Source organism: Athene noctua, chromosome 1 (assembly GCF_965140245.1).
Source record: "Athene noctua chromosome 1, bAthNoc1.hap1.1, whole genome shotgun sequence".
NCBI lineage: Eukaryota > Metazoa > Chordata > Aves > Strigiformes > Strigidae > Athene > Athene noctua.
The window spans coordinates 173,838,615-173,982,793 of record NC_134037.1 but is presented as its reverse complement, the minus strand read 5'-3'; the positions used below and the strand labels follow the sequence as shown (position 1 = coordinate 173,982,793).

General features: G+C 39.3%; 2 protein-coding genes across 5 annotated transcripts; one reads left to right on the top strand and one right to left on the bottom strand.

Moving 5' to 3' along the window:
* Positions 1-53,479: 53,479 nt before the first annotated feature.
* Positions 53,480-54,358, bottom strand: TASL (TLR adaptor interacting with endolysosomal SLC15A4). Its single transcript, XM_074929646.1, has one exon. The coding sequence runs from the start codon at positions 54,356-54,358 to the stop codon at positions 53,480-53,482; it is 879 nt and encodes a 292-aa protein (XP_074785747.1).
* Positions 54,359-84,784: 30,426 nt separating this feature from the next.
* On the top strand, positions 84,785-122,119 carry GK (glycerol kinase). 4 transcript variants are annotated; one of them, XM_074905590.1, is made up of 22 exons: positions 84,785-84,938; positions 92,643-92,716; positions 93,388-93,494; positions 94,061-94,138; positions 95,103-95,182; positions 96,173-96,310; positions 96,782-96,891; positions 97,525-97,591; positions 98,806-98,823; positions 99,800-99,835; positions 100,463-100,530; positions 102,098-102,140; positions 102,846-102,926; positions 104,844-104,922; positions 106,792-106,888; positions 108,537-108,621; positions 111,916-112,036; positions 113,809-113,952; positions 114,906-114,986; positions 116,531-116,617; positions 118,598-118,668; positions 119,698-122,119. In XM_074905590.1, the coding sequence occupies exons 1-21, from the start codon at positions 84,861-84,863 to the stop codon at positions 118,639-118,641; spliced, it is 1,716 nt and encodes a 571-aa protein (XP_074761691.1). In that variant the 5' UTR covers positions 84,785-84,860; the 3' UTR covers positions 118,642-118,668; positions 119,698-122,119. The 4 variants fall into 4 exon arrangements, with proteins under 4 accessions (XP_074761691.1, XP_074761700.1, XP_074761717.1 ...); XM_074905599.1 differs by lacking the exon at positions 118,598-118,668 and having other exon boundaries at positions 84,786-84,938; XM_074905616.1 differs by lacking the exons at positions 116,531-116,617; positions 118,598-118,668 and having other exon boundaries at positions 84,786-84,938.
* Positions 122,120-144,179: the final 22,060 nt, after the last annotated feature.

Here is a 144,179-nt window from a genome sequence, read left to right as displayed (position 1 = left end):
AACATTAATCCTACCTGTATAAGTGATTTGTCTTTTTACCCACATAAAAGTCTGAAAAAAATACTATTACTAGGAGTTTTCATTATTATTTTCATGCCCAGAGGACCAAGCTCAAGATCCTAAGGGTTGTTCAAAAACGTATTTTGTGACAGTCCCTTTCTTGAAAAGCTTACAATTTAAGTAGACAAGACAGAAATCAGAAAGGGACATCTGCCAATAAAGACTTATTTGCCCAGAATTTTGCAGCATTTTTTATAGTGTTTAATTATTATATTTATTACTATCTAATCCCAACAACAGCTCTGATCTAATAACAGGAACACTAATAACTTATATTTTAGGTTTCACTGAACACTGAAAATACCTAAAATCTGTGTGTATGTGGTTTTGTGTGTATGAAGGTCTGAAATCTAAAAAGTTATTCTGAGACTCTTACAGAATAGCATACATGTGGGACGTTTTGGTTTTTTTTTTTTCTGTCCCATTCTTGGAAAAACGTTAGAGGAATGCCATTTCTTACAGAATTTCTAGTCTTTCATTTCTTGGCCCAGAAAGCACATCCTGCATGAGACCAATCAGAAATAATAGCTTGAAACAATAAAATATGTGGGCCAGCGACAGAAATGCAACATCTCTGAGGCCACTAAATCTCTATCTCTGTTGTTGAAAATGTCCAACATTTAAAAAATGTTTAAGGGGGACTAACACAGATAGAAAACTCACAGCTTTGCTAGGAAATCATGCTGGAGAATTTTAAAAATGTACCAAACTCTAGTGTCCCGAACAATGGTTATTTTTCCTTTTATTTGAGTTTTGAATTACAATGTAACAGGAGCTCAGCACCTGTTACCTTATTCCTAATCAGTTTATAAGACCTGCATGTGATGGCTCCTAAAGGTTTGGTTATCCTGTTTGAGTTTATGTTGGGCTCTATAGTGTGCATATGTGAATAAGTTACCTTCACTGATAAGTCATGGCATTCCATCTATGTCCAGCTTCAAATGACTCAGTCTCATAGTCATTCTTCAAAAACTTTAAAAAAGACTATTTAAAAAAATCTTTTTGCATTCAGAGCCATGTGCCTGGCACAGTCTTATGGCTGAAAGGCATGAACTTCAAATAAAGCACCAGCTCATCTTAATCATATTCCATGCTGTGGAAGTGTCTATGGAAATTTTAGCAGTACACTTAAAATGCCTAAAGGGTATTATATACATAATTTCAATAAGCTGATGGTATTGTAGAGCTTGAATTGGAAAGTGATTCACTCCTCGATACCCTTACTGCACAACACACTGCTGATAAATCAGACATGAAAGGATTTGTGATTCAAATTAAAACTTTTTTTCAAGTAAAAGATACACTTTATTTTTGCTGAATCCCGAAGATTGGTAGTTTAGCTATGACAAGCCAGCCAGATTTTGTTGTGAAACATACATGAGAATATTAAATAAATTATGGACTGATGCTGTATATTCCTGGTTCTATAATAGAAGGTGGAGGGAAGGGATGTGAGGGAGCAGATATACATTTAGCAGACATTATCACCTCCTGCAAAAAGGATGCACACCAACATGCTCCCAGGGTAGAAAAGGCTAAGAAATTCAAGCATGTCTAATCAAACATCTAATGTCAAAGAGATCTCTTCTCTTTCCTTATACCTCTCAGGCAAACAGCTGGGAAACAGTTATGAGGGCAAAGTGTCATTAAGATCTACACAGCCAGGGTTTGCTGGTACATTCTCTGCTCACTTATACAACATAATAGCATCTGTAATACCGGGAAAGCATCTTAATCCCCAGTTCCCTGACCATTTAGTTCTCATTTAAATACTAGCTTCAAACAGAAGGATTAAATGGATATTGCTGTCCTTTACTCATCCTAATCTACAAAACAAAACCCTGTGTTCAGTAAACTGTTTAAGAAAACTCCAGTCTAATGTATTTCATATAATCACAGGACCCTGTGGGCTGGAAGGGACCACTAGAGGCTATCCGGCCCAATCTGCTGCTTAAAGCAGGTCTAATTATAGCAGGTAGCTCAGGACCATGTCCTGTCATGTTTTGAATCTTTCTGAGGATGGAGATTTCAGGACCTGCCTGGGCCCCTCTTCCTCTGTCTGACAGCCCTTAAAATGAAAGCTTTCTTCCTTATATCGCAGCAGAATTTCCCTTTTCGTCATTGCCTCTCATGCTCCCGCTTCTGGAAGAGTCTGGCTCAATCTTTTCTGCTCAAGTAGTTGTAGGTAGCAGTGAGATCTCCCCGAGCCATCTCTTCTCCAGACTGAACAAACAAGAGGACACTGCTGACTCACATTCAGTTTGTCACACGCTGGTAGTTCCCAGATACTTTTTGAAGGTCTGTTACTAGCCAGGTGTCCCTCACGTGAAACTTTTTTTTTCCTCTCTTTTTCTCCCTCTCTCTCTCTGTTTTGGTGGGGTTTTTTTGGTGGTGGGTGTCTCATGGGTGGTCATAGAAGATGCCACAGTGTTTGATTTTAAAGGTTAGAGGTGCAGTTCTCGAAGAGGGATTTCAAGGTGTAGAACCCCAATGATTAAGACATCTCTGTACTGTGCAGTCATTAATTGCTCACCAGATCTCTGTAAAAGCAATGCCTCTCTCACACCACAATTTTCCAGTGCTTCAAAAATAAAATCTTCAAAGGGTCTGGAGACTCAAAGGCTCTCCTGAAGCATTGAGTGCCTTTTGTGTAGATCACTGTTTACTGAATCATAAAGACTGGACTCAGTTATCTGCTCCTATAGGGATAAGACATTTCAGTGAAGTCCCCATGTGAGTTGTTTTAAACTCTATTCACTGAAACTTTACTGGCACAAAGAGAATTGCCAAAGGTGAGGGTCAGATGAAAAACAGCATTTGAAAGAAAAGTACATACACAAAACCCTCTGGATCATCTGATATTTCCCTTTGAAAGAGTCACATTTGACTCACTATGAATGCTAGTAACACATACCTAGTTGTAATGAATAGTAAGTGCCCTGTTTGTATTTGACCTGAAAGTAACATAGATTTTGAAGTGTTAGGAAGCAAGCAACATCAAACAGCCTGAGAGTTAAATACCTTACTGCAATGGCCTGAAATGAATGTGACCCAGCAACGCTTTGTCGGGAGCCAGAGGATTTTTTTGAACTATAAAGCTTTTCTTGTGCACGGTACACATACAATGTGAGAAACTTGCTACCCAAAAAAGTTGTCTGGAAGCACCCTTTAACAGCAGTTAACAGCAGGCTTTCTTCAAATACTAACTGGAGAAGCTCTTGTCCTAACAAGGGGTGTGCCTGGGTGCAGACATGAATGGTTTTGGGGGCAGCTGACTCTTCCCCAGGCATGTGGAGGGAAGGCGACGGGCAAGAGACAGGTTCTGTCTGGGGTAGGTGGGGAGGATGGCCGGGTACTGCCCGAGGAGAGATCCCCACTGCGGGAAGGATGTCAGGAATCAACCATCCTTTCCCTTGGCTTCTCTCCACCTCCAGCCTCCAACGTTACCACATAACAGGGAAGCAGGAAGGGTTCAAAGGACACTGGTCTGCCCCTGGCTTTGAAGGCACTCAAGTGATTTATTTTGGTAAATCTCTGGTGGTATTGAGTTCGGATGTTCTGACAGAAGCACACAGCCACATGCAGAGGCATGAAGGCAGCACGCAGCAGGGCTGTTCCACGCTCCATGCCTCTCCTAGGTTACAATCCCCCTGAAGGCACACAACCAAAATAAAACAGCACGTTTTTGATTGTTGGAGATGTTTGGGGTTTTTTTTAATGAAGCCAAGAGCTACAGTGATGTGAGAGGCTGAGTGGGTCTGAACCATGATTTAATTATGAGTGAGGAACAGTGTAAACAGTGGACGTAAAGGCATTGGCAGTCACAAGCTCAAACTGAGGAAGCATCCCCTGGAAAAAGCATTTACCAAAGTGATAGAGAACATCTAGAAAATGAGGCCAGTGAAAAAACATGCTGGTAATTTACAGGAAATCAGCAAGAATTTAAGAAGAAAGTTTAAAGAGGAGCTAAAACGCTAAGGCACATGCTGCAGTTTGCATGTACCCATGGGGCAGTGGGGCCGGCCAGAAGACTGTGGGGCAGGAGGAGGCCATGAGCTGCCCTGTGCTGGTTCCAGTCAGTTCCAGCTGCATCCAGGACCCATGATGGTGCTTCGCACCAACAGGGGAGCACATGAGGCCAAGGAGGCACCACTGGGGGCGAGTGACAGCCAGAGAGGGAGAAGAAACAAGGGAGAGAAGTGGAGGGGACAGTGCTGGGGACATGTCTGGAGGCACACTCTTACGGAATGAGGTGCTGGGGCCAGACACTGTCCTCACACCTCCTAAAGGTGCTAAAGGTAATCGTTTCACACACAGTTCAAGTGATAGTGCCCTTGGTCCAAGTCAGCATACATCTTTCCCACAGGCAGCAGTCATTTGGATGTGTTAACCTGTGATCGTGTTTGAATACAATTTTTGAACAATCCTGTCCAGAAGCAGGATGCTGGCCACAACTTAGTTATCAGTGTAGAGCTGAACACAGTGAGTTTTCTCATGATTTAGTCATAAAAATTCAAAGAAATGTCTCAGATTTTAGCATTTATCAGTATTGAATAAAACCCCTAAAATGTTTCAGTGTCTTCTATCTCTATTTGGCACCCACAAAGAGACCCACTGGCATCTTCAACTAATCACTAATTATTGGTGAGAATATGAACGGTGACAACAGCTGCTTGAAAGCTGCTGGGAGCAGGAGGGAGAAGGGGAAAGGTGATCAAGGATTTCCATGATGTCTCATGCACTTCCACGTACACAATTCCAGAAATAATTAAATACTGAATTTTGATGTAATTCCTGCCATAATCCCATGAGATACTCCTGTTACTTCCATATTACCAATTAGTACTGTAGAAAGAGTTAGTATTTTTTTTCTGTTTCTCAAAGTACCATGGCAATTCAAAAAGTGACCAGAATTACTAGCCAACTTGAATGATGCTAATGCAAGTTCTCCACCTGTGCAGCTGCTGCCTCGGCATCCTCTGTTATTTAGATAGCAATAGTTGCATATATTAATTATGCCAGAAGGGACACAGCAAGTTTATGACAGTGCTTAGAGGAAATCTGAATGCACATGGCATTTACTCAGAAGGGGGGAAAAGGTAGCATGCAAGGATGTTTCCTTTTTACTGGTAATTTAAACAGTTACTCTTGTAACTTGGCCACTCTAGCATATGATGAGGCAAGTGGAAATGTGTTTTTTAGTTAATGCATAGGCTTGATGCCTTTAAATGGTTTTAATTACCTTCTTTAAAAGTTTTTGGCATGTGTCAGCTTGGATAAATAATGTCTGCAATGCTCTGCTTGCCTGCATCTCTGTTATCCTACAAGGATGTTTTGAAGATTCCCAGACCTGTCTCCTCAGCTGTCACTGACCGTCAGTGACTACCTAGAGAAAATGTAGCAAGGGACTGATTAATATTAACCGGAGGTAGCACTCCCTGCCGCACCACCGCTGTGGAGGCCTTGACAGCTCCGTGACCCTCGTCCCCACACTGTTCCCTCCCGCCAGCTCCCTCCAGTTCTGCTACTTCAACAAAGCATCACATCAGCTTTGTTTACTGCAGGAACACAGCCAAGGAAGTCATAACAAGACAATAGACGTATAATCTGATAACCTTGTTACCTTGGTTGAATCAGAGCTCCTAACAAGTAGAAGAGTTTACTAAAGTGGAATAAAAATATTACAATATTTCTTGTCAATGGCTTTTCAGCTCTGTCTTTGAAAACATAGCATTTCTTGTGCTTTTATTTAAGATTAAAGCTAAACTCAAGGTCTCTAAACAAAACATGAACAAGGTCAGACATGACTTTAAAAAAAAAAACAACACAACAAATGCTAACTAGAGCAGGCAGACAGACTTCTTCATTATGTTCAAATAGCAGTAAGTAAAACTATATAAAAAGATGTGAATGTACCATTCCAAAAATCATCATGCAGTAACAGCCTAAAATACACTGTTTCATATTTTATTAGGACTAGGCTGTGGCAGTGGCAGAAATTCTAAATGAAGGGCAACATGTATTAGCACTGTCACTTTAGCAACTGAAGAGCAAATCAGTGACCCCAACCATATAAAAGTAGCCATGGCATCACCCACTGCTCCTCTGGAAAAAGAGTCTGAACTTCCCAAACACCTCCCTTCACACAGCAGTTTCCCTGATCTCACTGGTGCCCTGTAGTGGAAAAGAAGCCAGAAGGCAGCACTTCCCACACCACTGGTCCTGGAGTGGTCCTGGGCCATGCTTCCTGCTTGGGACTGTATGTGTGTGTGTACCAGTTAGTTCACAACCAACAAATCATAAATCATATTATTTTTTATCTATCTGTGACTAAATTTTCTCTCCATTATGTAACCATAGTGATTGTATCTTTCATTTTAAAGCATTCTGGGTTAAAGTTCATTGAAAACATTTATAAATACTTGAACAAAAAATTGTATGCAGTACTAAATAATGTCTGTAATAGCTAGAAAGGGAGTGTATTATCTGTAGTCTCAACTCTCTTTCCCTGGAGGAATCATACATCACATGGCATAGGAATGTCATTTTGTTTGTATCATTTCCCAGATGATAAAGAAGAGTCATAATGTGAGATGCTGTTTAAGCATGGTGATTTTTTTTTTTTTTTAATTAAGGGAATGAAAATTAATGAAACTGGTAGCATTTGTTCTATTTTTCAGCAAGGTGAGCAGAAAAAAATATCTGTTGTATGTAAATAGTTGGAGGAAATCCCACAACCCAGGTTTATCTGTCTTGCAGTATTTCTGAAAGTGGCAGTAGTGACTAAAAAGTAAACTGTTTCCTGGGGAATCTGCTCAGCGCTGAGCACTCCTGAAAATCGGGTCACTTGTCTATGAGCCAGAAAATAGATTTAGGGATCTAAGTTCAGGCAATCAGTCTTGAAAGTACATTGAAGAATCAATCTTGAGGAAACTTACTGCTCCATCTGTACGGTTACATCAGTGTAATTTTTGGTGTAGGCATTCCTTTCCTGGAATAAATTGTCTTGTTTATCTTAAGGAAGCTGTCTTAGGAGCTGCTTTCCCTGGCAGAAAACAGTTGCAGTTATACTGGTAGATTTGTGGATTGTTTCTATTAAAAAAGCCAGCACGGTAAAGCCATCAATTTTGAGTAACGGTATATTTCTAAACTGCAGTTTTGGTAGTATAACTCACTAGGAAGTCCTGCTGGCATGACTGCATTGGAGATCACATTTTTTACCACTTCAAACAGCACTACATGAGCTAGCAAGAAAGTGTCTGTGTGTGAGTGGCAGGACATTGTCTTCCACTGTATCCCATGGGAAGAAGATGAGGGCTCCAACCTCTCTGTTTCACAAGGCCAGCAGAAGCAGAGGAAATATCCTATACAGAGATGTAAGGGATTCAGAATAGGATTTAAACTTCTCTGATCCTTTAAGGAAAGGGAATATACATTTCCTGAGAGGCTCCTTCAGAGACAGTCTGAGGCTACGGTTAAGAGAGGCCGAGTGGTCACCCTCTTCTTTGGTGCTGCTGTAAGACAGGGGCCAGGCACACAATGAAATGGGTATTAACAACTGGACTGGACAAGGCTCAAGCAACCTGATCTAACATCAAAATTAGACTTCTTTAAGCAGGAGTTAGGACCAGATGACCCCCAGAGGTCCCTTGCAACTTAGTTCATTTTAGAACTGTGTAGTGAGACAGTTCTAAAGAAAGGAGTGAATCAGCTAGCTCCCTCTTATTCCCCTCTCCTTCATCATAAGCAGGCTACACTAATGTGTAAGCAATTATTTAAGGCTCAGGAGATTATTCTGACCTATAAAAAAGCAGCAAGCATTTTCCTTCACGTTTTTTCTTTCTTAGCCTTATAAAAAAAGGCCTGAACGCTCTTTATATCTTTAAAAATCTCATTGTTTAACAGTAACCTTTTAGTCTTTTTATTTATGTCCAGTGGAATACTCAGAATTTTCTATGCTGACTACATTAGTCATATTTCAAATTTCAAATTTAGCCATATTTCAAATCATTTGGGACTACCAAGAAAAATGCTCTTGTGGGGAGTTTCTTGGATTTTTTTTTTTCAAATATCACAAAAGACTTTAACAGTTTTTAAAAATAAATACAGCTGCTACAAACTCGATGTTACTTCACTGACTCCACCTCATCTTATAACTGCAGGTAGTTTGTTGCTATTCACCACATCAAAAGGTTTTCCTTTCTAATTTACATTACTTTTCTTCCATGTAACAGTATGGCTCTGTCCTTGAGAGGCATCCAATTGTGCTGCAGTGGGTGAGATATTAAGGGTAGCACAGGTAAATAGGAATTAGCACTAATTCCTGTTTGCTGTGGCTTTCCACAGAAATGTGAAAGCATGACTTACTGTGCAAGTGATATGCTGTAGTTTAATAGGATTGTAGGAAATCGTACTGCTCTCACAGTGTTTCACTGTAGGCATCTTGGACAAAATCCTGATAGCTGAACTTCTCAGAGACCCTTGTGCTGTAGTAAGCAATTTTACAAAACAGCTAAGTAAACAGTTTACTGCTTTATATTTGAAATACATAGCACCATGCTCTTGTTTCAAGTTAACTTTGTAGCGACAGCACTGTTCTGACAGTGCCATACCCCCAGTGTAAAGCTTTAGGTACCGATGACAGAAATGCACAACACCTTCAGAAACAATATTACTTAAAACCAGGGGGGTTCTACAAATAAAACTCCACATAGCACTGAAAAGGCACCTTCTGTCTTTAAAATAATGAGCTTTACCTTATGATAGTTTGTCAAACTATCATCTAAAATTTGAAGTTATTTCCATGTCTTTGCTGATCCCAAGAACTGCACCATTTATTCAAATATTTTCTGTATTTGGGAAGTTTATCATCTTTCCAACTGTGTTATATATTATCCAGTTCAATAATGTTTATCATCAGTCTTTGTTTAATACTAGCAGAGAAAACAGGACTCTTCATCTCTACCCTTCTTCTTCCAGCTAGGGAAGTGAAACAGTATACCTATGTGATTTTCATGAGTTCTCTCTTACTGTATTCTCCAGTACTTGCAAGTCCTGTGTGATTTGAAAAGTCTGTTGGCTTCTTTCAGGGTGAAACTTTGGATAAAATAATATTTACTGTGTCCCTGTTTAATGAGCTATGCTTGATTTGTTAATTAGCATCTTAATGAATTTCAGCTGAAAGAACAAAAGTTGTTTCCAGCCTTGAATAGAATTATTAAGGCTGTAAAAGTAGATTGTGGAAAGCATTTTAGAGTTACTTTACATATTTATATTTAATCACCAGAAGCCTACAGCAGGTTGTGTCACCCCCTCTGGACTTCAGAAAAGTGCTGAGCACTCACACAACTTGTGGGTCTAAAGAGGAGCTGGACACACTTTGCACAATCTCTTTGATGGCTCAAGACATGCAGGCTGATCTTGTTAACACCTTAATGGGTAAATGGCTCCTGTATGCAAAAAATTTATTTAAAAGCATGTAAATTAAGTTTTTGCATACAAGAGTCATTTGCCCTTTAACCATGTTCAGAGGAAGCTGATATTTTGTAGTTTTTCCTCTACATTCCTTTAGATTATTTTGACCCAAGACAAAAAAAAAAACAGCCAGCCCAGAATTAGCTCCAATTTCACACAGGAGTCTCCCAGGATTGATAGATGCTACTCTTGTCATTACTAGTCAGAGAAACAAGTGTGAACTTTTGACTCTATTCCTTCTCCTGATCTGAGCAATATTATGGGCACTTCTGCTTAAGACAATTTCAGTGACCCTGATCATTTCTTCATCTGCTAACATCTGTCAGTGCCTCCTTGAATGCTTCTCAAGGCCCTGTATTCCTGTGTGCCTCAGTCTTACAATGTTCTGTTTTATCATCTAGATGTCTTACCCTCATAGGTCATAACCACTGAACTTCCACTTTCAATTTCATCCTCAGTTCCTCCACACTTGGTATGGTTCTGAGCTCTAGAAGACTTCTTCTGACTTCGTGTTTCCTAGAAATTAATCCCATCTGCTACTACAGATTTCACATAGCAATGTGATCTTTTTGTTTGTGCCTATACAGTCTTTGGACATACCTAGAAAATAGCATACGTCCACCTCTCTCACTGATAATAATGCTGCTGACTTGCAAACATGGAAAGCAAAGTAGATTTGCTGTCCCCATGCAGGAATTCGGACTTTTCTCTTTCTTTCAGATTTTTTTTGTCTTACAGAAGTCTGTCTTTGATAGAAGCAGCTCCAGCCTGAGGTGACTCTATATATTCACACACTATATATGTATATATATATATATATATATATATATACACCTAAGCAGCATGACAGCTCTTCTGCAGCATAAATAAGAACTGCTTATGCTGTCTGAGCTTTGAACGGTTCATAATGGTTATGTCTGCTAACAGCCACATGGAAAATCAAGTAGAGCACTAGCAACCAAGCCATGGAGTAAAACCATTACAGCTGGAGACTTGGCGTTCACCCTCTGAGTACAGAGCATACTTTCTTCAGACAAACCGTAGTCTAGCTTATTAATGGCCATTAGTGGTTGGAGTGCAGTAGGTGTGCACCTGGATCACTCCTCTGGGTTTGGCTTCAGCTGAAAGGAATCCAGTCCACACAGTCCGAGACTGTCCCATGGTGCACACCGAAACACCACGAGCAAGACAGGTTGAGAGAGTTGCTTCAAAATTTTACTCCAGATCCAAATTAAAATGCTAATTTAAACACATACAGTAGGCTTTCTTTCCCAGAAATAAGAGTTCCTAAATTAAAATTTAGACTGCAGCACTAGAGAACGTGCATTTTCTGCACTGCAAACTTGTTACTTTCCCACCTCTGAAAGTATTTGTCTTGTCACTTGCTTATCCTGTCTGGGCAATCCATCAAAGCAGCAGAAAAAGGATAAAAGGAAGCAGATTAAAGCTAAGAAAGCTATTTGCAAATCTTCTGATTAATTGAAGGCCTACTAAGGAGGTTATAGTAACTCAGTTTAGGCATATGTAATCATTTGTAGCTCATGCTAATAAGGAAGGAGCTGTATCTGCCAGACTCCTGGTTTTCACTTTAATGGCTGGGAACTGTGGTTCAAGTCAAGATACAACTTGTCTGAGTTAGCAGGAAATCAATTCTTTGTCTCCATCACCATTTTCCTCAGGATCCCCTCATTTGGACTTGCAGGAGACATTGCTGAAACAAAAAGCAGCTGAGGGAACAGCATCTACCTGGTAACCCAAGGAGCAGCAATGTGATCTGTGCTTCCCACACTACAGACCACTTTGACAGAGGGTTGGCCCAGTTCCCATTCCTGGTTATTGTGGTGAGAAAATAAGGCCATAACAAGTACTATGTACTAATGAAGCAAAAACTAGATAACTAAAGATGCTTTTCTTGGCTGCTGTTGCAGAGATGTCTGTGCTTGCTAGTATCCCACTCAGTCTCTCATTGTCTCTCACTAAGATATGAGCAAAGCTTGTCACTTCAGTGAGGTCTTCACTGACATAAACTCTCAAGGAGAAGGTTTTCCACTTAAATTCCCTAAATCCTTATGAGCAGGCTCAGAAATCTGAGAGGAATGACATTTGAGATGAACACTGAATAAGGCGTTATCTTTTCTGAAAGAAAATGGGGAAGTGTAGAGAATTTGGTCCTACTGTTATCTTCCAAAAGGCTGAAAGTTGGGCTGCACTGGTCACCTGCTAGAACTGTGTTTGTCACTGAATGCTCCTCCCAAATTGTCTTGCCATAATGTCTTGCCACATCCTCTCCAGAATACAACACATAAAACAAATACAACAGATACTTCTATTCTCCATCAGGAATGCCTAACACTAAGTATTTAAAAAGGGGTAAGGCAGTCTATTAACTTTTAACTTGTTGCTGAATCTGTATCTCTCCTTTATTAATAATCTGAAGATCTGAATGGGTCTTATGGCCAATGTATCTTCTGCTGCATTTTTGAAAATTATATACAATTTCCTTGTGTAGTGAAAGGAGGTTAAGGCAGGTTGAAAGACAGTTTCTAATCTCTTTATCTTTGCATTAGTGAAATTCTATGCCTTAAGATTGCCAGTATGAAGTATAAGAAATTCTTATCTAGAAGATATTTGGTATTTATTGGTATATTTGGTATTTATTGAACTATAAATTTTACCGTAGAGCTCCATTCTGTCACTGTTTAGTAAAAACTGTGATACATTCAATGTTTAGTTGAGGAAAATGCATGGCTTACACTTTATAAGCAGAAAATTATGTTTGAAATGTCTGTGATGAATCTGAGATATTTATGCCATAATTAGAAATGAAAAGAAAGATGTAGAAAAATTTTCTCCTTCTAAGCACATAAGTGAACCCATTGTCAAAAGTTAAGAGTAGCAAGAATCTATGATTGTCTTCCTAAGAATGGACTGAGGGGGTTAGCTAAAGGAGCCTTTAGGAAAAATAATTGGCCTGTATTGAAAGCCATACATTCTTCTATGGTAGAAAAGTAAATGTTACCATACTTGGAACATCAAGTATTTCACTTAAATGGATAAAATAAGTCATATCATTGCTATTGGCATATACGATCTTATTATTTTTATTTGTTGTATTGTAATAATATTAATTTTGTTAATTAATTAATATTGTAATAATATTAATTATTGTATAATTATTACAATAATTACGATTATATAGTTACTATGATCAATATGATTGCAGCCATAATAGCAATAAGAGCAATGTTCGTACCTTGGAGAAGCTAAAATAACGCTGTCTAAGATCTCAGAAGCAAAGACAACTGTTTCTTCTAGCTAGTTTTAGGCATCTACTGTATCCATCTGGCCTGGAGGCACAGCTCCCTAATATTTGTAGGTGAAGTGGTAGTCACTCCCAGAGGAGCCTAGAGGGAGACCATACCACATTAGATGCCTGAAGTTTGTTGGTGTGAAAAACCGTCTTTGTGACCACATGAGAGTCAAATGGTGTTCAGGGGAATTCGGAGGCGTCCCTAGCAAAGCTGTGTAGGAAGGGAAATGAGCAGTGATGGGCAGGGCTTGCCAGAGACAGTGAGCAGCAGCTGCTGGCATGATGGAGCCGGTGGGAGCTAGAAGCTCCCTGACAGCACTGGGATGGTCGCAAGCAAATGTAGCCACAAGATAGGTGGGAAAACAAGATCTCCAAGAATAACCTGTGAATGGGTCATCTTTGCATCCTGGCCAGAGGGAGAGAAGGTAATGAGAATCATAGCTTCTCATGCACCAGGAAGCAGGGAAAGCAAAGGGAGATCTCCCTGAGTAATAAATAGTGATGTCTCTATTTCCTGTACATGGTAGACTTTGAATAGTGATCTGGGATTTTTATACCCTTCTGAAAACAAATAAGTTCCTTCCAAAGTGTGAAAACAACCAGAAGACAAATTGGGGGGAAAAAATGCCTTTAAAGTTTATATGAGGTAAATTCCCATTATCTTTTTATTAATATAAGGCTTCACTGTTGAGGATTAGCAAACCCATATCATATTGCTCAATAGTTTCTCTTTTTTGAAACAGCATAGGACATTTTTGCTGTAGAATATGGTTTTGTAAAGCCATATGGTTTATAAAGCCAGAAAATAAACTATTGATACATCTGAAATACCAACTGCATTTCAGGGCTCTTTTACCTCTCCACAGCTACCATTATTTCACTAGATTCCATATAAAGTACCAAGAAGGTAGGGAAATGGTCTCTGAATGTAAAGAGGTTAAAGCCATTCCTGAAACATCCTCAAATCTTTTCTGTTTTATAGATCAATTGACTTTGAAAAAAAGAATTCTTAAATCTAATGAGGTGAAACCCAGTAAACCAGCATGGTTTTATAATATGGAAAAAAATACCCTGTTTTACCCTTGTGTGTACAGACATTATTGTTATTATTATCTAGCAAGCATGTCAAGGGCATGCATGCAACATTCATATTAAAGGAGAACATTCATATTAAGTGTTCATATTAAAGGGGAACTCTTATTAAAAACCAGGCAAGTGAACTTTTCATACAGAAGTCACTGAGGTTTATCTGATGGTGTGGTGTCGCTGTGCTCAACAGCATGTATTAAGCAATAAGATGTGACAGAGAGTACAGTGCTGAAGGTTAAAATATGACTAAAGGTGCATTATAAGTCACAAGGCTGAGGGAATAGAGATTTCAGTTTGGGGAGCAATGCAGTCATCTCCTGAAAATGGACTGCCCAAAGTGACTTACGATTATTGAATAAATATAGAACAAGTATAATGCTATGGTTAACTATGGATTCTCAAATCTCAGGGCATTTTATTACCTGGCTGGGGGTAAGCACCAACAAGAGATGCAGCTGCCTGAAGTCTCTGAAGCTCTGTAACACTGTCTCTGTCTCAGGCCAATATTATACACAACAGCTTTGGAAACTGAATTGGCAGTGTTTCATGGCTAGGGATGTTCAGAGGCATGTCTTACAATACAGTAAAGCCTACTGGAGACACAACCAATAAAGCTCTCAGGCTGTGTAAGGGCTCCACATCATGACTCTCATGCAGGACCAGCAGAGATGTCAACATGAGCCAGGCAGCGAGGAGGAGGGAAGGGGACTCTGTTCTCTGCAACAAGCCCTCTCGGTAACTTTCAGCCGGCATCCGTACAGATTCTAACTCAGCTGCCGTTACAGTTTCAATGCAGTTCCACTATCAGTAAAGGGATATGGCAAAGTCCATATATACGTATTGACTGGGAATTATAGATTTGAGTTGTTAATTCCTTTAAAAATTCTAAATGCTTGAAGTCTAACTCACTGAACGGCTTAACTCAGCTGATAAGAAGGAGCCTCACACTCTGCTCCATGTTTTCAGGTACTGCATAAATTGTATTATTTTGGAAGTAAAGTTAACATTAATTAATGTTCAACCAGTAGTTTGAATATGTTATTTCTGAGATATATCATAAATATTACAAAAAAAAACAATTTATGCCTTAAGATCTGGAACAAAGCCAAAGCTAATGTCTTACTTTATTTCAGTGTAATGCAGGACTTATTACAGACTCTCATTTAAAAGATAAAAACAATCTGTTACCAAATTGTAATCTAGAAGATGTCAGTAAAATTAAATTGTCATCTGTTACTTAGAAAATCAGAGGTATTGGCTTTTTTCCTTTTGAATCAAGCCTGTTGAGAATGTTCTTCTAAGCCCTAAATTGACACAGGAATCTAATTAAGACAGTGTCTCCTGTGTATTTCAATATTCTGAAGTCCATTTCTTATCTCTCAGTGATCAGTATACATTTTGGGGTGTATGAGTAGTTGCTCTCTCTTTATTTATAGAGTTGTCTTCATTTATAGAGTTGTCAGTGCTTTGTGTTTGCCTACAAGAGCTGTAGGTTAATTCAAAGTTGAAACAGACTCCCTGAGATACACCACTTCAAAAGATAAGAAGTTGACACCTGTTCCATTTATGAATAATTCTTCAAAAACAACTTGAGCAGCTTCTGAGGGGGAATTTCTACTTATGATTAAGCAGCTTAAAGAAGTACTCAAAAACTTAAAATATAGAACAAAGGTTTTGCCAAGTGCATAAGTCTGTGAAGGCCAGTTCATGTAAAAAAAAAAAATCATCTCTACCTGATTTTATTGTTTTAAAGGGTGAAATACATCGTCCTAGCTAATTTATGGTGCTTCAGTACAGGCAGAAGTAATGACATGTCCTAATCAGTATGACAATAACCACTGGTCAGGAGACTGGTTCCCAGGATTTGTTCCAGCAACCTAATGGTGAAAAACTGATCAGAGCATCTTTTAAAGAGCAGTGAATTTCCCAAGAGATATTTGTTCTTGCGTAACAAAATCTCTCGCTTTAACTTTTCCCCAAACTGTGAGCTATGAATCCCACACAATAACTTAGAAATCTAATTTATAAAAAATGTTGATCTTTGTTCTTCTCTTCCTGTGATCAGTTGACTTTCCCTTTAACTGCATTATCTTAGCTGAAGTCCGCAATGCACCATTTCTTAGGCTGCTTTGATGAAAAGACCTCAGGCTCCTCTTACTCATCTCTCAGGTTAGGAGCTTATTTTGCCTTCAAAAACATGCTATAAGTTATCTATAGTCTTATCGACAAAAATGGTCTTAACTAAAAGTTAATTTAAAGTGGTTAACAATAAAAAGAAATAGAAGAGAGAAACAATAAGCATAAAAATTCATAGAAATATTTCCTACTTCTGCCTGTGTTCACCCTTGTAGTTAGCTGCAATGGATAAAATTACATTAAATACAGTTTACGGTTCAGATTCAGTAATATGCCCCCAGGCCTGTGTGCAGATTTCCAGGATTTTTTCTGCCTTTCTTCCCATGTCTTTATTCTCTTATCCATCTTGCTTTTCTTCTCATTGTTCTTGTCATTATCAGATGTTTTGTGCTTAAAGCTCTCATTATTATCTGCACTTTTTCCCACAGAAAAGTTCAATTTCTAAAAAAGAAAAGAAAAAGAACGGCTGTGTATAGTAGCATAGCAGAGAAGTCTCCTATTCAACTATACATACCCATATTCCTAGAATAAATTAAGCACTTTCTTTCCTAAATTTTACTTAGCTTTAGGATCAAACTTTTTTGAGCTTCAGAAATATCCAGCTATGGCTGTGAATGTATGCTGTGTATGTGTGCATGCAGGAATGGAAACAAAGATGAAAAACAGCTTGCAAAAATAGGTATGACAAAGGCTCTCTGACTATACCTGAAGACAGTGACCCTAAGGAAATGGAGAATTAAAGTTTCTGTTTTCCTATTAAAAGGCAAAAAGAGAAGTTTTATCTGTACTGAACTAGGAGTCCAGCCATGACATGGTGATGCCTGAAAACATCAGAAGGATGCATGAGATATTAAGCAATTTTTGCATTTGCAAGTATTGGGCTGAATTACAGGGCTAAGATAGTCATCAAGGCAGCACTGAATTGGATAAATAGAAAAAATGTAAAAGGGCTTGGAAAGACACGACATCAGTGATTTTGAGGTCTATAAAGATATGCATTACAGAAAAGAGAATGTTGTGATATTTAATGTGTGATGCAGAAACCTCTGGAAGCCTGTATGCTGTTTCTATGTAATTCAGAGAAGGCAACAAGTTCAGAAATTCTTTAACCATCTGCATACATGAGATTTCTAAAAGGTTGTGTACGTGCACTGATAAATATTTATAGGTCCACAAACTGAGAAAGGGTGAGCCATGGATTACTAGATTCTGCTATGCTTATCCATGTAAAAGAAAGGAATAATCCATTCTGTTGCAGAAATATCTTGTGGCACGACAGAAAGAAATATTCAATTGTCATAACAATCCATTCCACTCGCTTTTTCAATTTATTAGACATCTTTTACTTTGCCAAAGTGGGATCAATAATTATTGTTATATTGAGTATTGAACCATTTGTGGAATGTAGTTAATTTTCATGTGCCTCCAGAAATCAGATGTTCACATTATGATTCTTTACTTTACTCAATTCATTAGAAAGGTCTTCAAGACCATCCTTTCTTTACAAGCCATCTCCACATACTCTTATGAAGAATAGACTTCGGATGGGTACACTGTCTTCCAGCATTGTTCCTACAGGTGCCTTTATAATTATTTTCGTCTGCTCTTTTAGTATGTCGCTCTTTTTTTCATTCAAATATAAAACTAGACCTTTTAACATTATTCTAACTTAATTCTTTTAAATATTGCTGCTTTCCAGGATAACCTCATAAATATTGTCCTGTATTCTCTGGTCCTATTCTCTAGCAGTAGTAAGACATTCTTTCTTTGGTCACGAGCAGCTTAAGCAATCCAGGCAGCTTTGTACAAGTTATCTGCCTCTTTAAATTATTTAAGCACCACTTTCATCTTTGTGACATTGACAACTAGTATCAGCAAAGGTTTATATTTTCTTCCCAATAAAAGCACTGAATAATGCAGGGGCAAGCAGTCATCCTAGTGGGAAGACTTGAGACAGACTGCTATTCAGTGACCCTTTTCCATGGACAAGTGCAGCTGGAGAGCCTGGCATTTCATATGGACCTGCACCGGTGTTCTGTGACATGATCTCAAATTCTGTTCCCCACTTTTTAAAAATACTGGGTTTTTTCTCTTTCAGAAACCGAGGAACCTATTAACCCCTACCTAAGATTAGCTGGCTTGAGACAGAACATAAAATTGGAAAGTAACAGAAGACTTAAGGTCACATCACTGTGTATTATCTGTCTACATTGCAGCCTTGTAACCTCCCCGCTCAAATATTATTTAAAAAATTGCTTTTCATTGTACTTTTATGTTGTCGGGAATCTTTCATTAAGAAGACTCATCTTAAGGCCTGTTGTGCTACTTCTGCAGGTTCTTCTGCTGCTGTGACTAAAGGAAGGAATAATGTAGACATTGCTATAGTTATTGTAGTTACAATATTATCTAATCCAAATGAAATTGTAGTAATAAAATGTATGCTACTTGTGTGAAGGACAGTCTGTACCTTAGGATTTTTTTAAGAACTGGTAATAGTCAGGCTGTTTAAAAAAAGATTAAAATTAAATGTGTATTTTTCTCTATTGTGCTGCATCTGTTTTCTGTCAGAATGAATCCTGCTGATCTTGGTTTCAAGGTTTCCATTCTGTGTGCTTTTAAACCAAGGTCAAGCAGTAGGCAGCAGAGGGGCCTTGAAGGTGTCATTGGCTAGAAATACATAAGCTTTATAGCTACACCACTAATTATTTATCATTCATAGAAGACATATAGATGAGCAAAATGATATAGATACTGATACTTCTGTAGCTGTATGCACACCAAAATCGCAAAAGATAGATGCTTAAGATTATTTGGAAGTGCGTGTGAGTATACATGTATGTTTATGAGTGAGTACAAAATGGCTATATGATGATAAGTGTTCTCACCTCTTTTCTGTGTCCAGACTGAAATTGTTTTCGGTATGTGCTATATTGCTCACACATACAGTCTAAGAAGCCTGAGAAATCTATGAAGGGAAAAATCATTTAACAAAGCTGTCTGCCTAGTATGATTATATACTACTATGTGTTTTTTCAAGGCTAACCTTGAGGTGGTTTCTTTTCATTAAAAATAAAGCCCTTGGAATGAGGCCTTACACCTGAGAAGGCAGACTTTTTTTTGAGGGGAAAAAAAGAAAAGACTATTTTAGTAAATTGGGGCCTTCTCTGTATTTTTCTTTAATTTTGTGATTGCTTTGAAGAAGGTGGAACATTCTTGTACACATTACCAGTAACTTATGGTGTTTCATACATTATCTGTTCAATTTGAATTTAAAGCAGAGTTTATAGGACTGGTTAATGTATGTTCAGAACAGATACCCTATTCATCTAAGGCAGCTGTGACTTCTGAAAAGCAGCAGGCACAGAGCTTTACATTTGTCAGACAGAAGCCATGAAGAATGACACATGGGACTCTCAAGAGAAATATTTTCACATAAAGACAAACCTTCTGGCCCCAAATAACTCATCCTCTGTGTCTCCAACTCAGCATAGGAGCAGTTATTTCTCATCAGCTGTGGCTATGCTTCTGGACAGGTGGTCTCTATTAGCACATTATACCCAACTGTCTTGACTCCCGAATTTTCCAACCCAGGTACTTTTTCAGGTACACCATACTTCAGCCCCTGACTGTGGGTCCAGATGTCCCCATGATATTGCACACTGTGGTCTCACCATGGCACACAGACCAAACAGGACAAGGGTGGACATCCAGAGCTGGAAACTGGGAAATGCACTTTAGCCCCATGGGTCAGATGTCCCCTCAAGCACTGGGTGCCTGGCACTTTTAAACTATGTCTACATTAGCAAGTAATGCAAACGAATGAGAGTGGATCTGCTGACTGAAGCAGCTGGCACTGAGCACCGTAAGTGTTTCAGAGGGAGTTAAACCAAACTAGCTTTACTCTGGCTTTATGGATTAATTGCTCATTAGCGGCTGAAGTGCCTTATGTAGACACTAGGACAATATCTGCCAGTTCACTTTCATCAAGGAATCTAGTTTGTGTGCTCCAAGACATTTTTCTGATGTGAAGTGCAGTAAACAGGGACAAAAATGCAATCCTCATTCAAACTAAAATACTGAAGTAAACATATGGCCATTTCATGAGTGTGCATGATGATATATTGGATCTCTATGGCTTCTTCATTTTCTGTAGTCAAAGTATGGAAAAGCATTCAGATTTCACAGATACAGATACTTTTCATAATAAAAACACTCAGTGTTTGAAAGAAAACACGAGTTTGACTCATACACTATATGGCTTTTTTATTCAAGCTGCCACAAAACATTGAATTTGTGTTGACTAAGAAAAAAAGTTGGAAGAAAAATTCTTTAATTAACTTCCTTCCCTTCTTTAATGTATGACTGAGAAGTTTTCAGTCCATCTATTAAAATCATCACTGATGTTGGTAAACTCATATTTCATGGATTTGCCAGGGAACCATGACGGTCCCTTATCAGGAAACAAAAATTCAGAAATACCTTTTCTTAAATTTAAAAAAAAAAAAAAAAATAAAAGGATGCCAAATTTAGGCCACTTTATAGCACATTGCTTTTCATTCCTTTATTGCCTTTTCCCCTCCAAACAACTTTGTGAGATAAAAGTCACCTCCCAAAATTTCTCTTTGTATAGGAGAAACAACTATGTTTGCCCATTAGTGCTGTGTGATGCTTCAGTACCTGTCTCAGTTTCTCCAAGTTCTTCCTCTCAGATGACGATGACGTTTCCTTCCCTCCGCCGTCTTTTTAATGATTACTTCCCATTTTTTTTTCTGCTTTATCTTCTTGCTTTCCCCCACTTTTCCAGAGGAGTGACACCCAGGAGTAGCATTCCCACTGTTGAAAAGGACAAAACCCCCTCATTAGTTTTAAGACTGATACATGATACTTGCATGAAAGTGACAAAGGAGGCAGTTTTTGCAGACAGGCAGGATGTTACTTTGCCTATTTTTTTTGTCATGAGCCAAAAACTATATTGTCTGTCATCTTCATGCAGCCATCAGTGTGGCAGTGACCCCTCCAGAAGGGAGGCTCGTTAGTTTAAGGACACTGGTGGACCTACTGTAGCCACACAGTTCCCAGACTACAGAGAGTGTTTTCAAAGTACCCTTATGTCTACCTGTAGAAGGCCACAATGCAGAAAATACAGGAATCAAAAGGCCTCATTATTTCTATTGCTAGCCTTTGAAGGGTTTTAAAACAGCACATCACCAATACTAGTTGTTCTTTCTCTTTTTCATATCAGAGTTAAAGGCAGATTTTTCTGTCTTCCTTCAGCCTCTTTCTATTTCTCTGGTCATATAGCAGTTTTGAAGCACATCACCTTCTCTGCCAGACAACGGGAGGCAGGTATGGCAGAACAGCTTAATCAGTCCTAGTCCCGCCCAAATTTTAAGACTGTGCATGAAATAATGCTGTGCTCCTCACATCTTCTGGATCATGGGATTTGGAAAGAAGGAGCAGTTCTGGTCTGGTGTCATGGGAGGAAATGGGTATTTCTTGACAGACACTACACAAAATAAAAGACAAGCTTTACCACTCATGCAGTTCTGCACTAGTCATGGCAAAGCATGGGACTCTAGATTCTGGTTGAAACTCTGAAAATAAAATACTTTAAATCATGATAAAGAAATAAGAAAGGGAAGAAAATAGATTTGGCTGACCCTAAAGAAATATTTTTCAGCGTTCTTCCTAAAGTAAGGAAGATTGCATTTGAGACTAAAAATTTTCTTTAATTTTCAGGTTGTTTACCTGTGGTGCATATGGGGGGGGGGGGCAGTGAGAGAGAATGAGAGATCCATTTAGTCTCAAAACACCGTTTGACATTTAAAAGTCAAGAAGTTTTATTTAGAGTCTAGTACCATGAGGAGTGGAACTACTGAAATTTGGTTTCCAAAAGATTAATTTCTTCCAGTTGAGTCTCTGATGACTAAGGTGATGAGGCGTTAACTCTCCCTGAAATGTTTCCCTCCTTTGGGACATGCATCCTGTTTTCTCTGTGTATGGAGACTCAGATACTTTACACAAACTGAATATTTACTTCAGCCTTTTTTCAAAGTGGACCTGTAGAGGATTTTCCTTCTCTACCCAGCTCCCTAACATGTTAAAATATAACAACTGCGATTTCCACAGCATGAACAATCTGAAATATCCGAACAGATCCAGCTTTATGGTAGGAGAAGAGCCAGGTAAAGATAGTTTTAAAAAATTGCAATTTGGAGTACTAACTGGGGAGGAGGGAAGGTGTGGAAGGTTGAACTACTGCTGAAATTCAGCACACATTGACAAAATATTTTAGTTTATCTATAGATAGGTTTCAAGAGAGTATTTTAATAATTTTAAAAATTCCACATAGCTCTATCTGTGATTGCGCAGCTTCCTGAGCAGACCCCGTACTTGGGTCCTTTCCCAGCACTGCTATAGTTTCTCTTAGTACGCCAAGTGTTGGACACTGCAGACTTCATACTGTGATCAGGCTGCAGCATGGTTTTGTATAAGATTCTTTACAAAGGAAAAATAACTCAACTAGCATGTTTTATCAGAAATGTTTTTTGAGCACTCCACAGGGAGCACATCTAATCCAGAGCTTTCTCCACAAGCACTCTCCTTTTATGTACCAATAGCATCTGTAATGGAAATGAAATTCCTAAACTGGTACCTTTAGGTGGAGAAAATGGGAGTGGAAAATTAACCTGCAAGGCAGTTTCATTAGTCAAAAGGCAAATGGATGTATATAGGCTTTATAAAACTTTTTTAAACTGATCATTGAGCTTGTTAATGCCTTGCATTGCTAACTGGGAATAGACATATTACATCTGTGTTGCTTTAAATGTTTTGGGAGTTTCTGAATGTCAGTTCTGCCATTGTTAACTCTAACAGCAAATTGTTACTAATGTGAGGTCATCATAATCCTGGATATAAACATCAATACTTCAGATTAATTGGATTTGTTGGGAATAGCACCACCTGGAAAACTCTTAAGGTGGGCCTGTCCCCTGACAAGCTTTAGTTCACAAAAATTTCTTTGCTTCTTCTTTGTTATTTTTTTTTCCCTGACAAAGTGAATGCATTCCTTTCTTTTATTGTCTTTCATATCATCCCAGAGACTAGCAGCATGTCAAGGTTGTCGTGACCTGCAAAGACAATGAGAAGTTAATCTATTTCTTGTCAGAAGAACTGTGGTAGATGTGAGGGATCCCAGCTTCTATCCCCTTTGCAGGCACTGGTGCTGGTATGCTCTTCCAGCTGGACTTCCCTCCTTCCTCTTCCCTCCTGCAGACTCCTCTCCTCCCAGGGTCACTTTCTCCCTCCGCGGCAAGTACCTCCTTGTTCGCTCTTGTTTCTTTACCACTAAATTAAATTATGCATGTTGATTAAGTGTAAAATTAAATACAGTCTGTAGTAAATAATTCCTCTGTAGTTAGCCCATTGGTGTGGGTTTTTTTCCCAGTTGGAGTGAAATAAATAGCAGTCTGGCCACTGAAATTGGTGAGGGCCCCTTACATCTAGCTTTGTGTTATTATTTCTATTGTGGGAGCTGTAACTTCTGTAGAATTTCACTCTACAAAGCAGATTGATGGATTTTTCAAGTACAGGGAAACCAATGAATGACTGAACTATGAACCACAGACCCAGCTAGGCTGATATCTGACTGCTGCAGATGTGTGCTGGAAAATTATTGCAGCTGAGCTGAGCCAGGCAAAGATTCATGTATTTTAGTCCATACTGATTAAATAAATATTTTTCCAGTGACATTTTCCATTGCACAGACAATCTGGTCTCTTCAAAGTTCCAAGAAACACTAACCGTAAAGGGGCTGTAAGAGTCTTTATTAACAATTTAATTTCTCTAGGGTATTTAATTCAGAGCCTTTTAATACTGTGTTTGACCTTTTCTTTCCTTCCTGCAAAGTTATTTAATACTGATCCTAAAACTGATTTTTGGGACACTGCATTTCTAACCTTTTTTTTTTTTTTTTCTGATTGTGAAAGGCAGCTTATTCTCATTCTTTGTTTCCAGATGCCATCTTTGAGTTCACAGACAAGAGCCTCAAATCTTCAATAGTAATTCTCTCCAGTTTACTAATGAACATACTTAAACCCCAGTCTGCCTAGAGAAATATAGTCAGAGTGAACTAAACCACACAAACGAAATTACCTACCATTTGACATTCCTTGTGCCTGGTGTTTAAATGAGGACATGTGAAATTTAAGCTGTAGTAAAATGTCTATTTATCTATCAAATAGAGAAAAAATTACATTTCCTCCAGATTTGTTTCCAATTAATTTAATGTTTTTACAAGGTCTTGCAAAAATTGTAGTTAAGCCACAAAAACATATGCATTTTATACCACCCTGTGTTGGTCTTAGTACAAAGAATTTTGCTTAGCAAATGAGCCTCAGTGTCATCTTACATGATCATATATTGTAGGGAGAAAAAAAAAAAAAAAAAAAAGTTAATATTGAAATAAACAGCAAAATATTTTAAAAGTCTTTCAGTTTTCATACATTAAGTTGTGCTGTGCTATTTTATCCTGCTTGTATTTTAGCATGAGTTCTACCCCCTGGTTCACTCTCCAGGCAAGTAATGAACAGGATGCCCCCAAATCCAGAATCAGGTCCCAAGCCAGAAGCCAGGTCAGGAGCTAAATCCGTCAGCATGTCAGAGCATCAAGGTATTCCCTCCCACCTCCTGCTCCTCCCTATCCCTCCTCACAGCCAAAGTAAAGTGTGATCCCCTAGTTTTCTTTTGAAGTGAGGCACCCGAGGGAGACACAGCCTGTCCACTAGGGCAATCCCCAGCTTCCAGTTATATTTTCTTTCTGCTGCACTGCTGTGCCACACTCTGCAGGGTCTGGGTCCTTGAGGTCCAATTATTATTTCTTAACCCTTCAAGTAGCAAATCTCTGGAATCATCATAATTTCCAAATGCAGACAAGCATTTCTCTACTTATCTCCTTCCTTTCACAGAGTGAAATGTATCCCTTTTATTACAAATAAATGCAAATATTTATTAGCAATGTGTGCAGCCATTATTACTGTTCTCCTGATTACTGCCGTCTCTGAGGCAATGGCATGTGAAATATTGCTTATAACATCCCCAAGTAGAAGCAAAACAGCTCTTAAAATGTTCTTTGCAGAGTTTAATACAAAGAACGAAAATAAATAATGTCAGGCTCTTGCCAGGATCTGCCCATTTTAAACTTTTCAATGGCACAAATCATCATTAATGAAGCACTTAACATTACACTCTCGACAGCACCGTATAAAAATTACTGCAGTCATCCAAAGGATAAGAAGAAACATGGCAGATAACTTCTGGAGGGGAAAGATTTACACTCTTTCAATGAAATTTTATGGGTTCAAGTTTACATTAGAATAAAGGAGGGGGGAAATGTTTATATCTTAAAAGCTTTTGGGGGAGATATTTGGAAGGAATTTTTTTTTTTTTTTCCCAAATGAATGGAAGAAAGATCAGAGAGCAAGGTCTCAGCAGTAGTGAAATCTGATTTGCATCATCAGCTATTTTGATATAAAATACTGTGGCTGCAGTCATAGGACACAGAGATTTACATTATAATGCAGAATAAAATAAATTCTATCATGCAGATCCACTTGTTACATAGTTTTAGTCACACTTTTTTCCAAAAAGAGTTGACAGTAAGACAGTAAACTCAACAGCTGGCATCTAGTGCTTAATTTCTTTCCTGTTTATTTGTAAAAGCAGAATGCTATGCTCTTTGTATTAAATTATGTGTAGAAAGTAATCTGAAGTTCATATGCCTGCAAGACATGGATCAGAACAGAGATTCCTGTCTGTGATATAGGATATGAGAGTCTGGATGAGAGTCTGTGAGAAGCAAGAAGTTTCTTGCTCAGACCTACGGTGGTATTTATATGCAGTTGGGATGGTAGCTGAGCAGGTTCCAGTGATGGAAGGGGTGGTACCCTGTGACACGAGATACTCAGTGCAATAAAAGAAAAAAATGAAACAAAACAAATCCATTCTTTGATAATGATTCATACTACTCAGTCCAGTGAATGCAGAAGCAGCTAACGTATAAGAAATGAGAAACTCTACAGAGGGCATCCAGTTGTGTTCTCCCATGGGAAGTGTTCTGAGAAAAAACAAAGCAATATACTATACAGAGAAAGGAGTTTTGTTCTACTGAGTTTATAAAGAGAGCCCCTATGTTCTGAAATTCAATTTGCCAGCTTATCAAGAGGAACATTTACTCCCCTTATTGAATTCAAAAGATTGAGATCAATTTCTATTCAAAATAAGGTGGCATTGTTAAATCTGTATATTTTCTCAAACTTGATCTACTTGATTGAAAATTTGGGATTTTCTCTTGATTTATTAACCAAATCATTTTTAAATTTAGGCCTGCTTTATTTTCTGTCCAAGTACCTGATCTATTTAAATCCTGTTTGTTTGTTTCACACTTTCTCAAAAGTTAGCATCATTCACTAACACATTTAGCTTATCTTTTGCAAAGAACAGATTGTCTTTGGGGAAGGACCATAAGGATCTTAAAAAAATCTGCTCTGCTCTCTGTATTCCATACAGGAGTTCTCTAGAGCATCACAGATTCTCCCAAGTGCTTCTGTGATGAAATAACAAATAGCAGCAAGAAAAGCAATAGAAAATTGTAAGGTATTCACATGTTACTAATCAAGCATAGTGTTAAAGAAAGCTGGCCTAAAGTTAAATTCCGGTTGTTCCTACATCAATATTTTGCTGATATCTTCATCACAGATTGTTTTAACTGTCAAATCTATAATCTTTATGACAATGTCCCAGTCAAGAAAAACAGAATTAGTTTTGTGCATGTTTCTAGAAAACACATTAAAATGCCATGCAGAAGTGAAAGTATGTGCTGCTTCCCCTGACCCATTAATTTTGCTCTCTATCCAAAATAGGTCAAGTGTTCTTATAGTATGATTTTTTTTTTTCAATTAGAATAATTTAGAGGAATTGGTGTATAAAACGCATCCCATTTTAACAACTGTGTAGCCACCTTCCAGCAATGAGACTGCAATAATTCTGCCTACTATTTTGCTATATGTTTTCATTTGACCCATTTTCTTCCAGGATTCCTGATGGTTGCTGTGGGAAACCAAGACAATCCTGAGCTTCTGTTAAGTTGAAATGTGTCCCTGTGGTTATTAATTTTTTGAAATATGGGGCTAACATTTGTCAGCACAGAAGCTGGAGAAGATAGGGATTACTGGGTATGTGATAAATGCTGAGCATGATGGACTGCTGGAAATATATTAGGTATCACGGGGGGAGATTTTCAAAGGTAAAAATAGGAATTAAGTGCCTTTGAACGTTAGTGAGAAGTTGGTAGATGAGCATCTGTATCTCTTTTGATTAACATAATGACAGTGGGAAAGAATGAAAAGCAATTTGGTAACTAGACACCTGTTTTTTAAGTGGTCTTCAGCAACAGCCTCTTTATATTGAGACGAGTTATTCTAAGAGATGACATCATTTTCTCTTTATCTTTTCCACAGATTAAAATCATCCACTTGACTCACTTGTCAAGTTAATCAATACAGTCTGGTTAGAGCTGAAAAAGCAGGTTAAACCTAGTAAGTGCAAAACTTGACTATTAGGGCAGTCCCCTCTAGTCTTACTGACTTTCTCTTCCCTGTGTTGGAAGTTAACTTGTATCCCATCTGTTTCTGCATTGTGTCCATACAGCTCTCTTCTTATATTGCGCAACACTGATGAAAGGAGTACCAAAATTGGGCAGACTGACTGCCTCAATATTTCTGTCGTCGTGTCACCGTGACTCATGTCAGCCCTCGCCATGGTCAGTGGTAATTGTACATGGATACATATTTCAAGAGCAAGATCTGACCGAGAACTGAATGTTGTTGTTGTGTGCTACTGGGGGCAGCGTGTTTAGCCTGGAAGGAATCTGAAAAGACAAATAATACTTTGATTTTTTGTCCCTTTCTTTGATGCATGACAGCTTGACTGTACTCAGTGAATCTACTGAATACCCACTGTGTAAAAAGCATGCTATACAAACCAAGTACATGATAACACACTGCCTGGAAGGTATTCAGGGACCAAGCTGCGCCTGCATAAACAGCTCCTGATCAGCTACTGTAAACCTGGCAAATGTAAAAAGCCTTTATGAAATGAGGCTTGTCAAGCCCTGAAAGGAATATAAGCATTTCTTTGCCTTGCTGCTCTGAACACCAGGGAAATGTTTCTGATGAGGCTGAAGCAGCACACAGGCACTTGGGCTGTTCCCAGAGGAAGAGGGGCTGTGCTGTGACCTTTGGCCAGCAGCAGATGGTGTCACCAGGAAGGATGTGACTGTGCAGCTCTCTGATGTCCCACTCCACAAATCCCCACCACACTGTCACAGACAGCCACAGCTGCAAATTGTGGCCAAAGCCACTGCTGCTGCATCTGCACTGGCACAGGAGGAAGCAAAAGAGAAGGCTGAAGTTTCACCTCTTCCTAGGCTGAACAAATAAAATGCATAGTAAAAGCTCCTGTTTTGGTGTTTTCTTTATAATGGATGAGACATTATCTTTGTAACATTTTGAGCCCTTCTGTGGAAAGCAGTTTCGATCAGAAATGTTATTGCTATTTATTATTTTCCATTTGGTTTGAGGTGCAGTTTATACAAAAAGCAAACTATCTATCTCATGGGAAATAGATGGCCATGGCTTATGGTTAGAGCTGAAAAGAGATCATTAACACAGTGACATTTGGGGAATCATTAGCAAAGGTGATGGGCACCCTTGAATGCCTGAGGAGAAGATTTTATACAGCTCATAAAAAGCCTACGTTACATTAACACAGTGACATTTGGGGAATCATTAGCAAAGGTGGCACCCTTGACAGCTTGGGGAAAAGGTTTTACACAGCTCATAAAGATCCTACCTTACCTTCCCTCCCAGAGACATGAGACATACTCTGTGCCAGTATGAGATTTAACTATCACTACTGTAAACACTGGTTTTGTGAAGACTGATCTTCAGTTTAAATACTTAGAAGTATACAAATGTTGGCTAGTGAAACCTAATGACATGAGAAACAAGAGCAGGGTGAAATAGCTAAACACTCAGAAACCTGCCTGAGAAGATGTGCACCCGTGTGAGCTGAAAGCAGGACCGGGTGAGACACCAGCACATAGTGCAATGGATGCCACACTGCTTGCTGCTGCCGCCAACAAACACTGTGTGACAACACCTGCAGAAGCTTCTGGTAAGTGACATTGCATAAAGAAGCGTGGCTTCTTGTGTGTATGAAATCAAAGACAAAAAAGTATGTTTGGTACATTCACTGTTGAGAAAAGAAAAGCAGGAGTCTCAAAGAGAAGAATCTGTGTGCTTTTTTACTACTGACTTTTTTAATATCAATGCTGAATTACAGAAAGGACCCTCAATAAGAGCTTAGCTCTCTGGCTGCTCAAAAAAAAAAAAAAAAAAAAAAAAAAGGTATCTCTAACTAGCCAGTGCTAAAATTCACAAGAAAAGTTGAGGCAACAGAGCCGTATTTTCCTCTCCCTACAGCAGTCTGTCTGGTATCAAGTACATAGCCTAAACTAGCAAACTCCTGTGGATAAATTCTCTTTTCTACACTTGAATTCTCTTTAGAGAGTGTCACTATTTATGCACCAAAAAGGTAATGATTTAAACAGCAATTTCCAGGAAGCTTTTCACATGCCATTCTGTTTGTAATCTTCATCCCAAAACAAAGAAACATTTCCAATGATTTTGAAGTTTTGGAAGGTCCACTGAGATTACCAAAACAGATTACAAAATGAAGGACCTACTCACCATCTTTAACATTCATTTTCAGCTGACAGTGATAAGATTTAATGCCTAAGATATCTATTTTATTAGTTTAGTTCAGTTTAGCTTAGTTTAGCTTAGTTTAGTTTAGTTTAGTTTATTACAGCAATAGGTTGCTGGCTTTATAATCTACGGATACATGTAAAATGGCTGTATCTGGCTTTCTGAACTCACAGCTCATCATCTTTGGTCTCAACAGCAAATGCCTGTGTAATATACCATCAGGTTCCTATTAACACGTCTTTTTGAACCATCGCATGTTCAGAAACTCAGATGTCCTCCTCAAGGTCATAAGTACCTGGGCAGAAAATCCCAAGCAATACCTCCTCATCCACTGCACAGCATTCCTTTGCAACTCCCTTGCTACATCCCCTTTCCCAGAGCTTCTTCCAGACTTGAATGTAAATGCCAAGTCTCTCCTGCTGTATTTGTGAGCCAGCTCATCTTGCTCCCTCCTTTTCTCTCTCTCTTTCAACCCCTAGCTTTTCTGAAGGTTTTTGTATAATGAACTCATTCTGAAATAGTGTTTCTGGCTGCCCTGAGCACAGAGCAAATAGCGCAATGGCTGAGCAGCTCCTTTTCTGGTTCAGAACAGAGGGGAAATCACGGCTGAGCAGCCAGCTCCCAGCACTGCACCAGACATGCCCTGTGGAAGTGATGGATACCCTCCTCCCCAGGCTTTCTAAGAAATTTAACCGTGTTTTGCCAACTAGGTATCTATCTGAAAAATCTCCTGAATGGATAAATATTCTTGGGGGTTTATTTGGCTGATGTATTTGCAAAAAATATTGTAGTACTAATGCTTGAATCCATTTGTTTCCTCTATGTGCTTAATAGTATAATTTCTTCTTTACAGTATCCTACCTGATGTCTGCGTAACTCTTTCAGTGTCGTAAAAAGTGCTGGATTAATACCAGTACAACCACACAGGTCCTGGTGTCCAGCAAGCAGTGGGGCAGCCCTGCCAGGACAAGCAGCCTGGCAGTGGGATGCAGCAGCTGGGAACCCGACCTTTGTCAGGCGGGGACAGAAACCTGGGTTTGTCAAAATGCCACATGTCATCCTCCAAGCCATCAAAATAGAATTAAAATAAAATTCCTTACCACATAGTGAGGTAAGGGGTTCAAACATGGAAGGAAAAAACAAACCAGCCTGAAGACCTTGGAAGCTTGCTGGTACATTAATAGTTGTCAGGGAGAGCTTTGTGATTTAATCTTTGACAGGTTGGCATTTTATACATCCCTCCAGCAGCTAAAAACTAAATAATTATCTGTGTATGTTTCCAAGTTCTTGAAACACCGGGAGAAGGAATATTTGCTTATTTTCCTGTACTGTGTATTTAAAAGCTTTTATTGGTAAAACAATGACACCTTGTGGCACAGAAGAGCAATGAAACCCATACAACCACACAGTTTTAGATAAAGCATCACCAATAAACACATTACATTAATCTGAACTGTTCTGAACTACTGATGAGTTTTCAGCTACCATTTTTTTCTTAGATCTTTAACCTAAAATTGTTCTTGATGTTTGTGAGCATTTTTCCAATGATGGGAATAATTTAGACAATCATTCGGGAAAATAGCAAATCTCCAAGTTAGTTCTATAACTATTCTTGCAATGAAAAAATAAAAGTTTTCGCTTATCTAATATATTCATATTATATAAAAAGTACACAGCATAATAGTTTGTCTTCTCAAAGTTCCTGACCTTACTTCAGGCAACCAGGTACTTTAAATTGTACTGACTGGAGAAATATTATGCAGAATTTCTAACAAGAAAGTGTGATGCCTGTTAGTTTTATGCAGGTTACAGGGAAGAATCCAGATGTCCAGAGTTTTCTCAGAAAGGAGGAATTTCTATTATAATTATTTTAAATGGGCATAACTGAATGTAACAAGTGTGGTGCAATGTCATTTCAGAGTTCCGATCAGGTTTTGGAAGGTTTGAGAACAGTGACTTTATATCAACTGTATTAACTCAAAAAGACTGGAGAGCTAATGATTTGAAGACGACTCTTCCTTCAATTTGTGGATCTGTTCAAATCAGAGAGCATTAACAAGTGTAAGTGGATGAGAATTCGTATGAACCAAAAAAGACCTCAAGATTGTAGCAGCTTCTCATGTAAAATATTTCAAGTTTTATACAGTTCATAATTACTGTCCCATCTACTGCGTGCCAGCTTTCAGTATCAGCGGTAATTGCTGACCTTAAGCAGTGTCTTCTCTGACCTCCATTTAGGCAAGGTATACTGTGAATTATTGGGATTTTGAGTGAATGATGATCTGATTAAGATGACTGGTGAGCTATTCCTGGTATTACATTATGCAACTAAAACATTATGCCTGCATTCATATATTTTATAACCGTCTAAAAGTTAAAATCTTTTTGTCAGCATAATAACATTGCTGGGACTGCACTCCTCAGTTCCAAGGGTATTCTGGGGACAAGAATGAAACCCACAATGTTATATAAAAACCACATCATAGTCAAAGAAGTGATATACAGGAACAGGGTATATTTGGTGCCTCTGTCATTTATCACTGGGAAGTTTCAAATCTTGACACCCTTTCTGCATCAAGGGTGATTTTTTTCCAACCTGTATGTTTTACATCGGTATAGTGAAAATTACAAAATAAATCTTAAATTGTATTCACCTCAAACATTAGACAACAAACAAGTCAAATATACCAGCAATGCCATATGACTAACAGCACACTTATATAAAATATGATACCAGGAAAATCACTTCCCCTCTTGTAAATGGGCCCCTACTAGCCAATTATTGCAAAAACTAACGATGGATTAAGTGATTGCTGCTGTGGGCAGTGCATATCCAAAAAATCACAGAGCTTGTTTAACACACATCAAACCAAAAATACCACCCTTGTGCAGTGCTCAGGACAGGAGTACAGGCCTTGGCATGTGTTCAGTCACGTCTCCCGCCTTTCAAACTTCATAACCTGCCATGGGACATCCTACACCTAATTAATCATCAACGTGGGACCAGTGGGTAGACCACTGCCGAGAGCTGTCTTGTCTGATAGGAGCGGTACTGCTGGTCAGTGGGGCAAAGATCTACCAATTTACTCCTCCCATTTTCAGTCCCTGTAAACTTGCTCCACAGAGAGAGACTAAACTAGCCATCAGTTATATCTCTGCTTTTCTAGCTCTCATGTAGGTGCAGAAGAGCCAAGGACAAGTTCATCACAGCCAAGCCACTTCTCACCTCCGGCTTATTTACACCCACTGTCACCCCACCTGCATCCCAGCTTTCCTGGGTGCTGGAAAATTTCTTGCATCCAGCAGTGCTACAAAGCTCACCGGCAAGAGAATTCTTCCATGACTATCGTACACCTGCTTTATCGCCATTTTGTAGCACCCCTGTCCCTTGGATCTTTAAGTTGTTTATGTTCTGTATAAAGTTTGCTTTACACCAGGTCACTGACTTCAGTGAAGATTTCTGGATTTGCACTCACAGTAGAAACAACAGAGCTCAACTGTTGTTGCATGCATGTGTCCAGGAGAACACAAAAATGCTGGAATATGACAGAAAATAATAGTTATTATGCTTATGCACAGTAATAATAACACACCTGCTTATGCCAGGCAACTCCAAAAAAGAGATATGCAACATGTCTTTCTTACAGTGGCATGGAGACAGAATATTTGTATCCTGATCTGCAGAGCAAATGAGATGCTTTTATTTCCTTGTTGTCTCAATGAGTCATTAGACAAAGTGAGTTCATGAACATTAATTTCTACATCAGAAAAAAACCAAATGAGTCTTCCATTCTTCCTTTGTTCTCACCTTCTGTTTGTAAAATCCTAGGAATGAGTAAAACCTGGCATTTTCACAACTCACAAATGAGAATTAACTGTCCCTGTTGTGAGTTTGGAGATTAATTTAACCTCCCTTTGGCCCTGCTGTGAACGACATCTGTGGCATTTTTAATGTTTTACCATCTTAAAAACAGGAGCAGATGAAGAAATCCTTCATCTGTTAAAATCCCTTAAATATGTTTTTTCCCCATTTCTGAGAAGTACCCAAATACCTCGGTTTCTTCTGACCTTTTACTTCCTTGGGTCCCTATATTTTGATTTGCAGACGCTTCAGTCCTAAGGGTAGTGCTCCACCACATAAACCAGTGGTTCGGTGAGACCGTGTGTCATCTGCTCAGAAAGCCTCCAAAACCTGCCTGCCTAGTAAAACCCCTTTGAGAACTAACAGCATTTTAACATGAGCAATGTGAACTGCATGTCAGAATGATGATGCACCCTTTTACCAGCCTTTTACAATTCAATCACTACAGCTCCTGCCAAACGTGGAATCCTAAAGAAAAATAATGAGCTTTTTCTTCTCCATGGGCAGCCTGGCACTAACATTTGAACTAGAATTAAGAGCTGCTAGGGCTCAGAAATCCTCACATCAAAATACAGCCACAGGAAAAGCTCCAGAAAATTATCCTGGGTGAAATTAGCAACTGGCAGGTAACAAGATGGCATGGCCTCAGATTTCCCATCTTGAACTGAGAAATTGTTCAAAATGTAATGAGCACTTTGTTTTTCCCCTCCATTTCCTTGCCCTTACATTCAACCTGTATCCCTTGCCTGCCATACCAAGACCACAGAGCACCTGCAACCAGCAGAAGGGTGAACACCCTCTTGCTGGTCGTGAAATAAGCAATGTTGTGAGTCACCTGGCCCTTGTCCAGGTGAAACCAGTAAGAAATGAAGGCAGTACACTGCTGGAGAGATTGGAAATGTGGACTAGAGCGGCTGGCAGAGGTACTGCTGAACCTCCACGTAGCATCTGTAGCACTGAAGCTGGGCTGACTTCCCCAGGTTTGAAACAGCAACAGAGGAGATTTTGTTTTGCTGGTCTCTTTCTTCCTCTCTTTTTCTGTTCTACACATCAAAAGCAAGTTTTGAAAATGGCTTACACTTGGCAAGGGTAATGCTGGCTTCTTCGTTCGAAGCCATTGTTTCAAGAGTCTTCGCAGACTCAGATAGATAAGAAAGTACTGGTTATGACCACATCCAGTTTGAAACTTTCCTTCTCAACCATTTTGTACAAAAAATTACTTTTTCAACTAGCTGTAATTCTTGCATGGTCACATCAGAGGCTAAGACGTGTTCATTTTTCGCTAGCTCAGATCACTTCAACAACTTGCTGCTCATTTTCAAACATTTGTTTTAGCCTCAAACTTACACATTAATTGATAAATAAATCTTAGCAGCATGCCCATTTCTGTACTTTATGAACTTGTGAATAATTAAAAGATATGTCAAATTCACGCAGCTCTTTGGGAGGACAAGAGTTTTGTTTTAAAACTGTGATCCATCTGAGACTAAAGCTCCCAAAGGAAATTGCTTTTAATCAGACCTTACAATCAGGACACATCTAAGCCAAGAAATATTCCATCTTTAAAACTGTGTTAGGCAATGTGTTTTAATTACAGGAAGTGTGGACTAACATTACCACTGCACAGGTCAATTTAGTTAACATGTTCTTAAATGCATTATGGCTTAGTCCTTATAAAAAGAATTTAAAACCAAATTTCTTGAACCATGAAAACTAATACACTTTTAGCTATGCATTGAGATGTGATTTCACTACCCTAAATATAACCACAATATTAAATCAGACTGCTAGTGTGAGGAAGACTATTTACATACTTCCCCAGAATTAGTCATTTTGCTCTCAAACTCTATCGTGGCTGTTGCATATATTAATGCTAAAATCCCTTAAACATAATTTTTCCATTTCTGAGAAGTACCCTGCTTCTTATTAATATCATGCCCTTTGTTCAAAGTGTTCACCAGGCTCAGAAGTTTAAAGATCAAATACCAAAATCCCCCAAATCTGAATAAAACCAAACTGTTTTAAATACTCTGATGAAAAGACTTCATTTTGCTTTGCTCAACCTTCAGTCTTTCACAGACTGTTCACTAGTTCTCCAGTCACTCATAAAATGGAAAAGATAAATAACTTTGGCTAGTTGGCTTTTGTATTTCTTTTAATGACTGTTAGATTTTTACACAGAACTTGGTCACTTACTGTCTTGTGTGCAATGATAAATCTACCATTGCAACAGTGTGTATCTTGAAGTAAAACTTGATCCAGAACTAGCTTTTTTGATGCAAATTTGGGCTTTTTTTACTGGCAGATGAAGCAGGTGTACAGCAGGTGAAGACTCGCTCTACACCAAATGTGATGAAAAGGAAATAAAAGAGGTTGAATAAATGTATCTATTGAACCTACCAGTCTCTCAAAGTTCATTCATGCTGTTTAGCTTCTGTGTCATGACTTCATATTTAGCACCATATTTTCCATTCATAGATTCCTTAACATATAGTTGTTCAGGAGTAATGAAAATCTTCATGAAAATAAAGCTTTCATTGAGAATTTGTTCATTTCAGGGCTAATACCTAGCTACTAGAAGACAAAAAACTAACTCTAAAAGCTCCTATCTGCTCAGCTTTAAAATTATCTTACACTGGATGTGCTTGATCCTTCTTATTTTAGTTTTCTCCAAATATCAATGGGTTTTCACACAAATATTTGTGGAAAGCAAGTTGTATGTTCAACCATTCCCATAAGAAAGAACACAACTGGTATGATATGGGACACTGCTTAGGACAGTTTCAAAACCCTCAGAGCCCTGAGTAGTTAAATTGCACCGCATTTATCGCAGCCTGGTATGCCTGTATCAGTGAAGACATTGAGTAGGCTCATTGAGTTTAAGGTGTTGTTAAAATTGGAGAGCCCACAGGGGGAAGCATCTGCTCCCAGAGCAGGCTATCTACTGCTATGGGAATTACTTTCCTTTGGGTGGAAGGGGCTGGCAAAAATTAAACTCTGCATCCACCCAATAAATCCTGACTCTAATTTGTTTCTTTCTAGGAAAAGAGGCTTCACACAATGCTTGTGTGGCCCAGAGAGGTTTGAAATTCTCTAAATTTGCCTGATCCAATCTAGCTGTTACCTCTTTCTGAGTGATTTGATGTCCTGGTATCTTATGGAAAGCCTTCAATCAGGGCAAGAAATCAATGCTACCTATCTGACTCCATTTATATGGCCAATCAGCACGCACAGCTTGAATTTCAGCTGAGTACTCACAGTGAACTGTTCAGAGTTGATTCACAAAAGGATAAAAGGCCAGTAGGAACTCATTAAGATATCTTTTCTAAGTAATAAATTCAAGAAAATAACATTATCCTCCCCAATTTTTCTTCAAGCATAAACAGAAACAGGAATCATCAAGCTAATTATTTATGGTAATTATGGGATACATTTTTATTGGTTCAGGTACTGAATACTGTGAAAGAAAATGTGTCTGTACTTCTCTAAAAACTCTTTATTCAAATAATACAATTTAAAGGTCTAATCTTCACAGGTGATTTTACAGGTGTTGCTTGTACACTTGCAGTAGATACAAAATTCAGCTTCTGTCTCTCATTTCCCTTGCACTATTTGTTTCAAAATTCACCTGGGTCTGAATCAAAAGCTATGCAAGGTATACACACAGTTTATTAAACAGAGTCATCTGTGATTAAATAATCATAATCAAATAAAATATTTCTTGCGCTTTCAAGCATCATTTGCACATCATCTTAACAATTAGTCCAGCTGTTTGTAAATAATGGTAGAGTCAATATTTTCCATCTTAAAAATGGAAGATAAATTCAGCATGTAAGATTGAAAAGTTCAAGAAGAGATTTTTTGCTTAATCTGTATGTGGAGGGGTTCTGATGGCGATTATGTGGAGGGGTTCTGATGGCGATTTGCTACATTTAGGGTTTTTTTTTTTTTCCAACTGTATTTCCTTTGCATGATTTAAATATCATTGACTTTTAGTTTCACTTGAAGATTTGAGCCTGTTTTCATTTCTGTGATTAGGCACAAAAAATTCTTAGTGGTTATTGCTCACCCACAATCTTCACCTTATAATCATTGTTTTAGATTGCTGTCCCTCCTTATTTCTTCTAAAACAAAACTGCACTCGTGACTAAATTTAATGAGTGACAGAAAAAATTATGGAGGTCAGTCAATTTAAATCATCTACTTTTCCAGACCACAGTACACTTCTGAAGAATTGCTTAACAGAAGGCTGACAAAGGACTCTTCCATTCCCATACCATCTTGTATTTCACTTTCATGAAAAAATTAATTGATTCTTCTAAAACAATTATTTTTTTTAATGAGTTATACAGTCATTTTCCATAAGAAGATCTGGAAAAGGAATATACAATTAAGAGATGACAGTTCAGTGATCTAAAGTCTTTTTATACCCCAAGGTGCTAGAGATCAGTACGAGTTCCTACTTGTTTCTATAGACACTCTAGCAGACCCCGTAGAGAGTATTTTTGAACAGTTAACTCCTGTTTGAAGAAATTAACTTTCCAGCTGACATTTTATATTCATTAAAATATGTCATTCTAGATGTAGTAGGCCTTTCTTCTGTTAATTTACAGACAAACTGAATGAGGATGCAAAATTGATTCATTTTAGTTCTAACAATGTGCATCAGAGAAAGACTTCAAAATTAAGCCTTAGGTCAAGATATGAAGAAGGAACAGTACCAAATATAGCTTCAAAATACTGTTCATATTATACAGCTTTTCTGGAGTTTATATGAAAATGCATCCAGCTACAAACTCAGATCAGGGAGAAAAAAAGGCAAGAATCAGTAACTTCTACATGCTTTCTGCCTACAGTGCTGCATACCTATGCTTTTCCCTTAGAGCTCACAGCTCAAAGTCAACGAACTATCTTGTTCTCTTTCTTCAATACCTATATAAGGCATTTGCCAACATAGGAAGCAACGATGGCTTCTAGTTTAATTAAAATTCAGAAGTACTCAGCAGAATATCTGTTCCCCTTACAAGGCTTGCCATACAAGGAACACCAAAGTTATTACCTTTCTTTCTGTCACAGACACTGATCTTTATTTATCAAGCACTGTGAAAACTCAAAATTAGATTAACTCATCGCTCAGTCTGAACAATGAAAGAATATAGTGTGAAAGAATCTTCAGTTCTCTCTACCTTACAAGCAAATTCAATTTTTCCTTTGCAAATGGATCTGGACATAGTCCTCTCATTTTGTTGCCTCCAGACTGCATTGCTACAGATGTCTACAATGTAGAAATGAAGACAAATACAAAATCTATGCTTTGAATAAATCTGTTCCTTCAAAGGCTGCAAAACAGCATGCAGTCACAGTAGGCTGTAAGGACCATATGTGTGCTGGATTAGGTTCCATGAAATTGGATACCAAGGCCTCTGTGGTAGCGTCCCTTTAATCAGGACAAGCTGCTCTGAAGCATTTTTTTGGTTTGTTTGTTTCTCGGTGTTCCACTCCCACAGCCAGCTGAAATATAAAGGCCTGATTTTCAAAAGCATTCATTTTTTCTGGCTCCCACTAAAGCAGATGCAAGCAATACTACAGCTGTGTTCATGTGGGACAAATCAGGTCATCCACGCCGGAGTGAGATAACTGAGAAGTGGAGAAGTCAGGTGTGGTGTGTAATACAAGTAAAATAAAATTAACTAATTTCAAGATTTTAGAAATTGTCTCCAGGGCATTCTGCCTGGGAAAAGCTTTCCCACCAGACTGACTGTTCTCTCTGAAGTAGGAGTAAGGAATGAGAAATGACTAGCTATTTCTATTCTCTTCTTCATTGTCAAGAGGAGGAGAGACCCAGGAAAAGGAGGCTGGCAGAAAAGGTGACAGTTCTCCCTGTCCAGATGGGAGCTGGGAGTCAGCTATCAGGGCTAGGCACACTTCCATTGTCAAACTAGCGCTCAGATCCAAAAATCCATTTAAACTTACTACTTTATTACAGTTGCACTCTGTAGAACAAAATTGGAATACTAATATGAAATTGAAAGTATGACTTCATGTCCTAGATAGCTCAGGAGAATCTTGGCACAATATCATGACCTCTTTACTTGCTGTAAGTCTCTGATATTTGGACTCCACAATAGGAAAATCTCTAGAGGAAATACTGAAAGGTGGTAATCCACATTTTAGACAAAAAGTGGAAGCTGTATGTGAGGAATGACAAGTTAAATCAGAACCATTACACATCTAAATTTCTATTTCCTTCCATTGTCTTATCATCTGTGGAATGATCCCTCCATTTATAAAAGTTAGTATGCATCTGGAGCCTCTAGACATTTTCTTCAGATCTTAGCTGTCTCAAGGAATTATGTCTTTGAAATTGGTACTACTCATGTAGCTGCCTTTCCTTGCAGATTCACATTGTGCATCCTGGATCAAAGTGCTTCCTGGGCTTCTTGGGTTTCTCTCTTTTATTCAATACTTCAGTCTCTCTCTTTGCACATTTTCTCGTCATCTGAATGCAACATTTTAAGCTCTTCTCTCCTCATACCTCCCTGTTCCTGTGATCTGAACCCATCAGTCTTTTTCTCTAAAATAATATATATATGTATAGTGAATATATAGTGGATGACACTCACTATACGTTTTCTTGCTCTTATTGTTCTCCTAAAATTTTTCCTCCTTTTTTAATTTGATCTCCACTGTTTATCTTCATTTCTTTTGCATTTCTCCTGAACTCCTCTGCATCTTTACCCTCACAGTACAAAGATGTTTTATTCTCTTCTGTCTAAACAGCAATAAAAAAACCCACCTTCTATTTGTTTTCTCAACAACTATCTTTCACTTCTCCTTTTACCTTAAGTTTATTCTTCATGCCATTTACAATAGCTGCCCATCAACAGATATAGATGGCTCTTGTCCAAGTTCTCAGCTTCTGCATTCTCAAGCACTAAAACATCCTTGACAAATTGAGTCCTGCCTTCCCCACCCCTCTGTGAAGACTGTTTTACTAGTTCCTTATTTTGACCACATCATTCTTCTCCCCTCATTCCTCCGTTGCTATTCTGCCTCCACATCATCAAACATGAATAAAAATAAAATCTCCTCACAGCTTAACCCCATCCCATCTAGCAAAAGCAAAGTAAGTAAATACATTATTATTAATAATAATAATAATAATAACAACATTAATAACATCAAAAACAGATGGATGGAAACACACTACCTCCAAAATTACCAGATTTGGATGTCTCATGTTGGGAACTTCAATCTAAGTAGAAGCACCTGAACACATAACTTCTCTCCAAGTTACGATCACATCACTGAAGTTACTGTTCATATATTTTGGAGAAATTTTCTTTCTTTTTTTATTAAAGGCCTCCATCTCGTGACCTTACTTAAATTGAATACTACTTTGCTTCATGACGTAGTCCATTGAGCTAATGACTTGCAAAGTGCTATTTAATTGGAGTAAAGATGATACAACTTGCCTATAACAAAATCTGTCTTTTAAATATTTTTTAGTCTTTGAAAGATCACACATTCTTTTTCCTCTTCTGTTGCTTTACTGCAGTTTAAAATATGTTGGCCACATCTAATAGACAAGGATCAGAGGCTGTATGACTTCATTAGATAAAAGAATATGTATGATGAATTTTTCCAATATGCTGCTGATCATGTTGTGAGCAGAACAAAGAAACAGGTCACCATTGAGCTTCATTTCACAGTATACAATAATTGGCATGCAAATGAATGTAATATCAAACTGGTTTATCTTCTTACAACTGCCTTTGATCCTTAAAAGCAACAGAATATTTTGTATACATAAATGGTTCAATAACCCTTAGAGTGTATATAATGACAATTTGCATCAGATTAATTGACCTTTACACAAGTACCTTAGATATATGATGAAATCATTAGGAAATAATCATGTTCCTGCCTGAAATGTAATGTATTATTTTACAAAAGGATGAATCTATTACTTTAATTGATTCAAGCTGATTTAATGAATGTGATTCTAACAGTTGCCATTCTCCTTTGCTCCAGTCTTCAGAATTATATTTATTACCAGACCTTCTGTTTTCTATAGGGGCCCTCTGGACTATGTGTCCAGTCTGGAAATTTTATTTTGCAATAGACCACAGGCCAACAGAAATAAAGAAACTTTACCATAATTATTCTAAGAACTGTATGTTGTTCTAATTGATTCATTTTTATTGGTTTTCCAATTATTAAATATCTAGCTTCTTTTCTAAGTTTAGTTGGTCAAGGCCTGAATTAAAAGAAGGAAGAAGGAAAAAAAAAGCTACCTTAGGGCTGCTTAGTATATCATCACTGATTCAATTATATAACATACTTGTGATATCCTTATTTCAAAGAAGAGCACATTAAAATTTGCCAAGGCTGAAGGGATATATCCAAAGTGCAAAGCAAAAGACAAAGAAAATGGCAAGGCCAGAGGAAATAAAATTAAATTAAATAAGTGCTCACAGATTGAGGCTGCTAAGAGAAGATGATAAATTAGAAGTTTACTAAGAGCTGGTAGCCTCATTGGATTTAAAACTATAAACTTGTCTCTATGGGTTTTAGAAAATAGTCTGCAGCAAAACAAAAGTAGTTTTGTGAATTAAAAATAACTTCCCCTAGTTCTTTTTTCTACTAATAAATACCTCTCTACCATTCCACCCAATCTTAGTCTCATAGCTGTCTGTTATGAACTGTGCAGCTTCATATGAAATAGAATGTCTTAACAGCAATTTGAGTGTCATACTTCCAAATAATTTGCACATGACTTTGAGTGTACAGGTTTTGTGACATGGGTGGGATTAGGTTTGGATAAAATTTGGCTACTGTGAGTCTGAAGCTGGGGAGGTCCAAATTCACTGCAGGAACAGGGCAAAGAATTTCTGATACATACGTGGAGTAGCAAGGATAAGGGGATGTAGTAGTGATACTTGCACCGTTAGGTAAATGTGAGCTGTGAATATTAGACAGAAGTTGTCCTAAGCCATGCTTATGTCAAGCACGGAAATTTGTCCTTGAGTTTGGAAGATGCTAAGATGTCTAGAAGATGAGTAGCTGTCATCTGGGAAGAGGATCTGAAAGCAGGAACCTGGAATTTCACTACGATCATGAACCTAGTTATAAAGAAGAGGATCTGGGGGCACTGGCGGTCTATCCTAAAAGCAGGATAGTAAGAGAGTCAGAATATGCTGGAGAGAATGTAGAAATAATGCTGATTAAGTCCACATGAGTTTTTGTCTCATCAGTTGTTTGCATCTGCCAGATCATCCTGCCTCTCAGGTGCTGCCACCTGTTCCTTCCTTATTTCTCATTAAACACATCTCTCGGTTTGGGAGCCATAACCAACGAGTGTGATGCTGCTTCTCAGGAATATATCATGAATCTTGTGGTGGTTGTTGAGTTTTTCTTCAGAAAGGTTCAGGATTGCTGGGACTAAGAACCGCAGCCAACAGTACTTCCCAACAACTGAGACAGCTAAGGCAGCCAAGAACGCTGAGGGAAAGGGGTTGTGCACACAGGGCAGGGTAGCCAGGACGGAGGACAGTGCATATGGGCAGCATGCAGAGAGCAAGGGGGTCTCCACAAGGACTTCCAGTGACGCACACAGACAAGGGAGGTCACAGCACCTCAGGAGGCCTCTCTGCTAGATCTGCTTGATGAGCCAGTAGCACAGGGGCTCAGTACCAAAAACTGGCTGTGGTCTGTGAACACCAAAGAGATGTTAGCTGCCATGCACTGCCAAAAAGAAGGATTCTTTGGTTCATTTCTTAAAGTAGTTAGGGATAGATGCTTCTAGATGCGTAGTTTAAATGTTTCTCATCTGTGAAGCAGCAAAAATTAATCTTTGAGGCACAAGTAAGAGCTGTCACCCCCTCCACCAGCTCCTGATGTGCTTTTCTTTCACAAGGATGGATGCAAAAGCAGGGGCCACTTTGAAACAATGCTATGTACATTCTGATGTTAAACAATTAATTCACACTGATTTGTGATTTCCTAGATCCTCTTGGGATCAGTTGCTGGTCTTTTCTGAGCTGATATTTGGAAAAAGTCTCTGACAGACTAACCCTTCCCTACCTGTTAGGTCACACTTTTCAAAAATAATAAATTCTAGATGCATATAATCAAATTTCTGCTTGATTTCTTCAGACTTTAAAGAACATGACTGAGTATTCTTAATATAACCTTTTTAATGGAAAAGTAGATATTTTTGTTTTAACCTCTCGGCTGTACCTCTTTAGTCAAGCATTGTGCTTCTGAAGTGACACTTGAGCCAGCTTTTGCTAAATAGGTGAATAACACCTTCAGATTAATTGGTTTAAAGTGCTGGAACTGACAATCTCTAACCTCTCTTTCTTAAAACTGGTGATCCTACTGTTGCTAAGCCTATCTCTAACATGTTTAATATGTTTTTTTCTTTTGATAAATAGTTTCTATGTAGCAATGCATTAGAACGTCACCTCTGTTAGGATGGTGCTGTTCAAAGGATTACTGGATCTATCTGCACCCTCCAAGCAAGATCCAATTTTAGGCAAGAGAGTTTGCATGCAAAGATGAAAACTGGAGAATTTCATCAAAGAAAATACCAAAGTCAACTCTGCTATCTATGATTTTATTCTCACTGTTTTAGCTCTAGTTAACAAAAATGAACCTGGAAAAACGTGGTTGCACGGCCTGGCTCTGTGCCTCAGGCCTCTTCCATTCCCACTGTTTGCTCATAAGTGAGCTCCACTATTCCATATGTTTAGCAAGCAAAGTTGAGCAAAGGAGCGAAATATCTGGCGCTCAGTGCTGAGTCAGCCGGCACAGGGGTCTGGTGGAGGGTTGCAGAGTGACTATGAGGCTGCTGCTGCGGCTGCAGTGACAGCAGCAACCCAGCCTCCAGTCCCTACTGTCACCCCTGGGGAGCGGGAGCCAGTACTGGTGCACGTGCTGGCTGCCCAGAGCAGCTGGCAGGGCACCAGTCTGGCCATATGTCTCATGTCTCTTGTCCAGCTGTGGCTACAGAGGGAGGGAATGAAACCCCATGTCAGATGATACAACTCTTTAAACTTGAAAAATGCCATGGGTGGAGCTGGCAAGATCATTGCTGCCTTTTAAATATGGAAGCACTTCTTCCAGTCAGGGAGGGGCTGTAAATGCTGCCACCCCTCAGACTTGCCTTCACCGGGAAAAATGTGAAACCTCTTTCCTCAGATACCTGCTGTCTCCCAGCATGTTTCACAAACCCTGCTCTGGAAGGGCCTCCTCTGCCTCTGCAGGGGTCCCTCGCCTTGGCCACGGGAAGTCTGCAGCGACTGCCAGACTTCCTGAAGACTCCCCATCATTCTCACCTTTTGTCAGTGCTTCCCTCCAGATGGTCAGTATCCAGCTGTGCCATCTTACTGGCCCTTCTCCTGATCTTCCCTCTTCTACTGGTCAGGGGAGTCAGGATCATCTTCTGCAAAGGGGGTTACAGGGCCAAGGAGAGGTTAGAGAGCACAGGACCAGGCAAATGTGGCACGTAAAACCACCAAACAGAGGACAGCATGGCAGGAGGAGGGACGGAAACCTCAGGGAGGTTTTGAGATGGCAGAACTGCAGGAGGCTGCAGTGATCTGCCTTCTGAAAAGATAAAGCAGGAGGGTAACACTGTGGGGAATAGCAGTACAGAGCTCAGTAATAACCAGATATTAACTCAAAATGAGGCACTGCAAACATTCCTTGAGGGGATTTCCACTTCAGGCAAGGTAGTTCATCCAACATTTGCCTAGAGGTACAAAGGTCTGAGAATGAGCCTCAGGAACGTTGCTCCCTTCAGCCTTTACAGAATCACATAGAATCACAGAACCGTCTAGGTTGGAAAAGACCTTGAAAATGATCCAGTCCAACCATTAACCTAGCACTGACAGTTCCCAACTACACCATATCCCTCAGCGCTATGTCAACCCGACTCTTAAACACCTCCAGGGATGGGGACTCCACCACTGCCCTGGGCAGCCCACTCCAACGCCTGACAACCCCTTCTGGAAAGAAATGCTTCCTAATATCCAGTCTAAACCTTCCCTAGTGCAGCTTGAGGCCATTCCCTCTTGTCCTATTGCTTGTTACTTGGTTAAAGAGGCTCATCCCCAGCTCTCTGCAACCTCCTTTCAGGTAGCTGTAGAGGGCGATGAGGTCTCCCCTCAGCCTCCTCTTCTCCAGACTAAACACCCCCAGTTCCCTCAGCCGCTCCTCGTACGACCTGTGCTCCAGACCCTGCACCAGCTTCGTTGCCCTTCTCTGGACACGCTCGAGTCATTCAATGTCCTTTTTGTAGTGAGGGGCCCAAAACTGAACACAGGAATCGAGGTGCGGCCTCACCAGTGCCGAGTACAGGGGTCAGATCCCTTCCCTGTCCCTGCTGGCCACGCTATTGCTGACACAAGCCAGGATGCCATTGGCCTTCTTGGCCACCTGGGCACACTGCTGGCTCCCGTTCAGCCGGCTGTCAATCAACACCCCCAGGTCCCTCTCTGACTGGCAGCTCTCCAGCCACTCCTCCCCAAGCCTGTAGCGCTGCTGGGGGTTGTTGTGGCCCAAGGGCAGCCCCCGGCATTTGGCCTTATTGAAACTCCTCCAGTTGGCCTCAGCCCATGGCTCCAGCCTGTCCAGGTCTCTCTGCAGAGCCTCCCTACCCTCGAGCAGATCAACTCTCCCACCCAACTGGGTGTCATCTGCAAACTGACTAAGGGTGCACTCAATCCCCTCGTCTAGATCATCAATAAAGATGTTAAACAGGAGTGGCCCCAACACTGAGCCCTGGGGGACACCACTCGTGACTAGCCACCAACTGGATTTAACTCCGTTCACCACAACTCTCTGGACCCGGCCATCCAGCCAGTTTTTTACCCAGCAAAGCATGTGCCCATCCAAGCCACGAGCAGCCAGTTTTGCCAGGAGAATGCTGTGGGAAACGGTGTCAAAGGCCTTGCTAAAGCCAAAGTAAACAACACCCACAGCCTTTCCCTCATCCAATAAGCAGGTCGCCCTGTCGTAGAAGGAGATCAGGTTTGTCAGGCAGGACCTGCCTTTCATAAACCCCTGCTGACTGGGCCTGATCCCCTCGTTGTCCATTATGTGACTTCTAATGGCACTCGAGGTGACCTGCTCCATGACCTTCCCTGGCACCGAGGTCAGACTGACAGGATTATAGTTTCCTGGATCCTCCTTTCTGCCTTTCTTGTAGATGGGTTTCACATTTGCCACCCTCCAGTCCAATGGGACCTCCCCAGTTAGCCATGACTTCAGGTAAATCACGGACAGTGGCTTGGCGAGCACATCTGCCAACTCTTTCAGCACCCTTGGGTGTAACCCATCCAGTCCCACAGACTTGTGTGCATCCAAGTGGTGTAGCAGGTCTCTGACCACCTCCTCTTCAACTGTGCTGACCTCAGTCTGCTTCCCCTCCCCATCTCCCAGCTCATGAGGCTGGGTGTCCCGGGAACAGCCAGTTCCACTGCTAAAGACTGAGGCAAAGTAGGCACTGAGCACCTCAGCCTTTTCCTCTTCCTTAGTTACCATGTTTCCCTCTGCATCCAGTAAAGGAGGGAGATTTTCCCTAATGCTCCTTTTGTTGTTAATAAATTTATAGAAACGTTTTTTATTATCCTTAACAGCTGTAGCCAAGTTGAGCTCTAGCTGTGCTTTGGCTCTCCTAATATTCCCCTGCATAACTTCACTACATCTTTATAGTCTTGATGAGAGACCTGGCCCCTCTTCCAAAGGCAATGATTCTCCTTTTGTTCTTGAGATCCAGCCGAAGATCCCTGTTTAGCCAGGCCGCTCTTCTTCTGCGCCTGCTTGTTTCTTTCACAGACGGGAACAGCCTGCTCCTGTGCCTTTAAGACTTCACTCGAAGTATGTCCAGGCTTTCTGGACTGCCATATCCTTCAAGGCAAATTCCCAAGGGATTTTGTTAATCAGTCTTTTGTATGGGTCAAAGTTAGCCCTATGGAAGTCTAAGGTGGCATTTTTACTAACCCCTCTCTTTGTTTCTCAAAGGGTCAAAAATTTGATCATCTCATGATCACTGCCCCCTAGACAGCCTCCATCCTTTACCTCCCCCACAAGCTCTTCCCTGTTCACAAGAATCATGTCCAGGAGGGCACCTTCCCTGGTCATCTCACTCACCATCTGTGTGAGGAAGTTATCCTCCACACATTCCAGGAACCTCCTGGATTGTTCCCTCTCTGCTGTGTTGTGATCCTAGCAGATATCTGGGAGGTTAAAGTCCCCCACAAGAACAACAGCAAGTGACCGTGAGATTTCTCCCAACTGTGTATAGAAAGCTTCATCCACCTCACCGCTTTAGAAAGCCTGCTTAATATTCCGAAAAAAATCATTCTAATCCTGTTGGCATTAATGCTGGGGAGACAGCAAGCCAGCTCTTCCCAAATCAGCAGAAACAGAAGTAATGCTGTAATGCACAGGATAATTTTGGTTTGACCTAAAACTCTGTTCCTTTACACGTTAATCATTTTTTGCTATACATTTCTAAGCTGTAAATGGTCTTACCCAGCACAACAGAGCTCAAGATCCAGGTCTCAACCTCTGTTAGCTGCCATGTCTCCACCAACCACAGGCCAACCCTGCCAATTTACACTGGCAATACACCGATTTAAGTCACCTGTTGTGTTCACACTGTGTGCAATTAATGCAGCTGGAGCAATTCCTGACCCTTCTGAGCACTGTCTCTAACTGTTGCATCAGTCTGTCAGAGACAGCTTGCCTCTGTGAATACAGAGACACCAAGGGGACACGCACCAGCTGTGGTAGGCATACAGGCTGCATTTGACTAGATGTGTGGCGAGCCACTAACCTCATCAATTAGCAAAAGTGCAGCGGGCCTTTCATATCTTGATATTGGTTTAAAATCTGTAGTAAATCATGACTGTAATGTGATGATCTCCCTAAATCGGTAATTGTTCCTCCTGAATCTGGGAGAACATAGGATACCTCCCCTGTCCACACCAGTAACAAAGATATTTTACAGCAATTCTGATAAACATGGTAACAAAACCTGCAGTTCCTTTACCACCCTCTTGCCCAAGCCTTTTCTACTGGCAGTTGGTTACATCCTTAGCAGTCCCTATCTCTGGGAGAAAGCCATGATGGAAAGAAGCTCAGGGAAGGGATAGTCCTCTATAACTGCCTGTTGCTTCAGCAAATGAAAAGACAGTAGAAAAGGAATGAGTTGAAGCTTGGAGCACTCCATCAAACCCACTGGTGCCGGGAGGTTCCAGCCTGCTCTGGCCCTGCAGCAGCTTCCCCGAGGTGAAACCCCAGCAACATGCCTGGCTGGAGTCAGTGGTGCAGAGTTTAATTTATTTCAGTTTTAGGTGCCTAGCTTTTTACTTTCATCTGAACACAGTGATCGGAGCACATAATGCTTTCATATTCAGCACAAAGCCTAGCCTACATTTTGTATCTCTTCCCCCCACTGCTTCTTTGTATGGATAAGAAATCAGAGCCAACAAATGGGTTAAATCCAAATGCAGGAGCTACAAATCTGACATCTTTTTCCCCTCACTTTTCTCCCCCTGTCAAGGATTTTTCTTGTCACACTGCACACCCAGCCTTCCTAGGGGCACACAGGTAGTGTTCATCTGTCACAGTGATGGGCTCAGACTCTTGGGGGCACAGTCACACTACATATAAACAACAAAACTCCTAGCTGCTATAATCATATCAGCAATGAGTGATATGTCCTGCAAAAAATGCCTACGGAAGCTGCTAAAGTATGCTGGAGGTGGTTATAAACTATCCTTCTGAGATCAGTTTCTTGACAGTTGGTCAAAATAACAACCAAACAGTTACTGAAATATTCCTTACAATTTTCTTTGCCTTCTTAAGTGATCTTAGTCACATAAAAATAGCCATATTATTAGGAAATATTGTGAGGGCAGAATTCAAACTCTGCAATACACTCTCCCCAACCACCGGGACTCCATCAGCATTTTGATAAGCTCGTGTCGAGAAACGATATGCCCCTGGCTAAAAATTAGTTATTTAATAGAGCTACTAAAAAATTGGGATCTCTCTCTTTAAACATTTGACCCTGAGCCAGAAGAGAAGGGGAGGGAGGGAGAAGGAGAGAGATGATAATCGCTTTAGATAACAACCTGACTCATGGTAATAGCAGTGTAATTGCTATCCAAGTGCTTTTAGCAGGAAACAGCCACGCCTAGAGAGGCACCTGTGCAGAGGAAGATTAGTTTTAAATGGAGGAAGGACAGAGATATAAATGCACTTTCAGCTGAGCACAGTGGAAAGTAAGAAATAGTTGTTTGTTTATGTAGAAACTGCCTTAAATCCTAGCGCTACTTTGTACTGCTTCACATAATGGTATGTGGCTGGTATGTAATTTATGTGAGAAGCACGTACACCGCAGGGCTCAAAATGAAGTGGGGATTTATATTTAGTCAGGGAAAAGAAAATAACCATATGTGGGGAAGAAGTGGTTGATGCTGTCTTTCTGGAATAAATCAGTTTCTGCAACGATTATGACCCTTCCATGAATAAAATTCATGTCAGTCTGACAATCTAAAATAAGACCTTTACTTGAAAGTAGGTATGATTGTATTAAGTGATTTTCTTGGAAGAAAACAGCATGAGAATGGAATGATTTGTAGTTGACTGATTAATCAAATTTAAGTATCAAACATGCCCTCCATATGCACGAGCCATGCTGTTGTGCATTTTAAGATTTATTTGTCTTCTCCACTGCTCTGTAGGGCACTGCTATAACAGCACCATCCTCTGAGGGCCAAGCCCCCAGTTCTTATTGCACCCCTCTGACATGGTGCTTCTGGAGTGAGCCCAGTAAAGGCAAAGATGTTTTCACATGGGTTTGTCAGCCCCTGTTCTCCAGCTGCCCTTGCTGTTTCCCACCGGGGCGAGCAAGTGCTGCCTGTGGGTCTATCTCCATCACAGCCCTATCAACTCAGGGAAAATCAAGATCTGGGTTTCTGAGTAACAGACGATAAATTGCTGGTTTGTTTCCACAGGATGCAGTCTGTGAAGTGGGTAGAGTTGAGTGTAAGAATCGATTATGTTTTCTCATGAAGGTGCCAGATCTTTCAGGGAGGTATTGATTTATGCATTCAACTCTTCAAGTTGCTTTCTACTACATCTTTTGCTTCTAAAATTCAGTGATATGAATGTCAACAGGCATGAACAAAACCCCCATGTCTGAAAAGCCTGAATCTGTATCTGTAGGAAATAAAAACTACTACATTTGCTCTCTTTGATGTCCTCTGCAAGCCATTTTCATCGATTCTAGCTCATCCTTTTATTGTCAGAGAGTTTCAAGAGATTTGAGATGTCTGTTGGTAATAGATTTTGCATGCAGAACACACATGCGTGCCAATGCATTACCATGAATGTTATTTTCTCAGAAAAATAGCATTTTTTTTCTATTTGTAAATTGCATTTGATCACAGTCTAGAAATATTTTATACCAGAAATTATCTATCTTGAATTGCTGAATAATAGTATTTGGGTAGGCTGCTATGGCAACAGATGAACAGTCTCTGGATTCACACATCAAAGGCTCTTATGGCAACTGTTTTTTGGATACCCCTTCATTGCATAAGCAGGAAAATATACTGAGCTATCCCAGTAATCTCTGGAAAGACAGCAGCAATAGAATAAACTGACATGTTTACTACCTTACTTTTTTTAAAAAATATAAATAAAGGCATATCTTTCATTAAAAAAAGAACAAAAAGTACAGAATGACACTGTGGAATCAATAACATGAAAATACTTTATGAATATTTATTATAAATTAGTATTTATATTATACTGATACTTAGAAACTGAACCAAAGATAGATTGGCATTGACAACATTGAAGATCATCCAGTCCAACCATTAACCTAGTACTGACAGTTCCCAACTACACCATATCCCTCAGCGCTATGTCAACCCGACTCTTAAACACCTCCAGGGATGGGGACTCCACCACCTCCCTGGGCAGCCCATTCCAACACCTAACAACCCCTTCTGGAAAGAAATGCTTCCTAATATCCAGTCTAAACCTTCCGTGTCACAACTTGATGCCATTCCCTCTTGTCCTATCGCTTATTACTTGGTTTAAGAGACTCATCCCCAGCTCTCTGCAACCTCCTTTCAGGTAGCTGTAGAGGGCAATGAGGTCTCCCCTCAGCCTCCTCTTCTCCAGACTAAACACCCCCAGTTCCCTCAGCCGCTCCTCGTACGACCTGTGCTCCAGACCCTGCACCAGCTTCGTTGCCCTTCTCTGGACACGCTCGAGTCATTCAATGTCCTTTTTGTAGTGAGGGGCCCAAAACTGAACACAGGAATCGAGGGGCGGCCTCACCAGTGCCGAGTACAGGGGTCAGATCCCTTCCCTGTCCCTGCTGGCCACGCTATTGCTGACACAAGCCAGGATGCCATTGGCCTTCTTGGCCCCCTGGGCACACTGCTGGCTCCTGTTCAGCCGGCTGTCAATCAACACCCCCAGGTCCCTCTCTGACTGGCAGCTCTCCAGCCACTCCTCCCCAAGCCTGTGGCGCTGCTGGGGGTTGTTGTGGCCGAATATAGCCATTATACAGGCTCAAAGTAGGTAACCATCCTTGCCACAAAGCAGCTCTTTTTTTAATTCTTCTTTTTCAAGACTCAGTGAAATTTTACAGAAAAGGACCTTCATATTAGAAATACATCAGGTTTAAATGACCTTGACCTATGATACACAGCAATGATCCTAACAGAAAAGTGGTTAGTCATGCTGCTGAGCTGTCTGTTTCACCTTTCCTTCTTCATTCAAAGGAACTGTTCGCATTTATCAAATGGGGTTTGGATTAGCCCTTATTTTTCAGTGTGTAATTCTCTGAACAAAGGTGTTCCTCTTGTTCCTCTTCCCCCTTTATTATCATCACTGTCCCTACATGACTACTCCACAGCTGTGGGTCTATAAGTAGCTGGCAAAGTGGTGTCTGTCTGTAATCGCAGGTCACCAGCATCCACTGTAACAGTTCGTTCAGTGCAAGACACACTGGTATACATGTACACTCCTACTGATGAAGTCTGTTTGAAAACAGAGTTTGTGCTTCACAAAAAGGGATGGTAACTTTTGAACAGGAAGACATCAATTAAATAATTAGGGTTAGTATGGAAGAAACCACAAAGTGTCTATCCCCTTAATATCTTTAAGAACAAATTATAAAAACTTCTGTGAGTGATGTCATAAATAAAGCCGTCTGGGACAGAGAGATGAACTAGATGACATCCTTGGTTCTGTATTTCTGTGGCTCTGCCATCACTGTGCTTGTGTAAGTCTTTGCTTCACCCAGGGGTAGATGGCAGACTCCAGATAGAGGAAAGTTGAAATGGTATGTCAAGCAACTGGAGAAGAAAGTGAACACCTGAGTGCCTGGAAGAGTGTCATATGCTCTTGGTCATTTTTCTACATTTTTTTTTTTTTTTATGTCAGAGGCTCACTAATATAAGCCTTTAGGGAAAAACTTTTTAAAAAACCCCAAAGGAATATATCATCTGGTCCACAAAAGGGGCTGCACAGTACAGGCATTTTTACTTATTTAATATGTACTTGAAGGTTTAATTTAAGTGGTAAGGAGTAAATGCATTTTTATGAAGCAGAAAAATGTCTTAAGAAACTAAATTTGACTTTGCAGAACATAAAATCTTTCTAATGGCAGATATTCAAGTACTATGCATTAGTGTGGCTATATTGGGAAATATGCAGACTAGGTGTGCTAATTTCTGAGGATATTTTCTCGCTGGCTATTTGTAAGAAGCGGCTAATGACAATGTCTTTGGCCTTAGTGGTCTCCATATTCCTCTCCCGTGATATCTGCATGCTGATTTGATCAACGTTAGTCATGATAAGCTCCGAGGCCAGGATCTGAGTGGGGGATGCCCTGTTTGCTGTGCTATCCATGATGTACTGCTTATACAGTTCCACCAGCTTCTGTTCAAGGTAGTCGTTCAGGGCTGAGTCGGAGAGGGGCTGCTGGTGGGGCACTAAGCTGGCCAGCCGCCAGCATGAGGAATAGCCTTGGGCTGGCTTGCGGTTGGTGTCACTGGCGGGAGGGACCTTCACAGACTCCATGGGGGGAGGAATCTCTGAAGACTCCAAGAAGGGTCCTATGCCGCTGTCACAGGTAAAATCTGTCGTGACTGAGCTAATTGGCACCACGTAGTCCCCAGCTATATGCAAATCGTTGTAGTTCTTGCAAATGCTTTTGCAGGAAGAAGGTACCAGGTAGGTGTCTTTTCTTGTCAGCCCCTCACAGACAGGCATAGCTGGAGATGGCTGCCCTGAGGGCGTGGGGTGCTGTGTAGGCTGTAGGGGATTATCCTTCTGCCTACTGCTGTGCTTGCTACCTCTAGAGCAGACTGAGGAAATGCACTTGCCAGCAGATCTGCATCTCTGAAGGAGGCTCTTTCCTTGTCCTTCATCCGTGGAAGAATAATTAATAGACCTCATTTCACACACCACTTCTTCAGCTGATCTCTTGCTGTAGAGCTCAGGGTTGAGGTCTTCACAAAGGTAGGCAATTCTGTAAAGGTAACCTTCTGACAGCATCCTTCACCAAAGAAAAGGAACCACCAGCAAACAGAAAAATTACAAGAAGAAACCATTAGTTCATTGCAAAGACATTCAGTGGTGATTACACTCACAAGCCTGTTACTAGCTGTGAAGAGATGTTTCCAATTTGAAAACGTCTTTCTAAAGGACTTGAGTCATTGAGTGAAGTGATCAGCTAGTCTCCCTGTTGTGCTGTTAATCACACCAAAGCATATTCTGTATAACATAATGAATGGCACGTCCAGTACATTCAGTGACAAGTGAGTTGGAAAGAGAGGAACAAGAAGTGGTTTGTTGTGATAATAGTTGTAATAGTTTACCCTTAAATATATGTATTTTCTCCCTTGTCTTCAGTAAGAAGCCAAGGGGTTTCCCCTTTTTGTCATATGCTTTGAAGCAACTTTTGTCGTGTGTGGTTTGTCAGCTGCCTCCAAAATATGTTGATTTGAGATTCATATTGAGAGTATTACCCCTTCTGTTCCAGACTAATCGATGACTGTGGGTGTGGTTCCTTTATCATTAAAATATCTCAGATCATTAAATTAGCACTTTGCACTTCTGCATGTCAGGCAGGATGGAATTAACTGTCTATAACTTTTAGACATTAAAATGTCAGTGGCAAAAGCAAAGCTTTTTGGAGGCATGATTCATCCGACCTGTTTTAGACACCTAAATCAAAATGAAATTAATTGTGCCCTAGATTTGTTTACCACTCTCCAGTTACTATAAAAGGATCTTAAACTGACTATCCTAGATGCAGAAATCTGAAGTGCACTTTTGAAGAGACATATTTCAGTGCAATGCATAAGAAAGTGCACATTTCAGAAGTACTCTGGCTCCTTCGCTGTTGCATTATTCATGAGTACCACCAGCTCTGAAATCAGTTTCTTGTACGCAAGTTTATACACAGTCACAATCAGATTCCAGCAGTCACTAACTCTACCCACTCTGAGCAGACAGCTCAGTCTCAGAAGCTGCATAGACATGTTAGTAATGAAAGACAGGACTCGCTGGCAAGGACACATACATCTGCACATCAGTAAATGTTCTGACCAAGCTTTAGCAGATCCACCAACACATAATTGTTCTTAAATCCACCTCTGTGTCTTTTTTTTTAGCAGATGTCAAGGACAAGATCAATGGGAAAGATGTCCCAAAGAAATTATGTGATCCAGCAAAGAGAAAGTAAATCTTAAGTAAAAATAAATTAAAATGAAAATTGGTTTTGTGCTTTCTATAGTACAAAATATCTTGTGTGATAAAGGAACAGATAACTTCTCTTTGTTTTAATAGCAAGTACTTTTCTACATTTACTATTTAATCCAATTATATCATTTTAATCTTTACCAGATACTGTCTCTGCAGATATGAACATACGTCCCAGTCACTTGTCAGTTTGCCTGTCTATTTCAAAACACCCGCTGAGACAGAGCACCAGAACGGGAACATCCTCCCACAAGCTGTGAATGGGGAGGTGGCATCTCTCTGGCACATGCTGCACTACACCATGCTGCTGTCAACTTATCCTTTCAAAGACTGAAACGTCCTTCATTTCTTAGTAAAGTATTTCACATGTCACAGTTGCTAATGCAAAATGCTGCATTAATAATAAATGTTGGCTAAATCCTGGCTAAGCATGAATATAGACCACGTAGATATTAGGAAGAGACAGTGTGAGAAAATACTTTCCTTGGGGGCGGGAAACCACTTCCATACTATGAAGAAGAAGGTTGGAGGGAAAATAAACTTCCTTCAGAAGGAAATTTCCATTAAATTAAAGGAAATTAAACGTGTCCAAACACTTGCTTTGGTGACCTGGACCCTCTCTGCTGCTGCCAGTTGTGTGAGATTTCCCACAGGCAGGTTACATTTAATGAAAAGTGACCTATTTATACAAGAGGGGGAAAAAAAATGTTTGGGGCTTGGCATTCCTTGCAGTATGTTGCTGTTGTCTTGCTTTATGTTTTAGCTGTGATGAAGGTGCCACCACAGAAATCTTAGCCAAATACTAGAGCTACTCAGGTTATCAACTCATCCCCCTCTCTCTTCTGCTTCTATCCCCTTCTTTCCCTTCCCCGAGTCATCCACGGCCCAGATGGCTTTATTGCAAAGTCACCACTGACTTTGGCTAGCATGAATCTGGAATTGTTATACGCTTATTTGTACTGTGGATTCTGAGAAATGGGTGGAAATATAACATATGGCCTGTTCTCTGCTCAACCAACATACGGAAAGCCAGTTGTGTTCAGGTAGCATGTGACACTTCTGTCTTTCCTTCTACCCAGATGTATGTTGTTTCTTGTCATAAGGTGATACATTAGGGAAATGAAACCGTTGGTTTCATTTCTTTGCATTGCATTCTGCAATGCTTATTTTAAGAGTTTTGGAGCACACTGTCTGTGTGAAGAGGCAGTCGTGGAAACAAAAGCACTGGCAAATTAAAAAAATTAGGCTCTCAGCAGGCTCAGGAGATGTGCATTTCACTGAACGAATTACAAGCTCACCCTCCGAAGTTGGGAAGGGCTGTCACACTAATCTGACTATTCCCAGCTTTTCAAGGAAATCTGATTGAAGTTTTGATAGGCAGTGTTGAGAGCTTGAATGTAAAAGAGAGGTGCATATATATCTCTGGTCTTAGTACTTAATATAATATATACCTCTGTCAAGTTGTTACTCCATCACTACCAATGGCTGCTCAAGCAATTGGGTGACCTTTATTTCTTGTATTTTACATCTGATAAGGATGACAGTTTTCATTAATTCTACTTTCTCAGACCCTTCTCTTAACCACCCTTCCATGCCACAGACACACATATGCACCGGGATTTCAAGTGCACAGGGATTGTATCTAATGTCTTTCAATATTTTGGGTTTCATGCTCCTTAAATTCAGATTTCACTTCCCTCTTCCTGAAAATAACTGCATGACTTCCCTTGCACAAGGAAAAACAGTCCCTTTTACAATTCTGATCTGTTGGATTTTACGTGTGAGGTGAACAAAGAGATTTTTCTTTGTGTGGCTACTCCTGGCAATGGGAGCTGACTACATTGTATCTAAGCCTGGTGGAGGCAGAGGAAGACTGGTTTACACCATCTTTTCTATCTGACATAGTCCTTATTACTGTCAGATGATCTTAAAAACTCATATATCTTGCCTGAGGTTTTTGTTCAGTTCAGCAGCAGCAGAAAGGCCTAAAGGCAGGATGAATGTTTAAAGCCAGGTGGAGAATCCAGTGGTATTCCAAATATTTTCTGAGTGGCAGCAAATTTGCTGGGTTATAATGCTTGGAGACAGTGCCAATGTTTGCATAAAGACCTCAGATTAGAGTCAAATAATAGGCAAACGGAATGGGAGTTCTTGGCTCAGGATAAGGAAAATGCTTAAGAAAAGCCTGAGAAGTGTACACAAAAAGATATGATAAATTGTGTCCTATATAAAAACCTGAGCAAGATGAAAAGTTGCTAGGGAGAACGAAAAGAATGTGGTGCCAGCTGGGATCACAGCTCAGTGGGGAGAGGGACATTCTTTTGCACTGCAAAAGGAGGAGGAGGTGGAAACTCAGAGAAGAGACAAGCTTTTTGACTATGTCTGGTTTTCAAATCCCTGAGCAAGGCTCTGAAAGGCACTAAAGTTGTGCTGCTGGTTGTTGGAGTTCAAGTTTTATCACAGCATATACCTTAAGTTCTAGCTTAGTAAATGGGACCCCGGATGACAGTCTCCCTGTTTCAAGGGGAAGTCAAATCCTGTGAATCCATCTGTAGTAATTTTTTCCCATTTTAAGAGACACTTTTGCAGGCTGTGGAATTACAGACAGATCCCTTCTTTGAGGTCTGGGATCCACCTCAGATTGCAGGACATGCGTGCAAGAGTTCTCCTGGCAAGCAGGATAGTCTGGAGAGCAAGCCTGCATATGTTGCAGGATATATATCTCACCTTCCACAGGGGCTGGTGTGAAACAGCTCCCAGAAAGCCTAAGTGCAGCCAGTGTAGGACAATCAGGAGAGTGAAGAAAGTAGTATAATGAACTATGCATATGGATTAGTATAGCCTTTCCTGAATGCCTGAATCCCACAGGTCATTGGTATCTGAACCCCATTTGATAAGGCCTATCTCCAGTGCTCAGGGTTGTCTTGGGTCATGCTGATGACACTAAACTGCGTGGTGAGGTGGATGCGTCAGAAGGGCAAGGAAGAATGGGCTAGTAATAACAGTATGAAGTTTAACAAAGACAAGTGCAAGGCCCTGCACCTGGGATGACATAACGAGTACAGGCTAGGATCTGTGTGGCTGGGTAGCAGCTTTGGTGAGAGGGACCTGGGTGTCCTGGTGGACCACAAACTGAATGTGCATCAGGGCTGACCTGCAGGGGCATTACTAGCAGAAACAGAAATGTGATCATCCCATTCTACTCAGCACTTGTCAGGCCACACCTGGAGCATCCAGTTCTGGTCCTCACAATTCAAGAAAGATGTGGACAGACAAGAGAGGGTACAGTGGAGTGCCATGAAGATGACCAAAGGGCTGGAGAACCTGCCCTGTGAGGAAAGACTGAAGGAGTTAGGACTCTTCTACATGGAAAAAGAAGGTTGTGGAGGGAACTCATCACAGTATTCCACCACTTAAAAGGCAGCTACAAAGAGGAGATAGGCTTTCTCTTCACAGGGAGCCACATGGAGAAGACAAGGGGCAATAGGTACAAGCTGCATCAGGAGAGGTTTCATCTCGATATAAGAGAGAAATTTTTACAGTGAGAACAATCAATGACTAGAACAGCCTCCCCAGGGACATGGTGGAGTCCCCATCACTGGAGGTTTTCAAGATGCAACTGGACAGGGTGCTAGATAATTTCACCTAGGCTCCCTTTCCCATGAAAGGTTGAACCAGATGATCTTTTGAGGTCCCTTCTAACCTGGGCTGTTCTATGACTGTGATTCTATGATAATAGTGGCTGCTATTTGAGGTATGAGTTGGCCCACTTTGCCCACGGCAGAAGAGAAGAGGAATAGTAAGAAGTGTTTTTGCACAAGCATCTGAATGTCACCCGCTGCATGTGCAACCTCCTCTCCCTGTTACAGCTGCTGCTCTGGAAGATCTGGGACCTGTGGGACTGCTCTATGAGGCTGTTTTAGCAGCGCTCATGAGCAAACCCCTCTTGTCCCCTCCCCGCAGCTCTCTCCACTCTGATCTTTTGGTCTTCCCACAGAAGAAAACATGACACCAGCTCATCTTCTTTAGTCCATGTCAACAGTTCAAGAGATGCAGGAAAGCTAGGAGTACCTCTCCCACAGGGGAATATGGGCTGTCTTGAGAGGGAACAATTATAGTAGGTTTGAGAGGATAATAATCCTGTATTTCAAGAGTATGAGGGAATCTCCTTGAAGGACAGGCTGAAGGAAGCAAGTGAGGAGAGACATCTTCCCCAAGAACACATTTTATTTATATGTCTATTGTACTGTTGAATGTTCTTATCATACAAGTGTCTACCCATTTTTATTCATGATAAATGGATGGCAGTGAGCTTCAGGAGAAGCTGGTTTCTTTCATTTAGAAAAAAAATACATTCTTACTGTATGTCCGAGTGTTGTTATATCTCTAAGAGGAGTTTGAGGGAACAGGCTTCCATAAAAAATAAAAACTGTATGCGGGTAAATATAGCTTCTTGAGCTCTCAAATAATTTCCCATACAAGTCTGTTTTAGCAGTTCAAGTTCCTTGAAACTTTGTACAGAGCAAGCCTGGTTCACCATTTCCCACACTTTTCTTAATCATCTATACCCATACAAAGTTGGGGTTTTTTTAGGAGACCATCAATCTGCTTTAATAGCATTGTACATCTCCTATCCACAGCTGAAGACACAACATGAAATGTGAGGCAGGAAAGGGTTGGGTTCCACATTCATAAGGATAAATTGACTACATTCTGTTTCTACACTCTACTTTTAAGTCTTTCTGGGGTGGAAATCATTTCATGTTTCTGGATTTCTGTGCTTATTTTAATGAGTTGTTAGTTGTTGTCATGGCTGAACTACACAGACTGTAATATTTTGTGTCTAAGCAGTTGAAGTAAAGGGGAAATAAATTTATGTGCACTCCTATAGAAGAAAATACACTTTCTAGAAGTGAAAAGAATAAATGGTAAAGCAAGAAAGATAGAAAAGGCTGAAGGGGTTTCCCAGGAGGAGTGAGGGAAGTGGTGCACTAACGAGCATTGAAACATAAGTCACATCTGCTGTAGAGTATAAAAAAGAGGGAGGAAGTTGCATGTTGTATGTGTATACCCATGTCAAACTGTGAATCTGCAGCGAACCAGGAAATTCACTGTGAATAAGGAAAATAAAATGATAAAACTTCTTTGTTTATACTTTTTAACATCATCTTGTTTTCAGAGAAGTCTCAGCTATTTTTCCTACAAACTTTTTTAAAAAATATACCTATGTTTATTATGGTGTCTATTTTTATTTCTAATATATAAATAGATAACTTCAAAGACATCATTTAGTCAGTACACTAACATGCACAGAAAGATGAATAAAAATACTATAATTATGATTAAAGCAACATACCTCTTAAGGCTCCCTTAAAAGTATTCTGAAAAACATTTTTAGTATGATTTTATGAAAGACTTTAGAAATATCAGAGGAATTTTTTTTTTTTTTGCATTTTGAAGTTGCATTGCAATCATGGTCAGTCACGGTTGTGAAAATACCCTTTTGAAATGTTTTCATCACTTCTTAAGGCAGCAGAAACTGCATGTGGACAGCAGCTGAGACTCTGCAAAGATGCACATGCATTCCAAATAGAAAAAGTGCATCTTCATTTTACCAGCTACCAGCTGTGATCCCACACAAACAGAACCACAACACTTTGATAAGCAAGAACATTTTCATACATTTATATAATGCATAGTATATTTTAGTTCTTACCTCCAAAGATACAGCAGCTGACCAGGTACAGAAAATTTGTTGTCTTCTAACCAGTTCAAAGCTTCCTGTGAGTCTGTCCTACCCCAAAATGCAAAGTCCTGTTTTTATTTCCTTTTTACATACAATTCTAAGATCACATGTATTTTATTTCTAATCCTCTATAGCACAGAAGTATAGAAAGGAAGTCCCTCAGGAGATGAAGGGGTTTTATAACTGACTGAACTGCAGCACACTGAACCTGCTTCCTCTTTTATGTCTAAATGAAACTTCGTTGTGAAACCGTGTACTGTTAAAATAGTGGATTGCAACACACTCAGTCCAGGCAGATGGACTTCTCTTTATTAACTGTTATACAAAAAACCCTGGTGAACTGAACAGCTAGAAAGAACAATCTTAGAGAAACTGCTCATTTGTTAGCAACTTAGAGTGTATCCCTTTTCAGCCACTATCATTCTCCTTTCCATTGAGACAGCAAGATATCTAGACATGTCAAGATTGTCATGCAAAATACGTAGGAAGAGTGAAATGCCAGAGTAGAAATGCATTTCATAGCAGGCCTGCTTTGCTGTCTACAGACAGACCCTCATACATCTCAGCTTCCACCAAACAGCACAGCTCAGCTGGTTTATCAGGTTTTGCTTGGTATCTGCAAAAGCTGTCAGGAGGAAAGTTAGACTCCAGGTGCACTCAGTACCTTAGTGCCTGCCATACCCAGGCAGGCAGCTTGTCTTAGCAGGGGCAGCATATGAAAATACCTTGGGCAAGTGGAAGTTCAACCTCCAAGCTTGAGGTGTATCGACAGTGAATATGTCTTTGAGATGGAGTATTCCTTAAAGAACAGAGGACAAGTACTGCTTGAAGGATGTAACTTGACTGTTTGAATTGCTCCCAGTAGGATGTACAGAATTTGCTTTAAAAGGCATCATCAGGCATCCATACACTGCAATAATAAGATAAATTTATTTTCATTCTGAGTGTATTTTAACTTCCTTATTGAGAACCTGTTTTTTAGGTTTTTCTTCTCAGAAGCCTCCAACTCTGCCAGCCAGAAAACATGTTGTGGTACAATGCTTCTATTAACATAATTTTGCTAAATATTTGCTGTGATATGATACACGATCAGGACTAGTAGCCAAAGTCTTCTTAGCCATAGTCATGGAAAAAGTACATATGTCAGCCTGGCCCTACCTATACATCCCTAGCTAGTTCATACAACAGTTTAATCAAATAATATTGTACCAAATCATATGCCATGCTAGGATCAACAACATGTAAAAAGCACAAAAACTGGACAAAATTGGCAGTTTAATGCAAATCTCAACAGATATCTTTGCTATAAAAGTGCTCCCTGTGGAAACAAAGCTACTGTAGTGACAACTCTCTTATGCTTAACATATTAACTTTATTGTATTTTTTTTCCTTGATCTTTCACTGGCACTGTGGACCAATCTCAGGCCTTGCCAAATTTATATACTGGTCCAACACTTTTTTCAGTATTTCCATATCTGGTTGAAATAGTATTGAGGGGAGCAAGAGATAAATCACTAGGAGGTTTTGCCTCTTCTATAGATCCAGAGAGAAATACATACCCAGAAGCTCAATATTTCTAGTTAGACTGTTGGGATATTACTTTGGTACTATAAAAAAGCATTTTGGTAAAGGTCCTCAGAGAGTTTTCAAAATATATTTTAAATCATCTAAATCCATGTAAGAACAGCTATAAATGGACAGATTTTTGAAAGTAAAAAGTGCTGCCACAGCCAGAAAAGCGCAGCTATCCAGAACCACTGAAAAATCAATCTACTTTCATAGAAATATCTAAATAAGGATTTCAGACTTACCTTCAGGCTCCTACATTTGAAAAAAATAAGTGGCCTTTTTTTCCCAGGCATGCACATGTAATATTTTTCGTCTTTAGAGGAAGTCAGACACTGTCTGTATTTCTGTACAGTAGCTATAGGTGCCTATGGAAGGGAGATGTAGAACTGTCTTTTCTTATATAAGTTACACATTAATATCCTGGCAGTCTAGGCTTTGGGGACACTCATTTATTCTAATTACCTTCTCCACATTCACTCATCACCTTGGAAGGGTTATCCTCAGCTAAGAAGCATTGTCCTATATGAAATGCTATACTGTGACTTATCAACTGCTTTGAGTGTAGCACTCTGAGGGCTAGATTCAGAGCTGAATGAGTTGGGAGATTATACAACATAGCGGCACCTGACCCCTTCGCAAAGATGCCTGCATGTATTGCATCCTCCCATGCCCAGTGGAATAAGTGTGAGAGGAGAGGGAAAATCTCAGCATCTTAGGGAGATGGTCATTCAGTCTCTTCATTTGCAAATGTAGCTGAGCTTGTCCAAGGCCAGGACAACTTATTTTCGTCAGTGTGCCTCTCTACAGCGAGTCCAATGCATCAAGAATGTTACCCTGAAATGCTGGGGTTTCAACCCCAAGCCCCAAGTTAAGGTTGACATATGGGTGATTCCCACAGCCCTTCACAAAGGGGGGTGAGTTTGCCTTTAGGCTTCCATCCAGCGTGCGGCTGCCTTGCAGGGAGAGCTATTGGGTAAATGAGCCCCAGGTGTCTGCAGTAAGCAAGCAAAGGTCAGGTGTCCCACTTAGGGATAAAAGCTGGGACCACTTGCAGGAAGGGCAGTGTCTGTCTGTGAGATGGATGCACTTTGCAGAGTTCCCTGTTGGGGAAGGACCTCCTGCCTCCCTGGAACTGGGCTCCAGCCAGGTCTGGCCTTTGTAAATGTTGGCTGTGTAGAGATTCAGTATGTGGTTTCCTTGGTCTTATGTGTTTGGCTTGTTGACTTGGTTGTCTCCTGTCCCTTCTATGGGAAACTGCATTTCACCATTTATTCCACCCATTGTTGGTTGTGTGGTGTCCTTGTTGGGGTCAGTGGGATTGATGTTGATTATGTATAATCTGACTTGTTTGTACCCCCAGCACTCACCCATGTACTGACCCTTTTGTAGCAAATACAATTTGGTTAGTAGTTCATCTTTATGCTGGCTGTGTCCTTTATGCTAGGCCTGATAATTGGCAAAACATACCCTCACCTTCAAAAATGTAAAACACTTCAAGTTGCATAGCTCCCTGTTTCCTTCTCTACCATGTTTCTTCTACTTCCAGGGAGTTTTAGCTAGGAAACTGCTTTAATTTTGACCCTAAGAACATCTATCTTAGCTTTTTATTTCAGTTCAAGAGTTTATTTTCCAAACAAATCTGTCAGTTGTATGCCCTCACTGTACTTTGGTTTGACTCTTGAAGCATGTGAAGCAGATTCCTTTTGGATGAAACTCAGGAGGACACACACCAGGACCATACATGAAATTTATCATGGGCTTTCATGGAACCACAGCGGAGCTAGTCCAAAATAACCTCCCCAGACCACACATACCATGGAGATAAGGTTTCAGCACCAGATGTTTTGTTGTTCACATCTGCTCCCAAAGTGATGCACTATTAGCTGATGTAAACAGAACAGAAGAATGCTGCCAAGGCACTCATCTATAGGATAGTACTAGACCATTTCTCATTTCTTCAAGGAGTAACCCTTGTCCACAGATGCCATTCAGCTAGAGTGTCTCAATAGGTTGTAAATTATTATACTACACTGCCATGAACACAAAAGAAGGCTGAAGTTCCTTCTGTATGGCTACAGGCTCTACCACAGAGGTTCAGTATAAATAAATCTCTGCATAGCCTGGGCCTGTTTTGTCAGAGTGCAAAGGCAGCTGACTGTCACTTGCAGGTGAAATGTTTGCATTCTAGAAATTATAAATTGAGAGCCTTCAAAAGGACCAATATTCCATAGCTTTTTGTTAAAATTAATAGTAGAAATAAGTGCAGAAAATAGATTTATTTTCCCTGCACATATATTCAAGCAGGTATGTACACAGTAAGCTCTATCAGGTTATCAAATAATTTTAGCTCTATCCACATTTGGTATGTCTATACCATTAACTAGAAATTTTGAAATTAAGAATGTTAAAGATAACACCTTAAAATTATCACCTGGTTTATAATTACTTTGTGCAATATGACAAAGATATTTTGAATCCTTTTGGTCTTTGGAAGGGAAGAGGTTATGGGAAGGAGATAAGCACCTTATCGAGTACTTCATCATAAAAACCAAACATGAATGCTTTTGCTGCAGTAAGGAACATAAATCAGTTATTTCAAGCTTCCCAGTATGCCACACTTGATTAGAGCGAGCCTGAAACTCAGTTTCCAATGTATTAATTACACCAGTGTAACCAATTATTTGTGTAAAGCATCAGTCTTTAAACAGGGAAGAAGCCTCTATTCTACACAGTTTTTTCCTCTTTATTGTTGGTAGCAGAAAATAGATGAATATAATTTTCTAGGTAAAATGTGAGGATTCCCATTTTCCAAATGAGTGCCATGCAAATCTGGTTTTGAGATATCTCAGGCTTAAGGGAACCTCCTGGATTAATTACTTCATTCCCTCTGCCTGTTACATGGAAGAAAGGTGGTTGTGGCATCATTATCATCTCGGCCATGCCGTTCCAAGGAGGATAAAAAAGGGCATGGATGCACAGAGAGCCTTGCTGCTCTGGAAGAGGTGGGGGAGTTTTGGTACCCAGCTGTATTTACTGTTTCCAGCTGCCCATGGCCAGCCACTGCCCACACAGAACCGAGAAGTCTGGCTGGGTTTGGGGCCCACAGCTTTATCTACAGGAACCTGCGTAAGGGAGCACAGCACCTTCCACATGGCTAAATCAAACAAGTTTTGCACCCAGAGTCTGATACTTCAAAATGAAATAGTACTTTCACCATACAAATGTCCACTAAAACTTTTAGTTATCTACAGAGGCAAGGGCCATGAATTTCCTGATTCCTTGTTGCATTATAATATGCTTTTTGTACTTCAAGTGACAATGTAAAGGAGAATATTTGCTGCATTAAATGCTCCTGCCAGTCAATAAAACATACAATTTATTCTTGTGTTAAATTTCATTTCTCTTTTGTGGCTCACATAAATATTTTAGTTATATCCAGTCATCTCTACAGGTTCAATCTGTGTGAAAATCAAGGAAAAAAAAGCAATACTTTTTGAGAAATATGAGAAAATTATACACAAAATCATTGCACCCTCTGATAAAATCTCTGAGGCCAAAGGGAGTTTTCTATGAGAAAAGACAGCAGTATTGGACATAGCATATTCAAGCTGTTCTACATTACACTTCCAGCATTAGTCTTTTCTTGTATTTAATAGCCAGTTAATGAACTCTTTTCAGTTCATGTTCTTTCTGCTTTCACTAATTTACATGAACTAGAAGACAGGTCTTGTCACAGTTCAGAAATCTTTCTCTTCAGTCTCAGCCTCTCTTCATTCATAATCCTTTATTTACCTTTAGTGGTCACTGTTCAACCCATATTTTTTTAATGAAGGTCATAAATAATGCTGCACCAATATATTCTGAATAAAGTTACTGTAAGTGTTCCCATTGATTGCACAGAATATATTGTGGTTTCTGTGCATAACCACACATGGGCACATAAGCATATAAGCGCTGTTATTTAGTCTGCGGTGCATGAATCACAAGTGGCCTGTAAAGCATCAGAAGGTAGTGTGCTGGGCAGGATGCCCTCTTTTCATTGTCAATGTCTAGCCAAAATCCAAAAACTATTTTTTTCCTTTTTTTTTTTTTTTTACTTGTATCGATAACTTAGAAATGGGTTGTTTTAAACAAACAAAAAACCTAAATGCCACATACTTTTTAACACCCCTCTAGGCTCAAATAATAATGAGGATAAAAGGTGGTCCACAATGTATAGATATATATATATATTTACTGAAATACTGAGGTACACCATAAACACTGTGTACAGCTTGCTCTCTGCTGCTGACTGAAATGCCTCGGGGGATGATGCATTTCAGTCGGCAGCAGAGAGGAGCTTGAAACTGCAGTATGCTGGGTAGAGTGCAAACCACAACTACTCTTTAAGCAACGAAGCAGCATATTCTTCCCCATCTCACCAGCCAGCTCGGCTAAAGGGTTTAACAGCAGCTATAACCCTGCTTATGTTTGCACCTTCCAGATCTTTTTAGAGAGTCTTCTGGGGTAATTTTTTAAGCTTTCAAGGATACAAAGATATCAGTTCTACTCTTTTCATAGAATTTATGTTGTGGTAGGCCTTGTCCATTTCTTTAAAAGTCCATTTTCAAGAGAAAATTCAGCAGTGACTTTTTCTCTGGATTTTTCTCCAAGATGCATCATTCCTTTGTAAGTATCTAGACATTTAAAATATGGATATATAATCTGAAAGATTAGTGGTTTCTCACAGTTTTAGTTTTATGTAATGCTTTTCATATATCGAAAACGTCTTTAAATGCTTGAAATTCATATAAATAATTTCAGCAAGCAATGTGAAAAAAATTCTTATTATTTGTAAGCCTGAGTGTGTGTAGCAAAATAGAGTGATCAAAATCAGTATTCCAGGTGGCAAACAAATAAAGCGGCCACCCCGGATTCCTGCATTTCAAAGCATCTCCCGCAGAATAAAAAAAGTGCTTGAGCTCCTATCTCAGATCGCCTCCTACTGCAGGAATCCCACAGGGATGTTATACTGCATCCTTTGCTTCACAAGTCTGAAATGATTATTCACATATTCTCACTTAATTAAGTAGCAGCTAAATGCATCCTATGTACCAGGTAGAAAGGCACATCATTGGATTAGTGATAAGACTAGCTAGCAGGTCTGGGAGGAAGTATTTTTGCTACTTGGCACGTAGTTCTACCTTTTATTGAAGGAGTATTTTTAAAGATGCGATGTCTAGAGCAGAGACTCCAGCAGCCCACAACTTCCACCTAGGAAGGGAGCAGCAGAGCCCGAGTTGTTTTAACAGTGTTGCCAGAGCAGGGTGTACCTTTCTCTCCTCCCCTTGGCTTTCTTCCCCCAAGAGCCTTTTTCTGCTTTTTTGCCTTTGGGTGAGCTCTGGAATCCCTTCTCAGCAGGTCTCCAGATTTAATAAGCTCTAAGCCTCAGCAAATCCCAGCTGATAAGAGGAGGAGCTGCTTGTTTCACCTGTCTGCATCTTGAGGACAAGGAAGAATATTCATCTCTGCAGGACTAGCTCAGTACAATATTGGCAGTTTTCTTCCTGGCCTTCCCACTACAGCTAGACAGACTCTCTGGGATAAACCAGGATTTTCTGTGTAATTCCAAAGGAGGAACTAGTTAATTGTATCATACAAGTTTAAAATTGTATTTTCAAAGACAATACAGATTGGCTGGAACACTGCCTACCTGTACAAAATCCTGCCATATGATACATACTATAATTCCAATGCTTGCACTGAGTCTTTGTCAAAAATAAATCATGCATCACGCTGCTAACGTATTTCTTGGTTCAGTGGCAACTAGCCACTAGTGGTGAGGCTTTAGGATCAGGCAAAGAGCTTTTAACTGGAAAACAGGATTGAGCAATAGATGGGGTTTTTCTTCTTTTTAGTTTTTTACTATACCTCAGTATAACATAATAAAATCAAAGGCAGTCAATGTGCTAAGAAGGGATTATTTTTTTTTTTTATAGTGTATCAAAATACCACAAAAATTACAGAAACCCAAGAGGTATTCCAGAGGTCTGGTTACATCAGGTTGTATTGGCACATGTCTGTAATTTCTAGGTAGAGCCATCCAGTGATAACTGGCTGAATTTTGTGTATCGTTTTCTCAAGTACTGGTTCTTACTTTGACTGCGATTTCCACATCTCTTGCTTCTTATTCCTTCATCTTTCCAGCAACTAACTTTTTCAGCTTTCCCAAATTCTCTGCCAGTAACATTCAATTGAAAATTGTGTTTAAATTCAGGTACTGTTTTCAGGAGGTTTAAAATCTGGAAGCAGCAACAGAAAAAGCAGTTGATCCACTGAGTACTTTTAACAAGATAATAACAGAAAATGCTTCTGCACTTTGGTCCATACAAACCAGGTGCCAGCAAACCACTGCCTGTGGTTTTGTTTGAGTTAGGTATTTCTGGACAGCCGTGCTATGAACAAACAATAAAAAGAAAAGCAGCAAATCTGACCGGCTGGAACAACTGCGGACAAATCGTTGGTTCTGTCTGCTAACAAACAAAAGATGCTCACCACAGTTTGCTGCTGAAGCAATATCCAGGGGCATGAGACCTGGCAGAGGGGGTGGGAGGGACAAATGGGACCAGGGATAAGTTTCTGAAAAGCAGATTGAAAGCTAAGGATTGCTGAATTGATTTTTTGAAAAAGATGGTTGCTGGTAAGGGGCAGAAAAACATTAAATCAAGCAATTATACAGGCATAGAGAAACAAGGAAGCTTTTTCAGATGGAGGCTGAAACTGAGCTTTTGCAAGGAAAACTGACAGCAAAAGGTTATTTAGTTACATAAATAAGAAGAAAACAATTTGAGAAAAATGGATCCAGTGTTGTTTCTTTAAAAACCAAATATATTTCCTTTAAGGTGGAACCTAGTTAATGAAAAGTGTATGTTTGATGTGGTCCTTGGAGGATTTACTGAAGATACATAGACATATTCAGGAAAATTGGGACAAAACCAATACAAAGGTTTAGGAATAAGGTAGACCATTTTAAATTTAAAAAATTAAATTCTGAGCCACTAATGTGTCCTTATAGAAAGAAGGTCAGTATCACCTTGTGCTGCATTAGGCAGAGCATTGCCAGCAGATTGGGAGAGCTGATCCTTCCCCTGTGCTCACCCCTGGTGAGACAGATCTGAAGTGCTGGGTTCAGTGCTGGGCTCCCCACTATGAGCCACGGAGCAAGTGACTCCAGCGTGGGGCCACAGAGGTGATAAGGGGACTGGAGTACCTGACATATAAGGAAAGGCGGAGAGAGCTGCGACTGCTCAGCCTGGAGAAGAGAAGGCTCAGGGGAATTTATCCATGTGCATAAATACCTGATGGGGGGAGTAAAGACAACAGAGCCAGGCTCTTTCCAGTGACAGGATGAGAGGTAATGGACACAAATGGAAATACAAGAAATTTCATGTAAATATAAGACACTTTTTTACTGTGCAGGTGGTCCAACATGGGAACAGGTTGCTCAGAGAGGCTGTGGAGTCTCCATCCTTGATGACATTCAAAACCCAACTGGACACAGCTCTGAGCAACCTGCTCTCACTGACTCTGCTGTGAGCCTGTGTTTGGACCAGATGATCTTCACAGGTGCCTTCCTGCCTCAGTTGGTCTGTGATTCTAAATAGGAAGGAGGTAGAAAATACAGTATTCAGTATAAAAGACAACAAATATTTCTCTGCAAATACTTGTTGCTACTGCGACATAAAATAACAGTGATGTGTGAAAACACATTGCTACAATACACAAATATGTGTGATTGTAATCACAATGACACAATAGATAAAAGCTGAATATGAAACTAGACACAGAGGTAACACAATAACCACAAAGGAGAAAAATGGAGACTAAAGGTAAAGAAATATTTTTGTGCTCAAAGCAACTTTTGATAGTTGATACTTTGGGCTATATTGCCAACACTGCTGACATCCTCTATGTTTCTGAAATGACATCTGTAAATATTACATGACTCATTTTCTCAACTTGCAAAAGCACTTTATAGCAAGTACTAGTTTACATAACACTGTCAGGAAAACAAGACAATCTTTTGGATTGGGTTACACAAAAGGGAAACAAATTCAAGTGATTTCAGTAACTGCTAAAAAAAATTGCAAACCAAGAGAAAGCTAACCAAAGAAGGCAGCCACAGGTCAAGTAATAATATTTCCCTAGTAAAAGTTATTACTGGAACAAGTCTGAACTCTGGCATCAAGAATCCCAAAAGAGCAGAGAGATTTCTGAAAATTAACAAGAGGTAGGAGGTTCAGGACAATGTGGATGACACAGGTTTTTGTTTGTTTCTTTGTTTGTTTTAAAAAGCAATTATGAAACCAGGAAGAGTAGCAATAACACTTACCAAACTGAAAAGTTTAACTCCTAAGTCAGTATTAAGGAATGTTTGTATCCTTCTAGGCATTCTAGAAATGTTGAAAAACGAAGGCCTGTGCAGTCAAGCAAAGTTGGTTATTTCCTTTTACTTTTTTTTCTTTAAATTGTTTGTGTTAGGTAGTTTGCATCTTTCATGACTTGGTAAAGATACTTATTAGGAAAGAACTAGATAAATCATCAGAAATTAGAGCTGCTTAGTATTTGCACCATTTCATTTTTTTTTGGTCTTCTATCACACCAAGCTACTCAAACATCATTACTTATAACATAGAAATTGTTACTTAAAAATTACAGTGACCCTACAGACATCTGTATCATCATCAAACTGAGGAGCCATTCATGCTAAATCAGCCAAGGCAAAATGAAATAATAGAAGTTTGTAAAATAACTATACACACACAGATGCCATAAGATAAGGAGCACTTAGCATCAGAGCATAGTTCACATTCTGCTATGGATTTACTGTTACAAGAAAGGAGGAAATATTTCACAACATCCCTGACTCACCCATGTGTGATACATAATGGAATCAATGGTCACAGAAATTTGTATCTAGCCTTGTATGAGAACACAGTACTTTGAACTGATACCTAGCAAAACTCAGGATTAAGGCTGCTTGCTGCCCTTAAAGCAGGTTGGTTGCTTATTGCTCACAGACTCTGGACTGCAGAGAAAAGTGGTCATATTATAGACAATGACCTCTCATAGCATTGAGGAGCTCTAGAGATGTCTGCTAAAGTCAACTGTGTAAACAGAAGATCTGGGTTCTGACAGCTACCCTGCAGGGCTGGTCGTTTTTGTTTAACTGTCTGAATCAGCAACATCAGTTCAAAGAAAAGACCAGGAGTGGACCATATCTCCGTATCTCCTGTTACATGCTACAATTTCTCCACAGACCCAGCTGTATCTCCAGCATGAAGCACGAGCTCTCCTGAAGAGCAGAAGCTGCTTGGTCACTGCCTTCCTGCCTTTCAGCTGTGGCTAAGGAGAGGACAGAGAAGAGATAACTTCAGCCATCCTGTTGCTTGCTCTCCTGCCTCTGGGATAAACCAAGCAGGTCTGACCAGCTCTGCATAGCAACTGAAGGGCACTTCCCATCCAAGATGCAGCTCTTAGAACAGCCCACGAAAGAGGAAAAACTACCAGCACTCCTGATTCACTCACAACTCTGGCAGCTACAGATTGACACAATCTGTACTGGTAGGCTACTGTCCTCATGAAATAACATGGGAGAGGGAGAGGGGATTTTGTCCTGTCATCTAAAAACAATGACTGTTATGAAACCATTTAGGAATTGAGAAACTCTTTCACCTGCAGACAAGAAGAAATCATCCTTTTACATTTTTTTTTTCCACTTCTCCACTCCTCAGGCCCACAGCCACAGAAGAATATTGGACTTCCCTGCTGCAGGTGGCATGGCTTATGTTTAAAGGCACAAAGGTGAGAGAAACAGTTTGAGCCTCTTGACATTTGCATTAGTGAGATAAGACATATATTATGAGAATTGCTAAGAATTGGACACTCCACCCTTGCACTGTTTCTCTGGCAGAGCACATTCCAGTTCCTCATTGCCTCCTGAGGTAAATGAACTGAGCATTGCTCATAAACTCGTAGAATGAACGTTCCCATGACCAGTGAAATTTGTTACAAACAAGACAGTCTCCAAACTCGAGTCAACAAAAGAGAGGCAGAGCGACTGTGTAACAAATACAGTATCCATACACCAGGCACTCTACCTGCAGGACACCACACATACAGGGAAAACAGCTTCTCATACTTCTTCCACAACAGCCTTCTCTGCAATGATTGACTGACTGCATATCAGATTTCTTTGGGAGGCTGGCTGTTTAAAGTTTACCTGATGAGGGGTCTTTGCATAGCCAAAAGCGCACAGGGTGTTTCTTTCAGATGTTTTCTGAATAACAATAGAAATCTGATCTTCAAATTTTATGGGACTGACCTGGAGAAAAGCTAATACTTCAAACTAAAAATAACTTCTCTGAGTTGATCCATTTTGACGAAAAAATATCTCATTTATTTGCCAAAATATATAGCTCTGAACTGACTTTAAAGCATCTGAAAGGTTCAGTGCTTAATTCTGTTACGTAATTCTTAAATCCTTCCTCTCCTGCCCAGCAAGCTGTCATGAGAAATATGCTTTGTTACCCGAGATCACCTGTTTCACATATGCTGTCTCAGCTGTCAAAACGATAAAAAGTAAAACCTTCTGCTGACATGTATAAGGAAAACATAGCATTTCACCCACAGAAGAGCTCTTTGTTTTATATCAGGCTTCTAATTATTACGAAATTTTAAAGAGGAAGAGGCAAAAAGAAAGTAAGAATCAGTCCTTCCAGGTGAAGGTATGGAAAAAAATCCTTTTATTTGGATGTTGTGTCCTCTGGGAACTTAAGAAATAGCATAACTGAATCTCCAGGGGAAAAAAAAAAAGGTGGGGTTCTTTAATCTTAGAAGAGGGTAATGAGGTAACCTTCTGAGTTCCCTCCCAGTCGAAGTTATTCTATGAAAATGAATGGTGTTAAACTCTTAGAAAGCTGCTTAGTATGTTATGCTATTTGATGTATACTGTGGTATTATTTTAATATAATATCTGGAAATATTATTATATAAAACTTTATACATTTATATTACATATATAAGAATACACTAAATCATATCTATTATGTACATATGTAATAATTATAATTATTTAATGTTAATATTTATTTTCAAAGTTCATGTCATGCTTTAAAATATCGTTGTGAATTAATTAGAACTGTACTTCCCTATATTTCAAATGCTTCTGAGATTTCTAACACTCTCTGTCCTCTTTTGTCCTCAGACTCACATGCTCCACCATTAATCATTTGAGAACTTTGTACAAAACGGAAGTAGGTTTTTCTGTTTATTCACTGTTGATCTTGTTTACAAAAGTACAGCAAGCAAAGATATCAGAAAGAAATGCATTTTGATGTTAAAATTTTAATCTAGTTTCTTTCTAAGTAAGCAGTGACAAAGCAAAGCAAACAAACACACATGCACAAACATCAAGCACATTTTAGGGACCCCGAAGTAGAAATGCGTGTCTCCTTTCCTTCTTAAATTCACTGCAAAAGCTTCTTTTGACTGCAGGGGGAGCAAGAATTTTCCTAAAGTATTTTTAAAACATTCAATTGTGGTTCACTCACTGTGCGGTGTCTTGGTCATTAGCCACATAACTATTTCTGCATAACTAGAAAGAATAAACTGCATCTATAGTATATGAAATGAAACTGAGCGGTGTGTTGCCTCCCGCTGACTCCCTGTCTTAAACAATATGGTAGAAATGAATGCATAAAAGAGGCTAAAGTTAGCAATTAAAATTCTTTGTATCATTATACCAAAAATATAATCTCATACAAAATAAACAGTCAGCTATTAATTTATCTTAGAATAATAGGAACCTTATAAGGTCATTAGAACTTCTGCAATAAGTAGATTAATTTTACCACTGCTACACTGATGTTCATTGTCTGAACATCTAGCCTTATTTTATCTATGCCCCTATTATCTTTTGTTCTAATAGCCTCAATAAGGAGTATATACAGACAAATCACTCTTCTGTAATCATTACAATGTTATTAAATTTCATAGAAGAATCTTCTATGCAAGAAGAATTCAGCTTCTGGAAGTTAACGTGCTCACAAAGATGACTCACAAACAAGGCAGCTGGAGCAGTTTCCACCCTAGCTCTCAACTCTGCCCATAAAGATCTTCTGTTCCTGCAGAGGAGTGTTGGAACCTGGAGAGAACCAAATGCCTATGAGTAGGCTGTTCTGGTAATGGTGAGCATTATTGGAATTAGACATAAGTTAAAAACAAGTAGTTGCAATATGAATATGTAAGTACATTCTGTTAACGAACCAGTGCTGGGTAGACTGAAATGTCAAAGCCCCTGGAATATGAGGGAATAACATGACTACTGTGTGCTGCAGTTATCAGGAACTTACCTTGGGAAACATGATCAGGAAACTATATTTTGAGGTATATTTAAAAAAAAAACAAAAACAAAAACAAAAAACCAGGAACCTGCTGTTGGAAAAACCATTCAGCCATTGTGTAAGTTTCACATAATTTGACCATGTACATAACTGCATAATAACCTATTGAAACAGTCATAACTGATAGCATAGGTGAAGCCATCTTCACGCTGCATACATAATCCCGTAACAAACCTCTCCTGTTGCACAAACATCTGTGCTTCAGGATCCAGTACGCAAATCTGACTGCTCTGGTTGCCTGCAATGCTACATGCATAAGTGTGACATTATGGTCACTCCAGGGAAAGACATCCCTTATGTTTGCCTCTGGCCCACCACCCCGCCCTTCAGGCTTGGCTGTAATCCCGCTGGCTCTGACAGAGTGGGTACTAACACTAACTAGCGTTACCCTGGGTTTCCTGGACTGCAGCAGGCTGGTTCCTGTGCTGGGTCAGGACTGTGTGGTGAGCAGTTCAACCTCACCTTGCAGGAGAGAAGCAAGAATAGTTGAACCAGCCACTGTTTCAGACAAGCGATTTTCTTCTTTTTGTGTGTTGTGCTCCTTCAACATTGCACCAGGAAAGTGCATTCTTTAGACTAGCTGTCCTAAGTAATGTTTAAGATATGTAGTCTCAACAGATGCTCCAAAAGCACACAATAAATTCTCAAAATGTCAAATTCAGTCTTTGAAGACCAGTCCACATATCCCCTTTCCTTCTGGGTGACTGGGCTTTTTTCTCTAATGATATATACTAGGTAGGTTTCAACTTACTCACGCTCTCCTCTGGATGCTCTACAGCTTTCTTTACCTCACAACCTTCATTGATAGCTTCACTGATAGCTTTGTTAGCTTCCTCTCTGCCTTTTTCTTGTAGTTTATTTTAGCCGATTCCATCTGAGTTTCTTCTCTTTGTAGAACTAAGCTGTTTTTCTCCCCTGCAAGCATAGCTTTGAGGTTCTGCTTTGACAATCCCAGAAAGAAATATATGCAGTATCTTCCAAATTAATTTCAAATCCAATTCAATCCCCAATTCAAACACAGCACGTTCAAAAAGATTGGTGTCCCCAGCTTACACAGCAAATGAGTTTTCTGACTCAGGAAGAAACTTGTGCATTATATGTGTCTGTCTCTACTCCTTTGAACCTAGAACTCCAAAATAAAAAGCACAAGTTTCAGGAACATCTCCTGCTGGTGCATGCCATCACATCAGTGTCAGACTTTGGCATTAGAAAGGATCCAAAACTCTGGATCAGTTCTTTTGTACCCTGGTCCCTGGAAGCATTGATTGAACTGAGACCTCCTCATCTGACATCTCCTTCCACAACTTCTCCCAACTCAAGTGTTGACTGAAGATGTCCAAGGAACTTTTGTTTCTTAACATCCCGTTGTCAATTCAGGAGGTTCCAGGCTAGGCTTCAAAGCCCTTTGCCAATAACATCAAGGCCTTGAAGGAGAAGTAAAAGAAGAAAAGAAGGTTCAAGTGCTTGGATTGATTCAGCCCACAGAGCTGTTTACAGATCCTTCTACATCAGCTAGTGCTGCTGAAAGAATAAAAAAAAAAAAAAAGTTACTAAGATAAACCTTTTAGATTTTCTGCAAGACTCATTCTCCTTTAGAATCAAGGCTAGGACTGTCCGGGATTCTCTTCTTCCTAGAACCCAAACTCCATCAGAGCAGGGATGCTTCTCACACAAGATGTTCAGCCTCTTCTGTCCTGATAGTGGTGCTGATCAGTCCTGGATTCTGCGAAGCCCAGTATTTTTCTGCGCTTCTGAACACTGCTTTTTTTTCCTGAAAATGGCCCATTTATCCCCAAGCCAGAAAGGATTTCTCACCCTACATACAGAACCCCTCGATTCACAACATAAATTCAGGGTATTTTCTTAATCTCTTGTGAAAGGTATTCCCAAATGTTATGGTACTGCTGGAGGAGTCAGTAACACTGAACAAGGTTTACAGGACAACATCCAACCACCAATCTCTCCAGAATGTCTATAGCTATAAATCAGGCTCCGCTGGACTCTTCTTACCTACTCGGTGATCTTCTGCAGAAGTAGTGAACTGTAAATATCAAGTCCTTACTGGTATTACAGAGTTTTTGTTTAAACACCCACCCTCTTCTTTCATTTAGGGAAATAGTTAGAAAACTCAAATATATATAAAAAGATTAGAGCCATAAAAACAGGAGAAAAGTTTTAATCTGGCAGCAAATCTTAACTCTGGGTTATCCAATTACCATATCAAGCTTTGCTCCTAGGTCTTCACTCCTTTATTTTGAACCATCTGTGTAGTTCACAGATCTGTTTAACTACCAGTCTAGTAGCAATTTCTACCCATTCCTCAGCTGTTAGCTGGGAGGAAATGAAATGGAGAGGAAACGAAAGCGTATCTCTGATGTCTACCAACAGACTTGTCATGGAGTAAAAGGGAGTAGAGCTGGAGCATGGCTACAGGTTTTCAGTACTGAGTGCTTGTTACACTTCCTTATCCTCAAAACCAGTCACAGAACCACAGAATTGTTTGTGCTGGAAGGAAGAACTGGTGCTACCTCCCGTTCAAAGCAGGCCCAGCTACAGCAGTATGGTCAGGCCTTGCCCAGCTGCATATCCTGAAGGATGGAAATTTTACCACCTCTCTGTGAATCTGCTCCACTGTTTGACAACTCTGACTGTGGGGAGGAAGAGGTGAAAAAAAAAAAAAAAAAAAAGAAGTTGCTTCTTTCTAGCCATCTTTTACATCTAAACAGAATTACATGTCTTCCAACTGGTGTCCCTTCACTCCTGTCTTGTCACCCTCCCACTAGGTAGCTATAGGCAGCAGTAAGATGTCCCTTAAACCTTCTCTTCTTATGGATGAGCACACATGGCTCTCTTAGATGCTCTTCGTACATTATCTACCAGTTCCCAAGTTCCCAAGAACTCCAGCTGCTGGTAACGAACATCATTTTGCCTTATGATATAACCAGAGCATAAAGCATCTCCAGAAGACCTCTGTATAGCTGAGCTCTCCCATCAGTTTTATAAGAGATACACTAGTTTTGGGATGTAAAATTGAAAATAGCAATGTATTAAAGTTATTCTCAAAACCAGACAGTACAGTTCAGTCTCCATGACAATAATGTAGCTATTAATATCTCCAGAATTTCCCAACAGATAGCTAACATTTGATTTGATGATATGAAGGCCAAAGGTCTGTGAGCAGCTGAGGCAATCTAAGAGGTTGCAGTTGCTGAATATTTCATACTGTCCCTCGTCTCCTCCACATCATCTCTTACTTATTCTTAACCTTTCCCATGCTCCTAGCTTGTGGAAAGCTCTGCTTTTGCACCAGCTCTGGCACTCATTACAGTAAGTGAGTCAATTCAGCTTCTTGGCAGAAAACAGTCTGCTTTTTTTGTCTGGGTATGTTTTCTGCCATATTAATGAGCTCAGACAACTCAAGAAAGGACCCCACAAAAACCAGACCCATTGCACAATAAGCAGGAACTACACAGCCAGGATCAGGATGGTAGTGGCAAAAACATCATCTTTTAGGACCTATATGCAGCTAGATCAACTTACCCAGTAGAATCCTGTCTCTGCTGTTTATTATTATTGTTCAGTCATGTTCTCTCTGAGGTCAACAGGAATGCAGCTACTGATTCCTGAGAAAGGCAGTGGCTGAGGAATGCTGAGCCTTTGGACCTGAGAGAAACCAGCCCTTTACCTCTGCTCTGCTAAGGACTTGCTGAATGACCACTGGCCAGTAATTTAGCCACTCTGAGCCTTTCTCCATATCTGTAAAAAAATTCTAGAAGCAATAGACTTCTGCAAGAGATTTTGTAGAGATAATATATCAAAAGCTTTTGACATTCATAGACAAAGAAATGTATGGATCCTGGAGCCATATAATTACCTAGAGTAAATATAACAAACAAACCATATAACAATTGGTGCTAAACTCTCAATGCCCTGAGAATGTTGCACAGCAATTCAGCATGCAATAACCAAACTGAAACAGAAAACCAAAAGTGGGATATATTTTCTTAAGTATACTAAATATGGATTTTCCTTAATATAATTAAATATATTTCTACAAAATGCATATATGTATTATGATGGTATATGTATTATGATGATATATATATGTATATATGATGGTATGTTTTAATAAACACTGTCCTTCTGTACTCTCTGTAGACATATGGTACCTCTCAATTGAAACTTTATTTTTTCTGCTTTGCTTTAGTTCTTCTGCATGATATAAAAGCTCAGGTTAGTGCAGGATTAACAGAATTTGTTTAAATCCAGTGTAGCGACAGTCTCAGGGTTCTCATACAATTCCGCTGTTGTTTCTTGGTTTTAATACCTTCACCACATATGGAAACTGGAGCCTGGAGTGTGTATCACTGAATTTTCAATCCTGAGCTAGGATTGGAGGTAAAAGTGTCAAATATCAGTATTTATAGCAATTCACCTTTTTCTAACCCTACTATCATAACTAGCAATTTCACTTAAGTTTATACATGTGAAAAGATGCCCTGTGTGAGCAGCAGGTGCCTTGCCTCTGCTTACTTGAAAGCTAAACTAAAGAACAGAATGTGCCTATGATAACTGGTTCTATCATCTGTTTAAGGAGCAGGAACTAGATTAACTCATTTGATAAAAATAAGGGTTTTTTTTAAAAAAAAAAAAAAACAGACCCTAGCAAAATACAGCTGCTATAAATTCAGTAGAAAACTCAGTTTTAATGCTTCCCTTCAATGCAGTGTACGTTTTCATTCGGGAGTAAATTTTGCAGTAAGTTGCCATATTTTTCTATGGAAGCTAGAAGACCAAGTATCTCAGAGTTAAGGATTCTGAAGCACAGAGTATTTGGTATACCACTAATGGATATTTATATTTCTCTGAATTATTTGGTTTAACTCCCAAGAATGCCTACCTCTATGTATATAGAATTTTGTTGTTTGTTTGGTTTTTTTTCGGATTTCCCCATTTTTATTTAAATAATACTATGCATGTAAAGATTTATTGGCTTAATAACTGTTTTTCAAAGTACTTAGTATTAGTTGTCTTTAAATTGTGAATTTATTTTGTTTATTTTTGTTCACCAGAAAGACAGCAACTGCAACAATTCCTCAGGGTTTGAACAGTGTGAGAGTGGTTCTAAATATAAAATGTCACTCAGGGAAAGCTATTGTCTAATATCAGGTCAGAAGCAAAACACATCCTGCGAGATATTCATTGCATCACCACAGTTATGGCTTCACAATAAAATTGTTCTTGCCAAATAGTGACAGAGTACTGCATGTGGACACCTTCCAAAATAAACCTAGGCGACAGAACATAGAGTTGTTCATTCTAATCTCCTTCCTCTGGATCTGTAAAAAGGTTCCCTGCATACGGGTGCTACAGACAATCTGTAGAAATGTAAGGGCATTGGATGCCAAGGTCATGATCTGTTTGTGCTTGCTCCCTGAGCCAGTGAGGGAGACTGAACTTATCCACGTGTGCAGGCATACGCACTCTCACACATACCACTCATCTTCCCAGTAGGCAAAAGGGTGTATATGGCAGCGTGACTTCTTATTCTGGCACACTACACTTTATATCTACACCTGTTCCAAGCTAGTTCAAAATATTTGCCTTCAGCTCTTCCTGGGGGAACACAAAGATCAGACATCAGTAAGGAATGAGCCAAGCCCTTTCTGTCACTAAGAGGTAGAAGGGAAAGACATGAAGACCTCTGGCATCCGCTCAAATTCACACTGTATCACGTGCTTGGAGTAGCCTGACACAGTCACATTGTGTCCTTAACCTGAGGTCAATAAAAAAGAATCAGCCAGAAAGAGCAGAACGTAATTACCAACGTCACTCCATTCTGCTGAGATGGGAAAAAAACCCCAAACCAAAAGCAAACAACTGGGTTTATTTGCTATTGAAAATAGTTCTTTAGGAACCAAATTATGTTGTCTCTGAAAAATTCATTGTAAATATTTATGTGCTTAATGAATGCGTTTCAAATGTGTTCGCTACCTAAAAATATCCAAAAAAACAGTGGGGCTATATTCAGAGGTGGAGAAAACTTCCATTCAAGTTCAGTCTGCAGAACAAGATGTCAAAAAGCTGCATTTGGAACAAGAGCACCATTTGCAGGAATGCACACTGCACGGGCAGCAGAAAACAAGCATCATCTTCATAAATGTTTTGGGGAACCAAATTCAACTTTTTTGTTATTGTTCTCCAAAATCAATGGGAGCCTCCATTATTTCTACCAAGCTTGAGATTGTTATAGTAACTTCCAAAATCTCTCCTTCTGTCATGAATAATATATGCAAGGCTCCCAACTAGCACTTGCTAGATATGAGCTTGATTTTTTTCCCTCCATTTTTTATGTTATTCAGTAGGGGAATATAATAGCTAATCTGAGATCCAAGCCAGAAGCAGAAGAAATTAGTCCTCATGGACATCCATGCTCCTTCCTTTAAAGGCAGCTAATTTCTTTAAAACTATCTTGGCAGAGTGTGGCCTCACACCATCTCACCATAAAGGTACAGCCACAACTCCACCCTTCCTTCCCCTGCAGGCAGCTTCCCTGGTACAGTGCCCAATATCTGTACTAATAACTCTGCAAATAGCAATGCTCATGTATTGTATAACAAATACCACAGGAAAAACCAAACCTGTTCTCTTCAAACACTGAACAGAAATGTAAAAGAAGGGGACGTACACTGTTGACTGAGTTAGCAAGAGTAAGATGTTCTCCGTGACTCTTTATTTTCCAGTTTTGGACAAATTCTTCCCCCTTCTGTCTGTATTGTTGTGTGTCTGTTGCAGGTTAAAGAAATGGCATAGGTTACCATTGCCACCCCTCCTGCTCCCAGTCTATGAAAATGCACAGGCACTGCTAAAGAACACCCAAGAAAATGGTAGATCTGCACCTCCTTGAAAATTTCTGTAAGTCAGTGATCTTTATAAATTTTACATAGGTGCAGTAGTATTTCATGTTTTGTATAAATATCAGTCATGATATTGCTTCCTCCCTTTTTGGATCCAGAGACCTCAACCTTTGCTGAAAATAGTCATGTCTTATCCTGATTTAAGATACGTTCAAAACACCATACAACAGTTTTTAAAAGAGACAAATAATACAACCCCATGCTTTTCCTAGCAATTATTACTTCAGACTTAACTAAGACCCCATGAGATTAATTCCTTGAATCACTAATCCACATGGAGATGCTGTAGTTCTGCATAAACTTTTCAAGTCAGCTGCAGTTGTTGCCCATGGGTTTAGAGTAGAAGCTGCCTGCAGCATACACTGTGACAACTGAAGGAAGTAGCTGGAGGGTCTCTTGCAAACCTGGGAGGGATCATTACGACCTTCTAGCACGACCTGCTGTGGATCCTTCTCCGTGGGTTGCGGTACATCTCTGAGCAAATTGACTTCTGAACTACAGCTTAAGTTCCAAGACAAAATATCAGCCTTGTTTATAACATTTTAGAATAATAGACAATCCTTCATGTTTGGTAAGTGGTTGCAGCGTTTCATTACTCTCACTCTTGAAAATATAGGATCTTATTACTAAACTGTATTTGTATCATTTCACATTTTGTAATTATGGGCTGCAATTAAATCCCTTGCTTGCTATCTATTACACATTAGCAGATAGTGCTGTTCTCATCCCAGCCAAGGCTCCTAGATGCTAGCTGAAGTACTAACAAACAAAAAAAGGTATGTTAGAAGCATTGGGTAAGATGTCACGCAAAACACTGCTGTCATGCACCGATTACAATCACTGCACTGGAGTTGGACTCAGGTGGATGTTTATTGGTGACAGTTTATTAAATAGGCCAAAGCCCATACACAAGCTTGTTTTAACTATTTTGCTAAATACAGTCACATAGATTATAACCAACGCATGCATAGGGAAGGCGATATGACCTGTCAACGTTTCTTTTCCTCTGCAGATTCATGTCACCATGCATCAGGGAAGATGTCCAGCGTAGTGTGAGGGTCTCAGGCCAGCTGAGAAGGAGCTCCAAGGAGGCCGTCAATTTTCCCAACTATATACTCGTTTGACACATGGTGTTTTGTGGTAAGCAGGGAGGGTTGGCCTCAACTGGTCTCAAGCCAACAAGCATGTCTTTACAAAAAAGGGAAGCAAGACTGACATTGTCCCTCCAGAGATTTTTCCCCTGTACATACTGTGGCCCTTTCTGGTACCTTGTTTGGATATCTTACCCGCTAGTGTTGGTTTTACTTCATTCTCTGGTTAACTTCCCCTTTATGGGTACTTCCAGGGGCTGCTCAGGCTCTTGACATGAGTGCTAGGCCATGAGCGCTTTCTGCTAGATAAGGTGACTGGAGGGACAGAGGAGTATTTTCTGCACTGCTGGGGCCTTATCACTATCAACCACAGGCTGACCATTGGGCCTCCGCCTGGCTCCATCCTACAGTCTAGTGAAAAAATATTCGCCCATCTTAAGCGGCTGTGGGTCTGGAGTTGTTTCCCACAGTCACACCACCAAGTGGCAGCAATCAGATTTTGCTTACAAGCAGCAATGAGGACAGAACCCCATGAGTTTGGACAACTATCACTAATGGGGAGTTGCAACAAAGCAGATCTATTTAAAGGCGACTGTGGGGGCTGACTTACCAGCAACACGTGTCACTAGGTAACTTCTCATGTGCTTTACTCAGCGTTATTAGCTTTTGCAATTCTATTACAGGTCTTGCAACACCAGCAGTTTTTCTTGAAGCACTAGTTACCAACATGTTCTAAGGAAGCAGGATCAAGACCCCGTTTTTTAAAGTTAATGAATATTTTTGCTTAACGGAAGGTAAGGCTTTGAAAGATGAAACAAGGCCCTTGGGGCTGCTAACGTTTTTCAGCCGGTGTCACGGCTATGGTGACTCATTTCTTAACGCCGCCTCAGCAGTCTTCGCTCTCGACGGAAAATTTCCAGCGGACATCCCGGCTCGGCGCCTCCCGAGCGCTCCCCCTCCGCGGCCGCATCCCGCCTCGGAGCGGCAACGCGGCCAGCCGCACCGGGACAGCCGGCCGGGCTCGCGAGGGGTTTCTTTCCGATTACAAGCGAAACAGGTTTCTCCCGAGGGAAGGGAGCCGCGGGGCACCAAGGCTGGGGCGCCGGGAGCTCGCCCAGCAGGCTCTGCCGGGAGCCCTCCCTCCCCTCGCCGCGCGGAGGCCCCTCACCAGCCACCTCCGCGCGCCAGCCCCGAGCCCAGCGGCTCCCCTCGCGCCTGCCCCGCGCTGCGCGCGGCCCGTCACGTGACACCACACCCCCCACCGCTGGCCCACTTCCTGCGCGCCCCGGCCCCGCCCCCGCCGCGCCCCGCGCGCTGGTTGGCTGCGGCGCGACAGAGCGAGCGGCAGCGCCCCCCGCCCCGCCCCGCCCCGCCCCGCCCCCGCCCCGCCGGCTTCACCCCGGCCGCCACGCGCCGCTGCCCGCGAGCTGCCCGGGCGGCGTCGGCGCGCGGCCGCTGCCCGCTGGCTGCGGGATCGCTGCGGGGCCCCGCGGGCGGGCGGGCGGGCGGCGGAGCGGGGCGGGGCTCATGGCCGCCTCCGACCGGATGGTGCTGGGGCCGCTGGTGGGCTCCATCGATCAGGGCACCAGCTCCACTCGCTTCCTGGTGAGCACATCGTGGGCTTGGGGCGGCCCCGGGCGCGGCGGGGGCGGGCGGCGGCCCCGCGGCCTGAGGGGGCCGCCGCTTCCGCTCCTTCCCTCTGCCGCATCCTCGCGGGGTCCCTCCGGTCCCCGCTGCGCCCTTGGGGAAGGGCAGGAGGAGCGGGCCGCGGAGGGCCGTGCTGCCGCTGCCCCGGCTTGCGGCTCCTGCCCTGGGCCGGCATCCCTCTGCTCCCCGGCGGGCCGGGGCTGCCGCGCCGCGAGGGGAAGCGGGCGCCGGTGGGTGCGGGGGTGCCGGAGCCGCCGGCCGGCGGTGTCCCCCGGCCATCAGACCGCTGTCGCCGTCCCGCCGCGCTGGGGGGCCGGCAGCGCTGCCCGTCCCGCCGAGAACGGCGGGGAGTGGGCCGGGCCGCGGTGCCGGCAGTGCCCGCCCGGCCCTAGAGCAAGCCGGGGGCCAGCGCTTCTGGCGGCGGCTTGAGGGGGCGGCAAAATCCTGCTGCTTCGTGCTGGCTGTGTTTTTAAATCTGTCGGGTATCTCGCCCTGTATGAAGTCAAATGGACGTGGTGCTCATGCACTGGAGAAATAGATGCCCGTGAGTTCCGTGGCTGTGATGACCCGCGGTTCAGACAATGCAATGACTCTGCCGTGTTCCCCTCTAAAAGCTGCTTGGGCCTGTTGGGAGTGGCGGCTGCAGTTCCGGATGCTACAGTGCCAGGGTCGGTGCCTCCTGGGCACTGTACATATTCAGGTGATGGAATTTGTGCACCATACGAAAGATGGGCCTGTTTAAACACCGTAGGAAGACAATTTCTTTAAGGTTGAGATGATTAATATATTAATAATATATAGATAAACATACGAGACTTTCAGTTTAAGGGTCTAGTCATTTCTGTATTATGCAATAAACAGCAACTAATGATGCTGTTATATATGAAACTTACTATATAAACTTCCTGCTTCCAAATCTCTACAAATGGCCTGTTGCCTGCTTAGTAAGTCATGGCAATTTGACTTGAATGACAGTGATAATTTCCACCGTGGAAGTAGAATAGAGATAATGACTAGATACAGAATGTTGTCAAGCGCGCACAGTGTTGAACTGTGAAGATGAATGTTTTGACTTGCCCTTGCTTTTTTTATTATTTATTTTTTTAATGCTTCCCTCATGTGGAATTTTCTTTCATAGAGTAGGAGACTAGAATATCTTCTTGACCTGTGTTACCATTATTACTCAATATCATGACCTTCATGGGATTGTCAAATGATCTGGGGGTGGAAAGAAACTTCAACTGACAGATGACACCATCAGGCTATCTTGAATACCAGACAGGAGTCCTTTTTGGAAAAGAATTTGGAAAAGTTCCTTGTAACACCTGAAGATAAATTCTATCTGCTTTGTGTGTTTGCTGATTTAACTTTTTTCTTAGCCTAAAAAGATAACAATAGTAGAATTCAAAGAGACACTGCAAGCTTTAAATTTATACTCCAGCTCTATTTGCAAGTATTTTTACAAGTTCTTTTAACAAGGAATTTCTTCGTTCATCAATGGTTTGTATACAGTCGGGGTTTTTTTCTGTCTGTGTGAGGTATGTTTCCTCTGAGGATTGAGGTGCTCACACAAATAAATAAGAGGCAAAAATTATTCCCTTAATGTTTTTAAAGTGTAGTATGTTTGTCACTCTTTTCAGTTCTTCTGTTATCCATCTCAGTTTCTCTAAATTAATTTCAAAATACAGCATTGTCTTAAACTTGGCAGTGCAATCAAGTTATGTGGATCCAAGCAAAAATAATACATCGTCACTGAATTAAAACAGAACACGGGGTAGTGGGGAAGAAGAGGGCAAAGTGTGCAGGGATCTGCTACAAGCCGCATCAGTCGTTCAGATAATAACACACATATTTGGAGAATTCTGTGCTGGAAGGAGATTGCTGCAGTTAGAGAGGCTTTGCTTTGAAATATTTAAAGCTAAAATGTGATGTGGTGTTCTTTTTGCTTGAATTGTTTCCTTGGCTCCCTTACCTCTCAATCTTTTACTGTCTTAGTTGTTTCATGTGCATTTCTCACTGATCTGTGGTGGTTTTTTTTCTCCTCTGGTGCTTCTAACACTCTTCATTTTCACCAAGTCACCAGTCAAAATCCATTTAGTTTCTTTGCACATGTCTATTCCCTCGTGCAGTGCAGCTGTTACCTACTTTTTCAAGACGGAAGACATACAATTATGACCAGGTTAAAGATGCCTGGGTGAAAAACTGGGTGGCCCTTTGGGGCCAAAGGGTAGTGTCAACAGTTCAGAGTCTTAAATTTACAATTACAGGTGGCCAATTTACAAGCTGTGTTCCCCAGCAGTCAGTAGTGAGGGCTGATACCCCTTAGTATTTTCAGCAGCAGCCTGGAGGATGTGTTGGAATGCCCTTTCAAGTTTGCAGATGACCACAGTCCGAGGGGAGGAGTTGACTGGAATTCGAGTTGGAGAAGGGGTCTTGCAGAAGCTTCATGAAGTTCAGCGAAGTTTAGCGCTTGGGACAGAAGTCTAAGGAGCAGCTTGGTGAAAAAGAACCCAGATTCCTGCTGGACAGCAAGTTGAATACAAATGAGCAGTGTGTCCTCGTGGTGGTGAAGATTAACCACATTAAGCAAAGTGCAGACTGTGGATCAAAGGAAGTAATTATTGCCATCTGTGTGACACTTAGGAGGCAGCATCCAGAATACTGTGTCTGGTTTTGATCCCCCCAGAGGAACAGAGAGTCTGAAGAACTGGATTTCGTCCAGCAGAGGGTCACTGACGTGATCACTGTGCTGCATGCAGCACAGGGCATGCAAGGAGAGGTTGGGAGATCGAGGTTAGTTCATCATAAGGAAGTCTGTAAGGGGGTGTCTTCAGCTATCTAGTTTGTAGAGAAGATAAGAACCAGCATTTCCTCAAATGTGCACAGACAAAGACAACGGGCAGTGAACACAAGTTGCAACAAGGGAATTTCAAATAAATGTAAGGAAGAAATATTTCACTATGAGGGGCTCTGGATCAGGGGCCCAGAGAGCCTGTGGAGTTTCCATCCTTACACATACTCAGCACCTGACTAGAAAAGGCCCTGAGCAACCTGCTCTAAGCTTAAATTTAAGTTTACCTAGACAGTGGATTGAGCTAGGTGACCCCCAGAGATTCCTTCCAGAATTAATTATTCTGTGTATGGACACAAGTTTTGAGAGATTCTCCTGCTTATGTGAATGAGGCTGTATGAGCATAGCTGTTAAAGAAGCACCAGAACTTAGGTACATACATTTCTGTTTCTGTCACTCCTTATTTATCCTTGCCTCTCACACACAATACACGTGCAGTTGTAGCTTATGCTGTAGTTTCACCCTCCAGGTTCACTCTAATTTGGATCTTATCTTTGCTAGGCTGCTTGCTTTTGCAAAATAATTATTTTTGAGATCTCAACTTTTCTGTTAAATTGGGTCAAACCTGGATAACAGATTCAGAGTTACCAGGGAGAGCACAGTGCTTTGAATACTAGTGCAATTGCTTAAGGCTTATTTTCTTAAACATATCAAGCAGGAAAATAGTCAGTAGTCTAAACAAGTATACCCAGATGACTAAATTCTGGTCTAGATGTTTTGCCAAATATTTTCATCAAATACTTTCATCTCATATGTTCCATTTTATTTTATTCAAGAATCATATAATAAAAATCAACTGTAACTTCTTTTGCTAAAACTCTTGGCATCACGAGCTAACAGCCAGCTGAACCACTGCCTGATCGGTGTTTGCTGGGTAAAGTCTTTCTAGCATTTTATCCAGGAACAGCAAGAATTGACATACTCAGTGAAGTGCAGGCACAGTGAAGTACATAAACAGTACTTTTAGGTTTTTCAGTCAGCCACAGACAAGTTTTTTTCCAGCTCAGTGGAATATTTCCTTTTTCCTTTACTTCATTTCCAGAAGAAACAATCAAATAAAACTATATCAGACTGTAACTATTCTTTTCAGTAAAAAAACACTTGGTTTTAGGTAGGAAAACCTTAGTACCCATTGAGCTTACCCTTCAAAGGGGAATCCATTTCACCCATCTACTGAAGTAACCACCTTTTGAGAGAAAGCAAAACTTGATTTTATAGCTAACAGGAAGGGTTAAAAAAATTGCAAATACTTTTAATTTTTCCCTAACTCTTAGCTTTTATCACTTAAAATCTGTTGCAGTTTTTATTCCCATAATCATAAGCACCTCCTTGAGGGGAGAGGGAGGTCTATTCGTCAGGAGCCTTCCAAACAAGATAATTTCTAGAAGACTTGTTAAACTGTGCTTATTCATAAATTCTGTCTGCCTGCTAATCCTAGTTAAATGCTAACGGTGGAATTATTGTCCATCTGTCATCCTTCCCCGAGTTGGGTTGATTTCCATGCAGTTTCAGAAATCCAGCTTGGAGCTTGTTTGCCTGCAAAGCCATAGCTCTTTCAGCTTAACAGAAACTCATGAACATACATAGGCTAGCAGAAGTAGCACTTCTGCAGGCAGAGTTACGTGACAAAGCTTGAGAGACATGAAAAGTTACCTCTAAAATCTGTTTTCACTGTTGTCTTCTCTGCTGTGCCACTTCTTGCAACACTTCCATGAGCCTCATGTTTCTGTCTTACATTTCTTTTCATTCTCTGAAAATTGTTACAACTGATCGATCTGAATTCTTTTTCACCAAGATGACAGAGACTCAATGGAATACCATGCAACTGTTTTCACCCCTTCATATGATGTCATTATATGTATTATATTAGAGAACTTATAAAGAACTTGAATTAGGTGATCAGCCCTTGTGCTTGTCTGCTTGCTTACATACAGCATAGCTAAGTAGGTCTTTCTTCTTTTCTTCACTCCGAGGTTCAAGGCTCAAGCTATAATTCTTTGTATGGTAATTTGTTGGGAGTGGAAGGAGAGTGTTAGTTTTTCTTTAATCTCTCACCAGGGGATTCAGCATATATCTGGTGGTTTTCACTGTCTTTCATCAAATTATCTCTGTTAAAGATAGCTCTACGTGTCCAAATAGATTAGACAATTATTTTGTGACTACTGCTAATACAATTAGGGCAAAACTGACAGACTTTTTTTTTTGCCCCCCTACAAGAAGTGAGAGATCGGTCTCATAAACTGGAACCAATTAAGGAATATGAAAGGAAGGAAACCGGTGGCAGAAATACACTTCAAACCTGTTTCAACAAGAATGTATTGACTTATCTGAAATACTCATACTTATTGTTACCTATTTCTCTCTGTCACCACTGTCAGAAATAAGGACCATTTGGGGGTTTTTTTGACAAGGTTTTGGGCGGGGGGCAGGGGGCACGGGCAGGGAAGGAGAGGCGGTCCCATTTGTAATGACTCATTTATATTTGTCATCCTTTCGTGTATAGGAGTTCTGTGTATCACTGTAAAACATGGTATTGTTCTCAGGGAAACTTTCTAATCCTTTGCCCTGAGGTACAGGGAGTGTCTGCGGCTTTTGTTGAAGATGTCAGAAGCTTGTGGTTTTGTGTGATGGATTAGGAGAGCATGTTTACCTAGTTCTTCTCTATGGGCATGAAAAATCTATGCATTTGTAGTGTTATTGCTTCTGTTGAGAATTTATTTATGTTAAAACAGCTTGCTTAGAAGGAGACAAAAAGCCTTGCTGTGCTAGGGCTTCACTCTTTATTATCTGCAGGTCACACACTCCAGTGAATGACCTTGTCTAATTGAATTTGTATTTGTTTCCTGCTAACAATAGGAATCCTTATGCACTGCTTTCTGTTTCCAGGAATACGGAATGATTACCAAATTATGTTTAACATTATTAGTAGATCAGATACATACAGATTGGATAAAAAGTATTCTATCTATCTTTATTATAAAAACTTGGTAAATGTTCCTGTGATTTTGGCAGAAAGGCAATTTCAAGTAAAAAAGTCTTGCTGCATACATGCAAAACTATGTCTCCTATTAACTGTGTTGCAGTGTGTTTTACGACCCTTATCCCATTATACTAGTTCCTTCCAAACATGTAGTACTGGCAGAGCTTGCCCTTTCATTAGGATAGCTTCGTGTCAAGCCTAAGCTGGTAAGTGAAACACAGATAAGTAAATACGGTAAAAAGAATACAGTGGTGCTTTTTGTATAACTTTTCATCTGATAACAGAAAAGGACAAACATGTACCTTTTTAAGACTCCTTTTCTTGGCAGTGGAAGGGAAAAATTAGCTTTTAGTGTTTTCCAGAGAAGTTGTGCTGTTTCTATCCTTGGAGGTTTCCAAAACCTGCCTACCAAAAGCCCTTGAGCAACCTGGTCTAATCTCATAGCTGATTCTGCTTTGAGCAGGAGTTATGCTAGAGATCTCTCAAGGTCCCTTTCAGCCTGAATTATTCTATGATTCTAATATATAACTTGAATGTTTCTAACTTAAGAGTTTCACTCTAAAGATATACTTTAAGATTTCAAAGAAACTGGAGAATCAAAAATTCATCTGCTCTTTGTCAGAATTGTTCTAATATTTTCAGAGTAAACTGTAAATCAAATCAAGAGTTTATGGATTAAAAGCTTTAAGAGAAATTCCTAAAATTTGTGGAATGAGAAGAGAGCATTACCAAGGAAGTCTAGAAAACATTTAGTTGTATCCTAGAGAGTGGATGGTTATAACTGAATTTTGTACCCTTGGCACATGACTGGCTTCTAAATCTTTCCCTCCTCCAATTGCCATGAAATGATAGGATGTTGTCCTACTGGCATGTTCTAGGTCCCTGAACGTTCGTCAGGTGAAAGATTCTTCATGGTGCTAGTGAGAATGAGCCATTTTCATAGGAATGTCATCATTGCCCAGTCATTTACACTGGCTTGCTCATTGTATAACTATATAGGATGTTTTACTGGGTGTCATCTTAGCTTGGCCACAGTAGATTACTCTTGGAAACAGACCAGTGATGGTTAATTAAGATCGTTGTGTATTCTTGCTGAGCTTTTACTACTGCAAGGCAGAGCCTCTTAACTTGTGATTCCTTAAGAATAACCATTAGTATATTATTCTCTGGTCTGCTGTTTTTTGTTGTAGTATCTCCAAATCTAAGTCACTTCTATGGACGTCCTCTTTTTTTTTAATGTATTGTGTTGCTGCAGTAACATTCTTTCCCTGTCAGATTGTTCATGAGTCTTGTATTTGTAGTTTGTTTTGAAACAAATTGGGTTCTGCCTAGGTGCTTTTACATTCTTCACAGTTTTGTCCCTTCTGTGATTTCTAAACTACATGTGATTGTCTGTCTCTTAAAATCACTCTTCCTAAAGGTGAGCTAACCCAAGAAAAAGCATAGTTCTGGCACTAGAGTTATCAGAGCAGGAACTAAAGAAATGGTATTATGACTAGCAGTGGGTATTTTGCTGAGAGATACATTCTAAAATGCATCATTAGTTTAATTTCTACAACATCCATGAGAAAAAATGTGGATCTTTCCCAATCCATCAAGAAAAAAAAGCAGCTATAATTGACAGTAAAGCTTACCAAAATATTATTTGCTTACCTTAATTACAAAAATTCATATATGCGAACCCAGGTTACATGGATATTTGGATTATTTTTTGCTAAAAAAATTACTATAAATTATCATGGGACTGTATATGTTCAAAAGAATAAATGTTAATCTATTGTTGTTTAACTTCTGTGTTCATGGAAGATTCCACTGTGTAATTTATTTGCAGGTTTTTAATGCGAAAACAGCAGAGCTCCTGAGTCACCATCAAGTTGAGATACAGCAGAAATTCCCTAAAGAAGGGTATGAATTTTCTGTGTTTTTTTCATTTCTGTACATTTTGATAGAGCTTACTTATTTTTATTTATGAACAGTGAAAACTGAAGTCGATTAATATTTATTAAGAACATAGTATCTGCTATAACAGACTGTGTGGCAGGAAAAAATGGCATTAAAAACCTGACATTGAGTGTCCATTATGTGCTCTGAGTTATGTAATCTGAAAATACTTAGCGTTTTACTTTGACCACTCATTAACGTATTTAAAGTTTAAACTTTAAAGTTTAAAACTAAAGTTTAAACAAAATTTCAGGTCTTATTTAAAGTGATAAAGCTGATCATTTTTACAATTTAAGCATAGTCTTCACCTTAGTCCACGGAAATTGCTTAGTTTGTTCTCTGAGGTGTTTTTTTTTGTTTGTTCTTAACCGACCTACCATTTGCTGCCAAAGCCCTCTGTATAGAATAAAACAAAACAAAAATCTTTGTTTTCTGCAGTTGGATTTGTTGTGAAAATACAGCTTATTGTTTAAAAAGGTTTTGAAATTCCTTACACTTTTTCTAGATACGTAAACCACACTTTGTAGTTATGATTGTGTCAAAATGCTCAGCTGTTTTTTCAGACTAGAATTTCTTTTATTCCTTAAATGCAATTTTTTGCCTTTTTATTAACTGGTGTTTACTGTTTGTTAAAGATGGGTGGAACAAGATCCAAAGGAAATACTAAAGTCTGTCCATGAATGTGTGGAAAGGACCTGTGAGAAACTGCAACAGCTGAATATAGACATCACTAACATAAAAGGTATTCCTCATATTAAGGGTAAATGAGGGCTTTAACAATCTCACGGTTGAGCAAGTCAGATTCTCTAGGTTTAAAGTCAGTAAATAGAAAGGTGGCAGCATGTGCCCAAAGAAAATGTTAAATTGGAATCGAGAGCAGTTTGTTCGGGAGGAATAATGAGAAAATAAGACCGTCATGTGTATTAGCAATGCAGAATCTACAAAGTATACTTAACCTAATCTTGCAAAATCAGAGACAAGTGATGAATGAAGAAATTCAGAAATTTAAATTAGGACTTACTGGGAAAAGCTAGTTTCCCTGTCTGTTGTTGCTGTCTCAGTTTGTGGCAGAAAAAAAGAGAGGTCTAGAGCACATAGGTTAAGCAGCAAAAGCTGAATGATGAGTGTTTAAAAGTAATATTTCTAGATTATAACATGAAAAGTTTGGAAGCTTTTTATTTCCCATTTACTTTCCTTTTCTCCTTACCTGTTCCTCCCTCCTCTCTACCTCCCTGCTCTGTCCCTCCCCCTCAAAAAGGGGAAAACAAACCTTCTGAAAAGGATACTTCTTTCTATTTTGTCCTGAAGCCATTGGAGTCAGCAATCAGAGAGAAACAACAGTGGTTTGGGACAAGACAACTGGAGAACCTCTTTATAATGCTATTGGTAACTACTATACTTTCTGTATATGTAATATTGTAAAATGAGCATGTTGTAGAAAAATGCTTTCCTAGTTTCCTGTGCAGATCTTATTGTGGCCTAGCCTACTAACTTCTTTGATTTTTTTTTTTATATCTGTGTCATAAGCTGTGTGTTTGTATACACCAGTGCAATTAAAAAACCCTATTACATAAAAATTATTACTTTATAGTTAATAAATCACTTTATGGGCTTTTAACAAAAAACAGTGTTCCTGAGGGGTTTTGTACCTCCCTGGCATGTAACGAAGCTCTGATTTAATGCTCAATTACTTCCTTTTAGATGAAGGAGCTTACTCAATTTTCAGGAAGCTTTTGATTTAGCTTTAAAGGAAAAACATGTTAAGTAGGTTTAATGCATATTTATTGATTTGGAGTTTTAATTTATGTTAGCTTTTCAGATTATTTCATCTGAGAAATGGTAATTGTCTAGATTTGCTCTTTTAGGCCTTGTCAAGTGCCAGATTTAGTTCACTGTAGTATCACTGAAAAAACAGCTTTATCTTAAGCCTAGCTGTACTTTGATAACTCTGACATAGCACTTTAGTTCAAAGTTTTCATTGGAATAGTAAATAATCAACTTGCGATTTGTTCTAACCCATTAGTTTAATGAGTCATCTGCTGTAAACAAAGTAGTATTAGTCATTTGCTTATGCTCTGATAGAGAAAAGTGTATAACCTATTATGTGGAAAATCCTGTTTGATTTCTCAAATTTTTTGTTTCTCTAAATCAAATGAGTTTAACCATTTTTAATTTTTATAACAGTGCATTTAAAATTCCACAGCAGTACAGTATTCTTTCAGCTACACGAAAAGCTGAAAATAAAGACAGGAATTTACTGTCAAGAGCTCTAGTTTTGTAGAAGAAACTTGTACATGTCACTTTTTGTGTATTAAATCAGTTGATCAGTTAATTTTATTCATGTTTTTAGTGTGGCTTGACCTGAGAACCCAGTCAACAGTTGAACGGCTTCTTAAAAGAATTCCAGGAAAAAACAAATCCTTTTTTAAGGTAAGAGTTATTCCAGAGCATTTAAATAGTTATTACTACATTATATAATGTTTTAGAGATGTGTGCTTAAAATTCCCTAAAACAAAGTAAGTCAGCTGTAGCTTCTAGTCCTTTCTTAGCTTGTCATAAAAAATGTGCATAATACTATACACTGATCTGAGACTGGAAAATGTTCATTTTCCTCAAAATAAGTGTTTAACACTCTTCATATATCTCACTAGAGAAGATAAATGAGTAGCCATTAGTGAGACTTAAATCATGTGCTACCTATCCAATGATAACTAAACATCACACACAAAAATTAAGAGCAAGTAGAGAAAAACTATTTGGAAAATAGTTTATTGATGTGAAGTATATTAACCTTTCTCATCTTATGCTTAATACTGAAATTGATTACAACCATTCTGAGATTGGGAAGATAGTTTATAAAGAGCAAATGAATTCTTTTTTTTTTTCTAATATGGGTATATATATAACAATCTGGAAAATAAAACCTTGCAAAAAAGTGTCATAATTCTTTGGTTTGTATTTTTCTTGATTGATTGTATAAATATTATGTATTTTATATATTAGATGTTTTCCTATAGGCAGAAAACAGATGTCAAAAAACATATAAACTTATTTGATTTTTAAGTGTTAGTAGAATACAAATTCCATCTTTCCTGTGTTGTGTGGTTAATTTTTGTTGTCATTACTTACTGACTAGTCACATAGTGATATCCTAGATAACACAGGACTTCTGCAAACAACTATATCCACGTATATGGTCTTTGAACTGCATTTAGATCAGCTTTGATGTTTGTCCATTAATGCACTGGTCATTTGTTCTTGATGTTTTCAGACTTGTGTACTGCATGCTTAGTACTTATTTAAATACCAAGTTTGTGTAATTTCTTTATGTTTTGTCTTCAGTTTTTCAGTTACTACCACCATTTTTATATGTAACTACAGTATTCGTGGAAAAGACACTTGCATGATTTTTTTTTACAGTTTAGGACTGGTCTTCCACTTAGCACTTACTTTAGTGCAGTGAAACTTCGATGGCTTTTGGATAATGTGGAAGAGATTAGGCAAGCAGTTGATGATGGAAGAGCTATGTTTGGGACTATTGATTCATGGCTTATATGGGTATGTATTTGTGAGTTTATTATTACTCTTTTAAAAATTAATTTCCATATCATGCAAATTCCTGTGCAAAGTACTGTGATAATTGATGCCCATTGATCACACAGTGATGTCAGAATAAGCCACTAAAGAAATTCCTTTAAAGTTCCTTACAAAATGAACTTCCACTGTCCCTGTATCACTGTGGGTTTTTTGTAGATGCTTATATGTTGCTGTCAAATTTTGAAAAAATCTTGGGCTTTAGAAAGCTGTATTATCCACATTTGCAATGTAAGAATCCAGGAGGTACTGCTGTACCCTTATTACTCATGCCTTTGTTCCACTATAACAGGTCTGTCTTTTTAGTTGTTGCAGAAATACCAGAGTTCCTAGTCCCAAGCTGAAAGCTTTGTGAATTTAGACAATTTTTTGTGATTCGTTGAAGTAAACCTTTATCTTTTCTTGGTGAATACTGTTGATATTTTTTTTATTCAGAGTTTGACAGGGGGAAAGAATGGAGGCGTTCACTGTACAGATGTAACCAATGCCAGTAGGACAATGTTGTTCAACATTCATTCCTTGGAATGGGATCCTGAGCTCTGCCAGTAAGCTCAGTTTTTCAGTAATACTGTTATTTAGACAGATTCTGTAAGTGATGTGTGAATAAACTCATGTAATAGTAAGAATCTCTTATCTAGACTAAGATCAGCAATTATTGTTGTATTTACGGTTAACATTCATAATTAAAATTCATTGTTCTCCAGATGTCTAAATTGCAAGTGACTGTATTAATTAAATGTAGTAGATTTTTACTACAGTAAATCTACATTAATTAAATGTAGTAGATTTTTACTACTACTATTAAATAGTGATATTTAATAGTTTCTTTATTTGTTAATCAAATTTGTAAGGCAGTTACAATGATAGAGTGTCTATTTTAAATGTAAATTCATTAACAAGAACATTATAAAGATTTTGTTGGAAGAGGAATGACTTCCCACATGCAAGAGTTGAATATGTCTTCAAAATATTCAAATATGTGCAGTTTTACTCCATAATTGAGTGTCACATACTGTAACAAGTGAAAAAGCACATAGTGATGGATTAAAAACTAGAAATCAAAGTTCATTTTGTAATTTGTTTTTCTTTTACAGCTTAAACTTAATTAAGAAATAAATGTGGAATGCTCTCTGATTTATCACTGACCATATATAAAAATTATTCTCTATTGTGTTCAGGTTCTTTGATATTCCTGTGGAAATACTCCCAAAAGTACGAAGCTCATCTGAGATTTATGGCTTGATGGTATGTTTTCTTGTGTATGTGTGAAGCTGATGTTGTAAAAATGTAACAATATATATTTGACAGAATTTTTATGGATTGTTTGATTTATTAGTATGTCATTATCTACTGCTGTATATTATATGAAGTTGAATATTTGTTGTTTTCTCTTTTAAGTGTCAAATAGACAAAACAAGATGGGAGAGTTTTTTGATAAGGATAAATATTTTATTTTTTATTACAGTTACTTATTGATTTATAATCTACCTATCAGAATGCAAGGAATAATGAGGAGATTAAAAAATTAGATTGCTGTTATTAGAGCACAATAATTTTACAGCTTGTACAATCAAAAAGAAGAGGTGAAAGTTGCTATGGAAGTCTTTGTGATCTAAGAAGACTGGACAAGACATGTAATGTCTTATTTCCACAACTGAAGGCAAGATTAGTCAGTTTCTCTGAACTGAAAAATCACAAGTGACACTTTGGATTGCCTTGGTTTTGAAAAATAAACTTCTCTTGCTGTGTATATTTACATAGCACTTAGTAAAAAAATATTTTGGAATACTGTGATGTCTTTTTAATCACGCTGCTTCCAGTGCAGCTGTGAATATTACTTAGAAGTAAATATAAAATAAAACATATAAAGTAAATATAAAATATTAATATATATAAAGTAAATATAGATTTATATCAATATTATTTACCTTATATTTATAATGTAAATATAAATGTAATATAAATATAACATATAAATATAATAAAAGTAAAAATTACTTAGGAGTAAAAAAAAATTGTTATCATGGGGCTGAGGTTTCAGGTTTACTTGGTGCAACACCAACTCTTCTGATAGAGTGGCATCTGATTTATTAGCTTCAGAATCAAATAAACTGGATGTTGTGATTTTGCATTCTTTTTCCTGGTATCTTGCCCTAAGAAAATACAGGCATTTAGTAATTAAGACAAGTTATGAGATTTGTATTTAAAATGTAACTCTGACTTGCCTGAAATGTAAGTATTTTTGCTAATCTGGTAATGGAGATTCCATTAGAAGACATTGCTGAATTTTATTGATATGGAAGTTGGATGAGAGTGAGTTGTATTGAGCTGAATGAGTGAGATAAATGGAAAAGATACTACCTGGCAACTGAAACAGAATAGCCAGTCACTTTAAACGTGAACCTTTGTTTCTCTTCCCCTTTCCATTTTTTTCTTTTTCTTCCTTTTGCTGACTGTAGAAAATCTGTCCTAGCCTGGTGAGTAGAGGCTTCCATTAGGCTGACCACCTATATCTTATCCATTCTGTTCAGATGCTGTGCATTTCCATTTGTTTAAGATGAGTAAAAGCACACCTTCTAGACCAATAAATTTGGCAGGTATTTCTGATATTACAGTTAAAGTTCATACCAAAGTTATTTGTGAATGTAATCTTAACATATGCATTTGCCTTAATTTGCAGGCTGTTGAGTATTAGATTTTATAGCAAAGTAAAAAATACAGCTACTGGCTAGTAAATGTTGGCTGTCGCATTTTATAAATGTGAAAAGCAGGCCATTCCATCTACAAATACTCATTCTATTATAGTTAAACATCATATTGATGCCTTTTTTAAAAGTGCATTTATTAAATCAAATTAATTAAAATGAGAATTAAAGAAAAAAGATTCAGATTGGAAATGCACTTGCATGGCTTCACTGAAATTGCATTTTCTCAATTGCACAAAGAAGCAGTTTAAAGAAAGAAATAAAAATTATCAGGGTGTGTATTTCTTATGATACCTGTAGCAAGAATGCAACTGAAAAACTACATGGTAGTGTTTGGAAGAAATTCTATATGAGACTTAAAATGCTGTATCTTAAAATGAGGCATCTGTCCTTACTTAGTGTGTCATCACACTCACATTTTTTTCTAGTCACTTACCATTTTACACTTCACACTGACTTCACAGATTACACTGAACCTAATTTTCTGTACACTATGATTTCAACAAAATTAAGAACTGTTGGAGCAACATAAAGTATACTGTAAATTTTCTGCCCTCTATTTTTTAGTAGTTTAGGCATGAACTGCATCGAGCTGAAGTCCAAATGTACACCTGAACTGAACCATGTTGCTTATGTGACCCTTCTTTATTTTCCTTTGAGCATTACAAGTTTAGCTTCTTTTTCATTGCCCTAAATTGTAGTCATGGAAAACTAATTTGGAGCTTTTCTTCCTCTTTTTGCGAATTAGAAATCTGGAGCTTTGACAGGTGTACCAATTTCTGGGGTAAGTCCTACTTCAACTCAGATTCTGGCATGAGAACTTGATACTGCATGAACGTATCTTCATTGGAAAAAGCTTTAAGATGGGTGAATCTGCTGCAAATTAAGTTGATGGTTTTTTACTTCGTGTTAAACATGAAGTAACTTCTGAAGTTGAAGTTTTGAAGTTGGATTCTTCATTATTAAGTTAAGGTCTGGCTGTGGAAATACAGCTGACAGCTTTAATACAGATACGTAGTGCTGTTGGAAACTTAGGATCTCCAAGTAAGTGAGTAACATTACAAAGGGAAGCAAGCTCTGCTTTATATATAAAAGGAGTTCAGTATATACATATTCGAGAAATGTTGGACAGATTCTCAGCATTTTCCAATAAAACATACATAAAGATAGTAAATTTTATTTTTTTTTCTTCTAGTTGTTCACCATAAGTAGCACAACACATTTCATTTGCAGTTCTTACAAAGGGAAGAGTAGTAAAAAGCACACATTGTCTCTACAGACAATCTACAGATTTTTCCTCACTTACAATTGCCTGCGTGCTCCTAATATAGTTAAATATATCTGTTCATGTTGCTTTTTCATGCATGTGATTCATGTGCAGACATTTGCTAAAAAAAGTCTCTCTTTTTAGTGCTTGGGTGACCAGTCTGCTGCTCTTGTTGGGCAAATGTGTTTTCAAGATGGGCAGGCAAAAAATACGTGAGTTATTATGAAAGTTGGATAATAAACACACTGTTTTGAATTTAGTGTTCTGTTCTCTTTCAAGTTAACTGCCAAATGCTTTTGTAGTTACTGGATAACTCCAGCTCTACCTTTTGACTGTGTTGACCTACAAAGTAGAGTGTCCTGACTTTTATATAAAATAGTGAAGATATTAAAGTTAAATGGTTTGTGAGGTGTATTTTGGAACAAAGTCACTGTGAGGAAATATCTCTGTGTGACAGGAGGTTTTTTCATTTAAAATGCTCCAAAACACAGATTAAAACAGTTGCGGTATCATTTAAATTGTTATCTAAAGTTAAACAAATACAAGCCGTGTGAGTTAGATTCCATAGATTTGAATGGCAAGAAAGCCGCAGCATTACTAGATGGGAAAGGTTCATTTCAGTTACAGCGCTTAGTTTTGCTTCTGTGTCTAGCTCAGTGCGGAGAATTTTACATTTGGGGTTTTTTCCTATTTCTCAGCCTCTTAGTGTCCCTTGTTTAAAACAGCTGATCAGGCTGTTAAATCAGGCAACTGGTGTAATCAAACATTCATTTGAGGAAAAGCTCTCTGCTTAAATGACTTACTGTTCCATTTACAACCATGTGCTTAACTGAGCATGTAGATACATACTCAGTATGAGACTTTCACAGATTTAATTACACATTAAACTATACTTGTTGCTAATTAACCTTCACTTTATCTTTTATATTTATACACAAATGTAATGGTTAGTGGCCTTGTATTTTAGTAAAACAAACATGATTCTAAGGAATATTGTCACAAGGTATTTTTATAACAAATACTTTTATAACAGAAGAGACCTTTGGAAAAAAACCCAGCTAAACAAAAAAGCGAAAATGAGATTCTTTAAACCTATTTGTGTTGCTTCACCCTTTTTCTTTCCAAACAATTTAAGATTATCTCCATACTATTTTAAGCTATTAATTTTCAGGGTATTAAAAAGGTAAGGAACTCGTCGTGTCTTAGAATAAGTTAGAGTGGATTATAAGTATTTTGTACTCCTTTTACTAAACTGTGTCCTTATATATGTGTGTATGCACATATATATGTGCTATAGTCTTCAAATGAGAAACATGCCATTTTTAGAAATTTTTGAACTGAATATGCTTACAGAAAACCCTCTTCTTTGTGACAGGAACAAAGTTCCTAAATTTTCCCCCTTAAAAGCTTGAATTTAATATTGTGAAATATTTATTTTATAAAGTAGCTTTCATAATCACCTTAAATTGAAGTAGGTAAACACTGCCACCAAAGAGGAATTCACACTTAGTTTTTTAGCTATATCTGCTACTTGATCAAGTATTATACAAGAAATAGCCAGAGAGAGAGAGAGAGGTGTGGGACTGGATTTTTCAACTGCAGGCTACATTTAAATCAACTTTTTGAGGATAGTTTTATCATCAGTTAATGGTAACATAACTTTCAAGGGGCAAAAAGTGGTGTCTTGATTCTCCACAGGGGAATCATGGATTCATGAACTGCAGTAACAGGTTATCCTTTAAACACCCTGGTTTTAACTTTCCTTTGCTTTCATGCTAGGTATGGAACAGGATGTTTCTTGCTGTGCAATACAGGTCAGAAGGTCAGTTGCATTTTTCAATTGTTCCCTTTTTTTAAACAATCTTTATAAGTTCTTGAGTACAACTATATATTAGCTTTTCTTAAACTTATTATCCATATTTATATAATAATGTAAATTTAAAACAATTATTGTGCTAGAGATAAGGAAAACCACATACTGAAATCTGAAAGAACAGAAAGTAATAATTTGTTCAAGGTGTTTCAGTAAGACTCCATTTCCTAGCTCCTTAAGTTTCCAAAAATAACTTTTCATAGCAAGTTTCTTGCTCTGTCCTTGTATGTTTCTTAACCTCACCCAGAAGTGCTGAGTGTTGTCACTTAACCACATGCTTTTTTTCTTGTTTGGGCTATTTTATTTCTTCCTTTTGTTTTGTCCCATTGTTTCTTTGTAGTTGTAGTTGAATAAGTAATGCAAAGCTTTGGCTTCCTTCTTATTCACATCGTCTTCTAAAGAACCCCAATTCTTTGCTGTAAGAAGGCTGGAAAGATCTGAGGCAGCTTGTGGAAAAAAGAATTAACACCAGTGATGTAAGGGTTCTATCTTAGGTGTTTTTTTAGAGTGACTGATAATTTACTTTGCTTAAATTTTCCATTTTTTTTTTTTCAATGAAGGTTTTGACTCTTGTTTATTATCATTTGACTATTTTTATTTAAACATTTTCTGCCTCTGTTCATGCTTTACCTTTTCTTTCCTTTCCCCATTTAGTCTGTGTTTTCTCAGCATGGTCTTCTAACCACCATAGCTTACAAACTGGGCAGAGACAAACCTGTTTGTTATGCACTAGAGGTGAGTCCAGTAATTCCTTCCTCTTTGTAGTGATACATGTTCTTGTTTACTTGTTTTCTGGTATTATGTTATCTTCAGTTGCATGGAAATCAAAATAGTTTTGTGTTATACCTTGTGTGCCTCAAGGTTCATGTGTGGTTTTCGTTATCCCTATCTCCAATCTATATCATGTAAGCTAATAAAAATATGTCTACATTGCATCATTTATATTTTCAGGGCATGATGGCTAAAACATTTTTTCTGGTACATAGTCTTTCAGATCTTTAATAAATGTTATAAATAAAAAAACCAAAATTTTTTATACTAAAATTGGGTTTTAAAAAGAGGGAAAAAAGTGCTAATGTTTCAGTTATCCTCTCATAATAAAATGTCTTTTTTATTTCATTCTAATGGATTTTACTTCTAACTTTTAAAAAATCTGAATGAAATCTCTGGGACAAGAATTCTCTAACAACTGAGCTTTTTTTACCTACTAAGACTTAGGTGTCTGCTTCCAGAATTTGGTTCCTCAGTTTTCACACAACTCTGAGGGCATCCAGATTCTGTAGAAAACTGAATTTGACTTCAAATTCAGGGTTCATTGTTGTAAAGCTCTGTTTCTGAAGCACAGATCAGCTGAGCACCTATTTGGCACCAAAGCTTCATCGGGAATAATAGAATGATTCCATCGATGTTGCTTAGTGGGCTTGATCTAGTAGTTATTCTCAAAACATGTATATTGAATTCTCTGCTGCTATTGAGCTTTTGTACAGAGCCTATGTTTTTCATGTGAAACAGACAAAGACAACACACAAGGTTTTCTTCACTGGGAGAATAGTTTGTGGCTTACAGTACTCTGTTAGAATGTGGGAGGCTGTGTTCATTTCCTTGTTCCTAAGGGAAGTTGATCTTGCAATTGCCATGTTCTGGCAAACTTTGGGATTTTTGTTTTGTGTGAGCTTGTGAAAGGTTTGATTTATTTTTAACCCATGTTCTTAAAAAAGCAAGAACTGGAACTGTGTTGAGAGTGATTTGTAATTCTGCATGCTGAAACACATGCATGTGTATTTTTTGCTTCTTCCTCATCTCCAAGGCTTTAATGATATTGTCTAAATGAATGGCTTCAACAGAAGATATTAAGTGTCTTTTCTCCTGTATCCATGCTAGAATTATCTACAATCTGCTGGTTAAGACACTTTCCAGAGAGGCAAAAAATGTGAATTCAGCCTTTTCTTTTAATCAAACCCCTATCTTCTAACTGTATAGCTAGCTGGTTGGAAAACACTCCTGATGCTTCTAGCAATGGCTTTGAATGAAAATATAGTGCTGCTCCCATTTTACTTGAAGCTTAGTCTAGTAGACTTGAGACTGTCTCTGAGAGAAGTCCATTTGGACTTTGGAGTGAAATGGGAGCCATGCCATTCATCTATGATATGATGGGGCCATTCTGGGTTGTTTGCTGAGGCAGCAGAGCAATTTTGCTGGCAAATGCAAGTGCCTAAATTTTCTGTCAGTTTGGCCATTTGTATTTAGACTCTAGACATCTTCAGTCTTGTTTTTTTAAATCAAGCATAAAAAACTTCATTTGTCAGAAAAAAAAAGGCTGAGGCTACTGGACCTTATAACTGTATATTCAGAAGACCTGAATTTGAGTGACAAGAAGACTGCTTAGGAAATGTCATGGTAACCCCCCTCTATGGCAAAAATCATGCAATATTTCTACATGGAGCTATGTAACAGGTTGCCATTTTTACATAGCAGTCTCCAGCTGCCAAGAAACTTGTGGTTTGGTTGTGAGCATTCTTGAGAGTGCTTTAAGCTGTGACTGTAAGCTTGCAGTTGGAGACCGCAGATACCCTTCCTCTCCAGTCTTGTAAAAAGGAACACAAAGCTACCAATTGTTGTCTCCTAATGTTGCAGTGATTTTGTTTCCTTCAGGGATCTGTTGCAATAGCTGGTGCTGTTGTCCGTTGGCTGAGGGACAATCTCGGTATCGTTAAGACTGCACAGGAAGTTGGTGAGTATTCACAATTTGGAGCTGTTTAGTTTTTTAAGTTTTCTTTTCCAGTGTCTTAATGTTGCTAATGTTGAATGAAGGCTCAAAATATTCAAGTAAAGAAGAGCTGGAAGATGCATATATGTTGCTGTGTTTGAATAATTTGTTTTGCATCCATGAAATCACTGTTTATTGATACATGTATTTCATACAGCATATCAATACAGTCTTTGAAACCGTTTGTCAGCTTTGTTCTATTGCAACTTTTACTTTTTAATAGTTTCCCTAGCAAGCAGATATTCAGGAAGATACTATACTAACAGTGTATTTTCCCATTTCATACAATATTGAATTTTCCAGAGCCAAGAGTATTTTAAGTCTCTGTTACAGAAGCCAGAGCATATTTGAGCCTAAACCTACATATTCATTCCTGTCATAAACATGAGAACATGAGGCCCAACATATGCAACAACTTCGGTAGAAGGCTTCATTGAGTTAGGGGCCTCAGTTTGCAAAGCTGCCTCTTAAAGGAATTGTGGGCGATGGTAATCTGTTTTGGCTAAGAATACGGTAGTCCTTTAGCATTTGTGTAGCTGATGTTTTCTTCTTGAGCTGAACTGGAACAAGCTGGTGTGTGACATTATAGAAAACTAGGAATATATCAGACTTTGAAAAAGGAGAAAATGTAGGACGCATGCAAGTGTAACAGTTTGAAAGTGACTGATTTAATGAGATTTAGGATTAAAAAGCAATTCATTACATATTTTTAATAATTTGATCTTTTATTCAAGGGTAGAAAAATTTAGAATTCTTATTTTACATAAAGCTTAAAAGATTAAGCAAAAACTTGAAATGTCAGTCTGTTTTTCTGTAAGAAAGCTTCGCAGATCGTACAGAAGAATATAAACTACTCTCACGTGAATTAACCAGCTGTTGAAACACTAAAGTACCTCTTGGCTTCACAAGTTTGACTAGGCCTTTGGAGAGTTTGTGTTTCAAGAACTTTAATCTTGTCAGTGTTGTTAAAGTCATGGTGGGACTTCATCATCTCTTCCTGTTTACCTGAACATGCCCACCCGTCTCCATTCACTCCTTTTTTAAGTGGAGTTTGTATGAAAGTACCATTTTAAAAAGACTTTTGGAACAAGATTTCCTACTTCTTTATTGATATGCTCTTTTGATCAATGCAAACAGAAGAAATTTACAAAAGCAGAAGTAACATACTTTCTTGTTATAGGAAGGAGCGGCACATTAGCGTTACTACTTTTGCGGTTCTAGATGTTTTAATGTAATTTTTAAAGTTACTAATATTTTAATATTTGGAAGTTCAGATATTCAAAGTTATTACTTGGATATTAAGAAACTTCAGATTTCCTTGTAGCTGGCCTTGTGATTATATATGTAAACTGAGAATTTAGAACTCTAAATCCATTTGAAATTAATGGGAATTTAGTTCTTAGCTCCCTTTGGTCTTGATCCAATTTCACTTGCTTGCCTTGACTTAAATGCAAGTGAAGTGTGACTTTTTGGACTGCTTTGAAGGTTGTATTCTTTACCCACAGGACATCCTTTGAAAACCTCACAGAATCTAGATCAGAATATTGAGTAAACAATTTTGGTTTTTGGTTTTGATTTTTCATTTTACATTTCCTGCAACTCCCTATGCCCCATATTCCATTCATGCTGTTGCAAATGGACAACTAGTTAATGAGGAGCAGAGTGCCAGAGTTAGTTGAATTTTCTAACTGCATGTGGGTTGATTATTTTTGTAGTTACCTAACATATTCTGAATATTTTCCTCATTTAAGTACTAACACCTTTAAGTGTCTTATTTAAGTGTTAGTACAGTTGTGAGAAGCTAAGTGAAGTCTGTTTGTGTGTGTGCATTAGAAAAACTGGCCGCAGAAGCGGGGACTTCTTATGGCTGCTACTTTGTGCCAGCATTTTCAGGACTGTATGCACCATACTGGGAACCCAGTGCAAGGGGGTAAGGATCTGGCTAAACACTGCATTTGCAGGTAGATTTAGTGATTTTACAGATACTATCACTTGTCCTTCCAGGTATGTGAAATTGTTCTTTCTGTTCCTTTAATATGTCTGAATACATAATTCTCTGTGGTATCTTCAGTCGACTACTGTGTTTCTCTTTTATATTTAACCTGTTCAAAACAGCAACTGCTAGAGGGAGAAGAAAGCTTAGCTAGCTCTTCTACTCACCCTCCTCCCCTGCCACGCCTCCAGAAAAAAGGGAGCGGGGGGACAGGGGAAACATTTGGGCTGGGTTGTGCATTTTAGAAGACAAGTACAAGATAGTGCCATCATCCTTGCCACTAAGGGGGCCAGCTTTTTTTCTTCATTCATTTCTGGTTTTGAAAGGATTTTCATCTCACTAAAGAGAAAGAGGAGGTCTGCATACCTGTGAACCGTCAGGCAACAGAAGCAGAAAGATCTGCAGCTTGGGTTTTTTGAGCTCAATTTCTCATGGCTGCTGCATTCACTATCTCAAATGATACAGGCTACTTAATTCCTCCCTAGTTCTCCTCCCTCTCCTTCCCCTCGTGTCCAGCTTGCTTTCCAGTTTATTGAACACTCTTTTCTCCTCTTTCCTGGTTATTAAGACTTAACTACCTGGTACTAGTTAGAACTACTAGTTCAAACAATAACCTTCTACTTGTCTTTTCTGCTATTGCGAGCTTGCCTGCTGTTGCTGGAATCACAACATGCCATGGGAGTCATAGAAACTAACTATAAAATAACTTTCCTAAAGTGAGGAAGGAAATAGTAAATAATAAGGTTTTGAGTATTTGCATCTTTAGACTTTAGATGCTTTTTGTACTTAAGGAAGAAAAAAATCTGAGTTAGATGATTTTACAGTTTTTCAGACCACAGTACTTTACTGTTTAACTGTTAAAAGCTGATCTTGGAATGGCAACAAGTAAAAATGTCCTTTAATATCTTTTAACTTCCATGTATCCAGCACCAAATACAGCAGCATTTCTGTGTAGTATGCTACTGTTCCCTAGATGTTGAAATAGAATAAAAATATGATTATTTGCTATGCAGTTCTGAGTACATTGACAGAATTCATCTTACTCATGGTTAGATGTAGCATAATTTTCATATCCAAAAATCTCTTTGAAGGTGCAGATGCAACTAATGATTGGAAAGAGCTGAAAACAGCTTTAGGCATTTAGAGCACAGCACTGACCTAGCTAGACTTTTCCTTAAGAACTGAAAGCACTAGAGAATCTATTAAGATTTTAGTGATAGGTGATACTATTTTTAAAAGAAAAATCAGCCTCAGTCATACATTTCCTTTTCTTAAAGGAAGACTAGACTTGGTGTGTGTGTGTGTTCATGTGCGTATGGGTGAATACACACCCATCTGCATGCAGACAGGCAATAAAATTTTTAATGTATGGTAATTGTATGGACTGGACACTGAAAGCATGTTTGTCAGGAAAACAGGGATGACAGTTTAGATGAAATAGAAACAAGCCTTTCAATATTAAAAAGCAGTCCTCATACAATAGAACTGCATGAGCTTTGAATTAGATGGCCTTGCTCTGAAGTAACAGTGTATGTCTGGTAAAAAGAAATATGTCCTAACTGGGTTTTCTTTTTCTCTTCAACAGTATTATCTGTGGCCTTACTCAGTTTACAAATAAAAAACACATTGCCTTTGCTGCACTAGAAGCTGTCTGCTTTCAAACACGAGAGGTAAAGGCAAATCGGGTCCTAAATTCATTGTAATTTAATATGATAACAGGGATTGTAGCTCTTCAGGAAGAGAGAGGATTGAAAAGATTTACTGAAGATTAATCATATGCTTTATACTGTACTTGGATGCTGCTGTTCTCTTTACGTGGCACTAATGTTGAAAAATGGTTCCTGAGGGTTTAGCTACAGTGATGTGGTTGGGTGGTACATTATTTTGGAATTCTAATGCTACTTTTTATCAGCACTTAAAATAAGGGGAACGTATTTTGTGAATATTTTGAGAGAGAGAAAAAAGAAACATTCAAATGACGAGGCCCGTGCCATAACTAAAAAGTTGCGTTTGTGTAGGAGAATACATTTTATATTGTCTGCTGTGATGGAGGTGGCTTGTTTTGCTTCCAGTCACAAGAACAAAAAAGAGTTAAAAGCAAGACAGCAGCAAACATACCAAGGGAAATCTGGATTCATTTCCTGCCCATTACACCTTGTATTGCCTTAGCTGGTATTCTGCAACAGCAAACCTAAATTCTCACATAAGACATAAATCCAACCAAATCAAAGGGGTCAATACCAGTATTTTCTGAGCATTACTATATGCATCATCATGTACTATCATTTTACACTCCCTGTGTTCTACACAAATATGGGAGAAAATGAAAATCCAATTTGATTGCATGTTTTTAAACTGCTGTTATTTAAACATACTGAGTTTTAAAATAACACCCAGCTAAAACTGTGTGAGAGGAGGAAAGCAGCTTGCTGTTTCTGTAGTGATAGAGTAAAAAGTACTCATGTGGAAAAAGACAGCCAGAAATTTCACCCAGACATCTGCTTTTGAAGCTGTGCTAACAGCCTCTGAGTCCTCAAAGTTGTGAAGAAGCTTGGAAGTAGCATATATCTCTAATTCTGGTACTAGAAGTCAAGGTAAAGTTACAGGGAACTGAACTGATAGTCTAGTTTGTTGTCTGCTCCTCTCTTTCCTTGTGCCTCCTCTCATCCATTCCCCCTCATGTGACAACTCAACGAACTTTCCAGCAGAAAATTATCCCTCTTTTTGCTGGGCTATTTTTCCACTGAATTAATGACCTCAGCTGCCTCGCAGAGTGTAGCAAATGTCAGAACAAGAGACAGGGCATGTGGCTGGGAGCAGGAGAGAGAGGAATAGAGCTCTCAGACTGAGTGAGGGTGAAGTTAACTGTTTGAACTGATGTAATACTTTCTCATTGTGCTTTTTTCACAATGACAGGAGTGCCTGATCCACTCTCTGGACATGCTTAACAGATTAAGTCCTCATGACACGGATAAAATATATGTACATTTTTCAGAGATATATTGTTAGTTCTGTCTCATCAGAAACAAAGTTCTTTTGTTTTAATTCCAGTTAAAATGGAAGTCTTTTATGTCCTTCAGGAAACCTTTCAAATTTCACGTTCGTTGGAGTTTTTACTTATTATGCCATTCAGTCCTAAGTCTCTGTTCTTTGTTATCCAAAGAGCTCCTTCCTTGTGCAGATGACACTTGTAATGTTTTCTTCTTCCAGAGAGCATAATGGAAAAATAAGTAATTGTTCAGTTCTAAGGGTGTACAGTGCTGTCATTAGACAAACCCTACATACTTGGATACCTTGCTCTTCATCCAACCTCAGTACAAAAGTGGGAGCAGCAGCATATCACAATTTGCTTTGGTCCTTCACCCCTTCCAGATTTCTAGCATACTTTTCATTTTTTTACTCCCTACTTGAGCGCATAGCATGATCCAACATGCTCTTGCACAGTGGTAAACAAAGCCAGAGCCTCCAACAGTATGTACTGAGATTGAGGCACTGTGCTGAAATTTTGAATGGTAAAAAGGAGCAGGTGAAACCAGCATAGACAAATGCAAAATGATACCTGTGGGGGAACTAAGTGGTGGGAGCAGTACTCATTTAGTACTGCCAGCAAACTTTGCTGCTGTGCTATGAATCCTCTTTTCCAGGTTATTACTGTATTGAACAGTGCAAGCCCATGGACAGATGCTCCCACCATCAAAACTGGCCCTTTACTATTACCTTCTCATTTTTAACCATTATTTATCCTGTGGCATTTCTTTTAGTTCCTTTAAAGATTTTCTTGTAAGAGACTGTGCTGACTCACTGTCTCGGAACAGGTAGAATCTACTAGACAACTCATCTCTATATAGTTTTTACCACCTTAGAAACATACTATTTTTTTTTTTCTTTTTTAAAAAGCATGTTGACTTTTCCCAGTAAGGATTGTGTAACTGGGTACTTTGTGAACTACAGAACAGCACAGAATGCTGTTTTATACTTTTTTTGTGGTCTATGTTATTTTCTCATTTAAAGCTGAGAAAAGCACACCTTTTTTTATTCAAATAAATTGAAAAACAGCAAAGAGGAAATCATTCTGCACTAGTTAATGCCTAACTTTGTCAACAGAAATTATGCACTAACCTTATAAAATATCAATGAGACATTTAATTGACTGCTTTTACAAAACCCTAGAAATCATTATTCTGCATTTAGTAGGTGCTTGTAGGAGAATTCTGTGGTGTTACCAGTAGCTAAGGTTTGTCTTACATTTTCAGAAAATCCTCTAAAAAGTGTATCAATAGGTATCAGTGAATTAAGTACTCCACTCTTAGTTAATTATTTATCCCTTTTAAACACTTCAACACTTTTCACTTTTTTCAGTTATCCCATGCCCAGAAGAAGGAAACATAGTTTTATAAAACATTACACTAACAGTTTATTTTTGCAGTCTATCTTGTGTAATGTAAAATTCTCAATTTTCAACAACTAATTCAAAATATTTCAATAGGCTGCTTTTTCAAAACCGTTCAATGTTCAGCAGTTCCTGCTGAAGAGTCTTCCAGATTGCCAGTTCAAATGTTTTAATTTTTCAATTCTTTAATGCATCAAATTAGAGAAATTATCTAGACAAACTATAATCAGCTAAAGGACTCTATTTAATATTACTTCTTCCTTTGTTAGCTTTGATAAATGTAGTTGTCATCAGCTCTTCTTCAAAATTCTTCTCAGACCATATAAGCAACATATAGGCTAGCTATAGAGCATCAAAGGAAAAACATCTCCTACACTAGGATCTCTGTAATAAAGAGTGCATTTGCTGTATATTAAACAAAACTGTATTGTCAGTACCTCTGTTTTGCCTCCTTGATCTATAGGGGAGGGGAATTACCTACTTAACACTCTTTAGCAAATGCTGAATTACCAGTATTTTACACTCAGAGGATATGGATTTCTCTGCAATTAAATCACAACATATGTTACTCAAGATTTTAGATGCCATGAACAAGGACTGTGGGATACCACTAAATCAGTTACAAGTAGACGGAGGAATGACCAATAACAAAGTCCTCATGCAACTCCAATCAGACATTCTTTGTATTCCAGTAGGTAAGGTGAAATTGTAACTTCTATTTTCTTTTTAAAGCTGAAAACAGTATTGGTTTGTGAGGGCAAATTGTATGGCTTGCTTTGTTGCTGCTGGTCTTTTCCTACTGCTTGAGAATGTTGGGGTTTTATTCAGAAAAAGTTTTTAGATCTTGCATCCAGTTTTGAGATTTGCTTTCATAAGAATCACTTATTTCTTGTGTTGAAATATTACAGGACTATGATGGTATTGAACTTTAAAGTTGTTATATCAACTTCCAAACATCTAACAATTTTAAGTTGGTTAACTTAACACTGTCTTACAATGTGTTGGCCCTGAGAATCTTGCTCGGAGATAAATCAGAACTTTGCACCTGCACTGCTAATGTTTGTTCTAGCATTTCAGCAAACAGCAAATACCCTATTTTCTGTCCCCTTTGCCTGCACAAGCCTTTGATTTCATTTACAGTGTAAAAGAAGACCCAATAAAAAAAACATTGTTCATTCTGTTTCCTCCCACAGCAGCAATGAAGAAGGGAATAAACATTACAACAAAAGTGGGAATCTTGCATCCAGTTTTCTTGGCATGCATAACACGAAATAAAATACAAGCCCAAATGGGATTGTTCTTCTTTGAAGCAAATGAAAGTTTGCAATACCATTACTCTGATCCAACAGTATTTTAGAAATGAACATATAACACTTCTTTCACAGAAGCCCCCTAGAATAATAAAAAGGAGTTTTAGCTTTTTAAGGATGTGTTTCAATACACTAAGGCACTAAGGCTCTTTAGATACCTCAATTGAAACCTGGAACATTTCAGTGTCAGTGAAAAGGGTGCATCTTTCTGAACACCTGTAGCAGATCCCAAGTTGCTGAGTATTGTAAGCTATACATTAACATTCTTAAGGATGCAGTGTGTCACTGAGTATCATCAGGTTATTATGCACCTTCATCTATACTGAAGACTGATATTTGCTGCATAAATGTAATAATCTTGCCAAATATGCTGCTTCTAGAAAATCATTTAGAAAAAGCACTGTGTTGTCTCTTATTCATAAATGTGAGACACTTCACTGGAAAGTTTTTAACTCGAGAGATGTTATAGCTTGCCTTTGATAATACGTAAGACACAAGGGTCATACAATCAGTGCAGGTACATAATTAGCAGATGAAAGGATATGATCAATAAAATCAGATTTTAAAGGATCCTCTGCCTGAAGCAGAGAAGCAGGCAGTTCTAGAGTTAATGGAACAGATTTCCCATTGACATCTTGGGGTCGTGATGGTCTTGTACAGCATTTGTGGAAGGCAAACCATCTAGTAAGTACAAGTGTGTAGCCTCTTTTAAGATGCCTTTTCTAAATATAAATGCTTTTAATAACACTATCTAGAGCATGGGAACAAGACTGATAACTTAGCCAGTGATCACTGCTTTGAGGAGGGAGGGAGAAGACAAAAATTTTGTATATTATTAACAGGAGTACACTAAGGAAATGGATGGTTGGGATCAGCAGCTCTGCACATGGTATGAAAATGGGCAATTGCATGATTCGTCCTGAAGGAAATAGTGATCTGAGATATTTCAAAGACTTGGATGACTCATAGGTGAAATTAGCCTCATAACCATGTGAATGGCAGTAAAGTGTGGTTTGCAGTTGGAAAACTTAAAGGAAGCATATAGCAGTTGTAGAAAATATATGTCATTCTAGATATATATGTAAATATTTAGTTCTGATGTCATCAAGGTGACTTTCATTAAAAATCATCATGGTCTTTTCTGTGATTTACTTCAGTAAAGCCATCAATGCCAGAAACAACAGCTCTAGGAGCTGCTATGGCAGCAGGAGCTGCAGAAGGAGTTGGAATTTGGAGTCTGAATCCTGGAGATTTGACAGCAGTGACATGTGAACGATTTGAACCACAGATCAACCCAGAGGGTAAAACCCTTTCGTATATCTAAGAAAATGCAAAAAATATTTTGTGTCCGACAGATCAGGGTTTTTCTTTGTTGCAGTCTAACATACTGATATAAAACCAGCTATATATGAATATCCTCACAAATGTTGAAGGTCATCTTTGTAGTGTTTGGTTTAGAGAAAAGTGCATTTCACTTGTCCGTTTATTGACTAGTAAGATTGGAAAATGGTTAAAACAGTGTTAAGTCCACAGGGGAATGTGTTGGGGTTTTTTTTCTTTCTCCTTTTTAAAAGAAGCTTGGCACTAGGCATTGCAGTTAGTAGCTTTTGATTTATAGCAAATAAAATCAAAGAAATCTTGAAAGGTTTTCACTGAGAAAGATGACTCCTAAAGCTCTTGTGCATTTGTAAGTTTTCACAGTTGTAGAAAGGACAGACTTATGTGAGACTTGCTTTGGCTTTAAGATGAATACACTGATCATTGGTTTTTAGCTCTTTTTCATCAGTTCTTAAGTACTTCTAGAGATGGAAAGCACAAACTTGACATAATTAATCCATATGCAAGACAAATGCATTTTTGTCTTTTAAATTACAGATTTTTGTCTTACCATTTTGATTGTAACTGCTGTAATCCCTACTTCAGGGCAGTATTTTCAACACTGAAGGGCTTCTACATGAATAGCAATTGCTTCATTTTTGTTCTACTCGTTAATCTTATTGGCAAACATGCAGAAAATTGGTTTTAAGGTTTATTTCTCCTTACTGTACATAACTGTAGGGTTTGGGGTTGTTTTGTTTGGGTTTGTGGGGGGTTTTTTTGTAGTCAAAACAGCATTTTATAATACTTGTCTGTGCAAACTATACTGGGCAAAAGTAGAAAGCTAATATCGTAGTCAGTCTTTGCTTCTTAAATACTTGTAGTTGTATTCATATGCATTGAGAGGCTTTTCTGTTTGCTGATTTCTCAATTTCAGAAAGTGAATTTCGCTATGCCAGATGGAAGAAAGCTGTGATGAAATCTATGGGCTGGGAGACATCTGAAGCTCCTTCAAATGGTAAAACAGAAATTAATGCAGGTCAAGTATTACTAATTAGCCAGTTAGCCTAGGTAGTTAATCTTGAGTTTGGTGACCTTTTCTGTTCATACCATCTCTGGACTATTCCAATGATTTAAAAATTATTACTTATAACCACTGTGGAAACAAAGCAGGAAAATAGATAGGTCTTCATCTTGAAAGGAGGGCACAAGCAATATCTTGTAAGGCTCTAAAAACAGAGGACATGAAAATCGAGACTAACTGCAGGTTTTGCAGAGTGGCATTGATTTACAAAAGAAAAAAATCTTACCTAGAAGAAGAGATACAGCACAATTCTCAGTGCAGGGATTTAATAAACTTTCTCACACTATAATGTCGTGTTGCAAGGGAAAAAAGTTTCATCTTGTGATTTTTTCTTCCTATATCTTGCCTTTATTATTTGCTGTATATGGAGGAGCGATTGGTAGCCACATCAAAATCTGTTTGACCCATGAGGGCTAAGACCAAGAAGTTATCATGAAGTGAAGAATTGCATAGACCTATTGTTCACACAAAAAGAATATGGAAACACTTTTGAGGGACTGAACAAGGTCTTTCATTTGAAGTAGAGGGCTTTTCCATCTGTCAGGTTTGAATTAAATAAAACCTGCAGTCTTCTATGATCTGTAATTTGAATTTATATTTCAGCATTATTTCTGGATAGGTTTTTAGCCCTGAATTATCATAGAACACATCAATAACGGGCTTTATCTTCATTTCATTTTCCATTTGCTGGAAAAACTATTAGAATGAAAAGTGTTAAGTAAAGAATCCTCAAAATGTAAACTCCCCCTACAATCCACAGTTGCAGCCCTCAAGCTGCATAAAGTCTCTTTATTCTTGAAAGTTAAAGCTAAAATTTTCCTTTTACCATCCCATATGTTGGTTTCAGTATTTTATTTAACACCATGGTTATACAAAGAATTCTGTCAAGGCTACTTGGAAGGGAAATAGGAAACTTAGCATAAGTAACAAGATTCACTTCAGTGTTGTCTGTTATGATTTAGTAGTCTTATATCTAAACTCTCTGTTATGCATCCTAAAATCCCAAGTGCTTGATGTGTATCTTATATATCTTTATTTCCTTTTGAAGGATAGAAAATTCTGCCTTGCAGAAAATAAAACTAGATCTTGTTCTTCAGCTCATGTGAAAACAGATACGTTTATCAAACCTTACCCTCAGTGATTATGTTTAACACCAGGGGGAGAAATGTTATTTTCCTTTGTTCTTGCTTTGAAACTTTGTCTTCTGCCTGCCAGGAGCATTTAAGATTGAAGAATACTAGAAATGGGCTCAACCTAGATAGTACTAACAGTGCAATTTGGATTTGAGCTCTTATACTGAGAGCCTGATTTGAACTGTTATGGGGGTTATGCATAATCCTTTTTAGTTTTTCTCCAGATGTAACTACATTTGTTACTTTTTGCTGTTCGTATGATTTTTAACACATTTATTGCAATTTATATATATATTTTTCTTTTGATTTGCTTGACTGGAAACACCCTCCTCTGGATGACATCAGGTGACACTAGTATCTTCTGTAGTCTGCCTTTGGGTTTTTTTATTATGAGTAGCATGATAATGTTAATCGGAGCAAAGTACGTCTCAGGTTAGTTACTATTTGAACTAGATCACTTTAAAATCTGTCTACACTAGTTTGTATGTTGGGGGTTTTTGTATTTCATCTGTTTATTTTTAGCAAAAATGACTGATGCTTTTTGTTGTTCATGCACACGAGGGTTTGAGGGTGTGAATTAGGTATATGGTACCTGAGGGAACCAAGTTAATGCCGTCTCGAATTCATCCTCATGTGCCATGAAATTCATAGCTGTTAGGTGCACATGAAACCTTGAAGTCTCCCTTCCCTTTGTCTAGCTATACAGACTGTACACAGTTTATAAAAGGCATATATGTTGGAACAGCCTAGCAGTTCTGCATAACGGTGTGCACTGCAGTTAGAATAAGGTTCCATCCTTTATCCTGTATTTCTTCTCAACATTTAAAATTATTTTGAGGATCTTGTTTAAATAAAGCAAAGACTTTTCTTGTCCCTGAAAGGCTTCATGCACCCCTTTCATTTTTCTGGTCCCCTTGGAACTATTTGTATGGTTAGAAATCTTCATCAACTAAATCTATAGAATATTCTTTTTATACTTTGCTCTTGATGGATAAGTGAATTCATTTTGTGTAAACAGAAGAGACTCTAAAAGGCCTATTTGTGAAATGAGGGAAAGGGACTGTGTGCATATGCAATGAAGATGCATCTTCAACCTATTAATATATGTTTTATTTTAAAAGTAAGTTCTTAATATGGATGATGGTGTTAGTTACTTATACCAGAAGTAAGACATTTCATTAAGATATTCCTATGGTAAGAAAAATAAGTTTATATGGTGATGTCATTCGTTCTTTGTTGTTGTGTTTCATAATTTCATTCCAGAGAAAATATTTTACAGTATAGCCATTGTTGCTGCTTATTAAGCTTTTTGGGAGGGGGTTTTCTTTCTTTGTTTTGCTTTTGGCGGGATGGGCAGGGGGGTGTTAATTAAATAGACAATTGAGGACTCTAGCATGCTCCTGTGATATTGTGTTTGTATTTTGTTTCTACTCATTCAGCCTGAATTAACTCTTCAGTTTTAATTTTCCTTGCATGGAAGAGACTGTCTGAGCTTGTAGGAGAGTTAAAATCAAACTAAGCAAATGCTAGTCAAAAATCAAACCGAACAAATGGATTGATAGTGATTTACTAACTCTGGAATGTATCTGTGAATAAGGACAATCTTGATTATGAAAAATAAAATAAAACCAGCTGTGAATAAGTGGGTAAATTTTTAACAAGCTGAACTAATCAACTTAAATACTCATTCCAGGTCAGGTTCTTCATCACATGGAGGATACCTAAAATTATATAAAGATCAATGTTAAGTGGGCAGATAAGCAACTTAAATTCTGGATGTTTATTGCTTTTTAAAAATAACTAATCAGTAACCTACATGTAAATATCTAAACTTGCACTGCTGGAACTCATTAAAAAAAGATACGTTTTTTTTCTCCCTTCTCTAAGCTTGTCAGTTCCTTTCTGACTCACAAGTGGAAAACATACTCAACTCACTCTGGCCTTCAGAACCCATTGTCATCCTTGTTTTCAGATAACAGTAACTATTGATAAAGTTATATATATTACACATACTGTATATAGAGTTACTATATATATCAATATAATTACTCTATGTACCACTATAGTGGTATATTATTTACACGGTATAAGCCTGGACACAGGAGAAGTTGCAAGAAATTTCCAGCTTTTACTTGTTTTTAAAATTATGATGTCTAAATAGGAATAGCATCAGTAATGATACGTACAGGTTGTAGTCTTGCTCAGCTGTGTGTTAGGATAGACCATGATGTATAGAGACTGTGTTGCTGATTGGAGCAGGGCTGCTTCCCCTTTAGACATTTACTCTGGTAAATATCCTTTTGCTTTTAAAAGTTGCAACTAGCTGACGAGACTTTCCTTCTAATTCAGTACAGGAACTTCATTAATTCATTACATTTTATCTTTTAATGAAACACTGGAACTCCATCACAGTCATCAGTATAGTTGGTTCGAGGCTTGAATCTACTGAGAATTGAATTCATCCTTCATGTGCTGAAACAGCAGTAAGTCTTGCATAGCAACAGTGCTGTTGTTGAATATGTCTCTGTAGGGCAGGGCCATGATTTTACAACTACTAAAAGGCGAAGGAAAAATCTGCTGTGGCAGAGAACACTAACATGGCAAAAAAAATTTACAGAACTGCTGAACTAACTGCCTTTTCATGCAGCACCTGACTGAAGGGCAATGCTGTATTTCATCGTATCATTTCAAAATTTCATCAAATCAGGTCAATTATTTGTACCTTATTTTATGATCTTCATTCTTCTTTTCCAGGGGAAAAAGGGCCAATATTTTGTTCTATTTCACTATTGAACCAAGTTGTATGTAGCAACTGGAGTTCTTAGGCTAAGATTCTGATTTTTACACTAGTTTGGGAAGTGGACATCTGAGAGATTTCAACATATGCTGTAGCTGTAATTTTTGGGGGGAGTTAACTGAAAGTGGTACTATATTTTATTAGATTCAAATTTAAAGGAATGCCTTTGCATGCTTAAATTCGCACCTCTAAGGTACAAGTGGTGATTGGTTATATACAGGATCTTATGTGACATCTGGGGTATAAAGTTCTTTGACTTTATTCTCACAAAAAAAAGTGTCAGTGCTGGTGGTAATACGATATTCCTCCAGCTTAAATACTCTTCAGGAGTTTTTTCTGAGATTCTATTTGTCCTTTTTAGTTTCTTGTGTTGTGATAGTTACTGCCAAATTGCATGCTAATTTACATCTAGGGATCACTATGCGGTTCTGCAAGTTAGTTGCAATATTACCCAAATTTCTGAAAGCTGAGATCACATTCAGCAAAAAATAAGCTTAGAGTATCTTCCTTCAGTTCTTCTACTTGTTAAAAATTTACCCATCTTAATAGTGTGGTCTCTTCTCCTACTGTATGCAGATCCCACACACTGAAGTGCTGGCTTATCTGGTGTTGCTGGTTATACTGAATTCCTCTTACAGCTCAGCTCTGTTATAGAGTGTTATTAAAGTTTTAGAGTAAATTCAGTGTTGCTAATGCACATTCTTTCTTATTTAAGGTACTGGTAGATGAGACTACTTAGTGGACTCTCTGGATGCAGCTGATTGTTTTGTTTTGCCTGAAGAGATTCCACCACCAATGTGATTATACTACTTGTGTGACTAAATCCATTCATGAATCCATCTGTTGCCAGTCTCTGAGTAACCTCCCAATGGTACACTGAAACTTAAGTCTTCAGCCCTTCATTACTCTGCTCCCTTCCCCATCAACTCCAACTGCACTGCAGGCCTTTGCATGGAGTATCTCACATCATCCTCTAAAACTTCACAAGCCCTAGCTTTGTTTGAGAAAGTTGATATAAAAAGCTGTGCAACTTCTGAGGTAATGTCAAATGTTTAGCTATCCTTTTCAGGGTCTGGTACTTTATACAACACACTGCAGAAGGTTAATGGTGCACTACAGAACTTTGTAAGCATCTTACAGTTCTTCCAGCTGCTGTGAATTACCTTTCGTATGTCTGTGGTTGTCAAAGATATTTTATTGTAGGGGCTACTGGTCTGAAACACCTCCAGTGGTACAAACCTTTTAGGCACTATCTCAGAATGTATTGTCAGTAGCTCACATTGCCAGTGTTTGGCAATGGTCCACAAAGTACTGTTGAAATGATCAGTTACAAAGTGAAAAAGTTTGATTTGGCTTCTGGCCTATACAGTCAGTTTGCCCATTATAAGTATTTAAGACACTAAGTCCTATGGCTGTACCTTTAAAGAGATAGGGGTAAGAGAGATGGGTGTTTTGTTTAAGGCTATGTTTCATGGTTTTGTGCTTTTGTGTTAGTTTGGAAAGATAAATTTGATACAGCATGCTATTGACAGGGCAACTTCTTGCTCCTCAGCAACTGCTAACTCTTAAACTGCTCTGTACAGTGCACTTTTGTTGACCAATTCTTCATATATTCTGTCATTCTGCTTAAGGATATTTTAGTGACTATTTGTTAAACTTTCAAAAGTTGAAGCTAACTTAGTTTTCCTTAAGGAGGGTCCGCTTCAATTTAAGCATTTAGTATATCTCAGGGACCAAAATCTCCCTTTCAGTTTCCATGTCCATAGTTTTAACAGCAAGTTGATGCAAAACATGCTGGGAAAATCCAAAACCCTGGCTTGGAAGAGTAAGCACTTGGCACCCGAGACAGGCCACTGGAATTCACAGGCAACATGCGTGACAACTGAGTTGCGTCCACTTTGAAACCTTTTGTCCTCCACAGGTAAAGGAGTGAGGCAGCAATATGATCAGCTTTCCTGTTTGTACCAACAGCATGACAAATGCCAGCCTTACTGGTTAAGTAGAGAAAATATGTTCTTGTGTAGTAGATCAGTATAGAATGATAGTGAGGTTAAATGTGGGAACAACATGGAGAATTTAAAAGATGTGTTTAAATGCACTAGGAGTTAAAGGGAGCATTTTGTGTGTGTGTTTATTCTTAAAGATTTTTGGTTTTAAAAAAATAGTCTCTAACAAAGTTTGATTTTCTTTGTTAGACTGATTAAGTTTTTAAAAAGATGTTAAATATGTGTGTCTGAAGCAACGGATTGCACAGAATTTCAGGTCTGTATTTAATATCTTGCGTATTAATTGCCTTTTTATTATCAAGTGCAATGACCTTTGAAAATGTGACTTTTAGTTAATAAGTTAGAGAAGGAACATTTTTCGTCCTGTGGTTGCATGTATAAATTCAACAGAAGGGATTTTTGTGCACAGGTTAAAATACAACAGCATCATTCAAATCCCGTATCTCCTGTATATACTGAAATGTGAGGTGTGACAACTAAAATTTCTGGGTTTTCCAGTTTGTACTGGAGCAGTGAACAGAGAGTGAAAAATGAACACTAACCTGTAGGAAAATCCTCATACTCTTTACCTTCACTTGGAGCTGTTGCTGATCCCACCTTACCCCAGGGAACAAAGTAACAGCCGCCTTTGGAGCACACAGGGCAAGGGCAGCACACACCTCAAGCACTGGACTTCTGAGTAAGATTTATTGCCAAAAACACTGAAGCACTGAACCTGGGAACGATTAATGTTGAAGTGTTGCCTTTGCCAAAGATGTATGTGGTGGGAGGGAAGGGTAGCACATAGGAAGTAGGAGAGGGAATTTTTGCTGCTTTTCTGATTTATCTTTTACTGGGAAACACAATTCCTGTTACTTTTTCACTGAGTAAAAATAATTATTTTCAATTGCTGTTGCAAATATTTTTTAAGAATTTCACACCACTGTTAACTTTCTACCAACATAGTTGAAATATATTGTAAACTGTGTGTTGGGGGGAGGGGACAAACTATGGAAAGTTAGCTTTCTGTGAAGCTGTGATTTATTTTTTTCTATAAATTACCAGATTTATAAATTCTTACTTGAGAAATGCATTAACTTGGTATTAAAATACCATAAATAAATTGATGTAAGCTGTCAGTTTATTCTTGCACATTATCTTTCAGACACATTTTCATTAATGTTTTTTACATGAGACGTTAGAATACACTGATGCATGTTAAACAACAGAGCACCTTCTTTAAGTATCACAGGCACATGCTTTAGCTTGCTCAGATATATGGATCAAATACCTGCAGTGCTGTGTTCTGCTTTTCAGTGATGTATTCGGTTTCAAAGACTGGATTAGAAATTACACTTTCTCAAGTCCCTTCATATTCAGGAAAAAGCAGGAAGACACAAGTAAAACAAGAAAAAGGAGCACCGTTGTAATTCAGGTTTGATCTGAAGGTCTCAAACATTTCTTGGTGGGGCCAGCAGGCCAGATGTTTTTTTCTCTTACATTGTGGCCTGGTAGTTGCTACAGATTAAAAAGCCATTATGAGTTGGAGGAAGAAATGTTAACGGAATATTGCTGGGGGCACTAGCTAGGAGCGTAAGGTATTTGCGTTATTTTAAGAAAGAAGCATGGGTGGGGGTGCATGTGGAGGGTAGAAGTATGGAGTGTGCCTGCCAGATTCTTGTTTGTTCTGTCCCTGTGTAGCTCCCAGCTGTATTCTATGCATCCAGCACTGCATAATTATACCAGGGATTTAGCCTTTGTCCATAGTCTTTACAAAGTCTTTAGTCCTCTGTATCGAAATCAGTTGTGTGAGTTAGAAACGGCCCTAACCCCCCCCCACCCCAAAAAAAAGGCGTTTAAATACCAGCACAGAAACCTTAGGTAACATGTTATTATTACTCAATATGAGACTTCTTCCTCCGCTCATGAGACTCTAGTGTCTTCCTTTCACACGGCAAAATTACAGCCTTGCCCTTGGCTGCGCTGCACAGGAGCGTATTCAGATTGCACAGTTCATCAAGCTGGAGTATTATGAGAACTTTATTAATGTAATCAGTGCCACAAATTTATATGTATAAAAATTTTTGTTCAACAACAGCTAATACAACATTTAGTCTATTAGTGGAACTCTGTACAAACAAGCTTCTTAATATCCATATCAGCACCCAAGCTATAATCTTTCCATCTAAAGAAGCTTGGATCTGTAGCTGTGGGAGTGCCGTCCCATTACAAGCTGTAGCACAGGCCCAGTATGATTTATTTTTTTATCTTGTTGTAATACTTGACTGGCATTTATGGAAGTTGTACTCATCAGTCCTGGAGATAAGGGCAGGCAAATGAGTATCAGCCCTTTAAAGCTCGGAAATGGCACAAGAACGTTGCTGGAATGATTTTCCTGTGCTGTCTAGAGGGACGTCGGCAGGCTGGAGCAATGGTCTGACAGGAACATCATGAAGTTTGACGAGGGGACGTGCCAAGTTCTGCCCCTGGGAGGAAGAACACCAGGCGCTGGGACATGCTGGGAGCCAACCTGCTGCAAAGCAGCTTTGCAGTAAAGGTCCTGGGGGTCCTGGTGGGCACCAAGTTGAACATGAGGTGACAATTGCATCAGAGACAGCCAGCGTCACCCTGGGCTGTGTCAGGCAGGCAAGGGAGGTGATCCTTCCTCTCTCGTTAGCCCTGGTGAGACATGTCTGGAGAGCTGGGTCTAGCTCTGGCATCGGCCGTATGAGAGAGACAACAGGCCACAAAGATGGTTAAAGGCTTGGAGCATCTGTCATAGGAGAAGCTGAGAGATCTGGGACTACTCAGCTTGGAGGAAGCTCAGATACAAATACCTGATGCAGGGAGTAAAGGCTGTGGAGCCAGACCCTTCTCAGTGGTGCCCAGTCTCAGGATGAGGGGCAACAGGCCCAAACTGAAACACTGATTATTCTGAGGGTGGTCACACACAGGAGCAGGTTGCTCAGAAAGGTGCTGGAGTCTCCACCCTTCCAGATACTCAAAAAGCGATGGGACATGGCCCTGCTCTCACTGACCCTGCTCTGAGCAGGGGGTTGGGCCAGGCGATCAGAGGTGCCCCCCTGCCTCAGCCAGTCTGTGAGCCTGTGATTAGTCAGCCACAGCTTGTCTCCAGCACAGGGTGAAGGCTTGAGCCAGCTAATAATAAAGGTCAGGGAAAAAGAAATGCTAGTTTATTTGGACAAAACCAGTTCACTTTGTATGAATCAGTTTTCACTCACTGTTGTATTTCAACATTATTCAACAGACATTATTACTGTGTTACCCTCTGTACGTATTTGCTTTGGAAGAGTCAGCCCTATTGTGCAGGCTTATTATCTTGTTTTAGTTTGAAGACAGAATCTTCTAAGCAGTTGCAGTGGGAGTTTAAGTAGAATGACTGTTTATCAGATTCCTAATTGCTTTAGTCTAATACCGTGTTTTTCATGGGGAATTACACCATCAGGTGCTTCTAAGCAGCCCAAAAGGCAAGCATGGGATGATATCATACTTTCAGAGAGACTACAGTGAAATTGTAGTTAGCAAAACCTAAAAATGTGACTTCCTTAATGTTTTATAATGGGAAGACATCAGTTTGAGAGTAATTTCTTTTTGTCTGTGGTGTTTTTTCTTTTAAATCCACGGGCTGCTGGTCTGGGGGTTTCTTCTCTGACTGTCCTTGAAAGCACATTCCCTTCAGTTGGAAGGATCTCCTACATCATTACTTTTTAGTTCTGCAGGGACGGAGCACTCCGAGAACTGAAGATCCTGCAGCTCTTATCTTCCTAATCGCCTCATACGCTTCCTGGGTCTTGTGCAACCAGAAAAGTGCTTGCAGACAGGACAGCATTGGTGATCAGTTGTCACTGTCTAGAACAAGCATTGTCCCTCCCACCTCTAAAGCTGTTGGAGTTGTCTTCTATTTGTTTTGGCAACAGGATGGGTTAGTCAGCATGCTCAACAGCACCTATATTTCCTATGCTACTTCACAAACAGCTTCAGGAGTTTTGACTTCAGCTGCTTACTTTTTTCTAAGTTTTCTGACTACATCAGTCCTATCCATCTTTTTTGCATGTGTTGTCCTGCAAGTGAACAGATTACTGAAAACCTGCCATAGAGTGCTAGCCTACAACTGTTTGATACAGAGGAACTCAAGATTCATGAATTGTCGTTGGCTTTTATGAGCGCAGAAATCCTTTCTGTGTTACTACTCCATGTCCAACAACAGGATTCAGCTTACAGTTGAGAGGATGCGTAACACAAATATTAATGTGTTTTCCCCACTGCATGATGTTTCAACATCACTTTCTTCCACAAATACTAAAGATGAGTGCTGCTCCATTGGAACTATACAAATGGCTTCAATTGCTGCTTAGAACTAGAATCTAACTCCAGTCTTTTGTGGACCATAGTTTCTGGAAAAGAATGTGCCAGTGCTGCTTGTTAACCTTGACTTTTCAGGGAGAATTGATTCTTCAGTTGTTCAGTTCTGAAGAACTGACTCTTCAGCAGAAGAAACTGCTTTGACAAGGAGAAAAGCTTCTAGAGCTCTCATACTATAAATACTGCAGACATCAGATATTCTTCAAGTTTTTTGTTTTCATTTTAAGGAAGAAAGGGAAAAGGGGGGATAGTGACCTATCTGGAACATGCAAGAACCCTCTCTTCATCATGAAGTGAAATGCGGGATGATAACTTTAATATTGTTCTCTAAATAACGATTGTTGTGTCTCAGTTAAACTTCAAGATGCATATTATTAAGTCTCTTTCAGACACTCACACCCACACACAGAGGAAATAGGTTTGTATTACCAATATAAGCTACTCTTTTTTGGACTCTTCTTTAACAAGGTGAAAACCATGTCATGTGCAACATGATGCTTCTGTTCTGTGACCCTCTAATAACAAATTGTACTTTACCTTGGTCTGGGTTTTAGCTCACTGATGAACTTCTCAAGAGTCATCATGGGCTGTCATACCCAGCAATAGATTTCAGATCATGTGGTCATTGCTTTGATTGATACCAGTCTTGTTTCACTGCTGATACTAAGCCAACAAACAAGTGTATACAATGCAAGGTTTGTCAAACTTCTAAACGTTAAGTAATGTTAAGTAAAATTCATATTAATGAAGACATTAGAATAGTGCTGAAAGATTCTATTTGCCTATAACCTACTTGAAGTAGGTTATTTGAAGTAGGTTATCTGTTTATTCATGAGTACATGAAGTACCGAGTCCCTGTTGATGTGCAAATGAGGCATGTCGTATATTGGAAGATGCAGGTATGGTTTTATTATTTGGTGTGGGAGATAAGCACTTAGGAAAGGTAGAAAAAAGCATAGCAGAATTTTTGGTGGTTCAGAGCCCAGTGTAATGCAGTAATAGATCAATGTAGCAAGCAACAGGATGGTTAGAGGTCATAACAGTAGGATTATACTGGTTTACAGACTATCCTTGAACAGAACATCGGAAATTGCTGGAAGATTTTGTTATAGCTTCATTCAAAAAAAAGAATCAGTTATTCCCACTTGCCCTTCAAAGTAACATCTGTTGAAGCTATCACAGCAGCATTTGGCACAGTATTCTCAAAATGAAAATGTTGAAATTGTAATTTAAATATTTATGCAAAAACATGAGTCACAACTGTACTACCGTACAATAGAAACAAAGATAACATCAGCATATGAGCAGTTCATTGATACGCTGTACGTCAGTACTGCCAAACTAGTTTGCAGTAAATGTGTAGCAGTAAACACATATGAGGAAAGACAGCAAGCTCTTTCACAAGAAAATAAAAAAACAAGAGGTGTGGTAGTTCCTGTTTACAGAAATTCCCCTGAGACTGTTAATGTTACAGATTTTCACTCAAAAGTCATGAGGTTTCAGTACCAAGGTTACACACAGACCTAACAGTCCATATCCACAAAAGAGCCATTAAAGTATAATTAGGTAATTTCTTTATGTCTGTGGATATTTGATCTTGGATGCTGCCTAGACTTTGAAATGAACTGATGTTCCACAGTGAAGAAAATGGATGTAGGTAAGATCCACGTCTCTTGTTTTTCTTTTATTTTGAAGTTAGAGGTTTTGTAGTGCGTAAGACATGGGTTCTCATTGGGGTGCTTGAAATTACACTGAACTACAACCTTTGCCTAGGCATCAGCAAGACACATCTCTCACTCTCTGGCCCTGAAAAAAATGCAGACATCTTATATCCATTCAGAAGGCTGCTAACAGTTGTTGGTTTATTATTTGGGTTTTGCTTGTCTAGTCCATCCCCTTGAGTCAGGACTCGGTGTTAGCAAAAGCATTCCCATTTCAGAACAGGAACAGAAGCTGGGGTTTCTCCATCTGTCCCCTCACTCTGCTTCTGTAGTGAGGTAACGTCTGACGGTCTTAGGGCATATGTATTCATGCATCTAGATGCCAGTCAGCATCATACTTCACAGATACTCTTTTCAGAGCATATACTCCTTATTCACCTTTATAGAGCCAATCCTTCCTCTAGCAAGTTGACAGGTGGCCAGGTAGCTACAGTCCCAGAGAAACACTATACAGAAGGATGATCGAAATAAGAGTTGCACTGAAGTCCACACGTTGGGTGTTTGTTGGGATTCAGGGTAGTATCTTACAGGGTTTCTTACGGATCTGGCTTACATCATGACAAGAACAGAGTACTGCTTCTGGAAAATGGCATGTAGGAGAGGAAAAGAAAGTATTTGATACACTGTATACTTGCATTTGTATAAATTCACATACTCCCCCTCCATCCCAACTTCAGTGCTGAAGCCAGGCTGTGTTTGTTTGAGCCCTGCCGGGACCAGAGACCACGTTGCCGTTGCCCCTCTCCCACCCTCAGCCGGTCGGGCTGGAAGTGAGACACAAACCCGGGTTAAAATAAGAAGAAATTTAATTCAACAGTGTGATAATCTGAACAACAACAGTGGCAATGATAACAACAATGAACAGCAATAACAGTAAGCAAGACAAAAGATATACAGAGAAATACAGCAATGGTTACGGAACAAGCCCACCGTGAGCTCCCCGCCGCCAAAGCCACCAAGGAAAAAGTTCCTGCGCTCCTGCGCCCGGACCTGACCTCGGCATGGTATGAATAACCCCGCTGGAGATCCCTTCCCCCTCTCTGCTGGGGAAACTTAACCCTATCCTAGCTGAACCAGGACACAGGCCCACACTGTAACCCTTTGCCAGCACAGCTGTGCCAGCCGTGGGTATAAGGATACTTTGCTTGGCTGATACCTTGGCTCCCACATACATCTGACATAGTGGAAATGCTGTGCTTTTACTTTTTTTTGCAGACATAGCCTTGGCATCTTGGACTTGAACCAAACCAGGCTGTTATCAGAGCAATTTTAATAGCTTGGTTTTCAGTCCAAGTCATATAATGGTTCTAATTTAAACAAAGCAGAATAAAAATAGTCTATTCAGAAGTAATCTTCAATGAAGACAAATTTTTAAAGAATATGAGAAAGGAATTAATAGTAAGAGTTTTTTAAAAGCCCTTAGGTGATGGTGTCACTTCATTTGCGTATGTGCACAGGTAAGATCGATTTGATTCCTCCAGTCCCCTTTGTTCCTTAGATTGACCTTTGCTAGCAGTCCATATAGTGGAAATTTTCCAAAGAACAAAAAACCAAATTTGTCACCACTGTCATTTTTCTACCGGAGCAGATGTTAAGGAAATTCAGTCCTGACTGTAAAAATAAAACTCCTATTTGATCAGCCAAGTAACTAGACATTGCCCTATGCATGGGACTCATTATTTAAGCAAGGCATGTTTTGTACTGAAAAGACAGATATTTATTATGTTGTTTATCATGTTCATTTTCAACAAACATATATTTGTTTTGCTGCTTTGACATTTTCGTCATTTGCTAGTGCCACCTATGTTAGCATTAAGTTATTACCACAAGTGACTTGAGAGAAAATTGTAAATGATTATGTAGTTTATAAACAACAATATAAGAAAACTTCTATATGATTATGGTAAGTTCTGCTTTAAGTCTGAAGCTTTTGATTGATTAAAAGTTTAAAGCACAAATTGTTTTTCTTAACAAAGTACCAGAGAATTGTATTAGCTTTCTTAACCACATTTTGCCTTTCCTGAAAACCATCAGCTGTTCATAATTTTTAAAGAGGTACTTGTTGGCTGCTTTAATTTCTCAGGAAAGCTAATATGATTTATAATTAAAGGTGCTCAGTGACACCTGCTCAGTGACACAATGACAAATAGAACCCCCTTGTTTATCCACAAAACGATCTGTGCACAGGCAGCAGACTAAGTCTTACTCTCTTACCCTCATGCACCACTGTCCTGGTTTCATCTGGGATAGAGTTTTTTCTTCCTAGTAGCTGGTACAGTGCTGTGTTTTGGATTTAGGATGAGAACACACTGATGTTTTAGTAGTTGCTGAGCAGTGCTGACACTAAGTCAAGGACTTTTCAGCCTCTCATGCCGCCCTGCCAGCGAGGAGGCTGGGGGTGCACCAGGAGCTGGGAGGGGGCACAGGCAGGACAGCTGACCCCAGCCGGGCAGGGGGATAGCCCAAACCACATGACATCAGGCTGAACAACAGAACGGGGGAGTTGGCTGGGGGGCGGCAGCCCACTGCTCGGGGAGTTGCCAGGCATCAGTCAACAAGTGGTGAGCAACTGCATTGTGCATCACTTGTTTTGTATATTCTTTTATCATTATCATTATTTCCCCTTTTCTGTCCTGTTAAACTGTCTTTATCTCAACCCACGAGTTTTACCTTTCTGCTGATCCTCTCCCACATCCCACTGAGGAGGAGAGTGAGGAGTGGCTGTGTGGTGTTTAGCTGCCTGCCGGGTTAAACCACAACAGTCTTTTTGGTGCCTAATGTAGGGCATGAAGGATTGAGATAATGACAGATCTGACCAGAATGTGTTAAAACACATTTGTTATAAGCATTCATTATATTAATATAATGGTCACTGGTCACAGTGTTGATTTACTTGCTGTCGGAGTTGTGCTTGCTGAGTTGCACTCTGTAACACCTTATTGCTGTGTGTGTTCCTTGCTGTGCTGTTGATCTTCTCTGGGGGCTGGGTTAAGGTTATCATTTTGCTGTACTGTGTTAACACTGGTTTATGAAATGATAAAATTGCTGGTTGTGAGACTAATCTGTACTCAGCATTGCCATCATCTCCATACTTCGGGAACAGTCTCTTGGAAACTATTAATAATTAAACTCTCCACCTTTTCTCCTCAGAGAGCCAATCTGTGGGGAATACAAGGGGGAACACTTTCTTTCCCCTGTTCCTTCACCCACTGTTTAGCTGCCTGCCAGGTTAAACCACAACAACCACATACACATGTCACCCGTTAAACCTGGACCATCTCTTTGGGCATTAGGACGTCCACTGAGATTACACTTTGTCCTTGCGTAGCTACTTGTCTACCAGATACTGAAAGAGTTTCTAACCCCATTGTCAGTAGGTGGGCAAACAATCGCCAAGGACACTGGTCTTCTGTCAGTAACCTGTGGCTGAGTCACTCAGATAACAACCTGGCATTCTGGATCCCATTCAAACATTTTTTTTTCCTTTTTTTCTTCTCATTATTCACTGGCCGTTTTGTTGGGGTCACCCCCTATGTGTTTAAATGACTCAAAGTAAGACTTGAATCCAACTAACCATTTCTTAACACTTGTGCTAGATGATTGCAGTGTGGTAAACATCACTCAATTATTCATTATTCTGCTGCATTTCAGTTTGAAAAATACCATGTTGGGTATACTAATAGAGACAAAAAAGGGCAGGGTCTCTTAATCCTGGTTAATTATGATTGTAATCATCCTATTTGTGATGTTTACAGATTGTACCTATTTACAGTTGTACAGAAATTTAAGCCTAGCTCTTAAACCAGTCTTAACTCAAAAGCAGTAAGCCTCCTGGGCTTCATCCCATCACCCCTGTGAGTGTACCTGGAAGTCCCCAGGGAGCACAGAGTCATCCCTGGGAGGCAAAATCCTGCTTCCCCCCATGTAGTAGCACGGCCAGCCACACACACCAGCCCCGCTAACTCCCTCCAACCGTGAGGCAGTAAAAAGATTCTCACCTCAGTTATGTATTACACCTAAAGGCGTGGTGTTCTCCTTGTTTCCCCTAGAAACCAAGCACGCGAGCTGAAGCTGCACGGTGTCAGTGTCCCAGGAGAGGTGACCGGCTATGAGTGCCCCTTGCTCTTTGCATTGGCTGAAATCTGACCTTGCGAGAACAGCGGGAAGAGGCGCATGTCACGGGAACTGCCTCCTCGTCTGCAGGGGCTACCTTCCCCACCCCTTTGTGTTTGGCCATCACAGTAATGAGGCCACCAGCTTGCTCTAAACTCATGCCCAACACGCAGCACAAGGTGGTATTTTTGGGGGGACTTCGGGGACTTTGAGGATTAATTTTGGACCTTCAAAGACAGTGAGGCACCATGCTCCCAACAGGATTAAAAGTAATTCACCCGGCATCACACCAGGAGTCTGGGATACTTTTGCTGTCACTCTCAAAACCAGGACCTAGACAGATACATGTAGTTTGGTGAACACAAAGTCTTTAACCAGGATGGCAGTCAAGGGCATCTCCCACTCAGCCATGCACTTCATGTCATCTTTGCCCAGGTGACATTTAGAAACCTGCTAACGTTGTTGACAAAAATAAAACAAAATAAAAAATCCAGAGTACTGTAATTGCATGTTTATCAAATTTATCAAGTAAATTGCATAAAGGAAGTTAACTTAAAACTCTACAAAATTTTTAATTAAAATTTATTTCAGTATGCAAAAGGAGTCCACCAGGTTTTATAATTAAATCTTGTCAAAAGGATTTTAATGGAAAATGCCAGTATGTAAATTGCATTAATCTGTGTAACACTACTCAACATGACTTTCTCTGCTGTTTTAGTGATGGAAGGAGAAGAATAAAAATACCATGCCAAAACCTCTCTGCACAAGAGTGGATATTATTCACTTCAAACTCTTTTCTGTTTAATACAAAACATTACCTTAACTTTCAGAGGGGGGAAAGTAACATTCTCAGTGGTGAAAAACAGCTGGATATCATTAACAGCTTGAAAGTGGAGGTGGTGCTTTCATCACTTCCACTCTCCCTTCCCTCCTTCCTCCCTTCTGCGTCCTCCAGAGCCATAACTTCATTTTCCCTGTTCTCACATAACAGACTCAAAATTACAAATTAACAGACTCAAAATTACATGGCAAAATGAAGTGGATTTTCTGAGGTTTTCTTCTATATTTTGTCAAGCAAGGTGGTAGTGGGTAACAAATTCAACAAATTTGCTTTTCCTTTGGATTATGTTTCCTTCTGTTGCCTGAAATACCTGTGTAAAAACAAGATCATGAGAGGAGCCCGCCTACGTCATGTGTACTCAAACCCCCTTTCTCCTGGCTCTTCCACAAGTGGGGCTGTAACTTTTATATCAAAAGGATTTACATCTTCTGTGAAGTTCCCTCCTTTTTCCATACACAGTACTTGGCTCTGCAGCCCTCCGTGCATTGAGCTCCAGAGAGCCCTGTTCTCCCCGTGATCTGCCCCAAAAGCCACAGCTGCAGCAGAGGGCAGGCTGTGTGCTGGCCTGGCTCTGTGACATCAAGGCTGTTAAAGCTGCATAATTTGCAAACTAATCTGACTTTTAAGGTAAACTACAAGAGAGTGGTGGTGGCCAAGCACACTAACATTTCACAAGACTTGTTTTTCCACAAGAGTGCTCTGACTTTGACTCAGACTAAGTACCAATGATAACTCTTTGCAGGTTTAGCCATTGGTCACATCCCTTTGCATAGTGTGACAGAGGTTGTCTGTCACTGCTCTGGGAAGCTGCCACCTAGCCAAGGAGTTTCCATACATATTTATTAGGCTTAAAACCTTGCTGGTCTGTCACTGATGGGGCAAGCGGAAGGTGGCGAGCAGGGTGTTGGTGTCCTGGCCATTGCCTGCCCTAGTGACAGCTTCTCTCATGCTCACGGGGTCACAGCTATAATGTTGCACCTGGTTTCTGCACATCATTTATTTCTAGGCAAAGAGTCTAAAGTAATGCAGGTAGCTCTGTGCTACCATCCATCCATCCATCCATCCATCCATCCATCCATCCATCCATCCATCTGTCCCCTGGAGGTGTGGGGGGAGAGGGAAACTGCCCCCACCCAGCTGCAGCAGGGATCGTGGGGATGGCCGAGCTCTGGGGCTCCAGGATACCTAGGGACACCGTGAGCTATCCTCCAGCCCAGATCCTGCTCTTCTTTGCAGGCAGCTTTTTCATCCAATCTTAAGAATGTTCCAGAAAACTCCAGCAAATCCAAGGGGATGTTTTCCATCTCTTATCCAAAATCTGTTTGTCTTCCTTCCTGTGCTCTGTTGGTAGGAGGAAGGACAAATAGAAATGGTTTTCATGTGGTCTAGCATTTCTCCCTACTGTTTTTCTGTGTTTGTCTTTGCAGATAAAGTTTGATGGTTTCTGAGAAATAAGAAAAGAAAAAAAAAAAAAAAGTGCTCTGCCTTTTGCAGCAGCTGCTGTTTGTTGCTCTCCCCAGGAAAGAGATGCTGTCAGGCAAAAAGGGATTTATTTTGGGTAGTTTGGGTAGAAGATCAGATTTTGCAGGATTAGCTCCAGTTGTAGAAAAAGTGCTACTACTGAAGATACATCTGGAAAAGGTCACAAAACTCACTGGAACAGAAGAATTGTCAGCCTGCTTCTTTTTGTTCCCTCACATAGTCAGGATCCGGTATTCTCTGGATATTACTGTATCTAGTATTATAGTAAAGATGAACTCTGTTGTTCCACCATACTCCTTCACCCAATGCACATGGCTTTACCCCCGATTCGTGCTCATCCATCTGGCAACATGAAACTCAGCTGCTCTTTATTCATGAATTACAAAAAGCCCTGGTGGCACTTCTAGATGGTCAATAAATGAGTTACAGCTCGTGGTATTTAATTATTTACAGCTATATCCAAAGTGGATTTCAAAGATACAGCTGTGATTCTGGGGTAGAAGGTAAAGCTCTTCATTGGGAAATTACTCATCCCAGAAGGGTGCATTGGGGTGGATGTTTTTCACTGCTACTAGCCTCTCTGTTGCTATTAGCCTTTTAACTGGCAAAGAAAGTCATGATATCTCAGTGCTGCCCCAGGGACAGTATATCTACCAAATGGAGGTAGGCATATACTCTGAGGGGCATGGATGATATACAGGATTTATTCCCTTCCTCCAGGGGACTACAGCTGGTTTTCTGGTTATTGGTTCTTTGCTTTTCCACCTTCTCTCTCCCTAAGGATCACTTTTCCACCTAAGGGGATTGCCGTTGTTAACTTCAATTATTTTAACAAGTTTCACAGTACTTAGAGTTCTGGATTAAAATTATTATTTGCAGGTATGGTTATATGTATACATATTTTAAAGCTTCTATTTTTCACCTTTCCTCAAGCTCAAAAAAAAAAAGGTAAAAAATTTTTATTTTTCAAATCATGTAGCATTTGAATTGTTGGAACTGGGAGCATATTTCTTTAATTGAATTTTGGAAAACATTTCTTGAATAGAAGGTCTGTTGCATCTACTAGAGCTTATCTTCTCTATTTCTATGTACCTTCTATTCTTCTCTATGATGTAATGTGAATTTGTCAGGATTATTCTACTTGACGTTAATTATTTTTCTGTTACCTCTCTTTGTGAAGTGTTAAAAAGAAACTTACGCTATAGTGCTTCATACAGTTGTAATATGTCAAATAGCTGATTTTTATTTTCCTGACTCCCTATTTTTAATTAAATGGTATTTTCTGCTTTTTAGGACTTAATCTTAACATGATGTATAATTTTCTTAATTGTAGTTTGATTTTCTTTTTTTTCTGGTGGAGGCACAGAACAATGAGTAAGTTGGTTCATTATAAGACTGTAAGAAGTTCACAAACTATTCTAAAATCAAAATGTGAGTGGGTGGTTGAATATGTAAAATCCTTGTATTTATTGTTCTTGGAACTTTCTGGACTGCATGGTGGGACTTGTATTATTTATATTGTATCACAGATCTATGAAATATTAACTGTGATGATCCATCAGCTCAAGATTAAGTTTTGAGCCAGAGCACTTGTTTCCTTGCATGATCATTTTAGTTTCAAAGTAACCTTCATTCTGTTTCTGCTGTTCCTGATCAGGCTAATGAAGAGTGTTTATGTAAAATACCCCAAAGGCAGTTAAAAGCCCCGAACTTAATTGCTGGTAAGAAACAATCTTTGATGAGAACACTGTTATTCCGAGCCTTTAGTAATTTAAAATCAGTCGAGTGATGTTTATGTAATTCCTCCAGGATAAATACTATGTAGTGGGCTGTTGGCTGGGTCCCTAAATGTCTTTGGGGTCTGATCAGGTCTTGTTTCCACATTAATAACATTTTCAAACACTTAAACTTCATCAGAGAGAGCAGGAATAAGTGAAGAAGGTTTAGGGATGAGGGTGCGTGCCTGCATGTTGACTGGACCATGACTGCAGCTGAAGAGCAGGTTTACTCTGGCAGTTACCAAGACTATGAATTGGGATCAAGAGAAGATAGGATGCTTTCTCATTTTCATCAGTAGAAGTTTGGCAATGCCCAAGGACATCTTTTTATCCTTCCCATAATTAAATAATAGACAGTTGAGTGCAAATAGTGGGAATAAAAGTGACTTGACTCTCCACTGGGGTTTTTAGTAGCTCAAAGGAAGCTGTTGCCAGAAAATGCTGTGCAGTGGCTGCTGGCGCAAGACTTGCTGCGTGGCCTGCTCAGCACAGGGCTCACGCCTGGGCGGGCAGAGACCTGGGGAGCTGCTGACCACGGCTGGCACTGGCGACACTTCCCACCACCCGGCAACATCTTCCCAGACACCCTACAGACTTCATTAAGCTGTGGGGGTGTCACTGGTGCACGTGTGCCCTGTTGCACTATTTGTTTTACAAGTGTTGGTGGAGCAGAGTTGAGAACTGCTGGTGAGAGGATGGTGACAATTTGATGACTATGAAATGAAGAAGAAGAAGTCAGTCCTTGCTCTAGTCACCCTTTCTGCCTGACAAAGACCCCTCCCAACAGCAATATGCATGCATGATTTACCCTGCTCTTCCCCAAGCACAAGTGGCAAAAAATTGCTCCAAATTCTGCTCACATAGGTCAATACTTTTGATCTTATATTAACTGCACAGGGAAAATTTTTGACCCGTCATAGAGCAGCATTTATTTCAGTGCTTGCTATGTACTTAGTAAATGCAATGAGGAAGGATTTGTACTTTGATTTTAAGAAAAGAAAACCTATTGCCTTTAAATTCTGTAAGTTATGTCAGTGCTTTACAGGCAATTTGTAAGCCCCTTTCACCCAGCACTGGGACAATGTCATTTTTTGCGGAATGAAGCTGGAGTTTAAAGAGAATGAATCAATTTGCTACCAAATCTCAATTTGAAATTGCATGGAGCGTATGGGAAATGCAGTACCTTTCATTTGAAATTGGTATGGATCTTTGGTGCGATTTCATATAAACCTAAAAATGAATATGTGAAGTGGAAAAGATAGCCTATGCTCTGAGTGTGTTTTTTGTCTCCTTAAGCTGATTTTCATATAAGTATTTAGAGGTGAAGTATAAAAATTAGAGCAGTTATCATAAGTCTTTATGAGTTGTGAATACATGGCACCTTGACTTTGCAACTATGATGCGTGTTGCCATTTAATAGCTTCAGAGCCTCATTAACAAAAAATCAATGAATGGTTTATTACTATTTTATTTATAATTGAAACATAATTTAGGATTAATAAATACCTGTAAATCAAAGATATCTAGTCATTCTTTTTGTTGTATTTCCTCTTGTTCTCCCATCTTTTGGTTGAAGGACAAGAAGAGGTTTTAGTTTCCACTGACAGTGCATTTCTTCTTTGTCTTTTCACAACAAGAAAATGCAAAACAAAACAAAACAAAACAAAACCACCCAGGACAAACTGCTGCATATAATAGCTCTGATCCAGAGAAAAGTCTTCATTCAGAAAAGGTGTTTAACTGTATTTTAATGTTAACATCAGCTTCAATTAGAAAGAAGGAGGTGTGTGTTTTCAGAAAAGTAGTCAACTTTTTTTTAACAGAAAAAAACCTTAAAAATTTACATGCAGGGATAGGAGGTCTGGGTTCCTTGATGAAAGAGAATGATAAATATGCAGATCCAGTACAACAGTCTTGTGAATGATTGTCCTTTTAGGAGACCCAGTAAAATAGAACAAATTTAAGTAGGGAAAATCTTGGTGTGTATCTTGCATCCCAGACTCACTGAAATATAGAATGCCTGAAGCAGTGTGAAATCGGTAAATGTAAGGACAGAATAACAAAACTGGAGTAAGAATTTTTCAGGGGGAAAAAAAAAAAAAAAGGTTGAAAAAGTAATAAATGATTCATTGCATTAAAATCTAAAAAGACTTTAATCAATAACGGGAAATGTACCAAAAATTTCTGTAACTCAGTATTGATTTCTATGTTATATTTATCCTTTGAAAGGCAGTAGCAGGTCATTACTGAATTAGAAGAAGCCTGAAAAGTTAAGGACTTTTACCACCCTCAAAAGCTACATATTTGTTACTCAAGGTCACAGCATCTGTTTATTTTTGGAAAACCATTAGTTCCACATAGTGTGTAAGGAAGAACAGTTCTAGCTGCCAGACAACAACCATGAAGTTTCTACCGCTCTCTGTGAGGGCTCATGGATAGACCGTTACCTTTGAAAAGAAACGTGTGGGGTTTTTCTACCCTAACACAATCATTTATTAAGATTTTTTTTTTTTTCAGCTTTTCAGTTACTCATTACCCAGCATTGCACTATTACCTGATTCATGACCCTTATTATTACAATTTTATGTTAAGCCCATGGCATTTACATGTTGGACTCCCCTATAAAGAAATTCTGGACTAACCAGAGATGCTGTAAAAGCTCGTGTTCACTTCAGTGCTAGTTTTTAACCTCCCTCTCTGCTTCATAGCTACACTTTTCTTTCACTTTTTAAAAAAATTATTATTATTCTATTGCTTCATGGGGAAGAAGTTATCTTGTTTGCATACTGAAGATACAGTAAGATATAAAGAACAAGGAAATCCCCAAATTAAACCTTGTATCTTGTTCTGCTTTACAGCTTCATTTCAGTTTTTCCTTTAATAGCCTACCAACTCACGATAAACTGCTCCAGATAGCCCTTCTTCCTCAAGAGAGACTAAATGCTTGTGTTGGGGGACAAAAAAAATTGTTTAGGGAATTTTAAATGTAAGCCTTTACATTTCATATTAAATTTACTAGAAATGCTGACTGCATGAGTGACATTAAGAGGAATGTGCTAGGAAGGGCCGCACAGCATTGTGATGGGCCAAACCCCAGATACTGCTTGGGTGTCCGTGATAAGGTACCCGTAAATAGCTCCACCTGGACCCTGCGAACAAGCGAGACTAAACTGACTAAATTAATTCTGTGTTGTTTTGGGGAATTGTGAAGATTAGACCTAAAAAACCAAACCTGCCATCAGTGGTTTACTCCTATATTTACCAGGTAAAAGATGATCTGAATGTTAAAAATAGCATGGTATCTATAATTTATTCAGCTGTTGTTATTTCAGGTTTTGTGCCTCAGTTAATAGAAATTAAATATGGTCTAGAGTCTTTATTTGATGAAAAATAATTTCAGACTTCCCCTGCAGATAGGGAATTATGAAAAAGGCTTTGTTCTGAGTGTCTTGCTTTAATAATACTATAAACTGCAGTAAAAGAAAGAGAGTTACAGTGAGCCTGAAACACAACGACAGCATCTTTTATATTCTTCCAGTGTCTGTATTTTACATAGAATCTCCTTTCTCTCTGGGGAAAAAAAAAAAAAAATGCTGCTTCTGCTCTTTTAATCAGGGGATTGTTTGCTGTATCTTAGATGGTTGACAGTTTTTGCCAGACAAAATGGGGAAAATTTAACTTGTACATTTTCATTTCTTATCAATTTTGAAGGATGTGGTTATTTCTGTTGTTCTTTTCTAGAGATGATAGGTCTTCAGGTAGGGATCTTTAAACAGTAATTATTTCTGATAGAAAGAAAGGAAAAATAAATGGACTGTTAAGTATTTGATATTTACCTTGATTATATTCAGCCTTGTTCTAAATGCTGTGAGATAAAGTAACCTCTGTGTTTTGGCACCAGATTTTGCTGTTCATTCTCTGGTTTGCCTAGACTTGTCTTTCTCAACATATACAGTCCGAACTGTCAAAACAAGTAGGAAATAGATTGAAAAGGATGCATTGAAATCTGTGAAAGACAACAGAATCATAGAATGGTTTGTGTTGAACAGGACCTTAATGATCATCTAGTTCCAACCTCCCTGCCATGGGCAGGGACACCCTCCGTTAGACCAGGTGTGGACAAAAATGTTTTTTCTTCCTGAAAGGAGAATTGAGCACATGAACACCAAAGAGACTTTATCCATTAATAGTCTTGACTGAGTTTCCTTTATTGCAGAGGTGTTTTAATGTAGGAAATAAGAAATTGCACTAGTGTTAGAGCTGATTTATTCCATATTTTCTTGTGAAATAAAATTGGCTTCTATAAGTAGGTAAAAGTGTATATTCCAGTCTAATACCTTTTTATAGTATGTTGTAATATCTTTAAGTACTATAATTCAGATGTTTCAAGAATGCACATTGAATGCTGGACACCGTAGTTATTGCATTCTCATAAATACTCCTGTAAAGTATGTTAAGAATTGTCATACATCCAAATCGGTTCCAGGTAGTTCTCCGTAAATTTTTTACTTGCATTATGTGTATCTATATTGTTTGAGCAGGATTACAGGGATATGATAAATTCAGATCTCTTCAGATGACTTACAAAATCAGTGAGAAAAGAGCACTGAAAAACGAAGGATGTCTAAACCAGCCTGGTTTCCCTGCTAAGAGCTGCTGCCCATTATTGCTTTTAATAGCGGGTCATCCTGTATCATCCAGCCCAGCTCTGCAAGGTGCTGAGTTTCCCAGCTGCCACCACAGTTGGCTGAGAAGATGAAATATGGCTGCACCTTACAGGATTAAACCCACAGATAAAAAGGAATAGTAGTGTTTGCTCTGAGGGTTATGATGGAATGATTATGTTCTGTGAACTATAGAAGTTTCAGTTAAACCATAACCGGGTTTCCCCCATATTAATTCAGGGGCATCTTCTCAGACACATCAGGAAACAAAAGCTGAATCCCTTCCTGCTGTGCCCAGGCGTGGTTGCCAGAGCCCTGGCCCGCTGCGGGGGTATGTCTACACGAGCCGCGGGCGTAACTTCTCTTGTAGTGGCCATGACCTTACAGGCAGAGGCTTCAGTATTTTACTGAATTGAGGCTGGATTGAGGCGGGTAACACTCACCCTGTGTCCTGGCATCAGGAATAGTCCAAGTACAAGGAGGTGCTCTGGAACGGCCTTCTCTTGGTGGCACCTTTAGCACAGGCCCTAGTTTTAGGTCTGGGGTTGGTATTTTTTTTCGAAACAGATCTTATTGCTGATCTTGTTTTCTCTTTAAATGGTTGTAGGGAAATGTAGGCTTTAATACTTGAGGCCCATTTTTCTTATGAATTCATGATCTAGTCTGCATAGTTTCATAAGCAGATGAGAGTGCTGTTTATTTTCCCGGGTGATCTAAGTCAGGGCAGTAACACAGAGGGCATGCCTGTGACAAACTGGATTTGGTAGACATTTTGGATTAAGGGAGCTCTTTTTTCCTTTGTATTTGGGTTTTGAAACATTCTCTTTGTACCTTATCCTAAGAATTTTTACTGAAATCAATTTTGTGCAAGAGGCTTTTTGCCAGTGTGAAAAATGCCATTGCGTCTTAAGTCATGATTTTTTTTTGTGAGCATAAACTCATGCACCGAACTGTAATAAAATAATAGTTCTGTTGCACTTGCTTTACACAGGCTCAGTCCAAGCAATGCCAGTTATTTTTAGCTAAGTTGTTGCATATCCAATGGGGGGGATAACTAGTTGAATGGACTGAAGGCAAACATCTTTGATCTTCTGTATTTTTTAAGACTTTCTATTTTAATTTCATTAAAACTTGTAAGGACCAGCTAATGCATATTGAATCTGTCCACAGGGAGGGTTTTATTTACCTTGGTACAGCACTAATAATGCTATGGGGTTTTTTTGTTTCTGATTTTGATGTAGCAAAGGATGTTTTCCTTAATTTCCAAGGCTTTTGTTACCTATATTGAACCTTTTCTTTAGTAAGTTAACACATGTAAATCATTAAGTAGTTAATTCATATTATACTGGCTTTCAGTAAAGTATTGCTTTACCAAGTATGTAGTCAAACACTGGAACAGGCTTCTTAGAGATGTGGTCAATGCCCCCTGCCTGTCAGCATTCAAGAGGCATTTGGACAATGCCCTTAACAACATGCTTTAACTTTTGGTCAGCCCTGAAGTGGTCAGACAGATGGACTAGAAGATCCTTGTAGGTCACTTCCAGCTATTCTATTCTATATTCTATTCTATAACTGGGAAAAGGGAGCGGCACCAGCTGTTCAGCACAGTGAGGGAGCCCAGGGCTGTGCTTCTGCACCGAGTGTAGGAAAAGTGCTCAGCCCAAAACAAGACAGCCTGATTTTGCTCAAAAGGAGCCTTTCCTGGGGACCTTGTTCACTCATGAGGCTCTAAATGTCACGTTTACACAAATATTAAAATATACAAGTCAAGCTGTGGGTTCTGCCTGGTAGCTTAGTATGTTACTGATGTCACCTTCCACCTTGTCTCTCCAGCAATACATGAATAAGCCTAAATGCCTGTTGTCTGATCAGAAGGAAAGGAGAGGGGGTGAAAAAAAAAGCAAGCCTGACCCTGCTTCTGTTTGTTTCCTATTTGAAGTGAGCAGCGAGAGGGCTGAAAGAGAAGCCCTAGGGAAACCTCGTGGTCGGGGTGATCAGGGAAAGGGAGGGTGCCTGGGCAAGCCAGGATGGGGTGACAGTGGCACGTCCCCACAGGGAACCGGCAGAAGCTCAGGAAGAAAGTGAAGGTTTCTGGGTTTTGACAAAACTGTGAGTCACAAACTAGTGATAACTGTGGTTTTAGGAATGTTGTTCTCAAGCCTAGGCTGACAGCTATGGTCTTAGGGTATGAATGCAGAAGAGAACACAGGATGTCACCTCCAGATCCACAGGATCAGGAAAAATGGGGTTTTACTCAGTAGCAAAAGAGACGTTACAGAGGACATGTAGCACTTGTTTCTGATTTTATGTTGGAATCCCTTCCACTGCTAAGGCAGGTAGAGCCTTAATATTGTTTTTAAAAAAAAATAATAATTTCCAGCCATTTGGAACTGCACCATGTGATTTTTTTTTTTTTTTTTTTTTTTTTTTCCCAAAGCTAGCCAAGTATAAAAGACACAGTAGCATGTAACAGCATTATTCCAGAATTTCACAGGGCAATATATCTGCTATTTTCACAAATCTCTTATGTCAGATTTCACCTTTTTTTTAGGATCAGAGCATAGCCTCCAAAAAGCCCATTTTGTCCTTGCTGGCTGGTGCATCTGGAGACATGGGCTAAAGCTGCCCACTGCCTGCAGAGGCTCTTGCCAACGCAACTCCCATTTTTGGCTTTCTCCTTCCACGCTCCGAAGGGACGAGCTGCACAGGTTTTGCTGGGCAGTGACAGCTCGGACCCCCGGGCTGGTGCCAGGGATCAGGAAAGGGCCAGAGCTGCAGACACTGCTGCTGCACTTCTGCCCTTGGGACTGTTAAAAGCTTCACATGAAGGACAACGTGGCTCTGATGGGAGGCTGATGCTGTTGCCGGGACCGCTGGGTTTGGGTGCCTGGGAGTGGGGAATGACTGCAGCAGTGAAAGGAAAATGAAAGCAACAGCTATTACAGTGGAATAGGGATTTTTTTTTGCTTTTAAACCAAAATACAGCTCTTGTATGAAAACAATAAAAGAGGGCAACCTTCTTAACATCAGCTAGTCTAAAATAAACCTTCCGACTCCAAATTGTGCTGTGGTGTTTGTATGATTATGTGCTAACACCTGGATATTTTGCAGCTAACATCTAAATGTTGTACACACCAATTATCTTTCTGAAATATAAATTTTTAAAATTGATTTATTTAGCAGGCATTACCTTCAAGACATTTTTGGTTCAATAAAATAACATGTCCACAGAAATTTAATTTGGTGTGTTTCTCTTCTCTTTATGCCTGCCTCATGTTGGTTAAACAGCTTTCTTCTCTTGTCTCTCCTATTTAGATTTCATTTGGAGGGTTTTAAGAGATTAATCACAATGCACTAAGTTATGTAGCTTTAAAATTCACCATACCAGCAACCTTAAAATACAAACCAAATGCAAATAATTATTAAGTATATTTATTACTTGTTTCATTCAAAAATAGAGAAACACATACAGATTAGTATATTTAGTTAGATGTACTAAGCTAGGCCAAGGATTATCTGGCTATAATGCCTTTTTTTACTATACCTGTTGGTACATTTCCTATTGTTTCCACACCGTAACGTATTTCGTACTGTTGTAACACATTAATTCAATGCATGTACAATCCCACTGGGACCAGTTACAAGTTATCAGTAAACTGGATTATCTGTTATATTTGTGTACACCCATGTGTACATTACCAAGCAGCCTGCTTACAGGGAGGTAAACACCAGGTAAAACTATCCATATTTTCCTATCAGATGAAAATAAAACCAAACCAGATATGAGTACCCATCTTATGATCCATATGATACCCACCCTTTGTAGGTAGTTTTTCTTTGCTAAATGCAATGAATTAGCTGCAGTTGAACAGCTACACAGTAATTGCAGAACTCCATAAACTGGAAGGCGAGAAACAATAGCAAAACATTATGTGTGAGAAGTCTGTGCATCCAGACCAATATAATTTGAGACTAATTTGTATTGTTGCTTCCAAAGTCTGCCAGTGATAAAACTGATGGATGTGTAGCAGGTTGTAACTGCTCCCCTGTCTACAGAACTTGGAGTCTTGGCTCCTTCTTCCCTTTCTCCTCCTCCTCCTCCTGGTAGACGTGGGCCACTGTTTCAGTGCTCAACTAATACAGTTGTTCTTTGTAGGGAAGGGCTGAAATCCTTGAAAAGGGTTTTGGGATTAACCTGTTAGAAATTCTGTACTACTGCAATGTGAGAAT

Coding starts and splice junctions, on each gene's coding strand:
- TASL (XM_074929646.1), bottom strand. CDS start 54,358: ATGCTGTCAGAAGGTTACCTTTACAGAATTGCCTACCTTTGTGAAGAC.
- GK (XM_074905590.1), top strand. CDS start 84,861: ATGGCCGCCTCCGACCGGATGGTGCTGGGGCCGCTGGTGGGCTCCATC. Junction 96,311..96,781: donor TTGATTCATGGCTTATATGG/GTATGTATTTGT, acceptor TTTTTTATTCAG/AGTTTGACAGGGGGAAAGAA. Junction 96,892..97,524: donor TGGGATCCTGAGCTCTGCCA/GTAAGCTCAGTT, acceptor TATTGTGTTCAG/GTTCTTTGATATTCCTGTGG.